We start from the raw sequence: 129,703 nt of genomic DNA, 5'->3' as shown, positions 1-129,703 counted from the left end.
GATTTTGAATAAATTCCCAAGTTCCTCAATTTGGGACCGGATAAGTAAACTTGTCTTTGGTGTCATGATCCACCATCTCTGGTGGGAGCGGAATCTTAGGCGCTGGACTTCTAAATCACGCTCTCCTGATTCAATTTGGAATGCGATTTATTTTGATGTATCGGCGAGACTCATTTGTATTCCCCATCTCCCGATTGTTGATTCCCCAAGGAACAGGATCATTGTTGTCTTTTTTTTTTTGGATGAATAAATAAGTTTATTAAAGACAACAACGCTCATACAATATCGCAAACAAAGAGAAGGCTAAAAACACTAGCAAACAACAAGGAATAGCCAAAGGAAAGGGCCAAACAGGACCAAGACAGCTATTTCGGGGATTTCTTCTTTTTCTTCTTTTTCTTAGAGGACTTGAGTTCCACCAAGAAATCGTCACCAAACGGATTATGATCTTTAGTAGGGCGATTGCTCCTTCGACACTTAGCCCGGTCAAGAACAAGCGACGGAGTAGAGAGGGGAGGGGCCAAATCGAAATCGGTAGGGATCGAGTTATAGGCGTGGGAATTAATAGTACAAGCAAATTTCAGGGAGTGGGCTTGAAAATTCTGAGAAGGGGAGAAGGGCATTGTCATAGCACAGCTAGAAAGAGGCTGGATAGGCCCATGGGCCACCGGATCCAAAGAGGAGAGAGAGAACATCTTCTGGATAGAAGAGGGAGAGACGGGCTTGGGCCCAATTGGCATAGGGCCCAACAATGAAGGTTTAGGGGCTAAAATGGTCAAATTAGTGTCTTGGGATAAGGGGGAGGAATTAGGGCTAGCGAGAGGAGTATCGTCCAGAAGGGTGTTTATCGAATTGGTAAGGAGCAGAGATTGGGAAGGGAGAGCAGGTAACTCAGAACCAGCAATTTCATGAAGAGGGAAAGGTGCAGAAAGATGATCAGGCGAAGGTTGCGACAACCTGACGAGATTGGGAGATGGGCTATCGGAATCCGTGGAAGCAGCAGAGGTGGCAGCGGCATCGATGGCCGAGAGGTGGCAGGGATTCGATGGCTGGGAGAGATGGAGCTTGGAGCGACGCCTCCGGTAGGTGCAGGTTACCGGCTCCGAGGAAGAAGGAGCTAAAATAGGGTTTTCGGCGGTGCTATTAGGAGCCAACAAATTGGGAGAAGGGGTTAGGGGAGCTGAGGGCAAGTTGGACGAACTATGGGTAGGAACAGGGAGGTCAAAATTTGGGTTTTCAATAGCAGAGATAGTTTCAGCTTCAAGGGCGATAGCAGGCGGTAGATGAGGGGTGGAAGCTCCAGCTGCAATGTTAATCGAACATTGTTGCAAAGAATCGATGATAAGGCGAGTGGATTCAAAAGCACTTGCAGGAATTGGCATCATATCTTCGATCAATGGTGGCACCCGAACAAGAGACGAGCCCAGATGGATGGCAGCCACGCGGTCTTTAGGCAACGACAAGGGAGGGGTCGTCACAGGGCCAAAGGATGCAGGGAAGATCAAACCACCAGGGCAGATCGAGACATCGTGGCCAAAAGAAGCACAGGCAGAGCAACTGATGGGGATCCAGTCATAGACAATGATTTGGTCGTAATGGAGACTGAAATCATCCTCAATGGATATGCAAGGGGGAAGGGGCTTTTCAGCGGAGACCTCCACACAAATTCGTGCATAAGAGAGCCTCTGCAGATTGATAGTCTTTGGGTCAGCGCGAAGAGGGCGACCGAGAGCTGAACCAATACGGCTGAGGCATTAAGGACTCCAAAATTCAAGAGGGAGGCCGGGGAGATTGATCCACAAGGGAAGTGAGCGAAACAAATTCCGGCAAAAAGGCAATTAGGGCTCCCAAGACCTGGTGAAAACAGGGGTCTTACCAACGAACCAGGAAGAGCCTTCAAGGGCTTTGGCTTTGCAAAAAGAAGAGGGGAGCTTAAACAGAAAGGTGTCTGAGTCTATGGAAAAAATTTCAAGAGAGGAAGGAGCAGCCCATTGCTTGGAGAGGGATGCTCAAATGACATTTAAGGGGGGACAAGGGCCAAGAAATTGGCCGATAACAGCCAATTTCCAAGGGAGGGTGCCAGGGTTGATTTCAGAAGAGGGGCAGTGAACGAGTGGAAGGGGGGCCGAACTCAGAGGAGGGATGAATGATAGAGAGCAATCTGAAGAGGTGGGATTCAGAGAGGTCTTGGAGAAGAGGGAGCTCCAGGGGAGCGGTTGAGAAGGAGAGGGTGAAGAAGAAGAGGGGTTAGAGGGAGAGCCAGAAGCAGAAAGGGGGGCAGAGCTACCGGAGCCATCAGTCTCAGGAAGAGAAGCCATAAACAGGTTAGAAGATCACCATCTGCTTACCCTCTTCCTTTCTTGCACTTGTTTCTGTCACATTTGGATGGACTGAAACTGCCACCGGATCATTGTTGTCTTATGGGGTCTCAACTCCCAAATCATCCCTTCCCCCTGATCCTTCCCAGTTTGGTTCGTCCTTGTAGTTTGTTGTTTGTTTAATACCATTATTTATTCATCCAAAAAAAAAAAAAACAGTAGGGAAAGCGACTTACCAAAGCATGGTTTCCTCTGATTTCACAAACACTATGTTGGCCAAATCTTGGATGTGAAATACGGAACCACAAATTCATCATTCTAGCTGCAGTCGATAAAGTAATATTCAGGCTAACCTAAAAGAAATTACAAAATAATCTTAACAAGATCACTAGCTAAAGGAGTATGTCATGACCATATGAACAGGATCAACAACTTCAAAAGTTGTATCCAAATATTCACTTGTTACTCAATATTGATTTTTCCCTCAGAATGTTTCGCAGATTCAGCTTTGACTTGACAAGCTACTTTAAGTCACTCTTCACCGAAAAATCTGGAAGTGAAAAAGGGTGGAGAATAAGTGGAACAGTGAAGCTTCTGTGCTTGTTGCCAGCATTGTAGTGAAAAGACTCACAAGGTTAACAAGGTTAAGAAACTATGACCCGACTTGCAGATAGACAGGAGGAAGGTTTGTGCGTTGGATTGAAGTTCTACTCAAATGAACTACAGTAAACAAAGATGTCATCTCTAAGACAGAAACCACATAGGAAAACTGATAACGTTGACTAGAGAACCTGAAGAATGAAATGGAAGGACTTCTCCAAGCTACCATTAGAAGAAAAGTTGACATGCAAGACATTCTTTCTGCTACCATCATTAACCTAAATGCCTTATAGTTATTTGGGAACCCTAAATCCTTGATCACATTGGGTCATACACCTTCACATCAAGATATAGTTCAAACCATCCAAGAGTAGTATTATATTGTAATAAAAGTATCAGTTGTAGTGATTCTGTGCCATGAAACAATGGAGTGTTTCATCGGCTAGCACCCTCAAAGACTCGTAAGCAGAGAAGGCAGTTGGGAACTTGGGACATGGAGTTCAGGTTGACTGGTTCCCTTAAAATGAGCAGAACAAAATTCAGTTGTATTCTAGCAAGTTCTGTTCCAGAAACAGCTAATCATTCTTCAACTGGTTGCCACAATACTGCACGCATTACTATTATCAACATCAATATTCTGCGAATCATACCACGTCTACCAGGTTAGAATTTTACAGAACTATTGCAATCAACCATGAGTTTTGTAAATAACATTTTTTGCACAAATATACCCAAGTAATTGCTTTACAAAATACCAAGTATACAACTAAAATGAAGCATATATCCATTCACACTAGAACCCCTCAAATTGACCTTAATTGCAGGCAAGCTTGAAGGCTGACCCTCTCACTGACAAGAGGAAATTCCAAGAGTCTCTGCTTCTGATCGATACTAAGAAAAACACAGAAAGAAAGAAACTCCTTGCAATTGACTACTAACAAATCAACTTAATTCTTTTTGAAATCTCAGTTTAGGGTAGACACGTCCATTTCAATTTTCTTCCTTCAGTTTTCAACCATTAAGCCCAAAACCTTAAGTCTGATTGAGCCAATAATGCCTCCCAAATGGATCTCCAGCTTGCCAATTCAATCATGTGACAAAGCTAAGGATCGGTAACCACCATCTGTAGGAAGGGACAAGAGAAGAGAAGACGATGTGAGAAAAGGAGATTGCCAACAGAGAGAGTCAACTGATTGACTGCAGTCTTCCCCCAATGTTGTATTGGTAGAACCAAAATAGTTACAACCATAGTTGAAATAATAAAGACAATACAAGTCTTAAAACAGGAAAACAAAGATCTAATTAGCGAGGAAAGTAATAAAGTAACTCCAGAAATATAGCTTATGCAATGCTAAACACCCATGATAGGGACACTCCCTTTTATAGTATACATCTTCATACTGCCCCACAAGTCTATACATATATCAAAAGAAGGATCCAGCCTAGACCATAACAACAACAACAATAAGCCCAGACCAATAAGAAAATATTAAAAACAGCAGCAGTCTTGAATAACAGTTGTAGATGCCAGAGAGAATGGGCAGAAAGAGAGAGAAGCATCACTCAGGTAACAATATCAACTCAAGCACAGAAATCATCAACAACATCAGCAGATAAAAGTGTAGTGGTGAAAAAAAATCAATAAGCAACAAGAAAAATAGGCAGTAAAAGACACTAACCTCAATTAACAATATCTTATCAGCAGTAACAATATTAAAAGCACTTTAAAAAAGGCTAGTACCTAGTAGTAAGTAGCATTTCACAAAGAAGGCCAACAGTAGGTTGTCCTCTTCTAAAGAAAAATTAAAATGCCACATCCAAAGGCAATGTCAAAAGCCATTCGTAAAAAAGGAAGGTAGTCAGTATTATGATCAAATCATGGCACATATTAATACTACGGCCAGATAGGCAGCATAGTACAAGAACTCACGAGATCTCAGCAAGATCTGGTTTTTTTACTAGGTCGAAACAAGATACGATGTGAGACCTAGAAATTACCCTAACTTGACCGAGATCTCGGTTCGACCAAGGATCTCGGTAGACTTTAGCCCCTCTTTACCCAATCTCGAATCTCATCCAGACTCAATCTCGGCGCTCTCCATCTCCTCTCTTAACAAAAACTTCCTCCATCAATCTTTGCCCGATTTTTTGCCAGAATCTTGCTGGATTCTCATTTGCAACACTTCTAAGGAGTCCTTAGCTCATCTGCAACAACAAACGACATCAATCAAGGCCATTTGAATGTTTTCTTCAAGCAAGATAAATTTTTCCACACATTTTATTTTTTCCAAATGCTATGTTCTAGAGCAGGTCATTGAGTATAGATTAAATATATGTTTAACATCTTTGTCTAATCCACACTGGTGGAGGAGCTGCTTAGTTACCCTTGGGCCTTGATTGATTTCATTTCACCTAGTTCTTATGAAGTTATGATGCTTGTACTACTGTATTCTCGAGGCTGAGGATATTGTACTGTTCTATTGAGTACTGAACTACTGATATGGATGGAATTCTGAATAATTTAAGTTATTGATGCAATCTTGCATTGACATCATCCAAGATTGGAAAGTAAAGCAAATTGATTTGGAAAGTCTTGGACCAAATATGCCATTGCCCATATGTTTAAATTATTAGTATATGTACTACCCATCCATTCAGGTAACTAGTATATTTACTACCCATCTATTCAAATAAGTAGCATATTAGCTATCCACCTATTTAAATAATTAGCATATTAGCTACCTACCTAATTATGTCATTAGTATATTCTACAACAACAACAACAATAAGCCTTGTCCCAACAAAATAGGGTCGACTACAAGGATTCTTGCCGTCCAATCAGTTCTGTTTGAGGTAATGTTAAATATAAGGCCTATGCTATGCATATCCTTTCTCACCACTTCTCTTAAGGTTATCTTATGTTTGCCTCTAGCTCTTCTAATTCCTTCAATTTGGATTATATCACTTCTCCGTATAGGGGCATTTATAGGTCTCCCTTGAATGCGGTCATGCCACCTTTAACGACTTTCTCCAAGCTTATCACTTATGGGAGCAACTCTAATATGATCATTCCTTATCTTATCCTTCCGAGTTTTGCCACCCATCCATCTTAGCATCCCCATTTATGCTATACTGAGTTTTATCTATATGATTCTTTTTAACAGCCCAACACTCTACACCGTACATCATAGCTAGTCGAACAATGGTCCTATAGAATTTTCCTTTAAGCTTTAATGGAAAACGTCAATCACACAAGACCTCGGACACACCTCTCCACTTTATCCACCCTATTTTAATTCTTTGGGAAACATCATCCTCTGTATCACCTCTTTTATTTATAATTGAACCTAGGTACCTAAAACAATCACTCTGAGGATTCTCCTAATCGTCAAGTTTTACCACCTCATCGTCTGCCCGATCATGACTAAAGTTACAAATTAGATATTCTGTTTTCGTTCTACTTAGTTTAAAGCCTCTTGATTTCAAAGTTGTTCTCCATGATTCTAACTCACAATATCATCAGCAAAAAGCATACACCAGGGAACCTCATCTTGAATGTCTTTGGTTAACTCATCCATTACAAATGCAAATAAATATGGGCTTAAAGTTGATCCTTGATATATCCCCAATTGTAATTGGGAATTCATTACTTTGTCTCCACACTATTTTTACACTTGTCATTGAACCATCATACCAAGGAAAAAATTTCGGTCGAAACTAGAATTTCAACCTTACATAAGGCCGAAATTTTGATGTTTCAGTTGAAATTGGAGATTTTTTTTCTTGAAATTCGAACTTCAATTTCAGGCCTCATATGGACTCAAAATGATTTTGATTCTTACATTTTACCTATTTCAAGCATAATAAACACTATAGAACAACTAGTTTACCCAAAAAAACATTGAAAATGTAACATTCAAGTATATACTACATATGAGAAGAAGCGAGAATGTTACCAATTACAAGTCTACTCTATTCCATGTCTCCCTCTTTCGTCTGCACCCCATATAAATGGCAATACAAATCCCATGATGTTTGCCTCATATAGTTGTCGACGTAGTCGGCAATTGTAGCTCTATACGTGACCTCATCCACATGCCTAAGATTTCTTGATGGTGGGAAGTTCTGAATCTCCAGATAAGGAACTAGCTCAACTGCATATGGAAAGGCTGGTGGTGGTTGTGGTATAGAGTGGAAGATCTGCACAACAAATGAAGGAGAACCCTGGTTGTCAGCATAAAGTCCATATTGACAATAAGGTTCCAGTGGCTGACTCTGATAGGTGACAATAGGAAGGACACCATAAGCTCCATAAGCTCCATAACCATAAGGCTCCACTAGTGGCTAACCCTGAGTCTAATAGCCAGGAGGGATACCATATGGTTCATAACCATAAGCTCCATAAGTCAACCCAGTAGAACCAATACTCTCCACAACAGTATCATATGAGGACTCTGCAGGCCTATGCCATCCAGATCCTTTGGAGGTGGAGTCTCTGGAATCATCTATGTTCATCGATCTCATAGATCCCACCAAGCTCTCGGCATCAATAGGACCCATATGATGGCGTGTCCTCTGTGTTATAGTTGTGTTGTCTCCCCTTCCCTTTCCTCGAATACGTAGAGGAAACATTTTGACCTCGAGATGCAGCTCCAGTATGGTCTAAATCCTATGTCGCGTGGGTGAATTGACTCTCGCCTGTGAATCTTGGTGGTCGTACTCCCCCCCGACTCTCACGTACTGTTGGTGGTGGTGGTGGTGGTCAGTCCTTAGGATCAGTTGAATCCTGATCACGAGGTCCAACACCCTCCTCATCCCATCCATCATCATCATCATCATCATCGTCATCATCATTACCATCATTGTCACATCATCCTCAGTGTCAGACCAGATAATCAAATCCTCATTCTGGGTTGATGCACTAGGGTGTGGCACGAAGGGACGGGCGGGCACTGCATGTGCACTCCCCTCTTGGGCCATAAAGTCCTCCACATCAGCCCCCATCTCCTCTGTAATTTGTCTATTGGGACAACCTCCCTCCTCATCCAGCAATGGCTCTCCACTGTCCTTGATCCAATCAACTACTGAGTTATCATCATCATCCATCTCAAATATATCGGCCAATTCGATATTGTTACTCTCTCTGTCCATCCCCTGTCTAATATGATGATCCTCCCTCAGTCTCACATTATAGTGTATGTAGACAAGGTCCTTGAGACGCTTCACACCCAATCGGTTGAGCCTCTTTGAGTGAATGAGGCTGAAGGTGCTCAAATTTCACTCACAACTAGTGGCATAACATGTCTGGGAGAGCACTTTGCTTGCAATTGTACTCAAGTGGCGTGAGTCGTGTCCAAATTGCAACCACCATTCAGCTGCAACAAACATATACTCCAAGTCATTTCAGTACTTAAATAACTAAGTTAAAGATAGAATATAATAATCAAATATATAATGAATGAACTTACACCCATAAGTGGATTCCCGTCCCGATATGGCCATAGAACGACCGAAGCTCCCAGTGGCATCCCTAAATGCCTTTATCTAATATATAAAGAAAAAAAAACAATAACTAGTTACTAGGTTAATAACTTAGTATAAAACTATAAATTATGAATATCAAATCACTATCTCACCTCCATAAGGATGATTGCTTGTTTAGATGGATCTAGTTCCGACTTCTCCACTACAGTTTGGATGGCATCCATCAAATCTTACCTCATCCCAAGATTGTCCTTGTAATGGTACTCGGGATTTAAATAGTATGCTGTGTAAGAAAAAGTATGTCATAAAAGGGAATAGTTAATACTTAATTGTGTGATAACATAATGAAAATTAAATTAAATACTAGACATAACAACTCACCAGCCTTATACAGTGGATGCTGCAACATAGACTCCCATCTAACTTGAATGATTTCGAGGACTTTTTTGTTGCCGTGTAGGTAGTAGGAAAGTTTTTCTTCTTTGCCCACCAATGCAGCACGCCCATTGATATGCAGACTATGTTAAATCTCTGTGTTCTTTTCGTTTTTTTTTCTGTTTTGTTGGTAATATTATTGTAACGAGTACGAGACTATTTTCACCATTATTTAGTGGGGGATGCTAAGGTGTAGAGTTCAGATCCTCCACCCGTTATTTGAGGATTATGCATCCTTCACATTCCTCAACCACATTTTTTTTTTTTTTTTTTTGGGGGGGGGGGGGAGGCACCTTTGCCCACTTGTGGTCCATTTTATCATACTCAAAGGTAGGCCTCCCTTTTGAACGTGTGGTAGAGGAGTGCGAGGAGCGCACAATCCTCTACCTCAAATCCCAATATTCCTTAAAATTGAATGCATCACTCACATGTAAATACCTCCATGTATGGGAAGGCATGCACTATCTTGAATCTGCTCTAAGAGTTAATCATTTTGTTAGTCAAGTTTATTAGGCTGTTTTTCAAGTTGTTATCACTCCTAAGTGTGTTTTGCCCACTTATTATCATATTTTAAGTCCCATCAGTCTGAGGAATTTTTTTAAAGGCTGTTTAGCCCATATAAATACCGCATTCAATAGGATAAATAGGAGATCTGATGCATGGGGAGCCCTAAACTTGGGGACCTTCAAAATTGATTACTAGACTTTTAGGGTAGACACCTATTCTTGGTAGGTAGTTACAAAAAGAACTTGCAGCAGTTCTAATCTGATTAAACATGCAGATAAAGACAATTAAAGCAGAGGAGGAACAATCAGTCCTAACTAATGAACATAACTAAACAAGAATGAAATAGGGAAACAAGAGGATAGGGATCATGGCATCATAACCCTAAATTGAGTGCAGAATTATCAAGAGACCTAAAAAACATTTGCAGTCCTAGTCAAGATCAGAATTCTAACAATAAATTCAGCAAGAACAATGCAAAGAAACCTTGGAAATTTGTTTTAATGAACCAACTGCAAAAGGAAGGAATATAGGATAAGAAACAATTAATGAGAGACTCAAGAAAATAAAGTTACCTGCTGGCTCTGGCTACAAAACAGTAGTTAGAAAACACAAATCTGGGTAACAAGGGAGACACAAGAATGGAAAAAGGATTATGAGAGGAGAATTACAGCAAGGCTGCCGTAAAGGAAAGTTAGAAGAAAGAAGAAAAATAAATAAAGAAAGAAAGAAAGAATGCAGCTGCCGGACAGAATAGAAGAGAAAGGCAAGGAATAAAGAACCAAAAGAAGATGGACAGAAAGAAGAAAGAAGGCAGTAAAGATGCTGGACAGAAGATGGGAGAGGAACCTGTTCACGCGAGAGAGAGAGAGAAGAAGAAAACTTACCAAGTGAGAGAGAATGAGTTCACACCACAAGAGAGTGCAAGAAAGAGAAGTGTTTTTTTTTCTTCTTTTTTCATTCATTAATTGCCAATCGATTCTCCAATACAAGGCTTTAAATAATAATAAAAAATAAACAAAAAAAGAAAAAAGAAAGAAATAATCCCTCCCAACCCTACAACTGAATTCCCATGAAAACCCCCAAATGATTCTCTATCCAGATCTAATATTTAGGGGCAAAATTGGAAACCCCAAATAAAATTAAAAAAATTTAACTTGTGGGCTAAATATACCCATGGATCAACCCAAACCCAAAATAAACCAAAATTGGACCAACAATAATCTATGCCCAACCCACCAGAACTCAAAATATAACAAAATAAAAATCAACAGCAAACTAATACCGAACCCACTAGGACTCAAGAAAAGAAAATAAAAAGCTGCCTATGGGCAGTGCTCCTTGTTGAACCATAGGACTCTAGCAATCCTGATAACCCCTGAATTCATCGTCCATCCACATAAATGTTTTTTTCGTGTGATGACCTCTCTGCTGGTGTCACTCGTACACTCGGAACTGTCGAGTGATGTCCTCCTCAAGATCAGTTTAGTTTTGCGTTGTTTTGCTCAAACAATCTCTAGTGTGATCGCTTCTTGCATGGGGAAGCCCTGGTGGTGTTTAAAGTCCAACACTATTCCATGTGGTTTAAAGTCCCATAGAAAGCTTTGCTGCTAGGTGTTTGACACCCTAGTTCCTCTCTTTGACTGTGGATCAGACATCATCAAAGATCTGCCACTACAAGACTGCTGCTTAGGAATTTTTCTGCCAAGGTAAGGAGATCCAATCTCCATCCCCCTTCTTTCCCCCCTTAGATTTAATTTGACTGAACTCCATTACCCCCATTCAAGTAACAAGTAACCCTAACCCTAACCTGACACAACTGAAGTTCCAACAGATTCCACCATCAGAAACCTTCCACCTTTGGAGTAAAACTTCGTCATAGCAAACATACAGATGTAAACACAAAGATCCCCAAGCAGAAACCCTAAGTGGGGCCCCCAAGAAGGATCTAAGAAGCCTCCATAAAGTAGCAAAACCCTACAAGAGGAGAATTTTGGGCATTTTTGCCCTAAATCTGCTCCTGAATTTAATTTCAGAATTTGGGCAAGTCGGTCTGAGTCTAACTTGGATTTGTTTTGAGTCTTCTATTGTGAGTCCAGTGATGTCAGTTTTTTTTTTTTTTTTTTTTTTTTAATGATTAAATAATGGGATAATTAATGTTGCCCCCTTGTACTTTGATTTTATTACTACTTTATCCCCTGTACTTTTTAAAATTACTATTCCAACCTTTAACTTTATCAACAATTACTAATGCCCCCCTACCGTTAAGCTCCGTAGTTTACTGATGATGTGGCATCTATATATTTTTTCAAAATTCCAAAAATAACCCTGCAATTATCTTTTTATTTATTTGCTCTTTTTTCAAGTTATAATACTACCCTTAATAGGAAATAAAATTAACTTTAATTTCACTTTTCTTTTTTTAAAAAAACCACCAAATAAAGGAAAGATGTAATTAAATAGAAATTAAAATATAAAGAAATATCAAATTTAATTCAAAGCTGAAAATTGAAAATCACCTAATATATGCTGACCATTATGTATGTTACCAAATTTTCTATTAATTAGATCTTATATGCTAATTTGTTTGTAAAACTTCCATCATGGTGATTATGAAAGATTTAAGTGGAATGTAAAAGTTTCAACAATCATAAGTATGTGGTCCCACCAAATCCAAAACTAATTCTAAAATATAAGATTTTAAAGATATAATTGACATGCAATATAGTTTCTATAAATGAGAGTAATGCCATATTTTTTACTTCTTAATTTTAAGGGCAAAATAGATATTTCATATTTGATGTTAACAGCCATTTAACACCTTTAGAAGTGAGGGGGGCAATAGTAATTTCACAAAGAAGGGGGTTTGATTAGTAATAAAACTAAAGTATAAGGGGGCAATAGTAATTATCCCTTAAATAATTCATTACCAAAGAGAATAAAAGGAAATACAATAACACAAGCTACAAAGCCTGGGCAAAGCAAGGCAGAAGCCTCAACTAACAAGCAACCAAAGAGGCATTGAGCCAAGCAACTACCTAAGAGCAACCATTAAAGCAAACTCGATACACAAGCACAAGTGGCCCAATGCCAAAGTAAAAAGCATCAAGCCTAACAACCATCTGAGAGCAACAATAAAAGCAAACTAGTCATACAGCACAAGAGGCCCATAGCCATACATAGAAAGGGCCCCAACTAGACCGACGCAGTCTCCCGTTCGATCCTAGCCATGAGAAGCCTTTCTTATGACAATGCACATGGACTTACGCAGCAGCACCACAGTCACAGCGAAGGTAGCATCACAAGATTCAGACAAAGAACGATGAGAACAGATTAGAGTCCAAAACACATTCGGGGAGTTCAACAACGATAGTCCTCATGGCTTTCCCCCAAAGCTAGAGAAGCCATCAATGGCTAGAACCCTCAACAAGCTGAAGTGAACCCCAGAAATAGGAAGGGAAAGGAGAAGAATCTAGATCTGAGTTCAAGCCTGAAACGGAGAGATCAACAATGATGGCTCTCATGGCTTACCCCCCCCCCCCCATCACAAAAGAGGCCAAAGAGGAAAAGAACCCTTAACGATATGAAGCTGATCTCAAAAACAAAAAGGGAAGAGGGAGAGTAAAGGAGAGACAGAGAGGGGAAAAGAGTTCGTATCAGAGTTCGGACTCGAGTCGGAGAGAACGACATCTTCCCCCAACACCAAGGAGCCATCGAGACTAGAACCCTCAACAAACAAAGATGAACCTTGAAACGGCCTCAAACACGCCTCTCTTTTTTTTTCTTTCTTTTTTTTTTTTTGATAGAGGCCGGGAGAATAGGAGAAGATGAGGAGAAGAGAGAAGAGGAGAGGCGGAGAGGAGTTCGGATAAGAAACTGAGATGTAGCTCGACCACTCCACCAAAGAAACAGAAGGAGAAGAAACAAAGAGAAGAAGAAAATCAAAGGGAAGAGAGCAAGTTTGACCCAACCTCAGGAGAGGACAAGATAGGAGGAGAAGCAAAGGGAAGAGAAGAATCAAAGGGAAGAGAGAAAATCTCAAATCTGAGATCATGATCGACCTAGCCTCTGCAAAAACATACCAAAGGGAGGAGAAAGGTGCTCAGATAAAAGAGCACGACCAGAGAACTGCCAAAACAGAGAGGAGAGGAGAAGAGGAGAGGAGAAGAGGAGGAGGAGGAGAGGGTGGCAGAGAGACACACAGTGGAGGACCACCAGCGTTTCTCTACCTCCAGAGACATCGGTCAAGGAGAAGAGTGAGAGAAGAGAGAGAGAAAGAGAGAGGAAAAGGGGAAAATGAGGCGAAGAGACACACAACGAAGGACAGCCAACGTCTCTCTGCCTCCAGAACTGCCGGACAAAAACCTAGTAACCAGTTGCCAAACAGTTGCTGGCTTCTTCTATTTCTTCCTTGAACCTCTGTATATCTGGCTTTACTGTTTTCTCCTCAAAACCCAGAGGCGTGAAGGTCTAGATCGATGGAGTTGCAGCTATGGTTCGAAAGATCTCCTTGCTTCTAGGGTTCGACAGAGTTTTGAGGACCTTCCACTCAAATTGAATCTAGATGCCAAAGATTGTTGCAAACGTTGAAAGCTTCCTCTATTTAGTCTTCCCTTTGCTACAATCAAATCTTCTTCTCACGCAGATTTGAGAGATCTAACAGTTTGATCGCAGATTCAAGAGTGTAGAGTCCAGTGATGTAAGTTGATTGCTTTGGTCTTAAGTTATCAAATTAGCATGCGCTTAAATGATAACTTAAAGTATATAATGAGATTCCAATCTAAGGTTTAAAATCTCATAGTAATTTGATTCTTTTTCTTAACTTTTCATAAGAGTCTAGTTTGAGTTGTAATTGGATCTCATCAGTTAAGGAGATCCCAGTCTGAGTCTGAGTCTTATTTTCAAGCTATAAATAGTGATGTAGGAGAAACCCTAGAAACTAGGGGATCTACAAAGTGGGCTACTAGACTCTTAGAATTAAACACCTATTCTTGACAGATAGCAAAGAAAGGAATTTGCAGCACTTGAAATCTGATTAATCATGCATGTAAGACAGCTAAAGTAGAGAAATAAACACAATAAGTCTTACTGGTAAGCACAATTAAACAAGAATCAATAGGGAGACAAGGGGATGGGGATCTTGGCACCATAACACTAAATTGAATGCAAGGGTATTAAGAAACTTAAAGAAAAATAGAGTTGTCCTAGTCAATATCAGATTTCTAACAAGGAATTCAACAACTAACAATGTATAGGGAGTCTTGGGAAGTTTTTGTTTTAAACAAAACTACTGCCAAAGAATAAATGAGAAATATTTTGGGAGAGAAAATGTTACCTGCTGATCCTGGCTGCAAAACAGGGGTTAGAAAGCATCTAGGAACAAAAATAAGAGAAAGAAAAATATTTTGAACTTTATAGTAGTGGGGAATCCTAGGAAAGGAGAAAATAAAATTTTGAAATAATGGCGTATCCTAGGAAAGAGAGTAGGTGATAAGAGAGGGAGAGAAAGAAAAGAAACAAAGAGAAGGGAAGGGAAACTAACAAAAGACAACTAGACTAACAAAGAGGGAAGAAAAGAAAAGAAAAGGTTTTTTTTTTTTTTTTTCTGCAAGAAAAACATAACCGTGGGGTTTGGGGAAGAAGAAGAAGATTTCCAGGAAAGAACTAGGTCTTTTTTGAGAAAAAAAAAGAGTAGATCTTTGTAGAGGAGAGCAAGGGGAAGTTTTCTAGTGGAAAACAAGGGTGAAAGGAGGAGAGAAAGTTTACCTGGAGAGAGGGGGAAGAACTAGAACCGCCAGGAGAGAGAGAGAGAGAGAGAGAGAAAGAGAGCAGCTTGAGCTTCTTTTGTAATTCTTTTTTTCATTAATTGATTCCAAAAACGAATTTGATACAAGGTTTAAATATAAAAAATTGATCCCTCACAACCCTACATGTTTAATTCCCAAAATAACCCCAACTTAAGTTGTAAATATAACCCAAACTCAAAATAATTCAAAATTGGGCCCAAATAGAATCTAGGCCCAGCCCCTAAAGACTCAAACATGAAATTAAAATATTCAATAATAAACGACTACCCAACCCACTAAGACTAAGGAAAATAACATGACAAACTGCCTATGAGCAGTGTTTCTCATCGAACCATAGGATCCTAGCAATCCGATAACCTCCGAACTCATCATCCATCCACATAGATGCTGTCATGGGATGATCTCTTCGTCGGCGTCGCCGGTAAACTCGGAATTGCTCACTGATGTCCTCATCAAATAGCCTCTTCATGTAAGTCATTTTTCAGATTTGATGAATTGATGAAAACTTTTGAGTGTCTAATTGCTTGAGTATGGCAAGGTTTCTTAAGAGGGGGACACTGTGGTTGTCATTGTGAGAGTTCTTGAGACAATTCCAGCATTCAAGCAAGTCTGCAATCAAGTTAAAGCTTCCATCATCAAGTCCAGCAGCGTTCCTCAAGCTTCCACAGCCCCAGGTAAGTCACAGCCCCTCCCCCACCAATCCCAGCTAACTTCCTCTGTCCGCAACCCTTCCCCACCCCTCCCGTTAGCCTACGCACCCTAAAAGCCTTCCATCCCCACTGTAACTCCCCTGTCCCCATTCGCCACTGTTAGGCCCTGAAAATCCTTCCAACTCCATTGCATTTCACCCCTCCCCCCCCCCTACAGCTTCCCCTCCACCCTAGCCACTTCCCTAGTAGCAGCAGCCTCCCCCATATCCTCCTCCTTCCTGCAACACCAGATCCTAACCTCACTAGGATTCGCCAATTCCCTGCCCAATTTTAAACCATTCAACACCCCCGCTGGAATCGCATAAGCCTATAGAAACCAAGTGCTAACACTAGTTTCCCCAAAGCAGCCCTATATTCTGGTTTTCAGAATTTCTGCACTTCATCTTCAAGAGGAAATTGCAGAATTTTGAGAAATTCCAGAAAATTTATAAACACCTAAACTTCAGCCCCAATAGTTCTGAAACAGTTTCTGAACTGCAGAATAGTCATTCCGTTAGCTCTAAACTGCAGGACAGTAACTTATTCCCCAAACCGTAACCCCAGCCAAAACCTTTCTAAACCCTATTTCTGAGTTTGAGTTCAAATTTCAAATCTGATCTTCAGTCTTTTAAAAGAATTCAGATCGAACCATCCTCAGCAGGCTTGAATTGTTGGAAAACCCTAGAAAACCCCCTTATCCTTTGCTGGAAATTCCAGGGCAGCCACATTCTAGGGAAATTACAGTTCTACCGCTAACCTAGATCCGTGGTTTCATCAATACCCTTTGATCCAAAGCCCCTCTCATTCAATCCTCTGAAAACCTAGGATCCCGGTTTCCTGTTGTTCTGCAGATTTAGTCACCCACTTCCCCCCATGAGAATAAGCTGAAACTTCAAGGAAACCTTCCTCTCTGTTAATCATAAACTCAATCCCAACTGCAGGCCAAAACCTCTTAGGTCACTCTAAAGTTCTACAAAACCCTAGAATTCCTTGTAAACTTTCAGAACAGAATACTTTCCCATTATCAGTTTTAGGCTTTAATTTGACAGTTAGTTTCCCTAGCAGATTAAGCACTTGATCCAAGTCGCTTTCAATTGCAATCATCAAAATCCTAAAAACCAGCAAACTCTAATTCCTCTTATAGGATTGGTTCTCTTTTCAGTTTCCTGGCAGCATTGGTCCCACTTGAATTGCTCAATCTAAGGCCAGATCAGGAAGTATACACACAAACTCCACTGGGCTTCAAGCTTTCTTCAGCTGACAGGAAAGTGTCTCCTCAAGAAGACACTATATGGTCTCAAACAATCCCCAAAGGCATATTTGAGCAGTTTCAGTGAGCTCTTTTAAATAACAGGTATTCTCAAAGTCAAGCTGACCGCACTCTATTTACTCCACGAGGTAGCGCTGCAACTAGTAAGTGATGGAACCATGAGTGGGCCAATGATATGATCTTGCACCCAACTCATTGGTCAAGTTCATTCCAATACAAGTATAAAATGGGGATTAGAACATGTTTAGGGATTTACTAATTACCAAAGGCACTAACCCCTGATACATCATAATGGAAGCTTATGGAATCTCCGTAACATTTCACAACTCTGGACGCAATTTTAACATACAGAGGTGACTTCATATACCAGTTGATCTTTCCAACTAATACCTGAGCAATTGGTTGGAACGTCCTAAGTATTCTTTTATGACCAACCCACTTCAATCAAGTAACCTACATACAGGGAATGCATTTCAACTGCAGTTAAATAAATAATTTTCTCACCAGTGACCTGTGATGGATGGTTCATAAATTAACATAGATTACCTCTCTCCTGGCACAGAACAAAATTAACTGGTGAAGCCAGAAACAGAAATTAATGAAATGTTTTGACCTGTTGAGAGTTAAGCTCAAATCTTGATCCTACAGTGTGCAGTTGCATTCCTCTTTGTACAGAAAAGCACCGTACAATGAAGTATGGAGTCATTAGAAGTGGATAGGGATTAGGGAGTACATGTATAAACAAAAATGAGCAAAGATACTGTATCATCAAAATTATCCTTGAAGCAAAATCATATCCATTCTGAAATTACTTCATAATTCTAATAATATAAAAAAATCTGAAGCTAAGAAAAGATGAATAATCCCCCTAGCTCACTTGACTGGATACTTTGATTCCTGTATTTAAACAACAAATGGAACGGAACAAACATAAATGTACAAATAAACAGATAGCTCATAGCTTCACATGAGAACTGCAGAATAAAGTTAAGCATAAGCAGTTGCAGCCAACACTATGGAGACAAATAAAGCTTTATTTACAGGCAGAATGTAATACAATGAATGAATAATCTTTATCATCGAAAAAAGGCATTGAACATTGGGGATATAGAATATCCATAGCAGCACTTGGTAGCTTACAGCCTTACATTATACTTTATAAACAAGTTCCCATTCCCAGGCCATCAGTAGTGATGCCTATACATGACAAACTCAATAGATTTCAATACCTTTCACTTGTCCATATCATTTATAAAACCTTCTGCAGTGATGGAAATTCAAAATCCATGCCAGCAAACCCAAAACTTGCAAAACATTGTATCCTCATTACATTTAAACTCACTCCCCTTTGATACCATGTATTGCAGGTTAGTTTGTTCCTGTTTATTCTTCTGATGCATGCAAACTAACTCTCTCAAGTTGAATGGGCCATCCTTCTCCAAGTAGCTGGGGTTTCAACTCCATTGCAACCCTAAAATCCAACAAGGATCCAGATATTGACAAGCCTGGTTGTTGTATGATTCTATCAGGCCAGACACAATTCAAACCAGGTGCAATCTGGCAATTTATTTGCTTCATGTTTTCATGCCCAACCCTGGATCCAGCTAACTCCAGACATGGCTTAATTAACCTCTTCAGAAATGCATCCAACCCATTATTCAACAAATTAGCGGCGTCCAGAGAGATGCCAATGCCTTCACTCTCTAACGTCCGCTCCAACTGGTTTCTTAAGGATCTGGTATCAGGTAGCTCATTGCTGTTATGACAGGTCTTAGGATGGATAGTAGACTGCAAGCCATTACGAAAAATCTTGCGGGCTCCCATATTCATGGGGATGCCTAGAGGCGCTGTAACAGGACTTCTACTTTGAATGCTTGGGCTGGCGGCCATCTGTTCAACTTCTTCCCCATCTTCCACAGAGACAACTTCAGCTGGAGGTCTACCACTAAGAGAAAAGAGTTCTGTAGCACTTTGTTGTCCTCGGGTCCTAAGGGTTGATTCATCAGACATGATACTCTGGATCTTCCCAAGGGTGCCAAGTGGACTGGGGCGGTCCCTGAACTTGAAATCTCGACAATTAGAAGACTTCCCCTTGCGTGGGGATGGAGAGAATGCATCCCCAGACTGCGTTTGCACACTAGTCCTCTGATAGCCATTAGCAATTTTATTACTAAGAGAACCTTCTACTCTGCTATCCCGCAAAGGGGGGGTCTTGGCAGTAGAAGCATTCTTGAGGATGGCTCCAATAAGCCGGTTGTGAAGATGGAGATTCTTCCTTCCGATAGTAGTAATGCAGAGCATATCAAACTCACGTTTGCTAAGCCTGTAGCTCAGTAATCGATTGACTAGCACGAAGTACTTCTCTGCCGTCTCATGTCCAAGCTTCCTCATGATGTGAGTTTTCAGCTCTAAAGTGTCAATCCGGGAAAAATGCCGACTGGGCGGCATATCTCGATTTTCGAGTTCTAAACAATCATAAATTAGGGATCTTCAAAATCCCACAAGACCTCCAAAGTAGCCCGATTGAGCGACGATACCCTCTTCGTTCCGAAACGCAAACCCTAGCGCCTAAATAGTGATTACTATAAAATTAGTCGAGACGGTGAGCAATCCTCTTATTTTTTTAGCTCGGATATTGGATTCTGAAAGAAATGAACAAAACCCATATAGAAACTAAGCTCAATACATACTTCCGTAATTCGCAGGATCGAATGAGTACTAAAATTTCTCCCAGTAAAGCAAAATCTGAAGCAGTGAATAGTAGAATTCTAAACTACCCAGAAGTGGAAAATTTCTCCTTTTGACCTAAACTCACTATGAATTGATTAAAGGAGCAACCAGACAGATGGAGAGGAGGAAATCCAAGATTGAAATACAGAAATTCGGGTTTGAAACGGAACCTTTTCAAACTTGGAAAAAATAAAGTAAGGCCATCATTGGATGATGAAGATATATAACGAACAAAAAAGAGTTAGATCAACCTGATTTCGAAGGACAACTGTTATATTCCAAGCTCTACTGCATTCTCTCTTCGCTGCGATCTCTGCTCATCATCTTTAGCTTTCGTAATTGTTCTTCCCCTCGTTCGAAAGAGAGAGAGGATTTACCGACTTCTTCAGCGTTGAGAACACTTCCACCACTGACGATATCTGTACCGTCAGATTGGAATGAGCTCTGCATATTTGTTTCGATATAATTTTAAGGATTTTGTTACCTACTGTTGATAGAGCATCTTTATCACCTACGCTTTTCCGAAGCTTCTTTGGTTTAGTCAAAGTACACGTGCGTCTCCGGCGTGGTTTTGTTGACTCTGAAGGAGAAAAGAAATTAATTTATATTTTTTCTTGTTACTTCTAGGAAGTCTATACACCACTTGCGAGTTGCGGCTTTGTCTGGAAGGAGAGACGTAACGTTGACCACAATATGTTGTGACGCTGACATGGCTAACATTTCCCAACTCTCCCACTACCGGGGACTGCTTAATCAGCCAAATGATGAATAGGATTACAATAATGTAGCTTGACAGAACAAACGGATAAGGGTCTCTGCTCTCTTCACATTTCTCCTCTGAATAGTAAGGATAGAATTCACCTCAAAATGTTGGCATCATAAATCATGAGTGAAACCCTCAATATACTCCAAATGAGCCCCCTTAATATCGATCCTAGTTGTGGGTCGAACTGGGTATGGTCATACGAGTTTGGATCACCTCCCTGTCGTCTCTTGACACTTTTTAACTACATAATATGATAATACTGGTTGAACTCACATTAGACTCAGTGAAAGTCCCACCTTTGATTTATTTTATTAGTAAGAAGTACAATTTACCTTTATTGTGCGATGAAGAAGCATCAAGAAAGCATATACCTCTCCTAACAGGGAGGTGATCCAGACTCCTATATTTTAGGGCTCATGGATAACTGGTTGATACTTGCAATGTAGATCAAATCTCAATCAATCAGTTTGGACTAGTTTCAGTTTGGTTCATCCATTTTACTGCTGAGCCCAAAATAAGATCGATCAAAGTTGTTTCTTGTCGATCAAAGTTGTTTCTTGTTGGGTGTAAGAGAGACAATAGGAGTTGAAATGTTTCCCTATAATGTATCCACACGAGGGACTTCGGGTATTATATATATATATATAGATTACCATTGGTTGATTACACATCTCATCTTCTCCCTAATGAATTTTCAGACATTCTGAGGTTCTTTTCTTTACTAGAAGCTAGGGTTTTTTCTTTCAACTGGCTGAAATCAAGCCCAACGCTTTCGATGTTTCTTTACTAGGAATTGGAATTTGGTCATTTTTCATGGAAGAATGTTCAGGAATAAACTATCGTTTCAGTGGTCCTATGGAAGTATAGAAACAGTTATACTGAGTTACAAACCCTGTGATACGGGAAAGAGAGATTGCAATGGAAATCCAATAAGATGAATCACGTTCTTGGTTGGAATTGTTATGGCTGAGCAAGATATTGGAGTTGAATATTGTTGCTTGTTCTCTAAACATACAGCGATGCCTTTCATAGCTTTCCACTCGGTTCATAAAGCAAGATGCAAGACCAACAATTGATACACCCCTGGAAATCATTTCCTCTAAAATGAAGCCTGTTCAAGAGGTTATGTAATCAATCAAAACAAGAAAGATTTCGTAAATCTAGGGTTTTTAAGATGGGAAGCAGGGACCTTTCAAGGTAGAAATGAACCATTTGATGATGGATCAGATGTGTTTCAAGTCTTAGGTTACTCAATAATATATGAGGGAGAAGACACCAATCAATCACACGCTTAGTGCGATTCCAGCACCCAGACACTGAAACTGCCCAGCATCTCAAAAATGATCGATTTTTTCCAGGAGTAAAGTGGCCATTTCCAAGACGAATTCTGTCTCTACACACAGGAGTCAAGTTACGGGCACAACTGGATTAGCATTCTTCCTCACGCATATATAAACCTTTCTAGTAAATAAGCCCTGGTTAAACAAGTAAACACCCATCTATTTAGCAAGAAATGCAAGAACCCAGAAGGAAAGACCAAACCAGACAGGAGAAAGGAAAATTTTGGAGCCTGTCCTAACATGAATAATATTTGACTGGAATAACAAATTCTTGGAAGTATTGCATTTCAGAATTCCATCTACTTAACCATTCTACAAGAAAATAAATCAATGAACAAGAGAAAAGTCAGGAAACAGAGTATTCTTTCATAGTACAGGTAAGAGTCCAATTGCTGAAATATAGGTCCCGTACTCTTACTCTCAGCGAGAAGTAAATAAATAAGGACATCCCTACCTAGGGCACAAGGCTCCCATCACTGCAGAGTTTAGGGAGGGTCATAATATACCCGTTTCTACAGAGAGGCTGTTTCTAGACTCAAATCTGGGATCACTTGATCATAATGAAGCAACCCTAACTGTTGCACCAAGGACCCTCATAAGTAAACCATATAAATGAACAAAACACAAATTAGAAGAAAGAGAAAACACAATTCAACAACCTATTTTACCACCTGCATCGCTGGGAAATTCACCTATTTTAACAAATAGGCCCAACTGCTCTATATGGAGACGAGTAAAGGAAAAGGAAAGAGGGGAGGGGGGTACATCCCGCTTCAGACAGTGAAAGCATTTAAACAGCTCTTGATCCTCTAAAATTCCAAAATCTGAAACCAGTTGGATTGCCTCAACCTTCAGGGGAACTACAATTACTAACACTACAGGGAAGGTTATGTTCAGTGCTTGCATTTCCCATATTTGGATGGAGCGTAACTTTTGCATATGAACCCCCAAAATCTCGCTCTATAGACCAGAGTTGGGAGGCCATCGGCAAGAATGTTTCCTCTAAACTCTTTATTTTGCCTATATATATGGAGACGAGTAAAACAACTGGGGTATCCTGTTTCAGACAGTGAACGCATTTAAACCGCTCTTGATCCTCTAAAATTCCGAGAGCAGTAGACAAATAAGTTTGTATGGGTTTAAACAAAGAAAATCACTGGCTCGGTCAAACATAGTCTCAAAAATTTAACAGAAAGTTAGATTGATTTAAATGAAAGCCTTAAAAAGCTCATTACAGGCCAAACTGACAGGGACAATCAGGCAAGCACCCACTTTCCATTTGAAGAACCAGGTTTGAGATCCTCACTTCGAGAGGACCATTTTATACAATTGGTGATTCAAGGGAGGCAGCTGTATCTTTTGAAATACCATATGGGGGCAAAGTTTTCCGAAGGCCAACATTAAGATGGTCCCCCAAACATCATTTCTCAAATCAATACTTAGACAACTGTTCTCTCTACCATAGGATTGTGATCACATTGTTAGCAGGGAGCCTCTAACATTAGGTATTGGAGTAAGTGGGTAAAGTATCCTATGAAATCTCTGTTACAAAAAGCTAACTCACAAGAGTGGTGGTAAACCAAGTAGCATTATTTGAAGTCTTAACATCAAATAGGATACTTCCTGACTCCTGTTACTACTTGCCTCTATTTGAAAATTCAACATCACCAATGATGGAATTCTCCTCAAGAAGGTTTTGTTATGCTTCCATTTACTTGTCATCAATTTCTTACAATCATGAGAACAATTCTTAAATGTGTTTGGTGATAAACTGTTTATTGATCCTCTAGTGCTTGGTTGAATTTTTGCAGGTCTGATGACAACTTTACCAAAGCTGGCACGTATTTACATGATTAAAGCTTGAGTTCTCTTTGCATATTGTTCAAACAATTCGTTAGTGGTTATATTAGACTTGAAACTATGATCAACCATTACCTCGAATTGGTTTTCTATAACACCAAAACTTGGCGTAGTATCAATGAGTGGAGTTGGCCGGGCAAACCCATGGAGGATCAGCATTAGTAGGCCCGAAAGCCCAGCAAAAATAAAGCAACAAAAAAGGTGGTCCCAACGAGAATTGGGGTTAAGGTTTCTTGTCCATCAAACATGAATTTGAATTTAACTTAGGATGAAACAAGGGATATCTTAAAGTTGGTTTATCAAATAGGAATTAGAAACACAGTTTCAGCTTTGCAGGTCTGGGGAAAAATTAGAAAAAAGAAGAGACTATGGGACCAAAAATGTTAGGGTTTTGAATGCAATTCCTAATCCTTAAAATTTGTACAAAAAGTTTAAAAACTAGAATCAATTTGGGAGAAATTAAAATTTTTCAAGGTTTTGATAAATATGGGAAGTTTGTCCAGGCCATGGGTTATGGGATTAGGCCCCGGATGTATATAATACATTCAGTTTGTCTATTGTATACTAGGAAGGATTCGAAGGACTCAACTTTGAAAATAACACTAAAATGTTTTACATAATTTAACATTTCAATGGGTTGTTCAGTCTAGAAACAGTATCTCGAGGGGAAAAAATCTCTCTCATGGAAAGCTTAGTAAAGGAATACCACGTGGATATCTTACTCTAACTAGAACCCTAATGACAATGGAGTTTGAAAGTTTTACCTGGACCAAAGGGTAAAGAACTATTAGGACTAAAACCTACCAGACTAGGTTCAAACATGAAACAAATCGATGCCATCCAAAAACCAAACCTACAAACCTTGATTCCCACATGAGAAATACTACAAATTTCTGGGGGGGAAATTCTATGAATAGACAGACTCTGCAGCTCTGCCAATACTGCTATTCAACCAAAGACAATTGAGTGGATGAAAGACTAAATGGGTTCCACCAGTACACAGGCCAAGAAAATGTTCAGTTTTTAAGAGTGCTTGAGTACAGAACTCAATGTGCACAATAGCACTCAGCTTCTACAATGCCCATTGTAATTTCTCTAGATATCATTCTAGTCTACAAAGTAGCTAAGCTGAAGTTCATGGGTACCCAAAGTCCTACTCCCAATATCCCTGCTCAAATAAGCAAAATCTCAGAGTCATGGCACTCCAAACAGATCAATCTTTATTTTGCTACAAGTTCACGTTTTTTGTCACACATCAATAACTGTAGATCATAATGGATTCCACTGAACCACAGAATATAAATTGAAACATCTGTCACAATAAATAGGTGTAAAGGATGATATGTTGTTCCAAGAATTAAGTGACAGTAATATCATCGGAAAATTGAAACTGTAATGGATGTCTAATATCAATAACGACATAGCAACTGTATCAACTATATATCCATGAAGTCCAGGACTTCAACAAGAACAGAGTGTAGCTCTGTTCAATGAGGAAAGGAAGTTTAGACGGAACAATATTGATAAACAAAAGTATAAATACATAATAGATGAAAACCAAATTGGTAGTTGCAGGACACAGCTTATGTTTAATTCTCAGGTCAACATGATTGATATGAATGGTTTAGAAATAATACATTCAACAAAAAAAAAAATGCTGCACACACTGCCTACATGCCGACATAACCAAACTAGAAAGAAAAGAAATGTTTCTTCTGGCATGTCACTTTCAGAGACTAAATCAAACCATCTGGGGGCAAACCTGCAACCGTAGCATTCTGCACAAGCAGAGTGCAGGGGAGCAATTCTCCCAGCAACTTTTGCTGAGAAGCTGGTTCAATGCCTTGACCTCAGGGCGGCAAGGCACACCCCTTAAGCCCCATCTATCTGCTTCCCTATAATATATGCACTAATAGGTGCAGCATTATCAGCTGCCACAATAAAAAGGTAGTGATGGAGACTACTCCTTGCATGGATGTCTACAATGAAATAGGATTTAAAATTGTGCCTGCCAGAGCTGGCAACACAAAATAGAGAAAATAATTACCTTCCCTTACAAGATATACCATAAATTCTGAAAAGTACATGTATTAATACATTTATCTGACTAACACTGGAATAAGAGTTTAGTCCAATTTTGAAACTTCCTCCAGAAAAATTTCAGAAGATTGTTGTCCCCTCTTAGTAGGTGGAACTTCTGGTAAAAGGCTTACTGAAGACTCATCCACATATTCCAGATGCGGTTGAGACAAATCAGGAACTGCATCCAGAACACTATCAGATTGCACTGCAGGTAATGGGTCAAAATGGGCCCACTTCTTCTGCCTCAAATGTTCTAGCATAGGATAAAGGAACAACCCAATTATGATTACACTGCCACTTACTAAAAATGTTTTGACTGAAGCTAGACACATGACAAGAACAAGCAAAAATGCTGGTGGAAGGCAAAGAATTGTCACCCCAAATGTTTTTAAGGGAACCATGTATGGTCGGTGAAGATCTGGTTTCTTCATTCTCAGCCTGATGAAAGCTGCAAATTCAAGAAGCATTCCTATAGCATAGAGGAAATTAAGAAATTCCACGATCTCCTGGAAGCTCATCCATGACAAGAACACAACCCCGCTTGCTGAGCATAAGATGCTAATGGTGGGTGTCCCATATTTTGATCTGAAAGTTTTATTTACATGAAGTTATCATACACTATCAGAACTGCGTATCTTATGGTTAGCTCGGATCGAAGTTATAATTCATAACTCTACACATGATAAGACTAGAAAGGAAATAAATTATGCCACAATCACTGACCTTGAAGCGAAAAACTCAGGAAGCATCCCCATTTCACTCATTCCAAGAAGTTGAAAGGCATCGCTACTCATCTCAGCTTCAAACAATCCCATGTTAGACATTGCAGCTGCTGCCTGGATCCACCACTTGAGCCACAATCCTCCTATCAGCGCCCCTACCTCAGCAAAGTATCCATCGCTCCATTCACCTTGTGAAGAATCCAAAGCTCCTGTGCCCGCAAGAAGGGGAATCAAGTATGAAGCAACAACCAAAACCACACCTCCCAGCAGTGCCTTGGGGAAAGTACGGCTTGGGTTCTCAACCTCTCCTGCCAAGGTACTAGCCTTATCCCAGTAATTTAAATTCCAGAACATACTATTAAAGTATCCCCTCCAATCCACCTTTTCTAAATCTACGACTAACCACTTCCTAGGTCTAATTCTGGGAATGGAGAGCAGACCCATAACCAAGAAGGGGAGAAGTGAAAAGATGGCAAGGGCAACAGCAGCGAACCCCACTATGTGCAGACCTCTGTAATTCAAATATGTCAAAGAAACGGTAATTCCCAGGAGAGCGGGTATTCGAGCAATCAACCTATTGAAGATTGGAAAAGAGTGTTTCAAGTAATCCAGAAACAAAACAGGGTAAAGCGCATTGTCCATGACCCCACTGAACCACTTCCAGAAACCTTCTTGGAAACCCCAAAAGGGTCCAAATGCTGCAGAGACCCATATAACATATCCACCATTTTCAGGGAAGCTTGTTGCAAGCTCAGCAGTGACTAAAGCTTCTGGGATGCTCCAGAACAGTGGAAATACTAAGAAACCAAGCAAGGCTAGAAGGGGACCTCCGGCCTTGACAGAATCTTCAACTCCAAAGGGTCCTCCAGATACTTCATAGAAGATAAGAGCTATTAACGGTAGAAGGGTCAATTTTGGTTTAGATTTAGCATATACGTCCTTGACAACACCATCCATTTCTTCGTCACCCATCAAAGGAAACGCAAAAAATTAACACAAGAAGAGTAATTAGAGAGTAAAATCAGAATCTAGAAGACAAGACCAATTACGCTCCATGGTATAAACAATTTAAACAAAATCCAATCCATTGGAAAAAAAAACTAAAGAACTGAAAGACGGAATTTACTCTATAAGAAGAGAGAAATTAAATGTGCAGAGCAGAGAGACAGACATTTACGCTTAGATCTGAAGCTGATGAAGACTAGTCTTTGATGCATGCATCGGTTCTCATTCTCATCCCAGAAATTCCTAGTGGGAGAGGAAGCCTTGTTGATTCGTGCACGGTATACTATTCGGGGGCGACGTTGACCTTCGTTCTTCTCGTGGTATCGTAAAGTTCAAGCTCCTCGCTCACTGGCCGTGAATCGCCACTAAGTCGCGATCGTTGTCTGATGACTCTGATCACTCACCAAAAGACCGCACCCACACCTGTGACTTCACATGCCGTTAACCGAGTGTTCCCCAGACAGTTTTTACAACCATAAACGAGTGCTCCTTGACAGTTTTTCCAACCACAAATTATGTGAAACTCACACGTAAAAAATAATAAAACATTAAAACAAATAAACCCCATCATCCTAACCCTGGGATCTCCTGTAATTCATGGTCAAAAGCCGTCAGGTGAGACGATCTGGACTCACTATTAACCCGTTGGTGTATATCAGTATGTATTGATACGTCACATCGGTACATGCGCTGTTAGACAATTTGCACTTCACTTCCCTTTCTTTTCCTTGGCATGGAGTTTGTATTGTCTATCTAACTTAGCATCTCTCCTTACACTTTGCGACTACAAAAATAAGTAAAGTTAATAGGGGACAACTCTTGAACCCATAGAAGATACACTATGAATCCCATCTCTAAATAATTTTATAAATTTTTCCTGTGAAACATAGTGTCTCATATGGGACTTCCTTTATTCTTTTATTTTTAGATCATAAAGCATCAAGAGAGCACATTGTACTTGTTATCCAGGGAGGTGATCCAAACTCCATCAAATGAAGGGCTTTGCTCCCTCATACTTTTTAGAGTCTAAAACACTTCCACATTAAGGAAGAACAATGTGTTCTCTTAATGCTTTTGAACCACATATAGTGGTGGGGTCCACCTATAAATATCGAAAAAAAAAAAAGTTAAAATCTCAATAAATCCTACGTAGAGCTCCCCTTATTGTGTGATTCAAAAGCATCAGGGGAACATATTTGCTCTCCCCTAACAGAGTTCTCACATTTCTCTCATTACATAATAAAGGTAAAACCTACCTTGAAATGCTAACAAAATGAATTAGAAGTAGTATCCTTAGTAAGCCTTATGTGAGTCTCACCCATATTGTGTGTAGGCAAGAAGTGTAAGGGAAGCGTAAGCCTCGAGCCCAGATCACCTTCCAGTCAGTGAGTGCATACTGCTCCCCGAACGCTTTAGATTGGACCCTATAAGTCCCAGGGTCCCAGGTGGATCCCACCCAATTTTATGGTGAAGAAGCCATGGGAGAGCACTAGTTGAGAAGATGTTTTGTCCTAATAAATTCTGATACGGACTTAAAGGGTGGGGGATAATTCTAATTTTGTTAATGTCGGGACTCGTGATGTTGTTGATGTTTTATATTCTTTTGGAAATGTTACAAGGGAAGGATGGCTGTGGTATCCTTTGATTGGTAGCTCTCGTAAACATCCTGTTTAGCTCTGTTGTCTTTGATGTATTTATCTTAAGTAGTTCGTTTGAAGGATTTATACCCAGAATTAAGGTGTTTGGTATTTTTGGGTTTGAAGCTATACAACTTCATTTTGTTGATTAAACAAATTATCATGAGGGCATAAGTTTGAATTGAGGCAATTTCTGCAAGTACTTCAATAACCCTAAAGGTATGTTTGTTGTCTAAATTTCTCTTCTCTTCCTCCTTCATTTTTTCTTTAACCAGAAAATGCATTTAGTAAATTTGCCAACCCTGAACATTGATGTCTGCAAATGGAATTACAGTCAGATATGTAAGAGGAGCTCAAATGAGATATCAATTAAAAAAATAAAAGTTGAGCTTGCCATTGGGACTGAACTTTTTACCTTTTCTATTTGGCCAAAAAGCACAATGATGATTATGCTGTCAGCCAGATTAGTTGATTTGTTCACAAGAGAAAATATGCCTGCAATTCTGCCCTCACTCATTTTAGATTTTCTTGTCCATTTCTCTGATGTAATTGCATTTTATTTTAGGGATGTATAATTTTTGTTGTAAATGCTTCTATTCAGAGAAGTCATATAATCCAAATTGAGGAAATTAAAAAAGTTATCGGCAAATAGAAGTGGTGAAAAAGTATATGCATAGCTTAGACCTTGTATCTTCAATCAAAGTTGATTGGAAGGCAAGAATCCATGTAATCAACCAAATTTAGTTGGGAAAAGGCTTCTTGTTATTATTGTATTATTTTTGTTCATCAACTGAGTCCTCAAAGTGAATGTTTCCCATTCTATGAATAAAGAGAAGACCAAGAGAAAATTTTGAGTTTTTGATGTTTGTTTCAGCTCTTCTCTGTTGACTTATATGAAGATTTAAAACATGGTGATGTTAACTGGTAGTTTACATTGGATTAAAATGGGAACTCCCATCCATGTTCTGACGAAGGAACTGAATCGAGTTCCAACCAAATGTTAAGCTATTTTTGGATTCTCTGGGAGGGTGATTTATTGTAGTAACTTTGTCAAGTCTGTTGTGCCTTAGTGGTTGGAATTTACCAGTAGAGCAATAAAGACCAATTATTTGGAATGGCTAACATATAACAAAGTGGTAGGCAGTAGTTAAGCTAACTTTCAAGCTTGGGTCAGAAATGGACGCAGATTACCTTGCTGGCTTTGGTTGTATGAATGCAGTTGTGCTTTTACATGCATTTGTGGTTGTGCGTCTCCTGCATTTTTCTATTCTGTTCTGTTGATCGAGGATTATTTTCATATTATGCTAGTTCTTGTGCTGTTTTTCAGGGTATGTTCTTCAGTTAATCTTTCTTGTCCTTCATTTCCATCAACATTTTGTTAATTATTTAAGTACATATGCTAATTCCAAACAGTTCTCATCATGTGTGGGCAGTTGGATGCTTTTGTATGTTTGTAGTTTTTCTTACCGTAGTCTTGTTACTCTTCTGTAATTCAGGTGATAAGATTTCTCCAGGTGTTATTTTTTGGCCATCAGGGATGTGTTCAGCTTCATCCAAGATGTATTCACACTTCTACACCAAAAAAAAAAAGTTGTATTCACACTGCATTATGCTGATGTTAGAAAGTGCTCTCAGTAACCTTTTCCTTTTTGGCTAGTTGTCTTCTTGTTGTTGTTGTTACTTTAATTCCATTGAAGCAAACAATAGGTGCTTTTTAAGTTGCCAACAGTAGTTCAGCTCAAGCTTGTCTTCTTAATTTATTCAAAACAAAATTGGAAGATCATTATGACAACTGAAACGACCTACTAATGATTTGTAGCAGTTACTGACTTATGGTCTGTTTGATAATACCTTGAAGGTTATTCACTAATTGATTGATGCATATGGGTTAGATCTTATGATGGATTTTCCAGTCTTCTTCTCTCATCGACTATGCAATGCTTACTAATCCATTTACTGCAATGCTGATTTGAAAAAATTGGGCAAATTGAGATTCATTTCCATGTTGCAGAAGCTTCTCTTTCTTAAGTGTCATTTTCTTTTCTCTTCCTTCCCTGTTTCTCTAGAACTCAGATTCTATAGTGTTCCTCAGTATTTTGGGTGTGAATAGCAACTATTAGAGTGGTCTTATCCCATTTTATGCTCCCTCTGACTAATGACATGAATGATGGTCAATGTTGTAGTAGCAGTTAAAACTTCATTACTATTTTGACATTTTCATTTGCATTATTGTGGTGGATTGACAATGTTAAAGAGTTCTTTGATATAGTGCTTGAATTATCTTAAATGTGGTTTCCTTCGGTTTGATTTCCATTACGTGCTCTGAATTTGTTTAATTTTTTGGCTGAGCAGCAATACGAAGTGATGTTTTTCCAATCCAGTGCCAGGAACTAGAGACACAGAGCGGGGTTTAAGGTTAAGCAGGCATTTCAGGTCACTTTGGTTTTGGCAGTTTCTATCTGGCTGCTCTACCAGGTAACATTCTCACACAAGAACCAAAGGATAATATGGTGAGAAGAAGCTCAGCAGTGAACATCAGAGCATGGTTTTGGGGCGTAAAGGGGATCAAGGGTCTATGCCATAATTGTGTATCTTCTATTTCTTATGGTTACTCCTATGACAAAACGTTCGGTCGCTTGTTTGACATTGGCATTGGATAAATATGAACTACATTTTGAGTAACCTCAATTTAAAGTGTACAATGGCAAATTTGATTGCAAGATAATCCATTTGATTACCAAACACGTACTAGAAGAAAAGCCCCACTAGCTTGTCCTCTATCTCCAGTGGCAGAATTGATCAGTAATATGGACAGAGTGTGGAGGAAAGAAGTAAGTGAACGATCGTTTTCCAAGTGATGCCCAGGAAATGATGAGAATTAAGGCATATGGCTCAGGCACAATACAGGATCATATAGCTGCCGCAAGGAATGGGAAGTTCAGCACTAAATCACCCTATCATATCAGATGCACTGGCTGATAGGCAGATTAATCATATAGAGATGAAGGGCATGGAACGTGTACATTCGCAATTTTATTAACTTCATAAGACAAGAAAAAAACACCCTCTCTTAAAAATGGTTTAACACCTGGGGAAAAAAATCTTGATGATTCAAAAAAAAATTATTACTTCACCACTTAACTTTGAGTAGTTGACAGTGACAATGTCTAACAAACATTGAATCTGAATTTACCCGAAATAATTCTGAAACTTCTATGAAACATTGGCTAGGGGTCTAAACTCAAGACAGCAAGCATTGATTGTGCACGACAACCTACTCATAAGTGTTAGTAAATTTATCCAATGAGAAGAAACCCAACCCTGTCTTTGCAATCTGATATTACAAAAAATTCCTAATTTCAATGAGTCCAACATGAATATCTACTGAGAAATCACTAAGTTATAGGAATTTGGAAATGATCGGTTGTAATGCAGGCTACATCCGTTGGATAATTCGATTTGTTCTGCTCATTAGAATTTTTCATCAAACACTGAACCAAATCAGCAGCATGAACAAATGTCAGTTTCCCTAATTGTAATATATAAAACATGAGTTGCTGCAACAGAAGGAACATTTAATGTCAAAACTCAAGGTAGTATATATGTAGAAAATCAATGATGTTAAAAACAAAATTTCTTCTCGGTTCAACGGTTACATGACCGCATCAACTTCACTAAATTGCTAACTAATTAATCTTCAAACTTCCATTGCAAGAGATAAAAGGGGGAAAACTACTAATAAGACATTCAGGGATACCACGCGAAGAAGCCCCATAACAAAATCATCCTTCCTCTTAACGGTACTGCAGCAAAAATAACACAAAAGAAATTAGTGAATACCTTTAACAAACCCATTGCTAAAACCCAACAAACAACAAATAATCACATTAGCAGATAAGAGCATACACAGTTGGAAAGGACGAGTAAATAAGAAAGAATTCCCTTCGACGAAAGACCAACAGAAACTTTAGGAGAACAATTATACAAAGGGGTCTCAGAAAAATAGTAATCAGGTAGACTGGTTTTCTTTCTTTTGTATGATTACCTTAATGAAGCCAATTTCCTTGGCGTTGCTGCGGAAGCACTGCCTGCAACACATCAGCCCATACTTCCGGATCAACCCATGAGGATTCCCGCACACACGGCTGCTCAAAATAAGAAACATATGATCAATCAAACCTTGCAAACATCATCACAGATCTCAGCAATTTTACTGTACATGAATATTCAAAGTTAGCATCTTCCTGTTCCTGTCTTATTGAAACCTAGAATCTTTATCTATCCTGTGTTATAGAAACTTGTAAACTTTCAAAAAGAAAAAAGAAAAGAAGTTAAGTTAGATCTACAGAAAACATGGAGGACGTGAACTTCGGGTCAAATGAGTTTCGACTATTTGAACTTGGAAAACGAGCTCAGAAAAGCACTGATCAATCTGAGCATATGGACGTACTTCCTTATCTTCTATTTTGATATTCTGCTATAATTTATCTCTGTAATTGAGATAGATCTGATATATATTGATTCACGGATCTGCAAGGGAATTTACGCAACTCTTCTATAACAAGAAATTTGGTTAGAACCTCGGCAAAAACCTAAGAAAAGAGATTATAGTATGTAATAGGAAGGATAAGTAAACAGCAGGGAATCCAAGAAAGAAGAAAAACCAAAAATCCTAAAACCTCATCGGATCAGATTGTTTTCCATGGATTTCTAACTCAATAGGAACTAGAAAGAGAACTATTAAAGGAAGAAGAGGAGAAATCTGTTACCAGGTACGAGAGCCAGGACCATAGGTCTTGGGATGCGAGTTCCAGACATTGGAGTGCCCCATTCTTCCACTCTCAACAAAACCCTAATTCGCAGCTGCGGAGATGAAAACGAAGAAGAATCGCTCTGTTCCACGAAATTTTATTCACCAATCACCGATAGTAGGGCACGTTGGGTTTTTATAGCAGAACCCTAAAGAGAGTTAAAATTCAAGGAAAAGATCCAACGGTGAGATATGTGGGTACAAAATCCTATTGAGATAAGCTAGATCCAGCTCAAGGGATTGGGTCCCACATTAAGATGAAATCTCACCCGTCAGATATATGAGACAAATAGTATTGATTTGGAAGGAAAAAACATGTAATTTGTCGCTTGATCAGAACAATTACATCCTACGCTCAATAGGGCTCGAACCTCGAAACCTAGACTTCCATTTTTTTTCTATTTTGTGGAAAGAAAAACGGAGGAAATCTCAAGGTTACCCGAGATATTTCACTACCATAAATAGCGTAAAGCCCTGTTTGGTTACGTGAATCAAAATCTTTGGATTCGTGAATATCAAATTTATAACTGTTTAGTTGTTAAAATTCTTGAATTCATGAAATTTAAAAAATTCATCTTTTTACACTAAAAATGTGAATATATAGATTTATGGGTACCAAAGATTTCCCCCCTACTATACAAGCGCTAAATATTTGAACATTCACAAAATCACGTCAACCAAATAGTTTTTCATTATGAATTCACATCATTCCACAAATTCATATTAACCAAATCGTAAATTTTATGAATTATAATTCCATAGATTTAAATCTATAGATATTTTAAATCTCCAGACTCATGAACCAAACAACCCCTAAAGCTATGTCAATTTGACAGTTGTCCTCCTTTTTCTTTAGAATTGGTAGTTGAATGGAAAAAAATGATGGTAAGATCATCTTATAAAATCACAAGAGATTAAGAACAATTTAGGAGTCATGAAATTATATAATCATCACATATCTAAATTTGTTAATAGAATGTACTATTGTGCTTAATTTAAGAGACATTTTGGCAGGGCAAGAGCCAAGATTTAACATTGGGAGGGGCCAAGTATCGATATTTAACATAGAACACAATGAATTTTCTACCAATTATCTTTATCATTGTTAATGATAAAAATGGTCATCTTATATATTCCGGTCGGAACCGGTGACTGAACGGTCCGACAAGTCATTCTGTTTGACATGGTTCGACCATATGGTTCTTGGTAGAACCGACCATAGCGTCAAGAGTATTCGACTAACATATTTAGGGAACCTGACAAAGGTAAACTCTTATTATCTATCAACTACAGAAGAAGATAAGCTAGGTAAAGAACTCTTCGTAGAGTTACTTTCCTATAACAACTCATCTTAGAGTTATATTCCGAATCTAACTCTATCATCTTACATTATATAAACACATCAAGTAAACATAAAGGGGTAAGCATTCATATTCTGTGTGATCAATTACTTGAGTTCTCTATTGAGTAGTTGAAATCATATCATTGGTACTGACTTGTTCGTCGGAGACGTACCTTGACCACCCAAGGTCGAACACGTGTTTTGAAGGAATGTGATAGGAAAGGACGAGCAGGATTCCGTATCAACAATTATTAAATTTTTTTTTCAATTGGAAGTCCAAATGTTGATATTTCACGTATGGAAAAGAGAATCACAGGAGATATTTAAAATTTTGAGAAAAGAGTAGGGGGAGAGGGTATTTTAAAAATTGGAAGAGGAGATGACCATGGTTCCTCTAACCCCAATGTAGCTCCACCCATGCGTATTGGGGTGCCCATTGCCAATTTAACATAATTTTAAGGTGCTTCTGTCTTCTTCTTTTGTTGTAACAAATGCGCTTTTTATATATAGGGAAATTGCTATTCAACCCCAATCCCCCGGATGTTCTCAACCACGTGGTATTGCTATTCAACCTCCGGATGTTTGCCACGTGGTATTGTAAAAATCCAATGGTATATATTTGTGGCATGGTTTTGATTGAAAATTTATTAAATTTTCACTATACATATTAGATTTCCATATTACAATAGAATCCCATTTATTATAAAATTATTTAATTGTGTTTATGGACATAAAAATTACTTCCATTGGAAGCTTTATGACTTGCAAACAAAATTAGAAAATGGATCCAAAGCATAACCTCAAACCTATTAATGAATAGGCTTGAGACGAACTGGAAGACCTTTTGCTGGTAGTGGAAGTGGGTTCAAAATGATCTTCTCATCTGGGAAAATTTTTTCCCACTTGAACATATTAACCACATGGTGCATAAACACAAGCATCTCCAATCGAGCATACTCTTTGCCAGGGCACATACGAGGTCCTCCTCCAAATGGAACATATGTATAAGGAGCAGGTCCAGTTCCTTCAAACCTTGAAGGATCAAAAAGCTCTGGATCTGGGAAATATTCAGGGTTTTTGTGGGTTGCAATTGCACTCCAATATACCTATAAGCACATTTAAATATAATTTGGTGAAGTTAGTTAAAATGATTTATATGGAAAAACATCAAAGTTATGGTACCTCCAAGGGTTAAGAATTTGAATCCCTTCGAGGCCAGGGGAAGAACCCCCTAAAGATATAGTCAAAGTGTGTGTCAACTGGTTCGGATGAACCTCGAGTTTGAAAAAAAAAAGAAGTATCAAAGTTATAGTTAACATCCTACCTTCCACCCCTTTGGAATCTTGAAGCCTGCAAAGGTGAAGTCTCTTAAGGCGCTTCTAAAAGCTCCCTGAAGGGGTGGGCGAAGTCTCATTACTTCACACGCTACATTCCATGAGTACCTCATCTTTTGAATGTCTTCCCAGTTTAGCAGTTCTCCAGGTGTTTTTGATGCAGCAATCTCTCTTTGCTCTGTTATCAGTTTAGCATCGTCGTAATTAGTTAAGCTATTAAGAAATGAAGGATTTTAAGAATATCTCTAACAGAGTTAAATTAGGTCAAACTGTTTTTAAAAAAATGTAAACATATCAAACGGTGGCTTAGCCATATTACCTCTCAACACCTTGCTATAGATAATCGGTAACTCTGCGAGATAGTTCATGATAGAGGTTATGACAGAGCTTGTGGTGTCATGGCCACCAATTAGCAACCCAAGAATTTTATCTGCAATATCCACTTCTTTCATAAACTGGCCACTCTCATCAGTCATTGTAAGCATGTGAGACAATATATCTTGTGTTTCAGGTATTCTCTTCTCCAACAAATTCTCCTTCCTCTGCTTGATTATTTTTGACAGCTCTTCTCGTACTATTGCTGCTGCTTTGACCCCAAGATTGAAGGGTGTCCCAGGGAGATTTATAGGAATGGAAATGACAGCAGCAGCAAAGCCATCAAAAGATTTGCCAAATGATTCAACTTGCTGTGGGTCTTCAATGCTCATGAACAATCTACAAGCCAATGCAAAGGTGTAACTCCTAACTAGAGGAAACACAATGACTTCTTGCTTATTAGCCCAACTGGTATCAAAGTGTCTCTTGGCAGTCAAGTCCATAATCCCCAGATACTGTTGCAGTGCCTCTGGCTTTAGGAAACCTGGAAGAAGCTTACGCATCTTCTTTGATTCTTCAGAGAGTGAGGTATTAAGAGTAGTAGGGAATATCTTCTCAACTGAGCGTGGCCACCAAGGAGTGACAAGCTTGCTTTCATTTGAGAAGAGAAACTTATTGCCAGCAGCAGAACAGAAGGCAATAGTGTGTTCCCCTAGCAATGAAGTTTTGAAGATTTCAGTGGAGTATTTGTTCATTCTATTGGTGAAGAATTTCTCTGGTGACCCTTTCCAACCCATTGAGAGAAACTCAAGACTTTCACCAATTACAGGCCATCCTAGACTTCCTGGGGGCAGATGAGCATCATTGACTCGCTTGTATTTTAAGTTGATGAAGAAGTAAATTGAGAACACAATGAAAAGAAATAACAGAAGCAGCAGAGAGAAGAACAAGAGCTCCATATCACAGGAATGGCAAGGCATAGTGTGTGAACCAAATACTTTGTCCAGGAAGTTAATTATCATTAACAAGTATCATGGGTTCATGACACACGATAATTGTGAAATGCAACAAACCCAACAGAACGGTTTGTTTTCCATTTCTACTTGAATTGGAACACCTTCAAAGTAGGAAGAGCCCCTAGGGTGTCTTCTTCTTAGGATTTAGCGTTAGGATTAGAGCAATCAATCACACCTAATTGGACAGAAAACAAAAAAAAAATGGACACGGATTTTACCTGGTTCATCTCAATGTGAAGCTACGTTCAGCATTAGGTTTTCACTATATTTTTCTCAAACAACTATTACAGATGTATTACAAGAAAATATATACAAGCACTTAGAAATCTTAAGTTATTGCTATTAATGGGCCCAAGCCAAAACTAAAAAAAAAACTTCAAGGCCCAAAGAGATGTGGATCCTCTATAGGCTCCAAGGGCACAGCTCCCACACTCTCGCAGGACCAACCTCCCCAGACCCTCGCATGCTCATCAGGAAGTGGCACCTCCCTGTATCCGTCAACAACACAATGTGAAGCATGAACCATACTCAACATTTAGGTTATAAAAAAATGTGAGGTAAATATATACCTCCCCTCTAGGAAAATAATTACACCCCTCTTAGTTGGATAATATCTTCTCCTAGCAAATATATCAAACACCTCCCCTTTGTTACTTTCTGGTTAAATTTTTTTGCGTTAATATTTTACTAAAACCCAACTACCCTTGACTTAATATGTTTTTATTTTAAACCATAATTGCCGTAATCACCTTAAAAGTTAAAATACTAAATTACCTCAATTAAAATAATTATGAAAAACCAAAACTAAAATCCAAATTATCTTTAGTTATTAAAAGCCCAACGTGTCCTTTTTTTTTTTAAAAATTATCAAACAATTAAAAAAGCCCAAAATAGTAGTACGTGTTTAATTCTATAAAGATACCCTTTCTTTTTTAATTGCATTTTTAATTTTACTTGATAGTAGTACAATTAAAAACGTGTTTTTTTAATTGTTTGATAAAAAATAAAAATAAAAAATGGTATGTTGGGCTTTTAATAATTAAAGATAATTTGGGTTTTAGTTTTGGTTTTTAATAATTATTTTAATTGAGGGTAATTTAGTGTTTTAACTTTTAGGGTGATTTAGGTAATTTAGGGTTTAAAATAAAAAATATTTTTAGACAAGGGTAGTTTGGGATTTTAGAAAAATATTTAACGGCAAAAGTTAAATTTAACCGAGAAAGTTAACAGAGGGGAGGTGTTTGATATATTTGCTAGGTAAGAGGGGAGGTAAGTGATATTATCCAACTAAGAGGGGGTGTAAATGCTATTTGTCTAGCTAAGAGGGGAGGTAAGTGATATTCACCCAAAAATGTGTTTCACTTTCAACTACTTCTAAAGGAAATAGAAGAAAAAGAAAAAACCATTATCTATTGGATTGGACAGACTAACCTACATTTCCAAGGCTTATTTGGCAATATGAAATGATTTATTAAGCCACAAGGCTCAACCCCATCTCACAATTTATATTGATTTATTCGTTGCCATTAACAAATTAAAGCCATTTTTTTTTTCTTAACCATCTACCAAGCAATCTTACTTATCATCCCTAGCATTTGAGAACCCATCACCAATTTGGATCCGTGGCATCATTGTGTTCCCAATTTCTTTCTAAATTAAATGGGTACACACCCTTGCACTATTGTCTATGTACATGGGTTTTTCTCTAAGTTTTTTTTTTTTTATCACAGACAATGTGGATTCTTCTAAATTATATATTTTTACCAGTACTACTAGCATTAACATCATTGACATCAGAGAGTTTTCATCCCCTATTCACACACACTGGAGAAGTATAGAGTTTAGATCTTCTACCCGTTAGGGTAGAAATCTATACGCTCCATACACATTTTCATCATACATTAGGAAGAGGGTCCGCAAGATACCCATTGAAGGCCCCACTTTTAATTCATTTTATCAAGACTCAGAGATGGAATCTCTTATTGTATGTACCGATAAAGTGTAAAAAGAGCACCCACATCTATCTTAATGAATGAAAGATCTAGATTAAAGTATAATGAAAACGCCTAACAAAACCATTCTCACAATTTACTAATCATTTTCAAACGTGGACAACAAAGTTAATTTACAAGCATTACTTAGAGGGTGTGTTACTTCAAGAGCAAATATTTTATGTAGTATCTCTCAAGTCACAAGACTTTAAAAACTCTCAACCATCAATATCATTTAAAAATAAAGCCAATAAATTAACTACATATAACTTTTTTTTTGGGTAAGAACTATATATAACTTTTAAGTGTACATCATATGTAACAATCAAAAATTGGCCTACAACACCCAAGCATGAGCTAGCTCGGACCCATATGTTTAGATAGTTTTTATGATTCCTTTGTGGTTGTTTAGTGTTCATATCATTCAACTTAATATGGTCACTGATAATGATGGTAAGGCTACTTAATTTTGACACTCATGTCACTCCACAATCAATAGAACTGCCATTTCATGGTCCCTTAAGGTGAGCTGTTTACATTGCCTTTTTTATCACTATTTTCTTCGATAACTTCAATAGCAGAGAGGTTCATGAAATTAATTTATAGCTTTTTGAACAATCATATAAACATCTAGGAGCAATTTGCAAAGTATTTTTCTTTTTAATTGAAGTGTGATACTTCAATATCATAGCATTCATTATTTTTTATTTTTTTATCTGAGATTCATCTGGGTTAGCTTATGCATATCTCAACTACATCCTTAAAGGAGAATTAATATTAATATAGATGGAGTTTCGCCCCTGTGCTTGAGAGGATTCAAATTCTAACCTCCTACATAGAAGCCTTGGTTTTTTGTGAACTAAACCACCCATCAAGATTCATGCATTAATAGTTTTGATGCTCTTCCACAGAGGAAATGGAAGGAAGAATAAATATTAATCATTATCAGTTATGAATTGTCAACTACTCATGGCTTTAGAAATGAAATTATCATCATCGATGGAAAGTATAAAAGGGAGTACTCTTTTGCATCCACAAGGCAGCTTCATATCTTTATTTACTTTTACATCATTAATATTATAGATTTTTCTCTTTTGTTTTGTTTTATTTTTATTTTTTAATTTTAATTTAATTAAATATTATATTTCTGATGAACTCTCATTTTCTTTTCTTTGGTGAAAATATTCTACCTATAAAGGTTAAAAACCCAACAGTGAAAACATGTGAATCCATAGATTCTCTCTTCAAATTTGGTAAATAATAAAAACCCAGTTCAAATCCGTGACCAAGAAGTGACTCTTTCTTTCTCTAATTTTGTCTTCATTCATAATCACTGGCTTCACCATCTCTATCTCACATTATTTACAAAACCCAATTCTTTCTCGAGTTTCCAAATTAAATAACAGTATAAAAGATCCTTAGGAGGCACAACAAAATCCTAGCCTTTGGATTGGAATCATTTTCCAACTGAAAATCCCTCCATAAGCATGCAGTTTTAAGGATTATTTTAATTATTTTTTAAAAGGCAAAATGCAGCTTTACGGATTAATGATATAAGAATTTCGAAACCAATAAGGAAAACTTGGAACGACAATTGTGCTTCCAAACGTGCGCTTAAAGGACTCTCTAGCTTCGCTAGCTTTCCGCCATATCTGGCTCTGATGATAACTCTTTGAGAGAGAAATTTTTTCATCAAATCTCAGTTACTCATGCCCTTAATTTGGTTATTATTAGCTTTAAAGAGAAAGAAGGAATTAAATCCAGAGACTCCAGTGTTTCCTTCTTTTTCTACCAACAAATGTTGAGCTGTTCAGAGAAAAGGTTTTCTGGGTTTTCTTAGTTTCCTTTTCTTTTTGGGGGGTTTTTGAGGGTGTAAGAGATGTGAGGAGGAGTGAGGATTTTTTTTTTTCTTCCATTCCATCTGATGATGGTGGTTACTGCGAATCCCAAAACGTCTTCACAGCAGGTAGAGAGTAATCTGAAACCAACGAGGTCACCTTTGCTGCCTTCAGAGAGAGATAATGGCGTTGTTGGTCACCGGAGACCTAAATGGAGAGAGATTACTTCCAGGTACCTTTCACCTTCTCCTTCGACTTCAACTTCAACCTCTTCTTCCTCTTCTTCTAGGCGATGTCCAACTCCTTCTCTTTCGAGATCGACTTCGTCGACCTCTGCAAACACTCCGTTCCCATCGACGGCTAAGTCGATGATCAAACGGTCGCAGTCGGTGGAGCGGAGGAGGCCGGCGACGTCTCGACCAACTACGCCTTTCCCTGAATCGAGAACGGGAAATGGTTCTGAAGTGTCGATGGCTTCCAAGATTCTCATTACTTCGACGAGGAGCTTGTCGGTTTCTTTTCAAGGAGAGTCATTCTCGCTTCCCATTAGTAAGACGAAGGTGGTACCGTCGACGAATTTGGCCAATGCAAGGAAGGCTACACCGGAGAGGAGGAAGACCGCGACGCCATTAAGAAGCAAGGTTGATGGTGGTAGAGGTGGAGATCAGACGGAGAATTCTAAGCCTGTCGATCAGCAACGTTGGCCTGCAAGAACTCGGCAAGTGGATCCTCTGACTAGAAGTCTGGATTGTACCGGTGAGACGAAGAAATTAGTTGGATCTGGGGCAGGGGGAAGAGTGTTACAGAAGTCGAAGATTGGAGAAAGTCGGAGAGCGTCGTTTGATGGAAGATTGCATCAGGGTTCAGGCAATACAGACTTGATGAAGTCGGTTCAACGTGCACTGGATGCGGATTATTATTTTAATGGCCTTGCGGTTCCTTCCGATCTCACTGCTTCAGATACAGAGAGTGTCTCCTCCGGCAGTACTTCGAGGTCACAGGAAAGCAATGGCGTTCCTAGAGGGAGAAGTGGTGCTCGTGGCATCAGTGTACCTGCAAGGTTTTGGCAGGAAACGAACGGTCGGTTGCGGCGTCTGCAAGACCCAGGATCACCATTGTCGACGAGAAATGTTTCAAGAACAGCAGCTACTACCACACCGAGGCTTAGTTCATCAAATAAGTCCTTAACTGAGAGTGCAGCATCATCTCCACGAACTGTCTCAACTGGAAGTGGCAGGGCACTGGCATCGCCTATCCGAGGTTCCCCGAGGCCTGCATCTCCTATCCGATGTCCCCCGAGGCCTGCGTCTCCTATCCGAGGTTCCCCGAGGCCTGCATCTCCAAGTAAGCTTATGACATCTTCAACTTCTTCTCCATCGAGGGGTATGCCCAGTCCATCTCGGACAAGGAATGCGGTGGCCGCAGGAAGCTCCTTGAGTAACTCAGGAAATATGCCTTCAATTCTCAGTTTTTCTGCTGATGTCCGGAGAGGGAAGCTGGGGGAAAACAGAATTCTCGATGCACACCTGTTGAGGCTTTTCTATAATCGGCACTTGCAGTTGCGTTTCGCAAATGCGAGAGCAAATGCTACTTTGTTTTCGCAAACTTTGACAGCAGAGGTAGGGCTTTTGTGAATTTAGGCTTCAAGTTCTGCTTTATGATTTAGTTTTTACCTGTGTGCAGTAGCTTAGATGCATGTATTTTTGAAGGTGGAACGCATGTATTTGTTGATCTTTGGTTGAATTATTGAATATGCATGATAATTCTTCAGATTTGACTTCATTTTGCTTTTACTTATTCTGTTATTGCCCTAAATGTTTCTGACACCCAGAGTGCTTTCTCCAGATTGAGTGATTGAGTAGGTTGATCTAATGAATTATTGATTGTGCTACCAAATTTTGAACTGCTTTTGATTGAAATAATTGAAGCTTATTTGGGGTCATCTTACTTCATTTCCTTGAAAGTAATTACTATACTTTTTTGCTCCATGAAAAAAATAGCAATACCATAGCAGTGATATAGACTTTATAGAGTGGCAGTCAATGGTATGTTAGGAGAGAGTGGGGATTTCAAAGCTGTAGGACTTCCTTAGACCATACTCCCCTTTATTCTGGTCTGTTGGATGAGTGGTAACAGGTTTAAATTGATCATATTGGACTTCTTGAATTTGCTATAAATCTAATGTGCATTTAAATTTAACTGACACCAATTGACTTCTATAGCTGCTTTGCCAAACTGTACATGTGTTGTAAGAGATTGACATAGTTGTACAATTTGGACGTGGGAATTGTTAGTTTTCTATTCTGGGGTTGTTTGCTCTATTAAGATAATGCCATCCACATGTTAGGCATGGACAGTTGGCAAGTCCTTGAATGTCCAAATAAGTAGGAGGTCGGTTTGGCTCGAGAATACGAAATGCAGGAAGATTCTAGAAGATTTACCTCAATGAATGGGGATAACTTACCATGGTCTGAATGGATAAGGTTTAAGATGTTGGAGGAGTTATGTTGACCAAAACGTTCTAGCCTTCAGGAATTGGATGCATCTTAAGGGCAACTTCTGGTTCCACTTGACTTGATGTCAACCTTGTATGAGTGTGTTTTATATTTTGAAGAGGAAAAGGAAAAAAAAAACTTTACTTATATTAACATGCTTATGATACGCGAATCCTTCTTTTTGTCCAAAGCAGCCATGTCGAACAAAACAGAGTAAGGAATCGGTGAGGGATATGTTATGGAGCCTCCATATCTGGACAGCCGAAAGACTATACTCAAGTGTTAGACACTTGGGTTTCTTGTATATTATTTCATTGGGTTCTTTGGTGTTATTATGCAATTTCATAATTGTTTGTTCTGTCATTTGAATTTTAGAGAGTAAACACTAGTAACTGAAAATAAGAAAGAGAGAAAATAAGAGAATGAGGAAGGATTAAGGAGGAGAAGAGACTCCCAGAGATTTGCTGAATCGTTACTCTATCTTGGCTATGGCATTGTAAACAATGAATTAAAATAGAGGGAAATAGAATGCTACCTGGCTGTGTTTTGTGTGTACACCCTATGCCTGGATGCTGGGCTGTGCAAAATGCCTGCTGTGCGCCGTCAGGAATTTCTGCCCTTGTGGGGTTGTAACTGTCATTCCGCATGGCCTGTTTCTAGATGCATAGGGCACATGCTGCACGAATCCAGGTGGTGTTCTTTCTGCTTAAAATTTAACAAGGAAGGTAATTCCTCCTGCTACAACAACAACAACAACCAATTTTTTTTTATTTTTAAAAGGGGTTTATTCTAATTAGAAAATAGAGATCTAGCCTAATCAGGAAAATGGATACAACAAAGCTAGGAAATCCTATCTAGCCATGATGATGACAACAACAACCAAAAAAACTCAAGTCTTATCTCAGCTTAATGTTGTAGGGTTTGTGAATCCAAACAGAAAAAGTTTTATCAAGGATCTTGGTGAACTACAGTAGGGACAACTCCTATTATGGTACACTACTGTAGACAACTCCTATTGTGGTACGCTGATTGTGTATCTCTATAGTAATGTAGGTTGACTGTTGTGGACCAACTTAAACCGATTTAAGAACCCAGAGAGATGCACTGGGTCCAATTTGGGTCTCCGTATTCGAATGATGATGTAGTACTAGCTTGGAAGCGATCCAATAGAAGCCAACAACCAAGATCTGGAATGGATTGGTAGATTAGCTTTGGTCGAAATAAGGTTTTAGATAAAAACTAGATAGGTTGGCATCTAGGGTTTGTTATCGGGATTGTATCCAGTAAGTGTAGGGGATTCTAAAGCGAAGTCCAAGTTGAACTTCATTTTGTTCTCCCACAGTCCCACTGCTATGAGTCTCCTCTGCTTTGTTTTTCCCATTCAGATATGGAAGAAATGTTGACAAAGGAAGTGATGATTAAACTGAAACGCACTGTCTGATCAGGGTTACAATTGAAAAAAATTCATCTAGGCCCCAATTTCAATTGCGAAACCCCATGATTAGATTCCCATCATAGAGAAATGGTTGCTAATGAGTTCTCTACCATCAGAGAAGATCTTGATGGTTCTTCATGAGATATACATCACCTTGTCAAAGTCGACACATTTGTGGATGCCAACCAAATGCTGCTGATTGTTTATTTTCTTTATTTTTTCCCCAAATTATCTCTTTTTATTCCTGATTAGTAAAAAACCACGTGCAATGCACATGGCTATTTGTTGTTGTTGTTGTTTTTTTTTTATTTTTTATTTTTTTTTATTTATTTAAATAGTCATATTTGTGTTAACCACTTGGTTTGATTGTTATCCACAAATCAGGTGATGGACTTTACAAGGTCTACTCGTTGACATCTATGCTTGACTATTTGAAAGTAGATGATGCAAGAAGGGTTTATCTTCTTATGTGATTTTTATTATAATTTGTGTTTGTCCTATTTTATTCTATTTTAATAGAAATGCCCTTTTACTAAAAAAATTGTAAAGGAAATTAATAATATGAAATATTTTGATTAGAAAAAGTCAAGGTGATAAGATATATTAAGAATATCTAGAGGTGAAGACACTTGATTGTGAGGTTTTGATGTGTTTCTTAAGCATTAATATAACAATTTGAATTTAGAGTATTTTACCTTGAATGATACGCGTATAACTTTTTCCTCTTTTTTTTTTGGTGGGGGGGGTGTGAGGGTTGTTTTAGGGGGGGGGGCGAGGTTGTTTCAGTATATTTACTTCTAAATGGGAATTGAGTGTGTTGGGTTCTGCATATGAATATCAAGGGACATTTAGTTTGAATTTTAGTGGAGAGGATTAATTACAAGTAGTACAATATTGTAAATGATTGATTTTTTTTGGTTAGATACACGACTTTGTTTTAGTTGGTAGTGGTGTTTTCGTGTAATCTTTTCTTCTGTCTCTCCTTTTTTTGTTTTTGTTTTTGTTTTTTGGTGAGGGTTGTTTTAGTATATTTAGTTCTAATGGGAATTGAGACCATCGGGTCTAAGCGTGAATATCAAGAGGCATTTAATTTGGGTTTTAGTGGAGAGAATTAATTACATTTATTAGTAACTTTTAAACGATTCGATTTTTTTTTTTTTCTTTCTCTACAAATAAATGATTGTTTTATTGGTAGTGGTTTTTTTTTTAATTTTATTTTATAGGGAGGGTTTTTAATAGTTTTATTTCTCATGGCAATTGAGACTGTTGGGATCAATGCATGAATATCAAGAAGCACTTAATTTGGGTTTTAATGGAGAAGATTAATTAATATTAATACTAATATAGAATTAGAATAAAAATCAATGAAAATATAGAATTACAATTTTAGACATAATTAGTCATAGCCTTTTAGCGAATAATTGAGGGTACTCTAGGGATAAAAATGTAGCCATCTTTCTCCATGAGTTCGTGCTTTTATAGTGGTAGTAAGTATAGTATGATAATTGTACTTTCGAGTTTGCTCTTACCCTTTATTTAGCTTCCTATCTTCCTGTTACACCCTTTTTATGCCTTTTTGTTTCACCTTGTCATTATTTTGGCCACAGTTTCCTGTATTCCCTCCATGTGTAATTTTTAACTTTATTTTGTTACTCCATTTTTTGATGTCCCAACTCCCAATAACTGTTGGAGATACTATTATTTCCATTGGAGCTGAACCTAAGGCTACATCATGGAGGTTGATGGATACAATCTACTCCTTTTAATTGGAGATGTCATAGATTGCCAACTTCACTGCTTGAACAGCTTGCCAATGATAAAAAGCCCGTTATGTTACGGTGTCAAGCATGACACAATCTTCAAATGGAAGTATGGATATGGAAGAAATGTTCAGAACAGAAGTAATGATGAAACTGAAGCACACTGCTCAATCAAGATCGCAATTGAAGAAATTCATCAATGGCCCAATTTCTTGTGAAAGCCCATGATTAGATTCCTATCAAGACTTTGGTTGCTAATAACCATCAGAAGATTCTGACGGTTGATTATGGGATGTGCTGGATTTCCCCCCCCCCAACCCTCTTCAAAAAAAGGAAAAAAAATCAAAGTCTGTATATTTGTGGATGCCAATCAAATGGTCTAATTCTCTTGTTTCCAAACCTTCTCAGTGAGTTTTCCTGGGTAATTCATGCAGGTGCAAAATCTTGCATTGAACCAAATCAGTTTGAGAATCTAGATGGAGATGAACCAGGTCCAATTTGGGTATTTGGGCTGGTAGTACATTAGTAGTTTATTTATTTTCCTTATTTATACTATTTCAGTTTTAGACATCACATAGGAAATTATGACTTTGTTTTTATAGTTAAGCTTGTAATGCCATTCATTGGACAGAATTTGTGAAGAGCTCGCATGATGTAGGCATATGATCCTCCAAGTTTGGTTATTTAGATGGCTAAATTGTTAGACATGGAGTTTTATTATTTTTGAGGTTTTAGGACATGCGGAAATTCTAGAAAATAAGAAAAAGGTGATAAGAAGGTGGGACATGGATTAGGCCTCTAGCGTACCTTGATAGAGGGGCCCGGTAGTTGTCTTTGGAGTTGCTGCAATGTAGGTTCAAAAGCTGAATCCTTAGCCACAGCAGGATCAAATTCCTAAACAATTACACTATGGAGGTCCCTAAAAGACAGCTACATAAGCTGAGAATAATTCAGTGTCCAGTCTGTATCCTTCCTCGTCGATTTGAAGAAAAGTGGGGAGGGTGTATATATAAGAGTACATTCGGGCTTCGGACTTTGGACTTCAATTCCACCTGCAACTCTTCTACTTTGGACAGGATTCACATTCCTCAATGCACTAATTCGCCTAATCATAGGCTGTTACATGATCAAGATAAAACTGTCATATAGGTTTCTAATTGAAAGCCTGATAAAGACCCAAAAAGACAATTAAGCATTTTCTTAGAGCTGGCATTTATTTACATGATTGCCACTGCCTAGCCGCGATTAGCTAAAATGAAAAAAGCTAAGGATGGATTAACAGTATCACTTGAACTGCTTTTAGGCAGCAAGGTTGGGGTCTTCACCTAGGCTTCTAAGCTTTGAGTATCAAATCTGAGAGCTCTAATTGAGTGTATGCATCACCTAACTAAGGGTATTTATGATGTCACTGTTTAAAAAAACATGTTCTAAGTTGGAAACAAATTTTCCTGTTTATGGATTTTTATTACTTTTGTGCCAACAAATAATGTGTGGTATATTTGGTAAAGAAATTATTCCTGTTGTTAAAGAGAACCAACCAACTTGTATTGTTTTTCTAATTTATCAAATTAAACAAGGACACACTTATAATCCTTTCTTGTCTCCCATAGAACTTCATTCCTAAACCTGGCAATTATGAAGAACTTAGATAAGATTGAGACGATCCCAAGTTGGTAGTATTTCAAACGAAAACAACAAAACAAGCCTTGTCCAAACTAAATGGGGCTGGCTACATGAATTCTTGCCTTCCAGTCAGCTCTGTTTAAGGCCATATTAGATATAAGGCCTAAGCTATGCATATCCTATCTCACAACTTCTCTTAAGGTCATCTTATGTCTGCCCTAAGCTCTTCTAATTCCTTCAATTTGGATTAAATCACTTTTCTGTAGAGGGGCATTTACAGGCCTCTGTTGAATGTGATTGTGCCACCTCAGACGACTTTCTCAAAGTTTATCACTTTTCAGAGCTACTCCTAGACCAGCTCTAACATGATCATTCCTTATCTATCCTTCCTAGTTTTGCCACACTTGCATCTTAGCATCCTCGTTTTAGCTAATATGAACTTTTTCTTGTAATGCTTGCATCTTTTGATTTTAGAATTCCATTGCTACCAACTCTTTTTATGGTAGTACATGCTGGAATTGTTGGTTGTTTTGGTGTCAAGAGTACTTTACCAATTGCTTGCTTGGTTAGGAGTGGTGTTTTGTTTTGTTTTTTTGTCTTCTTCATTTTCTTCTTTTCTTTTCTTTTTTGGCCTTTTCTTGAATACTTCATATTGATGGAACTAGTTATGTTCAACCATTTGTTCTTTTTCTTGTTTATACCAGAAAACTCTACATAATGCATGGGTAACTACCTCAGAACTGCGCGATTCTGTCACAGTTAAAAAGATCAAGTTACAATCTCTGAGGCAGAATTTGAAGCTAACATCCATCCTTAAAGGACAGGTAAGACTCATTGGTTCACTCTCGTTGACTATTATCTTTTTGTGAAGGTGATGTCTCCAAGATTTTTTTACAGGAACTCTATCCCTTTGGTCTTTTGGTCACGTTGTTTGTTACTTAGATACTTTATATTTCTTATAAAGGTGATAACCATGCTTTTGATTAATGCTGTTCTTGGATTTGGTCTTTTTCTGGGCTTACCTGGTCTTTCATTTAATTTATGCTTTTTTCTGTTCCATAAATTGATTTCGATTTCGATTTTAGAGCAATGGTTTTGTTTTTTAAGATAATATTTCTGTTCGTAAAATATCTCATTTTTAAAGTATTCTGTCTGGAAATTTTGTAACTTCAATAACTTGAGCTACCCAAAGAAATTGTGTTGCTAGTTTTACTTGTAGCTTCATGATCCTGATTTTTCTATCCTTTCAAACCCCTTGACATCAAGGCCCAAGAAAGAGTACTAATTTTCAAATACCTTATTGTTAAAAAGCTTGCTTTGCTTTCCATCGAGGTTCACTTCCATCAATTCATTTAATATTTTGTCACACACTGTGTTTAGTGAAAATGAAATGATTTAGTGAATGGATATCTTTTTAGAAATTATTTAGATTCATATGTTCGTCATTAGTACCCTAGATGCTCAATACAGCTAAAGCTAAGGTCCTTGCCCATACCTAATGAAGAACCAGGGTACTAGGTTCTTCGGTTGCTTGCTTGACTTTTGGTTCTGACACCACCTTGGACTTTAGTTAATACATAAATAGTGAGCCATCTATCTTCTTCATAGAGTGCTATTACTGTAGGTTAAACTAAAAGGGGAAGCTTCTAAATGGTTTGGAATGTCACTTTCCTGTGTTTTCTCTCTCTCCCCCTCCCCCAAACCAGGGGGGAAAAAAGAGAAAAAAAGAAGAAGAGAGAGATTGAGAATTTACTGTGTATAAATGAGGTTTACGATTTAACCCACTGTAATTAAACTACTCTTCTTTCATTATTGAATGCTGAATGTCTGAAGGTTGTTGGACTTGGATACAGATGATCTATTTGGAAGAGTGGGCTCTTCTGGACAGGGACCATTCTAGTTCTTTATCAGGAGTTATTGAAGCATTGAAGGCCAGCATTCTTCGTCTTCCAGTTGTTGGTGGTGCAAAGGTATGGACATTGACATCTGAGCACTGCAGCTCAAATGTTCAGCAGTCATGGGTAAATGGGGCTTGATTGAGCTATTTATTCCTCTTTTTTTCTGTTCAACAGGCAGATATTCAAATTGTGAAGGATGCTGTTGGTTCAGCAGTAGATGTGATGCAAGCAATGGCGTCCTCTATATGCTCTCTGCTATCAAAGGTGCACACCTTATTCCTTAGAATTACCTTCATCGCTGTTCATGTATGCTTTGAAATTTTTGCTCCTCCCAAACATTCAATCTGGCTAGTGTATCAGGAGAGTGCAGATAGTCAGATGTTCCCTTTCTAGCATACTGTTTTGGGAACTGGATAGTGCATGGATTATCCTTTTGAGATTATGATTTCCAGTGGAGACAGGTTTAGTCGGTTTATTGCAGGGTTTTCTTGTAATCAGCAACCAGACAATTCTTCTGATGGTAACAGCTGTCTTCAGTCTGAGCTTTTAATGCAGCAGGAGATCAAGTAGAAGCCAACGTGACCAGGATCTGATCTGAATAGGTCAAAATAGGTTTTAGGTTGATGCTATGGTTAGGGTCTGATGTGTCAGTTATCCTAAGTTGAGGTAGGATGGTGCAGTGCTGGATTAGTAGAAGACCATCTAGGAACCAATATCCAGGACTCTTGGGGGTGGTGGGGGATAAATAAAGAAAAAAAAAAGGGGGGGGGGGGGGGGGGGGGGAGGGAGGGGGGGGGGCCCCCCCCCACCCCACCACACCACACACAAGGAGGAGAGGGGAAAAACCCCAGCGCCCCACGAAGCGCAAAAAAAGCCAAAAAAAACCAAAAAAAAAACACAAAAAAATAAAGGAAAGCCGAGGCGGCCGCCACCCCGCCCCACCCCACCCCACCCCCCCCTGCCCCCCCCCCCCCCCCCCCCCTTCTTTTTATTCTTAAAACAAACCCCCCCCCCCACCCCCCGCAAACTTATAAACCCCCCCCCCCCTCCCCTTTTTTTTTAAATAAAAAAAATTGCGCCCACCCCACCCAACACAAAGTTACCCCAAAATGTCCCCCTTTTTAATTTAAAGTTTTTTTTACAATAAAAAAAAGATGGAATGATAAGTTTGGGTAGGTCGAAATTAGGTTTAGGTTCGGGTAGCATCTGGGGTTTGATGGTAGGTTAGGTTATGCTGATTTAGGGGAGTCTATCAATGAAGGCGACCAGAAGAAGAATAAATGGGTTTGGGGATGTTTCAACTTAGTGAAGATGATCTTGAACAGCACTTTAAATGGTTGAACATGTTTCTCGGGAGGAACTAGGAAGAAAGAAGAAGAAGAGAACGGATTAAATGAGATGCCTAACAGAACCAAAACTCTTAGAAATAGGTAAATTCTTTGAACTACGACAAAAAAAGAGAAGAAGAAGAGAAATAGAAGAAATCAGATTTGTGATGTCACTGCCATATGCATTGCGTAAGAGTACTAAAACTCCGAGAGAAGGTGATGTGAACACAGGGATCCCTCTGTCCAAAACCCTAAGTGGGGCCCCCAAGATGGATCCAAGAAGCCTCAATAGGCTGACCAAAGCCTCTATGAGGGGTATTTTAGGCATTTTGCCATTTTGGCCCTTATTTTATTTTATTTCTGGAATTATTATTAGAATTTTTGGAATTTTAGTTGATTCCAGTTTGGTAGTTTGAGTCTATGTAGGATTTGCTTGGAGTATTCTATTTTGAGTTGAGTTGAGTTGTTTTGAAAGAGTCCTATGTTGGTTGCTATAAGTTTTCTAATTAGCATGTGCTTAAAGGGATAAAGTATGAGATTCCAGTCTAAGGGTTGTAATCTTGTAGTAATTTGATTCCCTTTTAAGTTTGGATAAGAGTCTAGTTTGAGTTGTAATTTGATCTCATTAGTTAAGAGATCCTAGTTTGAGTTAGAATCTTTAATTTTAGGCTATAAATAACCTCTTTCTGCATTATAAGAGAACAGCGCGTCAATTAAGAGGTTCAAAACAAGGTGTTGGAAAACTACCTTGCCGCCTAGGTGGACGCTTTGACAACACTGATTCCTAATTTAACTCCCAAAATGGCTTTTGATCACTTTAAAAGGCTCAACATAGGTTGAGCATTCAAACTGAAGTTGTTTAAAAAGCATAGGCTCACAGTTTAGTCGATAAACAACCAGCTTTCAGACCTTTTATGTGCCAATTATATTGGACCTGACGAGGTAGTCCTAGATTAATAGGATATCAACTAGGAGCCAATTCTTCCAAGATTCCAAATCAGAACAAACTTGAGATTTGTATATTAGGGTTGGGGATCCGGAAATTGAGGGCCAGGGTCCAGGGTCTGGTTTGAAAATTTCAACTCTATTATTTTTCTTTTGTTTTTTATTTTTATTTTTATTTTTCTTTATGGGTGTTTTGGGGGGGGGGGTTAGAAGGATACATTTGAAATTTAGGTCTTCCTTGGAGAAGCTGATAAATCCAGATCCAGGATTTTGGTGATCAGATGGCAACCAGATTTGAATGGTTTTGTTAGGAGGGTAAGGGGATGATATATGCTTCAAAGAGGTGAACATCCATGGTTGGATTGGTCTGGCCAACATCTGAGGGAAACACCTTGAATATTTTCATCTAGAAGATCCTTGCAGGTTTTCAAAACCAGTACTTTTTTCTTTTAATAATTTGAAACTTGAATAGGATTGGGTATGTTAGCCTATTAGGTCTTTATGGAATTCTTGGACAGCAGGCAGGATCTAATGTAGGGGATGAAGTGTGGAGGCTTTTGGTAGATTTTGGATGGATTTGAATGGTGAAATAGGCATAGGAGTGGATTCCTGTGAATGAGGATACAAACAAAAAACAAAACGGAAAAGAAGAAAACATGGCTCAGATTAGATCCTCTTACCTAGTACAAGTTTCCTAGTCTTTTCTCTTAGGGCAGAGACTTGTAGAAGACTTGTTTCTACAGTCGAAGGAACTAGGATCTTGAACGCTGAGTACCCAAGAACCTCCTGGACGTTGAACAACCAGATTAACAGCACTTGGACTTTAAACAGCAAGCACAATTAGCTAGGTGGTCTTTATATATTAGAAAACACTCAGAGACATAGCACCAGCGAAGTTTGGTTGGTGCGAAAATCATTTACTCCCATCTAAATTTCTGTTCCTTCACAATGGGGTATATATTGGGTCCTATTCTGCCTTAACACAAACTCAAATTTTAAATAATTGCTAATAACTAATTCAATTGAACTCTTAAAACTAAGCTATATAATAAGTGTCACAACTAGCTTCTTACTCCAATTTTATTTGAAAAGGAGTTCCTAACTACGGGCTAATCATACAACTGACCCAAAATAAATCTAGACAACCTAGGAGTCTTAATTATATACTGAAAGACATAATTGTCCTTAACCTGAAATATGCTAGTTTTTTCGTTCTTAAACTTCATTCTCTCATCTTGGATCCATAAAGAGGCCCATAACAACTTGAAGTCCTGGAACTAAAGGTACAGCCCACCATAAAATAAGCCTAAATTGATACTGCTTCTGGATATATATATAGGTCGCCCAGGGGGGGTCTTCATTTGTGTAACAAAAGCAAATATGCCTTGTTGATCAAATCCTTGCTGGAAATTAAAACTATTTGAATGAAAAATGGTATATGGTAGCTTTAGTGCCAAGAAGGAAAGTGGGGTACTGAGAATCGAGGATAGGGAGATACCATGCAGAGATAATTTAGGTATCTAAGTTCAACCATAAATAGCTGACAGAAATTGAGGATGATATGCATAAGCACTTAGAGCAATATGGATGAAGTGGAGAGATGCGTCTGGAAGGTTGTGTGATCAATGTATTCCTTTGTGATTTAGTGGGAACTTTTATAGGATATTTATATGACTAACAATGAAACAATGAAGTATGGTGCTGAATATTAGGCAAAAGAAGAAAAACATGCAAACAAACTTTAGTATAGCCAGTGTCATTACTGAAGAAAGTGTGGCTGGTATTGAAAATTTGAGATGTTGAGATGGACGAGTAGTAAAACAGAAAAATATGAAATAATGAATGAGCAAATTAAGGCCAATTAGTTTCTGCAAATTATATAGGTTTCAAAATCACATACAACAGAGGCTTTTAAATTTAAATGCTCCTGATGTGAACCAGACCCAAAGAAGGCCCATGGAGGTGGCCCTTACCCTGCGGCCCTGTAGCAGCCACAAGAATTTGGTGAGCATAGGGTTATTTTGGTAACTTTGCATTGTTTTAGTTGAGTCCATGGAAGGAAATATCGCCAAATTTTGGTGATGTTGGTACTTAGCGAACCGAAAAGATGGGGCGAAACGATATCTGCGGGATATCGCCGATAATCAATATCTCACATTTTTCTCGCCAAACTGGCGATATATCACGATAAAATCAATGAAAGATTGGGGTATTTAACTAATTTCACTGACCATAGAGCCTTCCGCCTTCGGCTTCTTCTCCAATCGTTCCCAATTTTTCGATCAACATGTTGCAGAACAGGGCTTCTCTCAATGATGAAACTCAGAAGCCCGAAGAACGGATTGAAACTGCTCCGACATCTGATTCGAACTTGATGGCTTCATCTTTCTCTTCTTTTCTATGCTTCCCCTGCAACGATTGCTTATTGAAGACACATACGCTCCAGTTTTAAGAAATGCAGAAAATAAGGTTGATAATGGTGGCGCTAGTGACGGTGGAGAGGGTGTGTTGTCTGTAGACCGGCAGTGACTGAGTTTTGGTGGAGGAATCCAGTTGCAGACTTGTGGTGGGAACTGTGTGCATGGAGAACCAAAAGCTAGAGACTGCCATCGCCATTGAAGCTCTGAGAAGCAACTGAAGATTAGCTGAACTGCAGAACTAGTTACTCGGTTTCCAATTTTCCTGGCAAAATCAGGAATCATATGCCTATGCTCGGTGCCCCCCAATTTCCTCATTTTTTCCGGCTAAATCCAACTGAAACTCGGCAAACTTTCGCCAAGATTTCAGGGTTTTGTTGGTTTCGCCAACCAGCGAAACCCCGAAATTCGGCGAATTCTCGTTCCTTGGTTGAGTCAAATCAGGGTTGATTGGATCCAATAGGTTAGTAGGATTCCAGCCCTGCTTCTGTTTCGCAGTTTGGATTTGTTTTGGTCAAGTTATTGAAGAGTCCCAGAGTCCCAATTAGAGAGGGATTCCCTTAGTTACAGTTCACCTCTTACAAGGATTTTAGATCTACTCTTATTTTATAATTTGGACCATCCTGGGAGAAGTTATGACAAAGTCCTTTTTACAGTGAGAGTCCCAAGTCTAGTTAGTCCCAAGTTTGAGTCACCTTCTAATGTTGAGTCCTAATGTGATTACACCCATGTGAGGCTATTAACAAAGCCTCTCGAGCTTGTAAATGACAGATTTCATGATTAAGGGAAATTGGAAAATTGGAAGGTTCCAAGAGTGGAGTTGTGGGTTTTCCCTAGGAGGGACAATTGTGGCTGTGTGTGTGTGTATAATTTTCTGCAGTTTGAAAGCTCTTCAAGCTCCATTCTCTTCTTCAAGTAAGTAGAACAATCCTACACCAACCCCCACCTCCTTCCCTTCCTCGCAGCATCTCTATTTCTCTTCCCATTTGCCTGTGGCAACTTCCCCCCCCCCCCCCCCCCCAACACCCTGCATCCCCAAATCCTAAATTCCTCTAATCCAGGGCACCCTTCCTATCGCAAGCCTCCTTCGCCTTCCCCCCAACGCGTGCAGCAGCATTGCTCACCTCCCCTACCCTTTTCCCATTGTTCCCTCAAACCCCTTTCCTTCATCACTGCCCCCTCTTTTCTATTTTCTTCTTGCGGCAGCTTGGTATTTTCCAGATTTCTGAAAACCAGAATCTGCCCAACCATAAACCCCTAGATCTCCCAAACCCCTTACCCAATGCTCAACCCCCTTTAGGGATCAGACTCCCCTCCCTCTCCGTATCATTGATCATAATCACAGCCCCTGCCCTTCCTTCAAAACCCTAGGAAAACCAAACTTCATCTTCTTCACCGAACCCTTGAAACCCTAACCCTCTTTCAACCATATTTTTCAAACCCTTCATCCAAGCCCTATTCCCCTTTAGAATCATCTTCCCCTTCCCCTACTCTACCTTTGACCCTAGCCGTAATCCTAGCCTTTCCCCTAGATACTCCAGAACACTAAAAACCCTAATCTCTATTATCCCTTAATACCTTCAACCCTAAAACCAGAATTTCAGTTCTGAACTCTAAATTACAGCAAGGGTTTGAACTGGAGTTCTTCAAATCCCTAGCCCTACCGGAACCCTTGCCAACCCTAAAACCCTGGAACCTCAATTCAACCCTAATTCCTCAACTGCGGGGTTTTCAAACCATAGATTTACTGCTGGTTCACTTGATTAAGATCTTGAGGGTGAACCCTAGATTTGGGCTTTTGTCAATTACTAAACCCTAGATCCTTGGTTCACATCAGCTCCAGCAAGGAGTGGTGATATGAATCATATTTAATAGCAGTTAAAAATGCTAGGGATAGGCTTTAAATGATCCTTGGAGATGTGGGGAGGAAAGACTTGTGTAGCTTATTACTGGTGACAAGTATATCATTAACTAGAGCTGATTAGAGAGAAGATACATGCAGCCAACCCTATTTATTTGGGATATGGCTATGTCGAGTTAGAGTTGAATGAAAGACTATATGCTAGCCAGCTGACTTATAACTATGACCTGTTGGAGTGGTTTCATTGTATGTTGCAATTTTTGTGGGGCCAGCGGACACTGGTATCTGTCAATATTCTGTATGACATTACTTTCCATTGTGGAAGAAGGTGAAAAGGAACTTTTAGAATTGCACACACGAGTCATCTACCTGTTTATTGGTGGTTGTTTTGATTTTGGTTTGCTTATCAATGTCTAAATCAAATTTTCAGGTGGAAGAAGTGAATTCCTTGGCTGCTGAACTTGCGACTTTTGTTTCACAAGAGCGGGGTTTGCTTGATCAATGCAGAGATCTCTTGTCCTCGTTAGCAGCATTGCAGGTAAAGCTTTCTGGCTTGGCAATCTTCTCTCTCTCTCCCCCCCCCGGGTGGGCCCCTTCAGAAAATCAGTTGGCAATTGATAATTATACTTGGAAACAGGTGAAGGATTGTAGTCTGAGAACACAAGTAATACAACTAAAACGTGTGCCGAGTAACCTGATGACACAAGTGTGAGACTGATCTCATTTGACTACATACACTAAGTGCTAACATCAAATCAAACCCTTTGGAGGCAGTTCTGGGGTAATAAGAAAGATTGGTTGGTTGCTGGGGTGAAGAAGACCAGGTGTTCACTTAACCGCTTTGGAACACTTGGGGTCGGCGTAATCATGTTTTTTCCCTGTTAGCTCGCTCGCACATCAGAAGTTGGCTTCTCTCCCAAATTCATATTTAGCTCGTATACAAAATACTTTTTCTCAACATAGGTGGAATGAAAGCTGATGTATATATATAGGTATACGATGTTTCCGGTGTATTCTTTTCCCTAATTTAGTAGTTCCTGTTCTAATTCATGCTATTCATCAAAATTGATGTTTCTTTGTATCCTCTAACTAAATCTAATTCAAATACTTACCTTGATATAAATATCTGAAGCTGACCGCTAAAAAATGATATCTATGGACGGGCCCAGTTAGACTTGTTGATGTCGTAGCCTTGGAACCCTGTTATTTGATGTGGTTGGTTGGAACATGAACAAACTGGGGTTGCAACAGAATCATGTTGATTCAGGTTTTTGAAATCTGATCATAAACTTGATGATAGGGTCAGATCAAATTAAATACTTCTCGATCATGGCGTTGGCCCTTGACCCAAATCACATTGCAGTAAAATAATTTAATTGTGTCAATCGAGGTTAGTGGAATTTCACTTTTCAGTGGAGAGGTCATTGGTTCAACCTTGCTGGCAGGCCATTCTCAATTTTCCTACATATAAAAAGTGTATTTATTTTAAATAATCTAATTGTGGTCTTCATATGTCAAGCCGGGTCAAAGTCAAACATAATTGAGTGTCACCTTGCCCAGGTCTAAACTTGTCATCAGGGTTTATTGAAGGACTCAACGTCTTCTACTTATATGCAAAGGTCCTATAATAATAATCCTCTGTTGCCTGAAAAATCCAATCAAAATGGGGTTGATAATATATCCGTTACCTACCAAAGATGACACCATCATTCAATGTAAGAGTCTTTAGGTCAGCTCCCATACAGAATTGCATAAATGGGAAGAGATGTCTATTGATCACTGGGCAGCAATTTGGGATTGTAGAACCTACCCGAAGAAGATCAAGAGTTTTTAATGTGAGGCATGCAACGAAGGGGGTGGCTTTGGCATCGGAATCGAGAAGAAGAGGGGTGAAAATAGACCCGCTCTGTGGAGGCTGAAGTTGTGAGGAAGAAATCATCATACATATTATCCTACACTGCCCTATAGCAAGAGCAGCGTGGTTTGGGAGTCCCCTTTCATGGCGATTACTGATTAGAGCAGAGTAATTGCACCTCTCTATCGGAATGGGTAACATGCTGGTCAAGATTTGATAATATGGGACGAATTGAATGAAAGAAGATGAAGAGTTTGTGACCGTGGTCCATTTGGATTCCAAGGAATGATCGGATTCATGGTAGGGGTAACCTCTCTCCACAGGAAATTAATGAAGCATCTGCAACCCCTTGAGCCTGAAGAAGAAGAACAATCGCAATGGAAGGCCCCATTTCCACCCTATGTAAAAGTGAATGATGATGCCTCACTCAATCCTTAAGGATAAGAAAGGTGGAGTGAGTAGGAGTGGTGATCTGAGACCATTTAGGCCACCCCCTGCTTGCGGATCGGCCCAACCTAGCCGTGACGTCCAACCCATTATTGATGATATCCACTACCTATCTTCAAAACTATTGGGCTGTAAGCCTACTTATATATCTAGAAAGACGAATGATGTAGGGGACTTTCTAGCAAAGGAAAGCCTTCTTGGTTACGGAACCAACCACTGAATGGTTATTAGAACTTTGCTCGTCTCTTCAATGAATTTCTTTAATATAAAAAAAAAAGAAAAAAGAAAAATGTCATTCCCATACATGTAACCATCATGTGTCGTTATGTTCTTTACTTCTATAAATCTCTTTCTACGTTGCCCCTAAAGAGCGTCTAAAGGGACATTTCTGAAAGTGAGGACACTGAACTATTTGAGGGGTTTTGCTCACCATATTTAATGTGTGGGCTGGATGGATCTCCACGCGCAACCCACATGAACTACCCAAACAGAATCTTCACATCTCTGATATCCATGTGTGTGAGATGGGGTGAAGGTTCTCTTTGGTTGATGTTCCCTTGATGTAACCTTGTGATCTATTTGTCAACAGGAATGGAAAATAAGATTGCTCTTTGATCATCAACTTATGCCTGTATGTCACACTAGGGATCTCTGGTCATGTGATGACACCTGTCTCATGTATACCCATTAAGGGTGCAACGAAGGACGTTTCTGGAACCAAAATGTACCAAATTTCATCACCTGACTGACGTATATAACACAAGTGGCATTCAGTTTCCTGCTCTGTTCATGGGTTTGATAAGATAAGGTTATAGAAAACCAAACCTGCTTCTCTCTCTCTTGCAGAAATGTATCTGGGAATGACCACCAAGACCAAGTGACAAATACTGCCGTCCGACATAAGTGATAAACTTGAGTTGTTTAAAAATGTAGTGATGGCAACAGCACTGGGTTGGTTTGGCAACTTCCGTAACCAAAGATAACTCTTACGAGGAACACGAAACACACACTCAACCACCTTGACACCTTCTGCTTCAATTTAGCCAAAACCCATTTTCCAAAGCTGCCTCTTCACCCAATCTCCTTGCAAGTTTGGTATTGTGGAATCTGGATAGAATGAAGAAGAACATCACCTAAGTCAAAAGTTCAGAAAAATAAAAAACTACTGTTAAATCTCTTTGCCTAATTTTGTCGAACACTTGGCCTGCGCATGGGATAGACTTACACGTGGGAACAAAAAGTGTTTGGGTTAGGATGCGAAAGCGACTTGGTTCTGCTACTGTCTGAGCAAGAGCAAATCAAGTGATGGGTAGGCACGAGTCGAGCAATGTCTTAAAAGGTTCTTCCGCTTGACTTTGTGGACTTTTGGTAATCAGTTGGTGACCTTCCCAAGTTTTCTCGAGCTTCCCAGTAACGAATTATAAAGAATTAATAAGAAGAGGATCCAAAATTGCCACGTATTGCATATCTCAGACATCCCTCTATGCAAAGTAGCTTTGATTGATTGATCCTTTCTCACATACCTTTGGGTACTACTCGTACTCAGTACTCAGGTTGGAACTTGAAGCTTGGAATTGTTTACGAAAACACAGAAGAGAAGAAATATACTATTTATAGAAGTTAGAAGCAAGAATGGTGAGAAGTCAACTAAACCGGCTCACCGATTTCGAAAAGCTCCTGGGTTTGGGAACTCCGGTTTATAATTATTTTTCGTTTCGGGAATTGGGTTGGATTCGGTTCCGTTGGTTCGAAGTGTTCGCGAGGAACTCGAGGAGATTGGTCCAATTCAATGGACCACGAGAATGGTTTTTAAAAATAATTTGTGAGGCTTTTTATTTGGGGAGCCGCCCCAATGTATCACGTGGAGTCCGTGTTAACTCCGCCAATTTGTCTGGAATCCCCTATTCTCCGTTTTCAAAATATAAAATATTTCTGACACAACTACCTCTATATGGTAATAAAAATAATATATAAAAACTTAGGGAAAAGATTTTTGACATTAAAATTAAACTAAAAAGTTGTCTTGAAAATAATAAATATTTTTTCTTCAAAAAAAAATTCAGGAAATTTTCTTCGCAGCGAAAATAAAAAATAAAAATCATTCTTCACTTGAATTGATCGTGTAATGCAAAAAGTATTTTTTAGTTGTAATGTTTACAATGAGTGCGGATCATTTTTCTTGACAGGAAATACTCTGTGTTCTCCGACGATATTACAACCACAAATTATGTGGGGTCTACAAGTAAAACATTAAAAAAATTCTATCATTCTAACCCTATGGGTCTCAATTAGTGGTTAATTGTCGGCGGGGGAGCACTGTCTGGAGACAATCCGGACTCGTTTGCAATGGTGTGTTTGTAGGTTTACAACCATGAATAATGTTAAGCATTTATGCATAAGAAAAAAAAGAGTTTTCCCTCACTGTTAGAAAAGAGTTCATTCAAGAATTCTGATGCATAGATACCTATGTTGAAATAGAAGGCAACTTGCACCAAGGGGACCTACAAGCTAAGGAAGATCAACATTGGATCCCCCAACCCCGCCTAATAAAATTATCTAAAAGTTGTCTTGAAAATAATAAATATTGTTTCTTCAAAAAGAAAATTCAGGAAAATTTCCTCGCAATGGGAAAAAAATTCATTCTTCACTTGAATTGATCGTGTAATGCAAAACATATTTTTTAGCCTTCTGTTTTTCTTGTGATGTTTACAATGAGTGTGGATCATCTCTCCCGATGGGAAATACTCTGTGTTCTCCTAACAGTGTTACAACCACAAATTATGTGGGGCCTCCAAGTAAAAAATAAAACATTAAAAATCTATCACCCTAACCCTATAGGTTTCCCTGTAATTAGTGGTCAATAGTCGTCAGGGGAGCACGGTCTAGAGACAATCCGGACTTGTTTGTTTTATGTATTAGAAAAAAAAGAGTTTTCCGTTGCCATTAAAAAATGGTTCATTCAAGAATTCTGGCGCATAGATACCTATGTTGAAATGGAAGGTAACTTGCACCAAGGGTACCTACAAGCTGAGGAAGATCAACATTGGATCCCCCAAACCCGCCTTTCCTCAAGGTGAACGTGAATGCCTCGTTGAAGCAGAAAGAAAATAAAGGAGGTACTAGAGTTATAGTTCGAGATTACTCAGGTAAACCTATGCTTGCTGCCTCCATCCCCTTTGTGCCAAACTCGGTTCTAAAAGGCGAAGCGTATGCCTTTAGAGCTTGATTATTATATGCAATTGGTGCATGCTTTGAGCATCTAGAGATGGAAACAGACAACCAGCAGCTTATCAACATCATCAATGAAAAACCCAAGCAAACTGCGAGGTTGAACCAATTGTTGATGACGTTCAATATTTAGCTTCAAAGTTAATGAGTTTTATTCCATCTTATATTCCTAAAAGTTTCAATATTATTGTAGATTTTCTAGCAAGGAAAAGTTGATGATCCAATGGAATGGCTATGTTCCTCTGAGTGGTTATTACTTATGAGAGATTTGTTCGACCACATTATCTCAACGAAGTGCTTTCTTACCAAGAAAAAAAAAGTCTTTAGGCCTATTACAATTTGTCTTGTAAATTCAATATCCAAAATCTCATGGGTATGGTCAGATAAAATATTAGGGGGATCATAATGACCTATTCTCTCTAGAAGAGGGTAAAAATAAAAAAAATGGGGACCAAATTGGGCTTATATAAAAAAGAAAAAGAAAAAGGAAAGGGCCATGGGGAGCTCCGCCTATGCTAAATCCTCATATCATTGTCGTGACACGCATCCCCCAAGGTCCACTATACAATCCTTGCATTGATCTATGATTGAAACCTAAATGACATGCCAAATAGCCCTTTAAAGATGGAGTTTTCAAAATTCAAATTTATTTTTAGATCATCTAGTAATTGCTTACGAACAACACTTTCATATGCAACCATACCTATACACAATAGTGTTTTTAATTATTGGACATCAAACCATACTTCATTCTTATCCTAATCAACAATCTAAAACATGATTATGCATCATACACAATTATATATTACAAATTGTTTTGTTAATGTTGTGATGTTAAATTCACTTAACCTACTAACCTGCCTTCAAATGTAGGGAATAGAATATGAAATGTTGGTTAGAAGAATGTCTTTAAAGACCATGAGGAGGCAATATACCTCTTCTCTTTGTTTTTAATATAAGATAGATATGCAAAAAGAAACCATCAATCCACCAATGGAAGTCTTAGATAGATACCCACTGATATCAAAGAAAAGGTATCTGTCCCTCTTTTGCTTTCAACATTCAGAATCTCAAGAGCCAACATTGAAGGGAGAGTTCTAGAGGAACAAGAAACTAAGACAAGTCACCATCTTTTATTTTTTTTTCTTCTCTCTCTCTTGTTAAGAGACCAAGAAATAATTTTAGAAAGATTAATCTCCTTAAGCAACCGAAAGTGGCAAAAAAATAAAAATAAATGGGAAGAGTTAATTGTCTAAGACTCCAAAATATGATGAGCTAAGCCCATAGCATTAGACTTTAATTAATGATTAACTAATGCTTAACTCCCAAGATTAAGACAAAATGCCAAGCTGTTTTCATTTTCCTATTAGTCTTTTGAATATGGCAAAAGGTTGTTATTCATTTTTCAAAAAGCCCTTTTAAGGCAGCTGAAGGGTTAACCTTTATAATGTGAATTAATAAAATTATATAATTTATATGATTATTTATTCTTCTGAGAAACATCATTGGTACTTGTATCAATGCTTGGTCTCTCATGATTCAAAAATATTTTATATTAATTATAATTTATTTTCTTTCTCAAACTGCGTCGATTTTAGAAAAAGTCATTTAAAAGTGCTAGTGACCGTATTGGCTACCGTCATACAGTACATAAACAATCATGATCCATATTACTATCTAAAACCATAGTCTTGCATGAATGATATCGCCGTTACTAGAGAGTGAGAGAACCGTGAAATTAATATCAAAACATTCTTTATATGTTTTGACAAATATAACCTCTTCATTAAACAAATTCATCTTCAACACCTTTTATGGGTGTGATTTACTTTTTCTTTGTTTTTTTGGCTTTGATTCTTAGAAATTCCCCGTAATAAAATATAAGATAAAGAAGAAGTAGAAGAAGATGGAAGACGTTTCTTTTGATGAATTAATAAATAGGTGTTGGGGTATTATGCATATCTCCTCCACCAAGAAGCTTGGAATTTGTCTTTGCTACCTAAATTCACTGTAACTGGCCTCTTCATATCACAATGTATTATTATTTTATATATTAAAAAAATAAAATAAAAGATTGGAAAAAGGGTGAGGTAAGGTGGAATCCTCGTCACCCTACTAAAAATTCTATTGCACATTCAAGGGAAAGGTAAAAATTGGGACCCACTTTTGTGTTTATTTGAAAATAAAATAAATTTGGATTTATTTTAATTTTTAATTATATAGGGAACATATCCAGATATCCATATCCCTTCTAAGTCATTTCATTGCAGTCAATATATACGGACACGTGGTGGGGTCTGGGCTAGCCTGGAGGATCCAATTATAGATGAGTAAATGATACGCATCCAACGGTCGACGTCATCTAGCACCGATTTCCGAGTCGAACCGGTTGGTGGTAGGGTGACACGTGGGAGGGGGAGGAAACGGATAAGATAAAAGAATGAGAAATGATGATGGTGAAGTAAAAGAAGTGGAGGGGAGGGGAGGGGAGGAAGGTTCCGTAAGATCCACGTCAGCGAAAGGAAAGAGAGAGAAGCTTTCAGAAAGTAGAGAAATGCGACGAAGCGCAGCAGCGGTGGGAGAGAAAAAGAAAGAAACCCACTTGTGAGTGTGACTTGTGTGGGCTTTCGAAAATATCTTTTTAACCCTTTCTCGTGTTTTTTTGGGTTCTCTCTTTCTTTATTGCTGATCCAGTCATAAGTCCAAAGGGGTATTTTAGGAAAGTAAAAAGCCCCAATTCCTAATTCCCTATTAACTTAATGGGCTAACGTGGGCCCCCCTCTCTATTGGGTGGTGGTGGTGGTGGTGCTCGTGGTGGTGGTGAGGAATGGTTCGATGTGGAAGGTGACGTTTTATGCGGGACCCACACCCCACTCCTTCACACCAGCAAGTAACAAAAAAAAAAATGTAAAACAACATGAACAACCAAAGTAGAGAGAGAATCATGGAGATGGGACTTGGATGGAATTTTGATGGATGATCGAAGCAAACGACCGGCCTAGGTCTCGTCTTTCGCTTTTTTACTGTGCAAAGGAAAATAAAGAAACGACGCCGAAACCCACGCTGACATCCGCCGCATAGCCGCTCCACTCATGAACCACAGGAGCACAACTATCGCCGAGTCGCCGGCGCATGGACCATTGATTAACAATTGCTTAATTTATCACTGTTCTCTGGTCTCGTCTTTCTCTCTCTCAGACATAAACACAAATACCTGTTCTGCGCTCTCTTATCTATTACGAAAGCTTACTCTGGTACATAATGGTAGCTGACAAAAACCGCCCATAGAGAGTCAGAGAGAAAGAAACAGACAGCCCCACAGCGACCGACCATTCATCTTCACCCGACCACCACCACCACCACTGAGATTGTCAGACACAGAGACCAGAGATTAGCACTACAGACGGATCTATACAAACACAAGCACACATACATTATATTACTATGACAGCAGCCACGATAAACATGTACTTCTCATTTTCTTCGATTCCCATATGAATATTTTACAGCTAAATGCTAGCATCCAGTCATACCTGCATCCTTACCCACTTGCAGGTTTGAGCCCTTCCACACCTAACTATCTCTGTTGCGCAAAAACACAAACATACACTGGGTTCCACTATCAGAAAGGATAGATCACTAATCAGATCTAGCAAATCATATCCATATTCGAGAAGTTTTTTGAAAGAAAAGATAATCAAGGAGACGAGAGATAGAGATGGAGAAGAAGTAAATAGAGTATTAATAATTATTATTGCCGCCATAAGTCATGATTAGCTGATACAAAGAAAGGAGAAGAACAAAAAAAAGATTACCGGCAGATTCATCTTTCTCTTCAACTAAAACTCATTCTAAATAATATAAAACAGAGAAATCATGTGCCGGAGTTCGCCCCAAAACCTCACCGGGTTCCCCCAAAAAAACCGGGTCTCAACCAAAAAGATCTCAGGAGAGAGAAAGGAAAAGAAAAAGATCAAAGCGAGCAGAAGAGCTCATGTGAACATCTGATTCACATGGTGATACATATCACTCGCTTTAACCTATCGAATTCTACAGTACTATTTTTGTCTTCAAAAAAGTTTCAAACGAACAAATCAAGAAGTTTCCGTTCTCCGCCGCTTCCCATATGATCATGGCTGTCGAAGCTTGTTGTCACAGACTCCTCGGAATTCATGGACGGAGTGGTTGGTCGCCGTTTCTCCTGCTGCTGCTGCCTATGACGATCATGATTCATGCCACCAAACCCCGCCGCCACTCTCTTGCTATGAAACCCTGCCGTCAAGGTCAAGTCTAGGTCGCCGGATTGCAGCAGTGATACATCATCCATGGTCTTCCTCTTGTTGGAAGTGATGGTGTGGGAAGCAACCCTATATACCGGGAACGGATCACGCAGCTGCTGCTTGTACGAAGAACTCATCACAACTTCCGAGGCATCGTCTGATTCAGGCGGAATTCTGGCGACGAGAGCTTCCATGGTTATGGGGCGCAAGGTGCCGCCGCGTAGAACAGTCTCCACCGCCGCCTGACAAACGTTCCAATTCCCCGTCCAGAGCAAACCAACAGCTCCGTTCACGGGATTCACCGTGCGGCCACATGCCTCGAACAGTAAAGATTGAAAGAGAGCTGAAACAGTTCAACACAACAAAGTCAGTCAGAGAAACAAACACAAACACACGTACAAGAAAGGATGAGAGAAAGATAGCCAGTTCAGGTAAAGCCGAGGTTAATTAATTACCAGGTCTCTGATTCTCGGGAACAGCAGAAATAAAGGACATAAGCCCTGCACGGCCGAAAAACTTTGCTACAAACACAGTAGCGTGACCTTGTGCTTCTGGACTCTCAATCCATTGCAGACATGGACGAAGAATGCAGGACTCACTGCATCCCTTTCGGAGAACCCGGCAACCATTGCAACTCATTTCCTTTCTAGCTACCTGCTTCAAACTCTGCAAATCATGAAGCAATACAAAGATTCGATGCTGATGGAACGAGCTAAGTCAAGAATAATTAATGTTTGATAAGAAGAAGATGAAGAAGGAGAAGGAGAAGGAGGAGGGAGAAGAAGAAATGAAGGAAATGAAGGATGTAAGTGAGGAGGGGGAGAGGTAGATTTATATGTTGGTGGAAAGTTGAGGAAGAAGAGGTGACCTGACCAGACCAGATCAGACCTGACCAGAGGTAGTAGTAGGGATTACCAAAGCATAGTTAGGGCCAAGGGTGGTTTATTTTGTTTTGTTTTGTTTTGCTTTTATTTTTGTTTGTTTGTTATTATCCTATCCACCACATCACCCTTGCGATGGAGTCGAATAATAACAACAATCAATAGCAGCAGAAAAACACAACAGCAGCAAGCAAGAACAAATACAAGACAGAATGGAAGAGAAGAAGGTGGGGCCCACGAGGGTTGAGTCATAACTCATAAGACTCATGAGGGGTGGGGGGGTGGGGTTTACCGGTTTAGGTTAGGTTCCAAACTCCTGGGCGCGAGCGGCTCCGTGTTTCCGCGACTCCTTGTCTTACTGCCGTTGGATTCCGATTCCTTGCGTGGATATTATCATAAGTTCTCCACTTCTTTTCTCCGCTTTTTTTGCCCTTTTCTTAAAGCAAAATATTCTTTTTCCTTTTCTTTATTTATTATTCTTTATATATTCTCAATTTACAGTTTTAGCCACAAAAGAATCTAAAATTACCCATATGCCATGTATGTTTCAAAGTTGTAATGGATTGTTGTTTTGATCCTTCCATCACCGTCAGACTAATCTTAGCCGTTGTATAGCTAATATACCAAACTAAGGGATGATTAGATCAAACAAAATTTAAGGTCCCACGTATCAATATCACTGACTTGGATTACCACATTAAGTTCATCTCTCAAGCTCCATGACAGCCACCATTAAAAGCTTAGAGCCCACTTCGATCTGCCTACCGTTTGTTACTTTCATTTCCATGGGGTTTCAACTTGAGTCCTCTTGAGTAATAAACTAGAAATGATATAGACTTTACTTCAGTCCTGCGCCCTAATGGTGTAGGACAGTCCTACCGACCAAATCAGCCATCAGATCGAGATTTCAAGTTGAAATCTCAATCTCGGCCGTATAAAATCAACTGTTGAGATCGAAATTTCGGTCAAAATTTAGACCAAATCCTGATCCTACGCTCGGCAAGACCGTCCTGCGCCATTATGGCGTAGGATTGAAGCAAAATCACATTGATGTTGATCAATTTTAACTAGTCAGATCGGAACATTTTAACCTTCACTTATTACATTGGGACCATTTATATGATATAAATCTCAATCTTTGATTACATACATTCCAATTCCAAAACTTGAAAACGTTATCCATGTTTTGCTTTGTGTTATTAAATATTTTATTTAAAAGAAAAAGGTTAAAAGAAAATTTGTTTTTGAAGGTAATGAGTAGAATCCATATCCACACAAGGTAAAGAAAGTTAGAAGGCATTAATCTTTTGTAGATATGGAGATGGACCACTCTATACATATCAGGTTTCACTCTCATGTAGAAGCCACCTACTAAAGTAATTTTTGATAATCCAATAAAAATTAAAATATTAAAGAATTGGGTTCTTCTTCAATCACCATTAAAGCTCTTCCTTCAACAAAGCTTTTAATTTATGTTAATAGGGATTTACTAACAAAAGAGGCATTCTAGAGCATTTTCTCATAGAAAGCAAACAAGAACAGTCATATGGTTTCTTCATCAAGAGTGAATGAAAACTGTAAACCAATTTGGAATACTACTAATGGCCAACTTCTGTACGACGCAGCCAGAAAGGCCTTCAAACGATGCTAATGCGATATGGTGTAACAAAAGAGAAATTTCAACCATTGCATGTGAGGGAAAACAGAAAAAAGAGGACTTTAACCTTCATACCTTAAATTTACTAGTAAAACACAAAAGCCTAATTGAGTTTAACATAGACCGTAGAAGTAAAGAAAATGTTCCTGGTGCTCTTTGTTTTGACCACCTCACACTTGTCATACTTATGTGTCATCTTTATTTCCATCCACACAATCTACCATAGTTAGTCCAAACGGATTAAGCCCTGAAAAGGAGAAATTGCTTCAGTGCTGCGCATCACTAAGCTGCGAATGGTGTGGATGAATTCTGGTGGTCGATTGAATCTCGACCATCTGTTTTGGTTTTCTTTTCTTTTGAACTATACCACTAAAACCGGAAAAAAAGAAAACAACAAAATGGGCGATCGAGATCGAATCTCAACCACCACTTTAAATCTGGATCATTCGCAGCACAAAATCCAACTCAAAAGAAAAGGAAATTGCTTCAATGCTGCAAATGGTGTATGAATTCTGGTGGTTGAGATTCAATCTTGTGGTTGAGATTCAATCTCGACCATCTGTTTTGGTTTTCTTTTCTTTTTTTCGGTTTCAGTGGTGTAGTCAAAAAGTGATGTAGAAATTTTGTTTTATTCCATTTATATCCCATGCAAAAACGTGTAAACAACTTGGACCTACTGAAAAAAATTATGATTTTTATCTATATTTGTTTTGGGTTTCATAACATTCCCTGGTGGATCGTGTTCAGGCATACCCGTGCCAGGTATAATTTCAAGAATCTGCTCTCAACAACACTTACAGATTCCAAATCAAAATCTGAGAAGAATTGTGGTAAGAAGCCACAAGGAGCCCAAAGGACTAGGCAATGCACGGCAACACACATCACAATTGGGGTTTATAGAGAAAACAACCAGTTCATTCAATCAAAGTGAAATGAGAAGGATTGAAAGGTGTTGCCGTGTAATGATCTCTGTTCAGGTGGTTATGTCTCTATTTTCCACAGGAATTGTGTCTCTATCCATTGATGAAAGATGAACTGGCCACATAAAAAATGAATGACTTCAAAAGTGGAGATGGATAGATTCAAATGGGCATGTCAACATCAGCTGTCATGTTAAATGCTTTCCTCTTTATTTGAGCTTTTTCCCTCCTGGATAAGAATGTGTCAATCAGATAAGGTTTACCATTCTGATTGATTACAGAATTTTTTTTTACAGAGCTCTTTTTGGGCTTCCGTAGAAAGTTTTAAAATATGGAACCCACCAGGGGACCTGTTTCTTAGTTCTCTCAATCGAAATCATGGTGAATCGGTTAGCCTAGCCTCAGGTAAGATCAAAGAACTCCTGAGTCAAATAGTCCAATTTCTCCAAGTTCTGAAATTATTGTGTTCATTTTCAAAAACAATGTGGATAGACCAATTTCAATTGATTACTCAATTTGAACTTTTGTTTGTGAGGATAACAGGTGAGATGCCTTTGTACGTTTCAAAGTACAGCCCTCCAATGAATCAATTCTAAGTCCTTTTCTTAATCCTTTATCTTCTACAAATGTTGACTCATACCCTCGTGGGCATTAAACCCTTCCCCATCTCAAAAGGAAATAAGAAAAGACTAGAAGCCTTAGAAAGTTGAGCCAAGAAAGAAACAATGAAAGAAGCAAACTTAAATTGCTACACTGTTTAGTCTATATTGTGATGCAGATTACATATCTAGCATTATGGAGTAAGAAAATAAAGAACAATCGAGTTTCAAAATATATTATGGATCTCTAGTATCTAACCTGAGAATGCAAGCCAAATGCAACTTTAATCATTTATGAATTTGAATCAACAGTTCAAACAATGTAAAATTTTCAGAGTAGCATTTCTGTAGCAAGACTACTTTCACTGTTACTTGGAAGACATCAATCCTACTACCTACGATACTTATTCTTCAAGACAGCCAATGATGTGCAACAAAGTGGAACCAACATAGGAGGGGAATATATTGTGGGTTCCACTTGTGATTTCCCACACTTAAAATGTTATTCCATCAGCACTAAGTAGAGAAAGTGTCACACAGAACCACATCTCAATGTCATAAGCATGTCCAAACCTGTTGTTTGGGTTTCCAACTCTGGAAGGAAGTAAAATTAATAACTAATAATTGTCACTAAAGGTTGAACTAGACTATGACATTGCATGCTTGACTCATCTAAACCTTATCCTCTGATCTTTAGTATGTGTGTGTGACGTGTTTCTTCCCACATGAGAAAAAAAAAAGAATTAATTTTCTGTGAGGTTTAGGATTTGTCACAAACCCATATAATAATTGATGTATCAACAATAACAATGTAGTAAAGTCGATAGATGATAATTGGAAACAGATACAAGGACGGAAATGAATTGACAAATATGTCCCTGTCTCCTCCTCCCCCTAGCATGTTAAGTTTGAACCCTTACTGTATGATCTATGACCTATTAAAGTTTAACAAAAGGAAAGCTTTGATCGGTACTGGTATACCCAATACATATTGATCAGTAATGCCAGCAACCAATACCTTAAACTGCATCCATGTACAAGATGGCTTGAGGAAAACCTACTAGTTAAATGTTGCTGTCCCCAAGAAACCACAGTTCAAAGTTCAAGCATGCATCTTGAAAGCAGGAAGAAAATAAAATACCTGGTAGCCAACAACCAAATGTTACAACCTATCCAAAACTCTGGATAACCGTGAACAGCATCCATGTAGTTTAACATGGCCCGAGGAGAAACTATCCTTTATATGCTGCTGTGACAACAATATTTCAAAGTTCAAACATGCATTTTGAAACCAGGGTGAAAAGAAAATACCTGGTGGCAACAACCAACTGTTACAATCTATCTGAAATTTTTTCCATACCAAGTATCACTGTTTACACTGGGCTTTGATGATCATGAATGAAGTTGCTAACATTCCCATCCTCAAAGTACAACAGAAACTTACATCAAATCAATGTGAGCACACTATGAAGGTTGTTCACCTAAAACTAATTGCTTCAAAGTTCAAACATGGTAACCTGTCGGATACGCACGCAACTAAATAACCATCAGGATTTAAAGCCAGCTAAATATTAAGATTAACAGGAACGCATGTCGCCTGCTGATGCAAGAATATTGCCATCCATTTACCAAATAAGTAGACAACCAGAAACTTTAATTAGAACTTAATTGTGGAGATAAACTCAGTCCTTTGTTCTGTAGCATCTAATGATTCTTTTGTTCTGTAGCATCTAATGATTCTTCTTTTCACCATGGGGGGCTTCAGTAATGACTAGTTTATGCTTTTATTCTGGTAGGTTTGAACTAAGCTTTTAACATTGAATTTTAATTTCCCATATTCCCATAATAACTTGCACAGTTATAAATCATCACTGGGCCTAATACATTATAGAATGGGCTGGTTTTGGTTTTGTAATCAGGGACCACACAGGATTCCCCATATTTGCAGTGTCCAAACCTGGAACAGTAACCTCAGCCCTCATTACAGAAGCCACGGCAATGTGCCCGGCTCCCTTTGATGGAGTTCATGAAGGGGTCGACATTGCTCACGTGGAGTCAGACTGCAGAGAACTGATTACTATGTTTTTAGGCCACAGTAGGCCTGTCCAAATTGAGGTAGCACCTGTTATAGAAGACATCCTATAGCTGGGCTCACTTTTTCAGGAGTGCTAGAGGCTGAACTATGTAGCAGACCACCAAGCAAGGAGGGCTAAGTCGGTGATGTGCACGACTATTTGGCTGATACCCACTCCTTGATTACAAAACCTTTGTTCATTCTGTTTCCTCGGCTTCGCCCGTCTGAATAAATGAAGTTCTTAACCCCACCCCTGCCCCCAAAAGAAGAAAAAAAAGCATTATACATCTTCACACTTTTTTCTTTTTTTTCGGGGGTGGGGGGGTTGCTTCCATATAATGTTATTCACTGACAAGATAAACACCAATGTGAATTTCAATTGAAGTCCTTTGTTCACTGATAGGATAAACATCAACAAGAATTTCAGACAACGTTGTCATGTCTGCTGCTTTCCTAAGAATTTTTTGTACACGTAGGAAACAATTCATTTTCCAACATGAGAAACACACTTGGAAATGCTTTGGTGCAGTTACAAAAGACCTGCAAATCCTGTTCCAAGGATCCAAGCTTCTAGAAGCTTTGGATCTGATAAACCTCTAGTGCCAAATGTGTACACGCTTACCAAACAGAGGGGTCATTGGGGATCATCCCCAAACTGTGCCTACGTGGAAAAGAACAACCGTATGGCCTACGTGTAAAGTGGAATTTAGTTAGGTTTTCGATTGTAATAAGGCCTACATGGAAAGGAACAACAGCATGGTCTACGTGTAAAGTAGAAGTTAGTTAGGTTTTTTATTGTAATAAGGCTTGGAGGAGGAGAAAGGAAGGCAGGGAATGAGTAAGTAAAGTGTGGGAGAGCTTAACTCAGGGATAGAAGAAAGGGAGTGAAGAGCAAAGAACCACAGCTACTGCAGATTCAGTGCAGAGCTAATGAAATTGGCTGCAACAGGTAAAATCTCCTAATCTGATCTTCAATCTTCTATTCATCGAGGTGTGGGGTGTGGTGTTTGGTGTGTGAGTTAAGTGGGGTCTTAACAAATTGCAATCCAGTTAGTTACCCTTGCTTTAAATTGTCTCAACCTGCATCTTCATCACATCAAATTGCTGCCAACAACTAGGCAATGTGGGTTTCATTTATTGATCCACCAATTTCAACACTGTAACAACCGTGCCTAAGATATGAAAACCTCCTTCAGATCATCCTAGAACTTGTTACAACTGCAAATGGTGCCTAGGCTGTCCTATCTGCACTATGAATAACCCTCCTAGTGAAAGAACTTCTCAAATCAAACAACCACCCAAGGGCTAAGGCTAGCCTTCTTCAACTCAAAGTTTTGATTTGCAGTCCAAATAGTTACAAACAACCTTCCCAATTGCTGGCCAAACTAGATCACTATGTGTCGCATGTGGTTCTCAAAATATACAAAGAAAATACATCATTGTAGACGTAGATGCTCACTTGCCTTACCTTATCCACCAGCACCTTTCATGAGTGCCAAATGCCCAATGTTCTTCAACATAAGAATGACGCAGTAGGCAACACACAGTGTCTAGAAGACTCAGCTTCTAGGATTGTTCAACAGCCTTTGCCCAACCTTTTAAAAGTTGCTATTATTGTTAGTGATGACTTGCACACTTGCACCACATTATAAGAAAATCCTTGACTTCTTTTAATAGCTTTAAAACATATTATGTATCTTTCTTCTCTTTAGATGAATCAACATGCTTGAAGAACATAGTCCTCCATTGCAGTTCAACATAAAGGATGATGGACTGTCATGGATCTCCATGGTGCTCTGTTAGCTATCAATGTACTCTTTGTCAACCTTTCTCTGTCATAGAGCAAAAATACATTGTACACCTCATTTGGGGTTGGCCCCTTCACTTTGGTCCGCCTTATCTCATAAAAGCATATAGAAAGGACTAATCTTGATCTGGGAGTTGGCCTTATCTAAGTTACAAGAAGCTCATCTAAGGAGCCCTTGAATGCTCTATCATGGAGAAGTGAATCACTTCAAGTTCAAAGTGCTGAAAGAGCAAGCCAAGTGGTGAGGAAAGACATCTACAGCTCAAGAATGGAATCTGGTATCACCATGAAAAGAGAGCTGGTTGGAGAAGATCTCCACTGAAGACCCCATTTATTTGAGGTTCAAGACTGAGGAGAGTTGAGTTGTAAAAAAATAAAAAAAAAAAAAATACTGAACATTAAAATTACTTTTTATACCATGTAAAAGATACTTGGACAAACATTAAGTAACTTAATCAACATATGTTGCAGAAGTAGCAAAGGATGAGAAGTAGATTTTTTTAAGATGCTGAGGAAGAAGAAATTTGAGGGTCCCATCTGCTCACAGCTTCTATAAACTACATGGCTCAACCCCTCTGCATTGTAATATTTTTATTTGCATTCAGGATATTTGACAAAATCAGTAGGGGAACAAAAAAGCCATTTAGTAAGGTCAAATCTAATAAATGGCAACTTCTAGCATTGCCCAAAAGTAGAATATGAACCAAAAGGAACAGGACAAGTATGTGAACATAAGGACATCACTTATATTTGCTTGGAGTTTGGGCAGTTAGTAAAATGTCAATCAAATTTTTCAGCAATCCCTTCCAGGTTTGGACCATGAAACTGTTAACGAATATACCATGATTTAGCAGTTAACACACACTATCTAGTAGGAGTACTGACAACCATAGCACCCTAACAGGTGTTAACATGTTAACGAAATTGTGAGGCATTAAGCTAAATTTTCTGAACACATCTTGTACAAGTGGATTTTTTTAAAAGAATATCCAATTTATATAGAAGGGAAAAATATTAGTTAGCAAACATTGTCTAGGAAGAATAATGGCAACCGTAACACCTAAAGCTATTCTTTTAATGAAAGTCTGAGGCATTAAGCTAAATTTTATTAGCACATCTTGTATAAATGGATTTAAATAAATTTTTTTAAAAAAAAATCCAACCTACGAAAAGAGGTGGGAGAAAAAAAATAGTTAGCACATACAATCTAAGAGGAGTAACGACAACCATAGCACCCTGAAATTATTAACACTAATGAAATTCTGAGGCATTAAACTAAATTTTATTAACACATCTTCTAGAAATAGATTCAAAAATAAAAACTATCCAATTCATATAAAAGGGGAGAGAAAGTTAGATTAGCATATTCATCTTTGTCATATGTCGCGGATTTCATTATTTGCAGTTCAAAAGCTCAAGCTGCAGTAAAAAGAACTGCACCTAGCCATAAACAAACAGTCAATTGCATCCAAAGAAGAAAGTAATAGTGAATCCATGCGAACAACTCCACTTTTATAATCGTACTTGGATCGTATCTGTTACTTTCTCAAGTACGAGTTAAATGGCAAGAACGCGTTAAGCTAAAATGCAACAGTACATTAACAGACAAAGCAATTATAAATAATTGTGATTCGTCTCTCACTGAAATACTTGCTGAAAATTTCAGTTTTCTCAAGACAAATACCTTCGTTCTTGATTTGGTACACGCAATAGTGATTCAGGAACATTTGACCAAACCTTTCTATAAACAACAATAGATATAGCTCTTGAATCAACGATGACATGAGTTGAACGCGATCATCGACCAAGGCTGAACCCTAACCTCTTCCAATGATGTTCTGCGAGTCAGAGTTTTCGCTCCCATCTCAATCTCACGTCTCTCTCGCGTTGAAAATACTCATCTTTTGAACATTATAAATAAATAATAATAAAAGAAAAAAAAAACAAACAAAACAAAACAAAAAAAAACAAAAACAAAACAAAAACAAAACAAAACAAGTGAGTAATGGTGAAAAGGAAAGCTTCACGTCTTTGGGAATGGTTCATTTACAAGGGTGTCCATTGCATATCGAAGCCGTTTAGTCGTACTGAACCGCAACATCTAAAACTGCACCATAACATATCATTCAAAATTCTATACAATACATATTAAAACCAAATTTTGAAATTTTATGCGGTACGGTACTGGTTTCAGGTACTCATACCATCGGTATGTATCGAAACTGTATCAAATTGGTACCATACCAAACTAAGGGATATAAATGTAGTTTTATAATTAAAACACATTACATTTACCCTATCCCTAATTCCCTATTACATTCTTTCATTTCATCCTTGACTCCTATTCTTATATTTACTTGTTGACTTTGTAATATTATATTCTATCGATTGTTTGACCACAATTTCATTAGGATCTTAATGAACTATTAACAAAAGTGGGATGGGTTTGTTCGTACCAAAATTGTATCGTACTAGATACCATGTTTAAACCGTGTCAAACCGTTTTTGTAAATACCAAAACTATACCGTGTAAATTCGATATAGTACAGTTATAGTTTTTAGTATTCAAAGTCGGTACCATACCAAATTACCAAAACCATACCAATTGACTCCTTTAGTTCAGTAGGTCAAACGTAATGTAGTTCCACTTCAAGACCAAGATTTAGATCTCGACTATTGGCAGTGGGTGTTGCATAACATTCAAGTCTCTGCCTACATAATGACCAAAGGAAATGGTCTCACATATATGCAAGTTTGGATGGTTCAGCTCCTCTAGTTGGAGGGACTCTCCCAATGAGTCGCAGCTTTTTTTTTTTTTTTTTTTTTTGGTCTTTCCTTATGAATTGAGAGATTATATGAATAATAGAGTCTCCAGCTACATCATCCCTTACTAAGAAGTACGAGTGTGAGATCTTGACAATCCAAGTCTAATTCCCCAACCTCATCAAGGGTTTGGATAAATTTAATGAGTGTCCTTGGATTAAAAGATTTATGTGATGATTTATTATGACTCGTTGGGCACTCATTAGGATATATCCTATGAACAGAGGGTCCAAACCCACTATGGATTACCTCCTAATTTGGGGAAATAATGTGCTCCCATGACGTTTTTTCATCAAACAATAAGAGTAGGGCCACATGACACTTGTTAAGGATCTTTCTCTAATTCATTTTATTAATATTTAGATGTAGACTACATTCTTATTTTGTGGTGGGAAAGTATCAGGAAGCACATACCTCTCCGCCGATGGGAGAGCTTATTAGAAATGATCACATGTCACCAAATCGAACCGGAGAAAGAGGTCAGGGGTGAATTTCTTAACCATAATCTTGGCCCAATGGTTTGAAATATTCTAGCCCAAGCCCAGAAAGGCAAGTGGGTCTCAAGTGAGTGTCGGACTTCTGGGCTTTAATTGCATAGCTGGGCTCATCATGCATGACCCTGTTGAGGCTTGAGCCATGAAATGAACCTGTTAAACCTCTTACATGTAACCTTGTCACGACCAAAGGAAATGGGCCCCAATAAAACCAGAAAAAAAAAAAGAACAAAAAAAAACCAAAGAGGAATGTGCTCCCTTAACGCGTCTTCACCACATAATAAGAGGGACCACGTTGGACTCATTGAATTTCCACCTCTAGTTCATTTTGTTTGAAATTACATATAGATCCCATTTTTATTGTATAGTGGAAAAACGACACGGAGCAATACCTCTCACCGGATGGGGGAGGTGATCCGGACTGATCAAACCGCCAAATTGAACCGGAAAAAACGGAGAGGAGTGAGTTTCTTAACCGTAATCTGGCCCATGGGTTGAAATATTATAGCCCAACACAGAAGGGCAAGTGGGTCTAAAGTCTCAACTCTCAAGTGAGTTTTGGACTTCTGGGCTCAAATTGCATAGCTGGGCTCATGCCTTACTCTCTTGAACCATGAAATGCACCGGTTAAACCGACCCGGTCCGTTTACATTGCTCATCTTTTGCTTATCGGACCATTGAATCAAGAAATCCGGGAACGAAGAGAGTGGGTAAGGAATAAAAACCCAAAGTGACCAAATGCAGAAACGAAGAGGAGGTCGTTTCTTTGTTCTTTCCTTGTGTTCTTCGCTGGTGAGAACAACCTCCTTTTCATGGCCGTAAGGCCACTTCACCTTATTCAGGAATATCGTCAATTCTCTCTCTACCTTGCAACGCTTACTTCTTCTGCATCTTTTCCTCATCTTAATCTCCTACCGGTGAGAGCCAAAAAGTTTCCTCTTTTAGGCTTCCGCAAGATCTTCTGCGTGTCTCCACTTGCCTACGCAGAGCAAGAAAGAGCATTTCGTAATCGCCTTTCGTCATCCACAAAGGAAAACCTGGCGCAGAAGATAGGAAAATCTATCCGCAGGCCCGGAGCCGCTTCCAAGGCTAGGGTTCATGCCGATATAAATGTGATCCGACCTAAAGAGTACTGGGATTACGAGTCACTCGTTGTCCAATGGGGGTATTTATGTTTCATGAAAACAATAAAAAGAGCAATTTTTGTTTCATTTTCATGACTGAATTGATCAATTGTGTTTTTTTGGCAGGGAACAGGACGACTATGAAGTGGTTAGGAAGGTGGGAAGGGGTAAATACAGCGAGGTATTCGAAGGTTTCCGTTGCACTAATAATGAGCGATGTGTCATAAAGATCCTCAAACCTGTAAAGAAGAAGAAGGTGCGAATCCTGCATCAGTTCTTTGTCTGTTCTTGCAGCTTTTTCTCACTTTCCTCCATTGTGCTTTAGCATTGCGGTTTAATGGAAATAGAAACGCTTTTTATTCTTTGTTGCTTTGTTCGTCTTTATCTTCTCCAAAAAACTTTATTTTTAAATGTTGTAATCATTTATAAGCTGCCTTTGCATTGACAACATTTTTCTTATCATTCTTTCTTGCTATGAGAGTACTTGACCTCAAATTTAATTCAACATCTTTATCTTTTGATTGTCATGAACAAGATTCTTCAACTCATGCTCAACATTTAACATGTTGCACTAGAGCTTGCTCCAGTACCCAGCTGTTGTGTCTAAAAAATAAATAGAAAAAGTTATATCATGAAGATAATAACAAAGATACAGGATAACAAAGTTCGGAGAGGCCATTAAACTCCAACATTGGAGACGCTCACCAAAAGCGGTCGCATTGGATTTAAATTCTTGTTCCCTCTGTTTTCTCTTTACTTCACAATACAAATATATGTAAAGGTAGGGAGAGTTAGTGTTGGACTAGAGTTGTTGAAACAAAACCCGTTGGAATATAGCCATTTGATACTAGTAACTTCATGTTGCCATTGCTCTTGTTAGGTGTTCTCTAGGTTGCTTTATACATTGCCCTTGTAAGTTGTAATGGGTGTTTCCATGTGTTGGATATGGAGAATCATATGTTCCTCCTCTTCTTTTTCTTCATCCCATCTCTTGTTGGTGAGTCTGGGCTGTAAACTTATATGGTGTTGCAAGAGCTTTATTGGTTAGTAAATGTCTAGAAACTGTTATTGATGGATCCCTTACCCTGACCTCTCAGTAGAAGTCCCATCCTCCCAAGACTTTGGCATCCTGTTAGCTGGAAATTAAAATCCAGGATAATGTTCTATCATGATTTATGCATATTAGGCTTTTCATTCTGAAATTGACTTCTTCATTTTTTATTTTTTGCTAGAAAGTCTGAAATTTAAAAATTATTACAATTTAACGCAACTGCCTGGCTAGCTTTGTATTCTCCCCTCCCCCTTTCTTTCTCTTTGTTGGTAATGAATTTTTTATTCATCCAAAAAAAAAAAAAAAACACCTCTACCTGCGTGTTTGCTGGTTACAGTAGTTACCCTTGATGCTCCGTCAATGGTTTGTAGATGAGAAGGGGGGGGGGGAGCTTGATTGAGCTAGTTTTGCTGGAAGTCTCTATCTCTTAGAAGCTATTTTGACCCAAGGTACCACTTTTTGGATTATCTTTTAGACTTAGCTAAAGGATTTTCAACTCCTTTTTCCTGTCACTGCCAGTCTAGCTTTCCATAGGATCGGCCTTAGAAGAATTCCTACATTGATACTCTTGAAGCCTTGGCGGGGATCAATGTCCAAATTTGTGTGCAGATAAATAATTTTTTTTTCTAAGAGTGATGACTTGTGGTCTACATCCTTTTATTCTCTGGAGCAGCAGCAGCACTGCGTCGTCATCTAGAGTTTGGATTCTGTTGCTTGTATTGAATTCAAGTTCTTGCTTATATTCAGAAAAATGGCAGCATGCTTCCATGAGTACTCTCCTAGATGGTTTCCATATAGTAACCTTGTTTTATGTGCTGGCGTCTAAACCAGATTGTCCATTCCAAATTTAACTCCAAGACATAACTCAATTTTGAAGTGCAGTGCCGTTTGTAGAAGAGTTCAACAATGAAACGAAGTAATCAGGGATTCACTCCCAATCCAAGTTCAGATCATTTTGGAATGATAATCATCTGGGTTGGATGATTTGAACATCCTGGTACCCCATTCTGAAGTGTTTCATTTTTTTTATTGTTTGCATGAGTATCTTTGCTTCATTCATATGTATACTTAAGAAGTTTATGCATCAGATTTTTGCTGTTGGTGCATGGTATCTGTGACTGCAATTTGTGAACGACCCAGGCTTACTTCCACTCTTTGGAAATGCAGATCAAGAGGGAGATCAAGATACTCCAGAACCTCTGTGGTGGGCCTAATATTGTGAAATTGCTGGATATTGTCAGAGATCAGCAATCGAAGACTCCGAGCTTCATATTTGAATATGTGAACAATACAGATTTTAAAGTGCTTTATCCAACATTAACAGACTATGATACTCGATATTACATCTATGAACTTTTGAAGGTAAGGATATACTCGTCAATGTTTATTGAGTTATATTTGACGAAAATAGAATGAAACTGTGTTAGACATACATATTATATTATTGTATGATATGTGCATATATCATAATTAACAAGTTGCTGCAGGCCAAAACTAAAATTGTTGCCAAAATCCTGCATTCCTTTTCGGTGGCTATCCAAATTCATTTGATGTTTGTCAAAGCTGAAATATTTTGCAAAATTTCAGTGGTTTTGAGGGAGATTTCAAACTATGCCCAGTGCAAATGATCTTAAGCATCGAATAAAGGCTTGAAATCAGGATATTGAATAAAAAATTGCTTTAAATCATTTGTGTTTGATATTATTAACATATTTGATTTTTATTATATATATGTTGTAAACTGTTTTGGGTTTTTAAGGAGTTCAATGAGTAGCGGGTAAATTTCCATGCTGGTTGCACTTTTTGGTTGTATTCTTAATAAGGGAATTAGTCATAAGAAATCAGAATGACAGGAATTGTCATGGTTGTTTTTTGTGATTTTGTGAGACCAACCAAATTTTGCTATAAGTATATACTCATAATATGCTGCTGGGTGTGGTAGAGACTTCTAAATGCTGTTGAAAATTCATGCCTGTGTTGATCTTTCAAAGGCCTGGTAGATTTAACCCAAGTTGTCATCAGAGATCCGAGGTCCAGTTGTTAGCTGACGGGAACTAGAAGAGGAAACCAAAAAAGAATCAAGAAAGAAATGAAAAAAGGCAATTCATGAAGCTATTCCCTTCTATTCAGACCAAATGTTATAGGGTTGAACGATATTATTGATGAAGGGCACAAAAAAACAAGAACAGTATTATTGATGCAGGGTGCAACCCACAGGAAGAGAAAGGCCAAAAAGTGCTACTGACGTTTCTGCCCAACAGGCAGTTGGCAGTTAGTTATGGTTTCCAATTTAGTTCTTAGTTTTATTTTTAGTCAAGTCATGGCAGATGAGTCTTTTTCACATTAGTTTCTTAGTTAATAGGTTCAATTTTCCATTAAGGCAGGGTCAATTTAGTCTTTTCATTTTATGTTTTGATTATTGCAGAAGCCATGCCTAGTCTGTTCTGAACTCTAGGCCCTTTCTCTGTGTCATTCATTTAGGCCTCGAGCCTTATGAATATTCTCTTGATGGAGGAATAAAATAACAACTCGATTGAGACGATTATTGCTTTCAGCTTTGCTGTGTTCTTGTCTGATCTGAAATCAAAGATTAAATTATTTGGTGAGGTGAGTCATATCCAAGGTGGTTGTGGTTAGTTGTTGGTGAGTAACATCCAAGATTCAGCAACTGTGGTCGATACACACTTCATCATTCATCAATCCGCATCCATTCTTGAAGACAAAAGCTGTTGGTGAAGATCCGGCTCCCCCCCCCCCCCTCCCCCTCCCCCACCAAAGCAAAACCCAAAAAAACAAGACACACGCTCACACTTGATGCAGTTACTAAGTAATTAGCCAGTTTCAAGATAAAGTCATTTTCTTGAACTTTCATACTCCCCATAACTTCTAAAGAACCAAGATCTAGTGAGTCCACCCATTAGATTGTTACCAAACTTGGAGGATCACTTGCCTACGTTATTATCTAAGTTTCCTCCAAATGATTCACTCATACCTTCCTGTAACCATTTTCCCTTGAAGTAGTTAAGGACTCATTTGATTCCAAACATCTAATAAACCCCTTTAACCCTCACTAGGAATGCCTTTCAAGCCATAAGTCATTGAGTAAGCCTAGGGACCTCTTTCGAGATTTCCCTAAGTTTCCCCAAATATATCCTGGAAACCTCCTTACACATTTGAACTACGATAGATATACCCTTGACAACAGACAGTATTTCTCTAAGTTGTTGACGGCAAATTTGCTACTTAGGTGACTGAATAAACTGGCCTGAATTTTTTTGGTATTTGTAAAGAATTCCAATGAGAAATATTAAGAAAATAAAGTGATTTTTTCTTCTGAGTTTTTGAAGCATAAACGTGAATATCATAATTCTGGTTCCAACTTTCATTTCATAACTATTTTCATCTACTTGTGATTTTCTAATAATAAAAATGTATTTGGGATGTCATGCATTTCTTGCTTTTGGTTGATTTATGCTTCAGTTGTGTCTCTTTTCACTCAAATTGCTACTATCTTGTCTTTTAATAGTAAACATATTGTTGATTTTCTGTAGTTGTTTGATTACTTCACTTTTCCCCATTATTTCTGTGTCCTCCCCCCCCCCCCTCTTCTTTCTTCTGCTCTCTCTTACCAAAGGCCTCTGCCTTTCCATCCCTCAGATAGATAAAGAGGGAGGGCTAGGCCTTCTGATAACTAATTAGAGTTGACATGAAACGGATATAAGGAAGAAGACATCCAATGAATGAATGATTCAATCCCCTCCCACAGAATTTCAGGTCATCGATTCCATCTTTAAGTTTTCAGGATGTTTATGTATAGGCACTAGAGTATTGCCACTCACAAGGTATTATGCATCGAGATGTGAAGCCCCACAATGTAATGATTGATCATGAGCAGCGTAAGCTCCGTCTTATAGATTGGGGCCTTGCAGAGTTCTATCATCCAGGAAAAGAGTACAATGTTAGGGTTGCTTCAAGGTTGGTTTATGACTTTACTTTTAACATTTTTTTTTTAATTATTCCATAATTTCCACTTTTATTGGATAAGTTTCATCATGTTGACCCCTGTCCCCGAGGCTACTATATTTATTTTCTTCTTCGTTCCATTGGATTTCTTAATTAACTTATTTCATTTTTTTTTGGAGGGCCTGTAATGGATAATGGAACTTTGCCATTTATTGGTACTGTAAAAATGATTATGCTGAACTATGAGTATTTATAATTGATTGGTTAGGAAAAAAAATTTTGAGCTGTTTCATGGTCAGAGTTAAATTTAATTTAAGAGGTATACAAGTACAATGGCGTTGCTCATTGTTTTTGTAGTTAGGTTTAAAGTTCATACTTATAATGTTCATTCACTGTCGTTTCTTGATATTTAGGGCATGCGTAACCTGATACCAATGAATAGGTGACCATCATTAATTGAACTCTCATATGGTGCTTCACGCCATTTCAAGAAATCACCTATATCCCTTGTAACCTAATCTAATCTCTTTGAGGCCTAACCTAACCATCCATTTGAGATCTCCCAGTTGGCTATGTGCATGGGCATGCATACATGACTTCATTGCAAGACCAGTCAAAGGGTGATGTGGTGAGGGTGGTTAGATGAAGTGGGAAGTAGTCAATCTAGTAAAATAGAAGTTTCCTACTTAGTAGGAAGTTTTTATTTGATGTGGCCATTATTTTTTTCCAGTCAAGTTGTAATGGGTTACATGGGTTCTTATGTGAATAGTAGTTGCTGATTTTATGGGTGGGAAAATTTGTGGGTGGATGTAGGGGAGAGGTAGTGAGGTGTTGAGTCAAGCCTATATATTTAGCCGTTTTTATTGAATGAAATAACAAGTAATATTTGCAACTACTCTTGAGCAGAGAGGTCAGGCTTCCTCGATTAAGTCACTTGTCTCAGCAACCATTTTATATATAACCTATCTTGCTCTAGCCATTGTGCCTTTGAGTTTTAACCACCTTGCCTGCCACTTCATTCTTTGTATTGAGGTTGGAAAAGTCCCATGTAATTGGGCCAAGAGCTTGTAGCCAATGGGCTGCAAGCTCATAACCTCCAAGGATAAAAGGATATCTGCAATAGTGCAACAACTTCCAATGTGGAGATGGAACAAGTTCTACAAAGAACAAAGGATAATGTAGCTGTGGGGCCGTTGGAGGAAAGAGATGGTCTGATAATTTTTTAAATCAAGAATTCCCTCTAAACTATCTTCTATAGCCTTCATTGTTGACCAATCCCATGGTAGCACACGTGAAGGGTTTCAGAAGACTTAGGATGTAGCCTCACTGGGATGAGGGCCAAAAACCAAGGTTCCTTGATGAATAGCAAACAAATTAGATTTCACAAAACCGATTATAGGCCGTTTAGGGTTTTTGGGTTTTGTGGGAGGGGTGTACTAGGTTTGGCTAGGGCTTATGGGCTTAAGGTTAATGAAATACTAATCTGAATGTTGCTATTTGTTTGGTTTCATAATCAAATTTCAAAAGTTCTAGGGTTTTGGAAATTTAGACTATTTGTAGGATTTATAGGGGGTGACTGGGGCTGCTGGAGTTGGAGTGTGGAGTGAGGGGCTGGTGATTCTAAAAGGAGAGGGAATTCAGTAGTGGGGATTGGGAGTTACAGAATTTAAGGTTTTGGGGAAGAAGAAGAAGACCCAAATGGTATTTTGGGGGAATTTGGCTGGGTGCGATGGAGGGGAGAGAGGAGGGAGGCTTGGGATTGATGGCTTACCAGTTTAGGAGGACTAGAGGTTGAAGATTGAATGAAGAATGCAAATAACCAAGCTGTAGCAGGAATTCCCTGTACTCGAAAACCATAGAATCCTACTCGATCCTTGATCTCTTCTATAACACTCTCTGCAAAAATTTATTCATCAAAGGTGATTTTTTACAAGCGTTAGGCTGTGTAGTTATAGCCTTTATTACACAACTCCTAACAGTACTCAACTTTGAAGTATAAATTTACTTTTCTTCTCGTAGGCTGACTCAGATAACAAACTAAAAATTTAACTAGACTTCTAATATAATTCTGAATGTAACTATACTCAGTTGGGCTCATCTTGGACTGCTCAAAATGACAAAAATGCCCCGGCTTTTGAACCATGCTTCTATGCTCCTTGGCAGTGCTGTGGGCTGCTGGGCAGCAACCCTAGGCCACTGGTCCTGTCAAGTTATAAATAGATGGGATTGAGATTTTATTGGCAAGGGACGCGTGAGTCAATTCTAAAACACATGTGTGCTGTCAATATCACAAGACCTATCTTCAAACCCCAGTGGGTTTATTGTAGCCACTTCCTATCCCTGTGCGAATTTGGGAAGATATTTCTACAGATTTCATAGAGGGATTACATTCCAAGAGAAAGTTATTCTGGTGGTGGTAGACCGACATAGTAAGTACGTTCACTTCCTATCACTTTCACATCCATTTATATCTACAAGAGTAAGAGTGGCATAATTGTTCTTTGATCAGATCTTTAGGCTTCATGGGATGCCCAAGTCCGTCATGTGTGAACATGTCCAACTTTTTACTTACAGTTTTTGAAAGAATTGTTTCAACTCAATGGGACCTGCTTCAATCCTAGCTCAGCATACCATTCTCAAAAAAGATGGGCAAAGCAAAGTGGCTAATTGCACGATAGAGATGTGTCTCAGGTGTTTTAACCTATAAGGATTGGGGCTAATGGCTGGCCTTGGCTGAATACTTTTGCAACACAAGTTGGCATTCTGCCATCAAAACTACCCCATTTAAAGCAGTGTATGGCTGACACCCCCCCCCCCCCAGGGAGAGATATTACTGACCTGTGTGCCAGGGACTGCCAAGGTTGAGGCGGTGGAAAAGCAAATGTTGGATAGGATGCTCAAATCAAGGAATTGCATAATGATCTCCCGGAGGCCCAGAACCATATGAAGTGAACTCACGAAAATGAACAAAAGAGAGGTAGGAGATTATGTCTACATTAAGTTGCATCCTTATCAATGACTTCTCTTGCGTTAAGTGAGGGGCAAAAGCTAGCCCCATGATTCTATGGTGCATACCAGATTCTTCAGGGTATTGGGAGCTTTGCATATAAATTAGCTTTGCGCATTCACGAATACATCCTACATTCCCTGTTTCTCAGCTTAAAAAAAGCATCTGGGGGAACGATATCAGATCCAGGACGAGTTACTGATGGTGCAAGATGATGAGACCATCAATCCTCTTCCATAGCGCAGATGTTAGTGCATTGGTGTGGACTCTTGCCATCAGAAGCTACTTGGGAGAATGTTGATGACATTGCATTGCAATTTCCTGAACACAGCCTTGACGACAAGGCCAAACTCAAGGGAGGAGAAACGTGTTACCTGCATGGGCATGCATGCATGACTACATTGCAAGACCAAGTTAAGGGAGGTGTGGTGGAGGGTGGTTAGGTGAAGTGGGAAGTAGTCAATCGAATAAATAGGAGTTCTTTAGTCAAATTACAATAGACTACATAGGGATAATCTTTTAGTTTATTTTATTTTCTGATGTTGGGTAGATCACGTAGGAATTGTTTGGTGCTTTCCTTACTTGTTTCTGTTGTTAGTTTGGTTTCTTTTTAATATATATAAATCTAACGTTGAAGAGAAATGAAGGGGATAAAATTTGACCGTGGTGTTTGCACTGGTCCTGCTTTGATCTGAGGGCATTCATTTATAGTATGTTTCCTCACTTGATTGAGGAAGTTATGCTTGTTTTTATTTTAATTCCAGAAGATGTTAACAATCATAAGCTTGATATAGATGTAAACTCATTGAACAGATTGAGTTGTTCTTGATATTCATATTTGTAGGGCTATTTTCCTCTACTTCTAGATACATTTTCTTCTTCTCTTGCAGGTACTTTAAAGGCCCAGAACTTCTAGTTGATTTACAAGACTATGATTATTCTTTAGATTTGTGGAGCCTTGGTTGTATGTTTGCTGGAATGGTGAGTTAAATTGTGGGAGTAAATATTTTTATTTTGCTTCAAGTTTTCATTTCCAACTTGTCACCTGCCCTTTTTCATGCATCTGCTTGTTGGATTGGTCCTTAATAAATAGGCTGACAATACCCCTAATATTGGCCTGAGATGTCCCATCCTTGCGATTGTTTGAATGACACCTCTGAAGGTATATCTAGGACATGTAATCTTGTTTTGAGTCCCCTTGACTTATTCCCAAAAGTCTGCAAGTCATGTTTCATATACACAAATAATTGCAGAATTTTACCCTTACTGAAATGAGCATCTTATATTAAGAAGGGGGAAGAAAAAAAGTGGTTACAAATTACTTGAGACCTCAAGTGCTGTCTTTGTGTAGTATCATTCTATTATGGTTCAATTAGTGGATCCTGCATGCTTGTTTAGCCCCATGATAAAAAATGTCTAAGGAGGTTCCATATTTTCCTACTTTGCTGACATATACTGCTGTCCTTCCATTCTGAGTAAGCACTTCTCCTTGACAGATATTCCGTAAGGAGCCATTTTTCTACGGGCATGATAATTATGATCAACTGGTCAAAATAGCTAAGGTATGTACTGCGTTTCAAAAGCCACGGTGCCTAGTTGCTCGACTTTCTAACTGGTAGTTGTTAAAAGCCACAGAATCAACCATGTAGAAACATTTATCCCCCAACTTAATATACTTACACTGTAGTAAAAGAAATTTGTAATTGTAGCCACAGAATCAACTGGTCAAACATTTATCTCTCTCTCTCTCTCTCTCTCATACACACACACACATTCAGTAGTTACTGTCTAGTGTAGGGTCCTGACCCTGCACTAGCCATGCTAGGTACACTCACAATGCTCCTTGCCATTGAGTTACATGCACACAAGGGGAGATCTTCTGAGTGGTAATTAACTTTTTGGGCTTTTGCAGGTACTTGGGACTGATGAACTGAGTGCATATCTGAACAAATACCGTTTGGAGTTAGACCCACATCTTGAGGCCCTTGTCGGGAGGTTAATATATTTCATTTTTTATTTTTATTTTGTGGGGTTTCTTTTTTAATTATTAAAAGCAATCTCTACCCTCTGAAGCGGAAGAATTTTCCTTGTTTCAGACACAGCAGGAAGCCATGGACAAAGTTCATCAATGCTGATAATCAACATTTAGCCGTTCCTGAGGTCCTATCGAATCCGTAATCGTTGTGATTGGAAACTGAGATATGCTTATCATGGTTGGCTGGGCTGTAACTTTACTTATATATATGTTTTCTGTGTGTAGGCAATTGATTTTCTTGACAAGTTGCTGCGATATGACCACCAAGAAAGGCCAACTGCTAAAGAAGCAATGGTAGCGTCTTTAACGTTTCTCTCAAAATTTTTAACTTGTTAGCCTCTACTAGGTACACCTTGTCATTGATAATGGAACAGGGCCCGATTATAGTTCCAGCCCACCTCTTGAGTTCTACCAAATGTAAGATACATCATGTGTTGATCCTTCATTTGTGTTCCAAATGTTCATTACCTCTTTAAATTTGTTGTTTCAACCTCCAGTGAGTTATCTAGGGCATTCTAAGCAAGCCCTTTTGGGGAGGTTGTCTAGTAGGTGGGTCTTGGTTTTTCCTTATGGCAGGTCGGGTGGAGCTGTAATTTTGTGGATAGATTGGGGATCCCAAGGTCCCCTGTTCCCTTGTCAAAGCTGCGATTGTTTATTTTTAGATGAATTACAAATGCAGAGATGCATGAAAATGGTAGATAATTGACAGGTGAACTATCCAAACTATCCCATGAGTTTTCTCGAATGGTCAGAACATGCGCAGGTTTAGGTGGCTTTCTTGGAGAGCATCGCCAACTGGCCCTGATATAGAAGAGTAACTTTTGCCTGAGCTATTGTCTTATTTGGTTCACTTTGTATGCTATGCAGGCTCATCCTTATTTTCTTCCAGTGAGGAGTGCAGAAAGCAGCAGGACACGTACCCAATAGTTCGAATTCTGCTTCATGATCCAAAATTGGATTGGATTTCTCTACTGATCAATAATGGGATATCTTAGTTTTCCATGTTAAAGATTGAGATTATTAAGATTTAAGAAAATGTATCCTTGTTTAATTGCCTTCCATCTTATTTCCAGATGGCAGGTAAATAGAAGTTTTCAGTATTGAAAATAACTTGGTGTACCCCAATTCAAGTACTGTCAGTATATTGTATGATTAGATTTTTCCTGTTTGAAAAATTGATACTGAGAGGGCAAGAAAGATAGGGTCACAGATTATCCCTGTAATTATTGTTGTTATATTTACCTTTTTATGCAGATTGACATCTGGGACTTGAAACTTTTTCCAGGAAAAACTGTGCCATTCAATGATCAGTGAATTCTCACCTTCTGTTCGGACTCATTCTTCTTGAGTGTGTATTAACCTTTTAACTGTTCTAGTCTTGAAAGATGGGTTGATTGCTTGAGTTGGAAAATAATGTTGATTCCTCTATCTTGTTCCCTGTCCATGAATTGGATTTAGCCAATTGTTTCGCTTTTTCTATTTCTTTTTCCTTATTTTTATGGGTTAGACAAATTAAGAGTATTGTTGCTTTCGGAACTATCTACCTTCTCTCTGGATTTTCTCATCCAAGTTAGTGCAAGGTGACCAATTTTTCTTTTTCTTTCTCACGGTTCATGCTCCCGAGTTTTCCAGAAAATCTGGATGGCTTTGCCTGTTCTTTCGTTCTCTCTCCTCCCATCTACTTTCTCGAGGTAAGCTCTATAGCTTCTACTTACCCCTTTGAGGATTTGGAAATGTCTCAGGCACCTTTTTTGTGGGGGTGGTTGTTGGCCTTTTGGGTTGTCCAGGAGACTGAAGTTTCCGTCCGAGGTCATCCAGAGAAACACGGAGAGTTGAAAAAACCTCCTGTGAATTATAAGCTAATTCTGGGTTGTTCTCCTTCCTCAGATCTGCATTACTTACTGCCTTTTCTTTTACTGCTTTAAACTGTTCATTCTGAGATTATACTCAAGGACATATTTGAATCAAAGCCCATATTTTTAGCAGCATAGGGTGTGGAAAGCCCTGATGTGGTCGGACAACACACAATCATTGGTGTCTAAATAGCAACACCTTTTCCTGTTCTTTGGGCGCTTGTTACAGTCGTGACTATTTAAATTTAAAGGCTTTCTCCATACGGTTACTACTACAGGCCAGAGAAACCTGACATTTTTTCCTGTTCATTTCTGATGTGGATGTCAGATAAGTGTCCTAACATCACATTAAGGATTGATTTAGATTTATAAATCACATCAAAAGATTGTATTAAATTAAAAAAACAATTGATGTGATTTGTGAATCTAAATTCAATCCTTTGATGTGATGTTAGAACATGTGTCATACATTTACAAAAAAAATTAATGGTTCATTTTTAACTTGACTGGAAAAATTTTCCAGAGAAACTTGGGGCTCGTCTTCACTCTTGCCAGGGTTTCTGTCATGGGCTTCAAGCCATGTAAACTGGCAAGTCAGGGTGTTCTTCCTGAATCACTTACATTTTGTAGGGTAACTTTTTTTTTTCTTTGGCCAACGTAGGGTAACTATCCAAATTATCAAGATAAGGTTCATCAAACTATACTGTAAAAGCTTATCCAGAAAAGAAAAAAAGTTGCTCTAGAACCAAGGAACTTGTTTGGTATGTATGTTAGGAATATATTCTGCTTTCTAATGCACTCTGAATTGAGATCATAGAGAAAAAAAACTGAGTCTTAGAACACTTTCTAAGCCGAAAAACAGTTCCAATAATGCATATGTAAGACAACTTTATCTACCCAAAAACAAAATGTAAGAAGACAACTTTAAATGTCGTTGGAGCATTGATCCTAAAAGACAAATAGGTCAACCTGAGTTGACTGATCTTTTTAATTGGAAAGGTGGACCAGATACTTACAAGGGACCCATAACTTGAACATGGGTTGAGTTATTAAAGTCCCTAAAATCAGATTGACTAATGGTGTAAAAATCCCTTTAGCATTTGTTGGATTAACTTATTCTATTGCCATTGACTAACCCATTAATAAGAAAAAATGCTGAGGCAACAGACTTGTTTTATTAATTCAAATTCCAGAAGATAAATAATCCATTATCAACAGTGATGCCCACCTTTGGCAGTATGCAACTGGATTGACAGAAGCTTCAATCTTATCTTTTTTTTTTCTTCTTTTCTTTTTTCTGGGTAAGAGTAGAAACTTTACTAACCTTTGGCTTCTTATTGTAGACAGAGAGAGAGAGGGAAAAAATAAAAAATGGGTTGTTGAACCCTTGAATTGAAAGAGACAAAGATAGCCACCAGGTTTCATAAATTGGTGGACATAATAGAGAGAGAGAAACGACGTTACAGTAGTATAGAGTCTTACCCAAATCCAGTTGAGGCGGCACAATGACTTGTTGCTCTTCTTTTCAACTTTTCTTTTGGAAGTTTATTTCATCAGTTAAATATGGTCAACCTGTGGGCCTAGAATTTCCCAAAACAGAGAAAATCAAAGTCCGAGTTAGGTGGAGACCAGAGGAAGGAACAAAGGCCTTCCATTTAATGACTGATATCTTCTATTATCTCTGTCATCTCCCTACTCTGTACTCCTATCTCTAGGTATGGCTATCTCATCTCATAACTACTTAATTGAAGAGGACATGAATCTTTTGACTCTTTCTGATTTAGGGTTTGAAAGGATCCAAACCCAGAAAGATCAGAAGGCAAGGACAGTTGCCCAGTTAGCCACAAGGTCACCCCCATCATATGATTTTGGTAAAACCAAACTAACAAGCAAAGCTTTCTTTTCTGGAACCAAAACCAGCAAAGTTGAATATAGAATTAAGAAGCTGGAACCGGGTTATATGTATTGTTTAACCATGGCTTTCTCTTCAATGGGAAACATAGTTTTGGTATCCCAAGCTTTTTGATGCCCTTGCCCAGACAAAACCTCGCTGCCATGCTATCCCAACATTGAAGTTCTGTAGGTGTAGGGGACCACCAACCACCTCTCCTCCCAACCTTTACTCTCTCTGCTTCCTCCTCCTCCTCCTCCTCCTCCTTTGTATAATACTTGTACGTATAGATTTGTGCATGTAGGATTAATTTAATCTTTAAATATCTTTAAATTAAGGCTCTAGAGACAATTAAGCAACAGTTAATTTCAACTCCAATACATATGTTTTCTGTTCCATGCAATTATCATCAGTAGACATCAGAATCTACTGTTGAAGGGGATTTCTCCCCAAAGACAAACACTTGGTAACATGGGCAGTTGAAGAATGGGTGTGATGATGCTTGGCATGGTACCATCCGAGCATCATGATGCATCATGATGATGTTGATGATCATAGCCATGGTGCTGGTAATGTAGTTAAAGGCTTCTGGAATTTGAACTTTTCTGGGTTTGTTGTCTTTCTCTTATTGATTCCCTATAAATGTCATCACCATCACATCATGATCCCATTCCAACGTAAACATCTCATCAAAACGGTAAATATTTTCATATAAAATGATTAAAATAACCTTCTGATTTGCATTGGATTGGAGGAGCTGAATTTGGAAAGAGAGAGAGAGACAGAGAGAGGGGTCACAATTGGAGTTTCAGTTCTTTGTTTGGAATGATGGAAAGAAGGAAGTCAACTCATTGGACTGATTAAAGATTAGAAAAGAACCGACGAGAGGACAGTTTAGTCAATCTGAATCCTTTGTTTGTTATTCCAAAAAGGTAACCTGTAGGGAAAAAGAGAATCTGATCTCCTCTCTCATCAGTGCTTCTGCTCAGTCTTCCCAATACAGAAGAAGAGGATCTGGTTCTTTTCTGCTGGTGATCTTTCTTTTTTTCCTTATTCTGTTTTTTTCCAACTTGAGCATTGAGAAGAAATCTTTGAAAAGTCCAAAAACACTGTAGCATCATGGAGAAATTTGAATTTTCATTCAAAATAAAATCATAATCTTATATGGGATCTTTTTGTTTGGATAGTATAATCTTATATGGGTTGGTGAACTCTAGAACAATATTTGGGGTTCATCAAAACAAGTAAAAGAAAGAAGAAAATAAAAACCCCAAAATTTTCTATATCCATTTTTCTTTGCATTAATTTGAGAGCAAAATATTCTGATACTAACAGGCTAAGACAACATTATCATTATTAACATTTAAAAGAATACCAAGTGGGAGTGAAATGGTTTTCTCTTACAATGAACAATGGATGGTGAACATGGATTGAGAAATATAATAAGTTGTTACAATTATCTTGCACAATCCTAGTGATTTTGTCATTAAGAATACCTACATGCTCACATGATACTTATTCCTAGCCCTACCCTAGAACACTCTCTACAATTATTCGCTCCTTTATCTTATTGAACCCACATTCAAAATATCCTAAAGATTGATTTCAGACCAGTTAATACATATTTGTTTCTCAGCTGAAAACATGTAAAATATTCGAAGAGGTGGAATGTGAGATTCACGAAGGGCCGACGAAAATCTATGATCAGATTCCTGTTTACTAATTAAGTAGAGTGCTCAACTAGGCATTCAATAGTTAGACTGTGTCACACGCATTTCAATATTATGTAGATTTTTGTGCTAATTTAGGGCCTCATTGGGTACTCATTGGGTGATACACTCCAAGAAAAAAAATTGGATTTCAAATATCTACGAGGCAATGACACTAATGATTCATTACCAGCTTGTCGAAGGCATGTGGAGTTATAATCATTATTCAATTATTCAATCATAACTTTAGTGGTAAATAAACCCAGTATAAAGAATACTATTGCCTACAGACATTTGAATTAGAGTATTTTGATTTTGATTAATCTCTAAGATAACTAAGGTATTATTTAATCATTCCAAGAAAAGTGGTTTTGACCACTTCTTTTAGAATTTAAATTTTTTAATTTTCAACATTGAAATAGAGCATCATATCTTACTGGAATAGAAGAATTCATCATTTTAATTTCAATAGGAGACTGTTGTATGAAGACAAAAATCAGTCTAATCAACCCCTTCCAGTTCCAGAATGTTCAAAGATCATGAACAGAGTTTTTTTTTTTTGTTGATAAACTCATGAACAGAGTTTACAGGGGTCCAAATTGTTATTGACTTGTGGATTCTCTGGTTGGACATTATTGGCACAGAGATACAATCACATTAGTCAATCCCTAGCAAAATCCAAATGAATTACGAGTTAACACATGGACAAATCTCAACAAAATCTCAACTTTTTTCTGTCCTGCTCATCAGTTCTCTCTCTCTCTCTCATTCCCTCTCTGGGTCTCAATCAATCTCTGTCCATAGCCCTAAAGAGCTCCCATTCTCCAAAGCTTCAAAAGCTGTACTCCAACAGAGGAAGATATACACCAGGCCAAAAGACAAGACTGAGAGGTCCTGCATGTCTTACTCTTTCTGTACATAAATATTCACTGACCTAATTTGTACTTATTTGCCATACCTTTTCCTTCTTCAATCCCAAGTCCCCAGTTCCTAACTTCCTATACGCCTCAGAATTTAGAAATTTCTGAAATTATGTTAATGGGTTCAATGAAAAACCCAAAACTCTACTGATTCCCAGAATCAGCTTAGTAAAATGAGAGTTGTTTATTTAGACAAATAATGGTGATTTAAAGAACATGTTTAGGTATCACATACAGATAACTTTTTGGTTTGAATTGATTTAAGAAACTAAACAAACAACCTCATATAATGCATTCCTCGAGCCACACTCCACCAAATCTCTTTTCATCCGAAGATCCAGCAAAAAATGTGAATAATTGGGTGCTAGTAAATCAAAATGGCAAATGGGTTTTGGAGGTGGATCTAGAGATTTTAATTAACTGGAGAGGAGAATGTGAAAAGAGTCAACTTGTTCATACCCACTTCACTCTGGTCTTCAAGATTTGTGTTCACCAGCAGTAGTTTATTATTGATGGACAGTAATAACCCATTAACAACGGCTGTCATTGTTAATCCTCAGTCACCTCTACAAGAGACAGATTAGCGAGATAATTGTAAACATGTTCGCTACTTGCCATGCTCATGTGATGCTCGCCACATTGCGTGAGAGAGAGAGAGAGAGAGAGAGAAGTGGGAAGTGGGAAGTGGCCCAAGTGGGAAGGGGGGACTAAGGCTGAGTGAGCGAGAAGGCGTGGGTTGAAGTGAGGTGAGAGATGACGGGAGCCTTGGCTTTCGCTTTTTCTCTTTTGTAAATATATGCACACAAGGTGTTTGAGAAATGACGTGAGAGAGAGAGAGAGAAAGCAAGAAAAGAGCAGAAAAAGAAGCAAGAATGCTTAGCATTAGGACGAATTGCTGGGCACCGGGCCTACATGGTTCGTTGTGCTTTGCACCAATCCATTGTTATCTAATCACAGCAACAATAATATAGTGTTTTCATTGGAGGATTAAAAGGGCTTGATACGGGTGTGACAGCTAAGTCTTCCATGGTCATCTTAATATGAAAACAAAGAACTCAAAAGAAAGCAAGAAAAAATGGATAGGAACAGAGAGAGAAAGAGAAAGAGAAAGAGAGACAAACCAGAAAAACAGATCCTGTACGACGATTGCTTCAATGCGCTTGTCTCGGCTTTTGTCTCAAACTGTTTCTCTCTGCGTTCTCTCTTTCTGCCTTTCCTTCTTTGTGGCCTAATCCAACAAATACAAAATCTCCAACATTTGTTAATGTCGAGGACCCATGTTCTTTTCTTTTCTATCTCCTCATCAATCTTTCAAACCTTCTAAATTTTATTATATTTAACTCCCCCCCTAAAAAAAAAAAAAAGATTTTTCTATGGTTCACACAAGATCATGTATGAGCATAACATGTCTACATTTTAGCCCTTGGATTGGAATATTTTGATATCGATCGTGTTTCACACATGGCCGTGCATGAAAACTGTCCCTTTTCTATGGTTAGTGTTGCTATTATTCTAGTTACTTATATGGTGAAAGGTCTTAAAAACAATAATATGGTGAAGGTGGAGATGGAGATGAAGATAGTGGTGGTCCTCCCCTTTTCCGGAAATGACCCAAACTCTATTACTTTTGTAAGTATATCATAAGAATTCTCAATTCGCTTTATGATCATTGGACGATCTCAAATAATTCTTTTTAGATAAAGAGATTTTGATTCTAAATTAATCTACTATTCATTAATTCTTCATATGAAACAGGAGCCAAATCATCGGAGTGATCATGAGGTCAATTATATCTATTTCTGCTTCCGTCATCCCTTTGGTCATCATCTCCGGGACCCTCGTTTTTTTCTCTGCTTTTCTGTGGGGTTAAATATGCTCTTAGTACAAGTTTTGCTTAGTGATGATGATTAACATAAAAATTAGAATACTAAAGTGACATCATAGTACATTTTATATCCATGAGATGTCATAATTCTCGTATCATGCTGCTCTTCATAATGGATTAAGGAATAAATTCTCCTACTTAACTTTAGAAAACCACTAAGTACTTTCATTAAAGATAATTTTTTTCTGATGTAAAAAGAAACTTGTGCGACTAAAAAGTATTATAAGAGTCAACTTAAGCACCTCCTGATGATATAACTATTTCGATCTTTCTTTCGCTCTATAGAAAATTCATTCTCCTTTAACATATTCTTCTTTTAGATTTATCATCTAAAGAAAACTTAATCCAATATCTGTCCCCACACCCACTCCTCTCTCCAAAAAAAAATTCATATAGTTTAGCTTTCTTCTAGGTGTTGGTTGGACTAGACTGCTAGTGACATAATAACACAAATCAAGTATAATCACGCTAATCTTGTTGAGTTAATCACTGTTCATTCCTATTCCGACAATATTCTAATAAATAATCCTGCACTATTGGTTTTTCGATAGTTGCGTTCGTACTATCATCTAGCATATGGCAAACAAACTTCTTGAATTGTACATTCTAATTCTCTCTCTCTCTCTCTCTCTCTCTCTCTCTTTTCTTTTCTTTCGAATAATATTATAATTGACAATTAATGTTGATTAACTATCAATTATCATAAAAGCTTAATAGCATAATAACTGCTAGCTATTAAGCAACACCCAAGACAATCTAGTACTTTAAATTTACTTTTATCTACCTTAAAAAAACATTAAAAAGGTAAACTATATACCTAAATTGTCCAATATAATATCTCTTTTTACCCAAATTCTCCTATTGAACCTGTTTTTTCATTTTTTTAGTGAAAGTTTTTCTTTTTCAATATCTTTTTTTATCTCCGCTAGGTCTTTACGTGGCAACGATACAATCTATATTTTATGATCGGACACTTTGCAGGAACTTAAGAAACATTGGTCAGGTATCAATATTGGATACAGCTGATATCAATATTCATCAATACTTTTGATCCGTGACCCCACAAACACAATCAGAGGGAGAACTTCTCTAAGGCTTGAGGGTCTATTTTCCTCCTCTCCTCCCTTGATTGTTTGAAATTTCTTTGGAGAAACCCCTTTAATCCAATGTGTGAAATATTAGCTCCAATCCCCAACTGGAGAAAAAAATTTAATGATAAATACAATGGGTAAAAAGATAATTGTCAGTAATTAACTTTTAGGGTATTAGACAACTTCGTAAGATCCAAGATGCACACACAATTCTGTTAGGGATAATGGATGCACAATCACGAACAGAGAAAAATACAAGCAAAGCACACAAGGGGAATTTAACGTGGTTCGGCAAAACCTTGCCTACGTCCACTAAAGAGAAAAATAGTTACACTATTTTAGAAAAACCTCACACCATTCTCACACCCACAAAGTGCTACCCTTTGCTTGCCCCCAATCCTTATCCTCAAGATGGGTTCCCCAATCCCCTACAGGGATTGATTCCCCAACCTCCTACGGAGATTGATACTTATAGGTTATCCCACAGAGACTATTTATAGGGAAATCTAAAACCTTAATCCCAATGTAATTACAGTTTTACCTCAGTACTAGTAATTGACTCAAACCCTATTTCAATTACAGATACAACCAAAACCATAATTACATGGACACACATAATACAAGACACTTAAACCCAACACATCAACCTTTATAAACATTTTGCGGGACTTGAAAGACATTGGACAAGTATCAATATTTGATACAAAGATATCAATATGTATCAATTAATAACATCGATACTTTTGAGTTGTGACCAAGGGTGAAGCTGCCCTAGGCTAGGGAGCCATGGCCCTCCTGAATTCTTGAAATTTTCCTTTATTCTTCCTAGTTTTTTGAAATATTTCTTTCACGTTCCTGAATTTAGGATTTACTCCTTTAAGCTGCTTTCCATGTAAAATGTCATATTTACCCTCTCCATGTTAAATCCTGCGTCCACCAAATCGTCATATTTGCTTCGCCAGTAAGCAAACTTGAGGATATTTGCTTTTTGAATAAACAAATTTTTAAATTTATTTGGTATGGTTTATTTTTTTATCATGCAAAGAAGGTGACCTCATGCATGAATTCCACAGGGGTCCACTAAACTTTATCAAATTTTTTCTTTTTTCAAAATTGGAAAAAAATTGTAACGTTTACGATCCATCGCATATATTAATATAGGTGGGACGAAGTAGGTTAGAATGAGAGAATGTAACACCTCATTCCTAGCATCCAAACATCATTGGTCTTGCGGGCCCACACATGACCCCACCTTTGACTGTTAATTCGAACCTGCAAGAACCAAACAATCCAAATTTGTAACGCCCAAACAAACTCCGCTTTCCTTCTCTCTCCATGCATGACCGTAACGTACGTTAACTTCTTTTTTTTTTATTCTTCATGTTTATCTCTTTTCTTCGTCGCGTACGTATGTGTAATTTAATTTTGTAGATAAGCCCAAAAAATTCAACTGGGTGAGGAATTGGGGATATTATAAGCGATTTCCATCTTTCATAGGGGTATAATTATCATTTTACGCGCTCTCATTAGTATCTCTCTAGTTGCATGTTTATGCAATTTTGACAACTTCCCTTGGTAATTTTCATAAATTTCTTACCTTTCATATGGTGTAATTAATGACTGCATGTCCATATTTAGAACTCATTTATGTAGTTTTTAAGAATCTGATTCTCATAAGATACTATGGGTTATGTTTTTTTTGTTCAATGCACCAATATATGCTACCAACTCCTTGTGTATTTTCTACCTTAAGGGTGTTTATGTCATTTCATAAGACAAATGAAGAGATATAGGTAAAGAGAAGTGCTAGCATATGCTACAAAAGCAATGTTATTATCAACTTGCATGATAGATAATTGTTATGATAGCCAACTGTTATGAAGTCTACAATCATTTATTGTACTCGAAAAATAGCTGAATCATGAAAGGAAGAAAATGAACAAAATAGTTTGACGACATTTGAATGTTACAACTATTAATACTAGTAACGAAAATTTTGATTAGGTCAAAGAAAATATGCTAAAAAGGGATCTTTCTTGTTGACACAAGTTTTGGAGTTTATGGAAGAAAGTCTTGTTTCCACGTAATGTGGACTTCATTAATTTTCTCCCGTGTTCTAATATGTTCATATCAACGTGCAGGTATATAACTCTTATAATATCCTATGATTGAAGTTATCCACTTCGCAATCATTTGTGGTACTCGAGAAACGGTTAAATCATAAGATGAAGAAAAAGAAGAGATTAACGACATTTGAATGTTATAGTTATTAAATACTGGTAGCAAAAGTTTTGGAGTTTTTCGAAGAATATCTTGGCAGTGAAATGAATTTTCCACGTAATCTGAAATTCATAATTACAGTGGAGAACCTATGTACTTTAAACAAGCTACGTAAAAAAAAAATAATAATTAAGTATGACAAAATAGATACCATTTGGAATGGTAACTTGGTCCTTTTATGTGAGTAGAGAGAGTGAACAAGGCAATATCCAACGCCTCATACTTTGAGACTGTTGTAATTGGTGAAGCAATGGCTATGCGATCTGCAATGTTAGAATCCCTTGGAGAATGTATTGATCGAGCTATGTTCCAGACAGATTGTGCAGAGCTGATCAGAATCTTACATCAACCGAAGGCACCAACCCCTCTAACTCTTCAGCCTATAGTAGAAGATATAAGGAAATTGCAATAGTATTTCATTGAATGTAGGTTTTCTTTTATTTATAGGTCTCGCAATTTAATTGCTCATGTCCTAGCAAGGAAGGCCCTGTTGATTACGGGCTCGACGGTTTGGCCATTATCCACTCATTGGTTGAATGTTTAAGCCTTGGCTTAATGAAGCTTATTACCAAAAAAAAAAAAAAAAAAAGTGAACAAGGATGGTGACCTATGGAGGGGAAAAGATTGCATTTTTATCTGATAGTATGGCCTACGCTAGCACCCCCATAAGTTTCAGGTTTCTTCTTCCCGTTGAAAGGACGCATATACCCTTGTATTGAGGTAAATGCAAAAATAATTTACAAAGTTTTGTTGTGTCGCAGTATACGCGCTAGCGCAGCGGCAAGAACTAGCGTTTATTAGGGATTAACATGGAAGGTCAAAAGTTATAGTGACGTGTCCATTCCCCCGCAAGACTCCAATGATTGTCGAAACGGTTCTCACCTCAAAACCCTTTGTTTTCTTGTGCGATTCTCCATATGTAATTACTTTCCTGCCCTTACTTCAAACCATTATCATTAAAGAAACCAAATGACTTTTAGTGGTCTTTCTGTTATCATCACTACCGATAACCGGCAATGTGGGTTAGTCTTGATGGGCCCACAGACGTGTCTCAGAGCAACGTGGCACCATTCCCGTTGTCCTCTGATCACCGTGTCATGTTAGAGTACGTCCGATATGATTCCATCCTTTATCTGACGATGTAGAAATTACCACGTGGCTAAATAGGCAGATATCATAAAACATGGATGAGCGGGTAAAGCATGCATGGTTGCCCATGATGGGACGAGATGGGATGGGATAGTGGTATAATGATTAAAAGTGATGGTCATTACTGGCATTTAAAGAAAAAACATAAAAGTGAACAACAACAACGAGACGGCGCAGCCATAGCCGCCTTTCTCCGCCTTCGGCTTTTCGTGATAATTATTACCCTCCACTACACTGCCACTGCCACTGCCACCACCACCTCCCCCTCCGCCTCCACCGCCACCCATTACCACCACCTCCACCTATTTACCCATCTCTATATTTACCAAAAATGAGCTGAGAGAAAATCCATATCAGATTTTTACCTTTTTCTAATAATCTACTCGGATTTCTTTCTTTATTCATTTATGACCTAGGTGGACCCCACTAACTAAGCCTTGAATTCCAATGATAACCCATTCAATATCTCACATATAAATATATGAATAAAATCCCCAGAGAAGAAGAGAGGTAAAGAGAGTGAGCAGGTGAAGTGTTGAGCAGTTGTGTAAGCGACAGTGTATACTTAAGAGAGTAGAGGCTTTGCTGGGCACGTGATTTTGCGATTTTTCGGTCTTCAAAGGCTGTGATTTAACGAGATAGTTTGCCTTTCCATCCTATATAAAGTCGGCGTCAGCTATGGTTTCTCTTGCGTTCTGTCTCAGCTTTTCTTCAGTTCCTTCTGATTCCTTATTGCTGCTTCTGTTTCTTTCTTTCTGTTTCGTTGTTCTGGGTAGAGGAAGATTAGAAGAGACACTAGTGTGGGAAAGTGAGAGAAGGAGAGAACCTGCAGAGAGTGAGATGGGAAACCAGAGAGCTGAAGTGGTGATCAGAGAGTTTGACCCAGTGAAAGACATGAGAGAGGTGAACGAAATTGACAAGAAATGTGATGTGGGCGCCAGTGAGGAAGTCTCTCTTTTCACCGATTTGTTGGGTGACCCCATATGCAGGATTCGTCACTCTCCTGCATATCTTATGTTGGTAAGCATCACTATACCAGCTCCTGAACCCTTTCTGTCTCTCTCCTTATTCATATGTTTTGCTTATGGGTTCTATTTTAATTGCTTTTTCTGGTTTCCCCTTCTTCTTCTTCTTCTTCTTCTTCTTGTCTCTGATGTTTGTTTGGCTTTATCTCTTATCAGGTAGCTGTAATGGGGAGTGGTGAAGATAAACAGCTAGTTGGGATGATAAGGGGATGCGTCAAGACGGTTACATGTACTAAAAACATCACTAGAAATGGAAAGAACGGCGGCAACGATTCATTTAACCCCGTTGCAGTCTATTCTGAGGTTGGCTACATTTTGGGTCTTCGCGTTTCCCCCTCTCACAGGTATGATAAACACTGTTACAGAATAATACTATTTTCTTCTCTTTTTCTGAAGCTTGAACAGTTTATAATTTAGAGAGGTCCCCCCCATTTCTTTTCTAGTTTGAATAATTTATCATTAATGAATCACTGTTACTAACTGAGAAAATTTATTGCAGGCGAATGGGTATCGGGTTGAAACTTGTTAAGAAAATGGAGGAGTGGTTTGTGTTCAGAGGAGCAGAGTATTCATATATGGCTACAGAGAAGAGCAATGAAGCTTCTTTGAAACTGTTCACAGAAAGATGCGGTTATCAACAGTTTAGAAACCCTTCCATCCTTGTCCATCCCGTTTTTGCCCATGAAGTCTTTATCAACAGACGAGTTCGTATTTTCCAACTTTCCCCATTAGAAGCCGAGATTCTCTATCGCAGCCGATTCTCAACCACCGAGTTTTTCCCCAGAGACATCGGTAGCATTCTAAACAACCCTCTCAATCTGGGTACCTTCGTAGCCATCCCTTCCTCTGAATCCACCGATACATGGCCTGGTGTGGAGGATTTTCTGTCGAACCCACCTCAATCCTGGGCCGTGATTAGTATCTGGAACACCAAGGAAGTGTTCTCAGTTCAGCTTGGAGGGGCTTCTGTTTCCTTCAGAGGCATTGCCAAGACCAGTAGGTATTTCGATGAGACCTTCCCTTGGCTTCACATACCATCTATCCCCAAGATTTTCAGGCCATTCGGCTTTCATTTCATGTATGGGTTAGGAGGTGAAGGTCCTCAAGCAGCGAAAATGATGAAAGCCCTATGTGGGTTTGCTCACAATTTTGCTAAAGAGAGAGGTTGTCAAGTAGTAGTTACTTCAGTTTCAAACTTGGAGCCTTTGAAGGTGGGCATCCCATACTGGAAATTAATGTCCTGCGACGATGACTTGTGGTGCATTAAGCGACTGGGAGGAAGCTACAACGATTGTTCAGTGGGAGATTGGACAAAATCTGCTCCTGGGAGTTCCATTTTTGTGGATCCAAGAGAGTTCTGAGCTTCTGCTAAACACCATTGGTGGAGCTTGTCATTTAGATTAGGAAGAAATTAGGTTTTGTTTAATCTTTGTGTATTCCGGCCATAGAATTGTAATCCTCTTGGAATATTCTGTTTCTTCATGTTGTAAATATAAATGAAATGTGGCTTTTTGCATGTTTGTTTGGGACTAAAATCTCTGTTACAGCTCTTTTATTCTCAACTTTCTCCATTGCCGACTTGTGAGGAAATCCATGGAATAGACAAATCGACAATCTCTTTCTTCAGTACCACAGAAAAAGAGGATAGTGATTAAAAGAATGAAATCTAAGGTTATTAATTCTGAAGAACTTTTAATGGGTCTAAAAGGGTTCAAATTCAAAGTATCCATGTCTTTGTGCTGAGTGGTGGTTGCCTTCTTTCTAGTTGCTTTTATCATTTTATGAGGTGATGCTTACCTTTGCTAAATGGGTTGCTCTGTTTGGCTTTTTGCAGCCATGGGTGGATTTGCACTTCATTTTTTAAAATATTTTTTTGGGGTTGTGGGTGAGAAGATAGAATTACACAAAACCCAGAAGTAGATGAGGAAGTCTTGTATATTATGAGCTAAGTTCTTTCTTAGTTCATTAATAATTCTATGATCTATCCAAATTACTCGCATGATCTTGTATTGTTCTAATAATCTTAAGATTGTAGCCATTTTTGTTCTTGTAATTATTATCGATTGATTTTTAAAACGCTATGTATCGTGATCCAAAGTCACGTAAGAAGCGTGGGGATAGAATATACATAAAACCCCAAGATGAGGAAGTGTTGCATCTTATGACCATCTTCTTCGTTCTTTGTTCTTAAGAAAATGACATTGATGTTGTACGTGAATGTGTTCAAGTATGCATATGCAACGATTATGTTTTGGTCGTTAATCACACTCTATGAAAGGCAGGAAATATATACTTTCATTAATGATTACACACGATCATTGTTTGTCTACTTACTAAAAATAGCCAACGGACAGGTGATGTTCTAAAGATCCTAGTGACCGTAATCATTTTTGTTCTTGTAATTATTTCCAATTGATTTTTATAACACCGTGCATCGTGATGGGGAGTCATGCGAGAGATTTTCATATGACAACAAACAAAAGTTCAATTTCATAAAAGCTTTCCTCCATATTTTTCTACCCATAAAATATGGAGTTAGAGATGTGAAACCCTAACATGACCCATGGAAATGTTCTCCACACAAACAAGTTTTCCTTATCTTATATTAAACTTCTCTTTTAGGAATGCATGGAAGTAAAATCCCCGCCAAAAATACAAAAACAACCCTAATTACTGTAATATTTTCACAAATTATTCGCATTTTTTCGGGGATCAAGGCGTGTTGTTCTAACACTCCTAATGATTGTAATCGTTTTTGTTTTTGTAATTATTACCGATTGACTTTTAAAACACCAAGTATGACAATTGAAGAGTCATGCGAGAAATTTCCGTACAATAACCAAAAGTTCAATTTCATAAAAGCTTTCCTCCATATTATTCTTCCCATAAAACATGGAACTAGAGATGTCAAACCTAGGAAAGCATCATCTGTCGTGCACAACAGTGCATTTATATGCCAAATAAGTGGTTGAGACGACAAAAATACTAAAAGACTATTGAGGGATTTTTTTTAAAATTTAAAATCAAGCCTTTAATAACAACTTTTTATTAGGTATAAAAGTTCACTGTTGTGCATGACACAGGATTTTCCCCCGTCAAACCCTAACATGACCAACACAAAAGCTCGCCATCCAAACAATTTTGTGTTTCTTTATATTGAATTTCTCTTTTAGGTATACATGAAGTAAAATCCCTAGAAAAAGTACCAAAACAACCCTAACTATTGTATTCTTTTCATTAATTATCCACATTATCTTCGGATCGTGATAGGTGGGGTTCTAAAAGTCCTAATGACCGTTTTTGTTCTTCTAATTATTATTGATTAACTTTTAAAACATCACACGTATCTTGATTTGGGAGTCACTAATTTGTTCTTGTAATTATTATCTTGAGCAAATTGCGCGCGCACCCCAAAATGAAGGCCTTAAAGTACTGACACCCCCACTTTATGTTTAAAAAGCACAAAAACCCCAAAATTAGATTTTTATTGGATATATTTGTCAAATTTATCACTCAAAACAATTAAATCATTGTTTATTTTCAACAATATCCCTATAATAAACACTGTCTTAAAGGTTTTCAGTGATAGAGTGGACAAATCTATCCAATGGAAATCCAATTTTGGAGACTTTGTGCTTTTTAAACATAAAGTGGGGTGTCAGTGCTTTAAGGCCTCCATTTTGGGGTGCCAGTGCAATTTGCTCTATTACTATTAACTTTTAAAACACCAGTTACGATGATTAGATGTCACGTGAGAGATTTCCGTACAACAATAAATAAAAGTTCAATTTCATAAATGCTTCCCTTCATATTTTTCTACCCATAAACATGGAACTAGAGATGTCAAACCCAAACGTGACCAACACAAATGCTCGCCATCCAAATGAGTTTTCCTTACTTTATATTGAATTTCTCTTTTAGGTATACATGGGAGTAAAATCCCCAGCAAAAATACCAAAACAATCCTCTTCGGATCAAGACAAGTGGGGTTCTAAAAGTCCTATTGATCGTAATTGTTTTTGTTCTTGTAATTATCGCCGATTGACTTTTAAAACACCAGGTACGATGATCAGGAGTCACATGAGAGATTTCCGTACGACAACAAACAAAATTTCATTTTCATAATAGCTTTCTTCCATATTTTTCTACCCATAAAAGATGGAACTAGAGACATCAAACCCTAACATGGTCGACACAAATGCTCGCCATCCAAACAAGTTTTTCTTACTTTATATTGAATTTCTCTTTTAGGTATACATGGAAGTAAAATCCCCAACAAAAATACCAAAACAACCCTAATGATTGTATTCTTTTCACAAATTATCCACATTATCTTCGGATCGAGACACGTGGGGTTCTAAAAGTCCTAACCACCGTAATCGTTTTTGTCCTTGTAATTATCACTGATTGACTTGTAAAACACCACGTATCATGATTTGGGAGTCATTAATCCTTCTTGTTCATGTAATTATTACTAATTGACTTTTAAAATGTCAATTACCATGATCAAAGAGTCAAGAGAGATTTTCATACTACAACAAACAAAAGTTCAAATTCATAAAAGCTTTCTTTCATATTTTTCTACCCATAAAACACGGAATTAGAGATGTCAAACCCTAACATGATAAACACAAATGCTCGCCATCCAAACAAGTTTTTCTTACTTTATATTGAATTTTTCTTTAGGTACGCGTGGGAGTAATATCCAAAACAAAAATACCAAAACAACCCCAGCGATGTGATTTTTTCATGAACTATTCGCATTATCTTCAGATCGAGACACGTGGTCTTCTAGAACTCATAAGGACCATAATCATTTTTGTTCTTGTAATTATTACTGGTTGACTTTTAAAACACCATGTATCATGATTTGAGAGTCACTAACGACTGTAATCGTGTTTCTTCTTGTAATTATTGGCAACTAACTTTTAAAACACCAGGTACTATGATTTTGGAGTCATGTGAGAGATTTCTATGACAAGTCGACAACAAGCAAAGTTCAGTTTTACAAAAGCTTTCTTCCATATTTTTATACCCATAAAACATGGAACTAGAGATGTCAAACCCTAACATGACCAATACAAATGGCCTCCATCCAAACAAGTTTTCTTTACTTTATATTAAAGTTTTCCTTTTAAGTATACATAGGAGTAAAATTCCCACAAAAAATATGTTCGCCTTTTAGGTATACATGGAAGTAAAATTCCCACCAAAAATACCAAAACAACCCTAACAATCGTAATCTTATCATGAATTATCCGTATTATTTTCGAATCTAGACACGTGGTATTCTTAAAAGTCATAACGACCATAACTATTTTCATTCTTGTAATTATTACCGATTTATTTTTTAAACACCACTTATTGTGATTTGGGAGTCACTAAAGACTGTAATCATTTTTGTTCTTGTAATTATTACCAATTGACTTTTAAAACACCAGGTACAATGATTTGAGTGTCACGTGAGAGATTTCCGTACGTCTACAAATGAAATTTCAGTTTCCCAAATGCTTTCTTCAATATTTTTATACCCATAAAACACGAAACTAGAGATTTCAAACCCTAACATGACCAATACAAATGGTCTCCATCCAAACAAGTTTTTTGAAGTTCTCTTTTAGGTATAAATGGGAATAAAAATCCCACCAATACTACCAAAACATCCCTTATTTTGTGAATCATTGTTGGAGGTGGCCGGTGGGGTGTAACGCATGAAGGAGGAAACACTTCCTAGAAGTAAATAATTAAGTAGGTTTTCACCATATATAAAATAAAATAAAGTAAATAAATTTGAGGTTGACAATTTCTTTCATGTGATGATACAATAGCCTTGAACTAACTGAAACTCAAAAAGCTGATAGGTTAAATAAAAAATAAAAAAATAAAAAATAAAAAAAAAAAAAAAAAAAAAAAAAAAAAAAAAAAAAAAAAAAAAAAAAAATAAAAAAAAAAAAAATAAAAAAAAAAAAAAAAATAAAAAAAGAAAGAAGAAGAAGAGAAAGAAAGAAAGAAAGAAAGAAAGAAGAAGAACGCTTCCAGTCTCTTGTATGTAGCTCCCATTGTAGAGGATATTATGTGTTTATTCTATTAGTTTAAGTTTTGATCTGTGGTTTATGTATCTAGATTTGCTAACTCTATTGTGAATGATCTAGCTAGGTTGGTCATGTCCTTGGTGAGTCGGACATCTTGGCTTTCTGCTGATCGATGGTTAGTGAAGCTCCGTCTCCAGGAACCGTCTTATTCTTCTTGCCATTTTGAATGAAATCACCTACCAAAAAATAAAATAAAATAAAATAAAATCTTGTCAAACATCTTGGCTATTTTCTTGATTTAATTTTTTTTCCTATTTTCAATACAAATGGCCTTTTAACGTGAAAAAAATACTCGTACATTTAAAATTTTAAAGTTCATACATTTGTAAGGCTTCTCATTTTTTGGATTGAGCAAGAGTGTTTTCTAGTTAGGATAAACTTCCTGCCACAATCTCGTCCTAAAAGATGTGGATGATCCTTTTTCGTGGGGCCCTGATGTGACAAATGCAAAGAAATTTGGTGAATATTTCAATATACCAAATACATCTCAATCTCCCCCCCCCCCCCATTAACATTGTTAGCTTCACAAACATTAGAAATTATTGTTCATCACCTTTAAGTTACAATCACAAGACTAGGAAAGGAAACGAAGAAGAAACCACATGAACTCAGATTCGAGCATATCACTATGATTATTTATGTGGCTTCCTTTTAAAATCATATTTCATTTTGCGGATATGTAGTAAGGGAAAGTAAGATTTCATCATCCACATTAATGTCTAGTGTCATCATTACTCCTTCGAGCTTGTTCAAAGATTCGAATAAATCGTCTTAAGTTATGACATCAATCCCATCCCAATAGCAAAGGAATGTCGTATTCAACATAGAAAGAATGAAAAAATCTACCTAACATTGAATGTAAATAGATATGCAAATTCAAAATCGTTATAGAGCTAATGTTTACAAAGGCAAATTAAGTCATCACGAAGAAAATAGAAAGAAAATAATCAATCTATCACGCTCAAAGTGAGGAAAACGATCAAACCCAACTACCAACAAATGCATAGATATACACACAATGTACTATAATACAAAATGAGATATTTTTCAGTAACAAGTTGAGTTAGACTTTGGATTTGAAATGAACCCACCCACCTAAGGGTTCTCTCTATCAAAATTTTCCAAATTCACATATGATGATTATCTATTTGTAACATCTGGAAAAATAACGAACCCTTCTGATGATAATAATTTCACATCAAAAATCTGAAAAAGACAATCACTAACCTACAAACCCTGAACCTAAAGATCTCTCCCCTTAAAATAAATGAATGGAGAAAATGCAAGGAAGGGTTTAGTCATGTATTTGACTTGGATTAGCCACTTCAGAATGAAACCTAATCTCTTTGTTTCTAGTGCGTAAGCAGGTCTGAGAAATCTTTCACTCTTTTGGCTTATATAAGATCTCATCCTCTCAAGTCTCTGTCATCTATCAAATCTCTCCGTTCTGTAGTCTATTTCTGTCCTATCAATCTTTTCTTTGCTCCTCAATAGGGGCTTCAAAAAGTTAAAAATGGCTTTTCCAGGGGAAGTTGAAGTCCTCCTTTGTAGACTAGGAGAAGCTTAGAGCAATAAATTGTAATTTTTGTTGGGTAGCAGCAGCAGAACAGAAGTAAGTGTTTGTTTGATGGAAACCTTGAAGAAAGAGGGAGGGCATCTTCAGTCTTGTGGTATCCAGTTCAGTATCTCTTTACAGTTTCTAGGTTAGATTAGATTGACTTTCTGAAATTTGGATATCCTATGTTGACTAATTCTATTCTCCCTTTTTTTTTTTTTGGAGCCCAGGATTTGCAGATTCTGAATTTCATTCATAAAAATGGGTCCTGATTGAGACCTTGGGATTTTGTGTTCATATGGGCCAGGGTAGTGTCGGCTTAAGCCCCAACAGGGAAAGGCGGGGTAGGAGAAAAGCTGAGGGAAAGGAACATTAACTGAAGCCTGGTTTTCTGGGGGAAAAAGAAACAGAAAATCTGATAGATTCCAACAGTATCTTATGGTTATCTCAGCTCCACTGAGGCTTTAAGGTAGGGTTCTATTGAGCTAAATGCCAAGGTTTGGTCCTTTAAAATCAAATGAGGTTTGGACTGAACTGATGCTTGTGGGCCAGCTGATCTTATTCTATTCTTTACAAGCCCAAAACACTGCAACAATAATTATCTGGAAGATATATTTTTAACTCAATGGAAGAGACACACACACATATATATATATATATGGAAGAATCCAAGATGAAATATTTGCAGAATTTTACCAACCCAGGAAGCTTATGATGAGGAAGTAGAGTTCATGACTTCTCAGTTGTAGGGGTATTAGTCTAAGTATATGATGTCTTGTATTCTGTCACTTTGTTGCCTCTATTGGGTTTGAAGAACAATATTGGTATTTTGGTAAAAAACTTCAGCAAGGCAGGTGTTCTTTCTTTGCAATGAAATCTACACGGTATGAGAACAAACAGATGTGATCCATTAATAATTAAACAGATCTCATCTCACTATGAAAGTAGAAAATCTTGTCAAACCATATAAATCCTTGTGCTTGGTGTGAAGATTTACGGTTTCGATCCAATTCGCATTGTAATAGGCTTGTTTTCACATTAATCTTTGCCAACCGAGGTACCTCCATTAGGCTTTAATGGACACCTCCTTGATGTTAACTGATAGATCATATTGACACGGCAATTAAACATCCTTCACATTTCATTTTTAATATCAACTCACTTCAGTTTTTGCAAAATTTCATTTACTAAGCCAAACTCCTTGAATTAACATGCAAGGCAACCAGGCAGTAGAAGCCATGGAAACCAGAAATGTAGCATTTCATTTTCTTTCTTATGGTACAACAAAAATGGGTCATCAAAACCCATTATTTTCTACTTGGATAAAGATAAAGAAAAGAATAGAAGATAAAGAAATGGGGGAAAAGAAAAAGAAAGATGAGCGAGTACAGAAGGTTTCATGTTCCATGAAACGAACGAGTATCTTACCTGCATTCAATTCCAATCTTCTAAAGGCATCTACTTGGCTCAAGACTCCAACCCCTTTTCTTCCTGTGTCAACTTGAAGATGTCAGTAGTTCTAACTTCTAATGTGGAGAGATGAAGAAAAACTAACTCCACCCCTTCTCCCCACACCTCAAAAACTCTCTGTGGCTTTACTAAGAGACTGAATTCCTCCTATTTTTTGAAGACGTGGACTTGATATCTTCTGGGTTTGCAGAACCTGGGCTTTCAGATGTATCAGAGCTGCTATTCTCACCCTGTCCCCCTTTGCTCGACCATAGCTTGCTCAGTATTTTCTTTGACATCAATAATCCTTTCACCTTACTAGTAGCAGCCTTGTCAGTGCTACTTTTGGCGTCCTCACTCCCATATCTGTCACTGCCTCCACTTCTCACTCCCAACCTCAAGGACGCAAGTTCCCTCTTTAAGGCCTTCAGTTCCTCAGCGGTTGGGACAGCATCCCAGTCCTCATCTGTGTTAGTCGTTGCAGATCTTGAGCTCTCATTGGATCCACCATTTTCATGTGGGAGCAAAGCTGGGACACTCCCAGAAAGATCAGGCCTAATTCCACAAGCAGATGATGTGGCAGCTCTGACCTGCTCAATGAAGAGGATCTGTACCACTACACGCAAGGGCAGCCGCTCATTTTGCACAGCATGCATACATGCATCCACAGACAGCTTCTTGCAGTCCATCAGCCGGCATATTCTCTTCTTCTCACTCTTGCTGATTCCAGGATGTTCCTGCAACAAAAACAGGATATTAGGAAGGCAAATCAACACAGCTCTGTGAGGCAAAGTTTTCCAAAAGAAGCTATTAAATGGAAGCAACACCCCAAATTTGAAGTCACTTACCTTGAGATACATGTCAATGGCACGGTATAGTCCATCATGTGTAGGCCTGGAGAATCCTGACACCAATTCTGCAAGATCAATGAACTTTGAGAGAGGAAGATTTGGATCTCGCGCAATTTCAGCCAGGTAGCCATCAACCATCTTTGCAACGGTTGACTTAGATGTATCTGATACAAACTGTGGGCTTCTGATTTCCTGAAGCTCATCATTCACTGAAAGGTCAACCTGAACACTCTTCTCATGCATCACAAACTCTTCCACTATGCGTTTCACCATATCAACATCATACATTAAATTTTCCTCAGCAGGTGCCCGAATCAAAAGATCTGCTACACAAGCATCTTCAAGCTGCTGGCCTACTCTTCTCATCAGTTCTCCCTTCCCTGTTTCTCCAGAATCCAGCACGATAGCTGCCTTTAGCAGCTTGACCAGGAAACTGCATGGAACACTGCCCTTCTCTGCAGGCAACAGCCAGATAATGGTGTCCACCAAACACCGGTTCTCGGTGAAATCATCACCCTGTACATGGCCATTGTTGAAACCTGGCAACTGTCTGAATGTGTAGGCTTTGAGGGCTTCCCCGATTATATTAGCAGGCATCCTTCCTTTGGTTTTAATAGTCACCATAAGCCGTTTGTAGAAATCAATTTCAAGCTCACAGAGGTCCTCAACCCACCAGTCCTTGGGCACTGTCTGATGTTTCTTGACACCATTCCACTGTGGTTCCATCCCATTTTCAGATGGAAGTTTTTTACGATTATAGGTATAAGACCATTCTACCTTGGAAGGGTCAATGCAGGCCCTGGAAGCTATGGAATTAATACAGCGGCTGACCAACTTGAGTTCCTCACACCAGGGAAGCAGAGTTCTTGTGGTCTGAAGAGCTATTATTGAGTCTTTCCAGCTATGGAAGATGCTGGAGTTGAGGAAGACTTCAATTTTATAAATTAAATTCCCTTTCTCAATAGTCTCATGCATCTCCAGATACTCAGCTGCACAACGAGCTGAAACCACATTGTAAGCATTGAGGGTAACAGTCATACCATAACAGAATTTTGCACATATCTCAAATGCAGCAGGTCCCCCAGGAATGTCAGGTATGTGGATTTCATGATTATTTCCCTCATCTTTGGTGGAAACCAACCTCTGCAAGCGGACGCTCTTGGACAACAAAGGAAACTACAGAATCAAGAAAGCTTGAGGTTAGTTTTACAAGACATCAGTAAACCACACATAAACATACATTGAGAGCTGATCTGGTTAATTGCTAATTGAGAGTGATTGGCACTATAAACTTAAAGCACTATCTGGCCAATTAAAATTTTCTGAAAGTGTGTACTGCTGCACTTCCATGTAATTTCTTAAACAATGTATAGAACAAACGATCCACGGTGCTAGAAACACGGAGCTCCCATATAGAAGAAGTTCAGAAAATATAATATTTTCCATAACTGCCCATAATATGGAATACAGATATTGGAGGTCTTGCCATACTAAATATTTTAACAACACTGGCATTAAGGAAATGAGATTTCTCAGTCAAGGTGGGGATACTAGATCCTAGTTTAGTTGCTATAACACCGTCCATTATATCTCAGATACTTATATTCAGATAAAGCAATATTGTTATAAGGTATCAGTTCATAGTTTAGAATAATAAATGCCCAACATGTATCTCAATGCATTTCTAATCGTTATCAATGATAAATGCACCTAGATTATTAACTTCCTCACCTATTTGAAAAAATTTCTAGTTACCAACGTGAAAATGTACAAATGGACCCAACAATTGGGCGGTCACACAGAACTTGAGTCCTTGTATCATTAAACTATTCAGATTCAACACCAAGAAGAAATCCAACAAGGCTACATTAATGGATTCAAATGCCGAAGGCTTAAATCCGACTAGTCTATGTTAAGGGATTCAACGTCAAGACATAAATCCAAATAGACTAGCCAAAAAATTTTATACTCAGATTCTGTTAAGAGTTACCACATCTGGAATTGGATGATTGCTGCCATGGTTCCACTTTGCTATGGTTCCTAAGATTGTAAGAAAGGTTCTTGGGTCTGGAAAAGCAATGTTTCCATTCTCCCTACAAGGCTACACACTTCATAAGTAGGTTTTTTTCGGCTGTCTTCGTTCCAGAACCATAGTGCCTTTCTGGTTTGACCCCTGGATCCATTCAATCCCTAACCATTCTTACTTAATTTTGTTGAACCTGACTCTTCCCAGTCCTATATGGTGGCTGAGTGAAACGGTGGCAGCGATTTATTAATTCTAGCAAGTATATAGGATGGAAACCCCAGCAATTAGGTTGAATAAGTCTTACGAGAGCATATTAAGGGAAATAAATATTTAGGTTGTTTTTTGCTAAATTGTAGGTAGGCTGGTAGGGAGCGGGGAATTGGTTGTAACAAGTAACTTAATGCTCAAGTTTAGAGAGTTGGTGTGTGGGTATTAATATATAGGATATTAATGTAGCATGGTTAAGTTAAATTATTATCAAATTAAGCATTTGCTTATTGGGAGTTTGGTTTACTCGAAGAAACTGTTCCTTGTTTCCCCTTCCATTCAAAAGTATACATTGAAGCAAGGCTACTAGATCTAGTGCTCGTAACATTGTTCCCCTCCCCAACTCAATACTTTTTGCCTTCCATACTTACATTATTGCATTAATCCCTCTACAATCCTGATAAATGGATCTGTAGAAAACAAAAAAATGGTGACTTATGTACTAAACTAGCAGCTGGGTGTCTAGCTGGAAATATTACTCATCAAGGATTGGTAGTGTTTACTTCTTCGTGGCCTTTTTTATGGAAGCTACCATTATTATGTAAGTTTGAAGTGCTTCTGGCATGTCATATATGCAAGGATACCAGTTAAGGCCATCTTATCACAATGGACCTCGCCCTTATTGTGTGTTTTGCAGATCTTGTGTTGAATCCATTTGGCACCTTTTTCTTTCACATGAACGGACCAAGCGCCTTTGGGCAGCAAGCCCACTTTGACTAAGAATCGAACATCTCTCTCATCACTCCTTTTCTAATTTATGCATTTCTTTCTTTTTCTTGGAGTTGGGATAAGTTGACAGTCAAGTGGTTTGATTCAGTTTTTATTATATCATGTTTCTCTATTTGGGACGAGAAACTCTATTATACATTCAGAGACAAGTCCCAATCCATATAAAGTCTTATAAAATATTCACTGACACTTAGAAAGCTTAATATTTTACCACCTCTAATGTTTCTATTTGGCACACGTAGGAAATTATTGTTCCTGGGTGTAGACTTTCCCGTGTTGACTCGGTCTCTGTCTTTGGTGCATGCAGGAGCTTATTCTCCTGATCTGAAAAGAGCATGATCGGATTATAAACAATTTTGGATGACATTTTCCTTGTCATTAGGTCTGGATTGTCATGTAATGATTTTTTGGTGAAGTTTGATGTTACCTGCATCAAACAAGGACTAAATCCTACGGTTTTTCTTGGTCTTGACATTACTAAGGCTTGGTGCACCAAGCAAGGAGTTGATCTTTTTTAGGGCTCCAGAGAAAGCATCTTGAACCCCTAATCTGTTTGACTTCTACCTATATCTACTTACTTTGTGTAGCCAAGCTGGGTTGAAACTTGCAGCATCAAGTTTTTGGAGGTGAGTGCTTCAACTTCCTGGCACTAAAAGAACTCGCCTATCAGCAACAGCTAAAGCTGATCTGCTGCCTTTTCATATGTTAGGATCCTTTGCTACAGGATGGATTTTATTTGTTATTTCTCATTAAAAAACATGGCCATATATAATAAAGGAGGAGAAAAGAGAAGAATTTACAAGGATACGAGATTGAGTACCTACTACGGCAAATACATCAGCAGAACAACCAGAAGCAGATAGAAGAAATGAAGAGAAAACAAAGCTCAAACAAATGCAATCTCATGCTCCCTCACACGTCAACTCTGAGAAATTATCTTCCATGGAGGGAGGCCTTTACTCATCACCCTTCCGCTTATCATTAAAAAAGGGCGCACAGAGTGTATGCAGCCTTACTGCCTCTTCATGGAGAAAAAGTTTCCAGTAACTGAAATTCATGACCACTTGGTCCAAATGAAGCAAAAAATGGAGCAACCTTACTGTTGAACCAAGGTCCAACCTCTAACTTTACAATTAAAATTTATAAAAAAAAATTTGGATGTGGAAAACTATGCTTATAATTGAATACATTTAAGTGTCGCATATCTTAAAATGAGTCTGTGCCATAGAATCCTCATACCTTATGCAAATAAAATTTCACATCACCAATATTGACAACAATGTCAGTTGCCAATTCAGCTGCCACATACCTGCACATACAAATTCTCCTCAGACCATGTTTCAGTGAAATTGACCACCCAATGAACATAGAAGTAAACATACAGAATTGGTAATATAGAATGGAAAATCAGAACTCCGCGTCTAATTTGACAACCAGACAAATTGCACGTGTTACCATTCAAAGCAATAATATTTGCATATCACAGTTAGACTCTTATAAAACCTCCTGTGAAATAAAAGCAAATCACTGGAGGGCTGTTCAGAACTGCATAACATGATCATGATGTAAAATTGCCGGATAGGTCACAACTTTAAGCTCCATCAGAGGCTTTACTTTATAAAATGAGATAACCAAAAGCTAGGCTGGTAAGTTCACGTCTTCATGATAACATCGAAAGACGAAAGAAATACATTTCCTTCTCTTCAATTTCCCAAAGTATATAAAAGAAGAGGAGGAAGAGATACTTGTAAATGAGAGCTTTTAGTCACTGGTTGGTTGATCGGAATCCCAGCATTTCATACAATCTCTCCATTTTGTGCATCCCATAAGTAATGGTGGGAGATCTTGCGAAATATCTTGCTTTTTCAGCTTAGCGAGACGAGAGAGATCAAGAGGAGAGAGTTGAGAGATCTCGTGGCAAGATTTCGCCATTTGCTTTAGGGGGTTTAAAAACCCCCATCTTGTGCGAGAGAGGCAAATCTTGCTCATCTCTCACCTCTCTCTCATTGCAACTTGCCAATCTCACCGGAAAATTGATTTTTTTGCTAGAATTTTTTGAGAATTCAGCTGAATTTCAACTTCTAAATGCCTTTAACACATCTACAACAACAAATTATCATCATTCAAGCCTATTTCAACTAGATCTTCAACAAAGTTAAGATTTATCCCCAAATTTGATTTTTTTTTTTTTAAATATAATATTTACAATGGGTGTGTGATGTGTGAGGTAGTGTAAATATATGCTGATCTACTAACTTCAATCTACACTTTCATGGAAACAAATTTAATTCTCTGCAAATTAATTTATTTTTCGAATATAATTTCTAAAAAATTAAAATTAAAAAAAAAATAAAAAATAAAAAACTTATGATATGAGTGTGATTATAACTTATGTTGGACTACATTGAGAGCGCTACAACCCCATGTAGTCATATTTTGATTATCATGCTTGCTGTATTTTTTTTTTAAATAATTAAGAAAATTAATATTTTATTAAAAATTATCTTCTTTTTTTTTTTTTTAAATGATGCTTATATTATGTAGTTTATTTTAAGAATACAAGCATGTCTGTTGGAGCATCGTATATATGTTATTTTAGAACAAAGTGTGTGTTTTGTTGTTTTATAAATTCTTGTACATGTTTTTAATTATCTAAAAATTATTCTAATGATTATTTAGGACATTCATGTACGTGTTTGAGTGTTGTAGGCTGGTAACTTAAATGACAACTAGTGAGAGTGGCACTGGCAGTGGGATTCAGAACATTGCTTGGCAACATAGGGATTGATTGATTGCCAACAAGAAAAAATCCCGATGCAAGTATTGCCTCAAGACCTTGAATTAAGGTAGTTCAACCAAATTAAAGCAACACTTGGCTAATGGCTACAAAGATGTTGCCAAGTGTCTCTAGGTTCCTTATGAAGTGCAACAAGCAATTGTAGCAACTTTAAAGGGAGGGAGACAAAAAAAGGAAGAGATGGCACAAAAGCAAAGGGAATTTGAGGATACAGTGCTACAAAGACCTTGTGTTGACGTTAATGAGTCAAACGATGATGAGGAGAGGAGGTGTATGGGTATTGAGTCACAGGCCAAGTAGAGATAGATAAAGGCTACAATGGAAGCTAATAGATAGTCTTTACATTTTGAGAATGTGAGGCAATATAAAAAGGACAAGAGGAGCAAGTGGGTCAGGGTTAGGAGCATCCATGCCACCTAGACATAGTTTTCACGGTAGTGAGAGGACTAAAAGGAGGAGGAAGACTACATATTATAATGCCACATTTTTGACCAATATCTCTCCCTCTTCAGGCATCAAGACACCGATCAAAGAAGCATCCCATATATGTATGTTGGAGGTAGAGAACGCAGTAGGGAGAAGGAAGCTAGGTTGGCAATTAGCAAATTCATGCTCTGTAACAACATTGTAGCCAATACAGTCAAAACACAATACTATCAGGGGATGATTTATGCAATTTCTAAGGCAGGTGTAGGGATTAAAGGCCCAATAGCTTAGGAAGTAGTGAATAAATATTTACCAAAGGTGAAGAAGGAGGTGGAGGAATACATTGGTTTATTGAAGGAACATGAACAACATATGATGTAACTATGATGGCTGGCTGATGGATGAACTGGTCCCACTAGACAGCCCATCATTAATTTTATGTTAAACTGCAATGGAAAGACATTCTTCCTTAAGTCAGTGGATGCCTAAAATAAAATCAAGGTTGTTGACTACCTTTACAAGCTTTTAGGAGGTCCTTGAGGTAGGGCCAAGCAACGTTGTTCAAATTGTCACGGATAACGGTGCTAACTTCAAGAAAGTTGGCCAAATGTTGATGAAGAAAAAGAGCAGCAAGATCCACCTCTTTTGGAAGCCATGTGCAGCACACTCGATTGATCTCATGTTCAAGGACTTAGGGAAGAGAAAGTTAATTAATGTTGCGGTTGAGAGGGCTAGAAGGGTCAGTAATTTTATTTATAACAATGGTTATACGATGAAGATGCTGAGGAACCACTGTAAGGGTGATCTAGTTAGACCTAGATTGATTAGATTTGCTACCAACTATATAGCTCTGAAAAGCTTCCAGAAAAAAGAAGAAGGTCTACAAGTGAAGAGTGGTTTAATTGGTGTGGATCTAGCCATCCTGATGCAGTAGTAGCCCAACAAACCATTACTGATGATTCCTTCTGGAGGTAGCTGAATAGGACAGTGGGCATTTTAGCATGGAGGGAGAAATCGAGAGATATCTCGATTTTTCATAAACCAAGACGAGATAAAGATCGAGTTCTGCAAAATGGGAGATCTCGCCTTAGATCTCGTCATATCTTGTTGGAACTCTCAATTTTTGCCGGATTTGCAAATTTCAGCTAGATTTTCACTTGCAACTATTCTTAGCACATCTGCAACATTAAAGGGAGATCAATCATTCTTTGCTTGTCGTATGAACTTATGAGTTAATGACTTGTATAGAACTTCTAATGGTTGTATACTTTTATTATTTTATTATCAAAAGTCAAAATTATGATACTCATGGATGGAATTTTGATGACATTTTAAGTTATTTGACGTATTTGACACACTAGCTTTTCATTTATATGCCTTAAAGATTCTATATTACATGTTGTATAACCTTGCATTCCCTACTCCTATAGCATTTTGGTTTCACACTATGAGTAGACTTAGAAATCATATTTTTATGGTTGTTTTCACACAAATCAAAGGCTACCAATGTGTTCAAACGGCCTTAAATAGGCTAAATACCAAGTTTCAGCTCAACTAGGACCCTAAAACCTACCGAGATGGGCCATTGAGTTTACGCAAAAAAAATCACACATTTTGATCGAGATCTTGATTTGTCAAGGTGGCAAGATATCTTCTACCATGCATTTTAGAGCCTATTGTATTTGTTTTAAGGATGGTGGATTGGGATAAGAAGCCCACAATGGCCCATATATATGTTGTCCTCCAACAAATGAAAAGTTGGTTAGAGCTGCTGCCCCTAACTCCTTCAAATCCTATGAGAGGATCATCGATGATAGATGGGAGATGCACTTGTTGCATCCTTTGCACTTGGCTGGTGAGTTACTTCTTTAAGTTTTTGTTGTATACTTTAATTTACATTGTTAATTTGTTATAATCTTTTAATTTAAAAATAAGTAAACAACTAAGTCACTAAGCAAATTTTTTATTTCCACGATACAAGCTTACTACCTCAACTCAATGTACCACTACAAGAATGATCTTGGGCTTAATGTAAGGTTGATGAATGTGGTGCAAGACATGGTAGAGAAGCTCGTGCCAAATCCTTTCATGCAAGGGACAATTAATGGAGAGGTGAGAACTTATTCAATTGTTTCTTCAACTTCTTGCTTTAGTGCATATACAGTACAATAATTAAACAATTAGTGTACAAATCAGGTAGTTCAGTGATGCCTCTGGGAGTTTTGGAAAGCCTTCTGCGATTGCAACTAAGCAAAAAAATGATCCTGATAAATACTTCATTACTACAACTCTATAAGTGATAACTGATAAGTCCAGAAGACTATAACCTATAAGTTACACAAGTACTAAGATTTACTTGCCTAATGCATTATTATATTTGGTTATGTAGTTGACTGGTGGGTGTTATATGGATCTAGTTCGCCAAATCTCAGGGACATAACAATTAAAGTACTCTCACAGACTTGCTCATCCTCTAGTTGCGAGAGGGACTAGAGCACCTTCTCACTTATCCATAGTAAGGTACGGAATAGATTGGAGAGTAAGAGGCTCGAGGACTTAGTGTATTTGCATTACAACATGAGGTTGAGAGTAGGGCACATACAAGAGGATATGGATGACGAAAATTGGGAACCAATTGATTTGACTGATATATTCCACGAGCCCCCTACAAAGGATGAGAAAGATGATGTCATATACAGTGGGTTAGGGATCAAGGTGGCCCAGTATTGGATGGGCCAGGAGAGCAGCCGGATCCTACTATTACTGCTGCTATGGGCTCAAATGTTGTGGCAGAGCACTAATGAGGGTTAGGTTGTTGTAGTTGCATCAGCAGGACCAAGTGTACCATGTGTGGAGCCACCTAGTCGACTTGAAGAGGTGAGGTCTAGTAGTGGGAGTTTAGATGATGCCGAAGATACCATCCCTCCAAGTTAGCCATCGAGCCATAGAGGCAATCAGGCTGGTGGTGTTGCTGGTGAAAGTCAGGCTAGTCAACAAAGGGGGTCACATCCACTAGGTCTGAGTCATCCAACAAATGCGAGCCGTGGTTCCCCTGCCGCCCAAACTTATACTAGGAGTAGGAAGACCAAATCAAGCCAGGGACAAAGGAATGATGATGCGAGCAAGCATGATCTTAAATTGAACATGGGAAGCATGAGCTTAGATTATAGTCACAGTGGTTCACGACAACAAAGTTTGGCCAGCAGATAGTCATGGGAGTACCTATACGAGGATCACAACATCGGGTAAGATTACAGTGGGTATTCTTCTTATGGAGAGCATGCTATTCCTTAAGACCCTACACTTGGATAACACACATATGGGAGTGAAGGTGGGCTGTTGACTGACTGGTTTAGAAATCCCTACTCATATATTCAACAGCAACACGAACAACAAGAGCAGCAATGGCTCTTTCACCCACCCATGATTGACGATTACCCCAAAGTGTTATCCCTCCAATATTCTGACATGAAGACATATTGGAGCTACATAAACCAATATGTGACATACTACAATGATGAGTTGACTTGGGAGTCATATGTGGCCACCATTCATGATTAGTTGATGCAGAATGCTAGGTGATACCAATTAGTAAACCAGTTATCAAGTTTCAATATTGAAACTTTAGACTATTACATGTGCAGTTGTGTACTTGTGTACAACTAATGTAGTACTTTGAGTCCTTACCATTGATTTCAATTGAATATATGATGTGACTTTATATTTTTATTTATAGGCATGGACAATGATGTTGTGTGGCAACACGGTGTCCCCGCGGATCCACGAGGCCAGAGGATATATGCAACTACTGCAGAAGAGCCTATATGGAGGAAAACGATGATTCAAGCAACACTTGGCTGGTGGGTATTGTTATACACCCATGTGTCGTGTTGTCCCTACTCCTATGAGGGAATATATGGTAGCCCACCTCATGGAGACAGAGAGGGCTGACATGTAGCTGCCAGTGTACGTCGTGGTCGTGGACCTTGTGGTCGTGGTGTTGCTGGAGCTGATGCTGGAGAGCTTAGAGTTGGTGGTGGAGCAGCTGGAGCTGAACATCTTGATTGACATTTTATGATTTGATCCCATATGGCAATATGTGATATTCTCATTCCATGATTGTCTTGTACTTTTGTCTTGTGAACTTATGACTTAAGGATTATGATTTATAACTTACTACGTACTAAAAATTCTTATGGTTGTAAAATTTTGAAGACATTTAAGTTCTTTGATAGTTTGATGTATTTGATAATTCATAGTTGATACTTTCTACATTACGTGTTGTCTAACCTTGCATTCTGCAGCATTTCGGTTTCACACATAGGGTCAACTTAGAAGACATACTTAGGGTTATTTTCTCACAAATCCGAGGCCACCAGTATGTTCAAAAGGCTTTAAATATGCTAAATACCAAGTTTCAGCCCAACCAGGGCCCTAAAACCCACCAAGATGGTCCACCGAGTTAACGCCAAAAAAATGGCATATCTCTACCGAAACCTCGTCATCTCGGTCGAGATTACGGTTTTTTTGGGTAGCGAGATCTCGCTTGAGTGCGAGATCTCCCATCATGCGGCCATAACCATCACTCTCCTTCCATTTGCAAGGCTGGATAATTACATCTAAATGACAACTTAAAAAGAACATCAAGAGCAGGCTATGTGGTGATGACTTCACTTGAATAGATGAAGGATGCTAGACATTGATTCTGATACATGATGGACTAGGAAACAGTTCAGTTGTAGGTTTCAATATTCGATGTGAGGTACTTTCTCCTTGTTTTCTCTCTGATCAATAGTTGGGGGATTGAGATTTTATAAGCTCCTAATAAGTGAATATGAACCACCACCCATCAGTTAACAGAAAACGAATAACATATTACATTCCCAACAACTTCAATTTCTAAAGAAAAGACAGGTATTTCTTTTATCAAACATTTAAATCGTCTATTTCCAAGAGTATTCGATATTTCCTCAGCTGTTTCTACCTATTTCTCCTGTCTAACTATATCCCTGCTACTAAATTATAAAATAGAATGAAAACATGGCAGGGTGGCCGATTAGTCAACTACCTGAACCACTCTAAAAATGCAATCGGGGTCAACAGCTAAAAACTTAAAATAGATTTAATTAATGGCAGTACAAAAGAATATGTCAAATTCTGGAAAACCAACAAAGTGCAACTCACATGAGGTAATGTATGGGTTGAACAGAACATGAAGTTGTAATACTGGGAAGCAAATTTTATGGTTGTGTCCAAATACAGATACTGTAGTTCATTTTAAGATATCAGAGCATCGACATAATTTTAAGCCTATTTAGACTTCTGCAATATCTTTTGGTGTTGAGCACCAACTTTATGGTTGCTGTAATTTAGGAAAGAATATTTCAGCAATAAACACACACACTCTCCACCCGTGGATTTTACGTGGAGAACCTGGTCTATATCTCAAATTTGGAAAACCACCAAAATTTAATAAATCTTCCCCATCAAAATCCTTTCTTCACAACAGACGGGAAAAAAAGAAGAAAAAAAGGAACCTCAGATTCACCAATCACAATGAGCCTCTCAAATGACACCAAAAGCAAAGGAATAGTGCTTGGGAACAAATATGATGTCTAAAAATCAAATTCAGACAACACAAAAAAGGAAAATGACAAAAGTACAGGTCAAAGGTAGCAGACACCCCCCCCCCCAACACACACACACAAAAAAAAGAAGAAGGAAATATTGGAGGGCCATTAAGACTGACAACAAAGGATGAGCTAACTCAAGAGGAAATATTCAATTATGAAGGAGTTTAATGTTGACCACCACACAGATTTTGGTCCATGATTCCTGTTACCTCTTTGAACTTGTTGAAGCAACCTAAATATCACCAGAGAGGTTTTGGACAGTTTACTCAGATATTCATACATAAGGGTATTAGATGATGCAAACACAAAAGCAACATCCCTTTGGTGGAAACGATAAAGGACACCAATAAGATCATGCTTACAAGTATAACTTAATAACAGATAGACTTTGATACAGATCACCTCTCAAAGCTATCCATTTAGACGGCCAAGTCTCACAATGGGAGTGTTAAAACAAAAACCACGAAATAGCGAATCGAAATAGAAACAAAACGAAAACACCCAAAGATTTAAAGTGGTTCATACACCAATGCGATGTGCTACATTCATGGGCGAAAAGGAAGAGTTTTACACTATATAGAAGAAGAAAGGAAGAAGATATCAGAACCAATCACTAAGAATGGTGTTGCAAGAACTCTCACCCGAAACCCTAATCGAAAATCCCACATCTCTCAATAATGTGGAAGGTGAACAAAGATACATATATATAGACTCCAATTGAGTGAACAGGCCGATTCATCAGGTCAGGTCATACCATACCCAAGCCATCCACTTCCACCACAGATCTCCAAAAACGGGTCATTCAAGTCACCCACCAAAATATATCGGTACGTGTCCATCTTTAAATTGGGTACAAGAACTCGGTCACAACATACAGGGAGTTCTAAACAACCCAAAAATCTGTAAGCAATACGGGTAAAGAGAACAAGAAAAGAGATTGACGGAGAAGAAGAGAGAACAATTGAAGAACAGAGCTGGGTGATAGAGTTTATATTCTAGCATATCAGCCAACACATATATTTATAATAACCCAAGATAGAATTGCATAAGGAATTTGAATCCTAACTCTTATATAATTAAGTCTAAAGCTTAACAAGAAAATCACTTAGACTAGGACACTGATAAGTATAGACCTAAAGCAATAACAAAACCAGATAAGTGGACTCCCCTATCATGTTACATCAGAATATCTCGTATTCATATCTCATTTCTCTAACAGGAAGCAATATGACACTAGAAGTGTTTTGCACAGATGATACAGAGGTGCTTTGAAGAAGTCAAATTAAAATTATTTTATATATATATATATATATATATATATATATATATATATAAAAAAAGGGACACGATGCCGGAGGCTTTCCGTACAAGTGGACTCCAAGGAGGGGAGGAATTTCCTATGCACCCTTTACCCAGTAATTTTTACTAAGTTAATCATGATGGAGAATTAGAGCTTGAACAAATACATAAAGGCATATTTAACAACTCTGCTAAAAGGAGCAGAAGACTTTATTATCCAGGAGAATATGGTAGGATGGGGTAACCTTTAAAGTGCATAGTAATACTTGGCATAACAGAAGAATAATCTCAAATGACCACAAATAGGGAATGAAAATGAAATGCAAGATGGAAGATAACCTCCATAATCATCTATGAGGGAGTAGATAATAATAGGCAAACATAATATCTTCAAGCAGCTTGCAACAACAAATTCAATATCACCCAGAAAAGAGGAAAGAAGTCGCCCTAGACTGCAACGCATTAAATCCAAGAATATGAGATATCTCCACACGGCCCACCAAATCTGTGGCTGGACGCCCATTGCGTAAAGACAAAACCTTATTGGAGTACAGTCGCAAAGCCCACTCAACCCAGGAAAGCTTCACTTGTAATTAGGCAAAGAGGTGCTTAGCTAATCATCTAAGCCAAGGGAAAACACAAACTTTCACTCGTATGAGCTTGATCCCATCACTAAATCACAGAAAGCTTCAACTCAAAACTAAAGTAAGCAGGCAGCAATATAGGCAACAAATAAATCTGGAAGAATTTTGTTACAATGTGAAATAGTAATATGCCAAAACGAAAACAACAAATTGAAACAAGTAACCTATTGGGTTTATCCAAAGAAAAGGCAAAAGCTCCAAAATTCTTACCTAACATTGTTTCCATCAGTCTGAAACGAGTCTGGCTTTGATCCTAATTTCATAAACTTCATTTTTGGCGAACGAAAAGATCCCGTACAACTTCACTTAGATAAAACACAACCTTCCTCAGTTCTTAAGTAACCAAATCGGCTAACATCCTGCTACTATCACAGATCTCCTCCGGCGACCAAGCATACCCAATAAGAAAACCAGAAGGAAGGAAAAATAACGAAGGCCCAGAAATTTGGAAAATAAAATAAAGGCAAGAAAAAGAAGGAAGAAGAAAAAACCCCAAATAACACTCTTTGGTTTAAAGAGGGAAGAAAAATGAGATCTAAGAAAAGAAGGATATATGGTATGAGAAGAAGCGAATCTTCCCCACGAACCAAGGCGAGAGTAATGCCGATAAGATTAGTAAGAAAAAGCACAAATTGAAGTCTGTGAATATTTTAAGATGGGTATCTCTTCAATGGCAAGAGACCCAAAGAAGAGCTTGTTTCCTTGGTCGACGGCAGAGCCCACGGAGAGCGGCGCCCATGGTTAGGCCAGGAGACATCGCCAACAGACCCTCCACACTAAACAATTCCAAGAACAGAGACACACACAAGCAGAGACCTGACACCACCGCCTCGCCCAATATTTGTTTACCCTCCTTTTATTCTTTTTTTAAACCGCAACTAGCAGAGGCAGCAACAGAAGCTCAGAGAGATCAAACTACCAACACCTCTCATGTGACCAGTGACCTGGAATATTTCAAGTTCCAAACGCTGAATCCAGTCCACATTCCTTTTAATTTTTCTGGATTCCTTTCACCGTTGCTTAACAGTTGAAGACCTACAACTGAATACAGTGTATCGGTATCAGTCGAAGAAACCAACAAAATGGTAGACAACAAGCATCGCTTTATCTTATATAAGGAACAGATTCAGAACTCCGAAAATCTAAATAGATAAAAGGAAATATAAAATAGAGACAGTATCAACCTTTTTAATTTTTTTTTTTTTTTTTCCCTATTCAAACTTCGAAGACTCGGATCAAGTCAGTGATGAAACAGTACCCACCTTAAAGGTTGAAACGTTTAAACAAATCAAACTAGAAAAGAAGAGGTTCGTGAATAGCAGATCATTTCTCTACCAAAAAAAAAAAAAAAGAATAGCAGATCATTTCAAGATGAAACGCAAAACCCACTAAAAGGAAGTCACGGAGAGACAAGGCCATTGTTTCTTCTCACTCCACTCACCTTGCTAAGTACCAAGATGATAAAGCGAGAAAAGAAAGCACAAGCAGCGGGAACAGTGCATTTAAGTTGCCAGACCATAATCACCAGTGAGTTAAAGCAGAACCCATGTTTCTGATGAACGTACAACCCCATAATTCAGTACCAGAAGAGGGAGAAAGAAAAAGCAAAACCAAAAAGACTAGTTCTTTAAAACTTTGCCATCAAAATCATCAACATGCAACTGCAAAGTGTTCCTTCCCCACCAAAATCTAAGCTTTGAACCCAAAAAAATAAAGCCCAGCTCTGAAATTAATTCTCACTGTCCAGAAGGATATCAATTTAAAGAAAAATCTGTATTAGCTCCATTCTCTAATTTAACTTTATATTTCATGTCACCCCTCTCTCTATCTCTCTTCCTCTCTTCCATTGTTGTTCTCAGAGAGAGAATGGAGAGTTGATTAAAGCGTGTATGTTACCTCTCTCTCTGCAGATTCCTCCACCCGCCACCAGAAGAACGCAGAAAGCAAGCCAATCTGACACTCCAAGCTTCGTTGCTCGCTTCCATCTTAAGGTCCATTAACGTATAATGTAGACACTAATAATCAAACACCCCTACAGCTTCCTTTATTTACGAAACTACAGTGTTAATGGAAACAGACACATCTGATCTGGACTTCCCGTACTTTAATAATGGTCCCCTTAACTATTTTTTTTTGTTCTTTCTTTCTTTGTTTGATTGATTGATGTGCTCATTTTGGTCAACAGAAGAAAGCTGACCTCTAGTTTCTCTTCACAGTTCAAAGTGAGTTT

General features: G+C 38.2%; 9 protein-coding genes across 12 annotated transcripts; 3 read left to right on the top strand and 6 right to left on the bottom strand.

Annotated features, from left to right (window-relative positions):
* Positions 1-18,013: 18,013 nt before the first annotated feature.
* Positions 18,014-20,095, bottom strand: LOC149014623 (uncharacterized). Its single transcript, XM_089155016.1, has one exon. It carries the CDS (start codon positions 19,553-19,555, stop codon positions 18,491-18,493), a length of 1,065 nt encoding a protein of 354 aa, XP_089011142.1. The 5' UTR covers positions 19,556-20,095; the 3' UTR covers positions 18,014-18,490.
* Positions 20,096-20,694: 599 nt separating this feature from the next.
* PUT5 (Amino acid permease family protein) lies at positions 20,695-28,066 on the bottom strand. Of its 2 annotated transcripts, XM_089155015.1 has the most exons (3): positions 27,779-28,066; positions 26,609-27,566; positions 20,695-26,470 (listed from the first exon to the last, which is right to left on the bottom strand). In XM_089155015.1, exons 2-3 carry the CDS (start codon positions 27,562-27,564, stop codon positions 25,930-25,932), a joined length of 1,497 nt encoding a protein of 498 aa, XP_089011141.1. In that variant the 5' UTR covers positions 27,565-27,566; positions 27,779-28,066; the 3' UTR covers positions 20,695-25,929. The 2 variants fall into 2 exon arrangements, with proteins under 2 accessions (XP_089011141.1, XP_089011139.1); XM_089155013.1 differs by having other exon boundaries at positions 20,696-26,470; positions 26,609-28,066.
* A 4,921-nt stretch (positions 28,067-32,987) lies between these two features.
* On the bottom strand, positions 32,988-34,167 carry LOC149014621 (small ribosomal subunit protein uS14z/uS14y/uS14x). The gene is made up of 3 exons (XM_089157282.1): positions 34,019-34,167; positions 33,295-33,394; positions 32,988-33,052 (listed from the first exon to the last, which is right to left on the bottom strand). Exons 1-3 carry the CDS (start codon positions 34,078-34,080, stop codon positions 33,044-33,046), a joined length of 171 nt encoding a protein of 56 aa, XP_089013408.1. The 5' UTR covers positions 34,081-34,167; the 3' UTR covers positions 32,988-33,043.
* A 2,043-nt stretch (positions 34,168-36,210) lies between these two features.
* CYP716A1 (cytochrome P450, family 716, subfamily A, polypeptide 1) lies at positions 36,211-38,009 on the bottom strand. Its single transcript, XM_089156209.1, has 3 exons — positions 37,055-38,009; positions 36,726-36,913; positions 36,211-36,507 (listed from the first exon to the last, which is right to left on the bottom strand). The coding sequence occupies exons 1-3, from the start codon at positions 38,007-38,009 to the stop codon at positions 36,211-36,213; spliced, it is 1,440 nt and encodes a 479-aa protein (XP_089012335.1).
* Positions 38,010-41,659: 3,650 nt separating this feature from the next.
* Positions 41,660-59,055, top strand: LOC149014619 (QWRF motif-containing protein 2-like). The gene is made up of 6 exons (XM_089155757.1): positions 41,660-43,514; positions 49,913-50,032; positions 51,062-51,178; positions 51,281-51,370; positions 58,088-58,195; positions 58,295-59,055. Exons 1-6 carry the CDS (start codon positions 41,982-41,984, stop codon positions 58,367-58,369), a joined length of 2,043 nt encoding a protein of 680 aa, XP_089011883.1. The 5' UTR covers positions 41,660-41,981; the 3' UTR covers positions 58,370-59,055.
* A 7,677-nt stretch (positions 59,056-66,732) lies between these two features.
* LOC149014618 (LOB domain-containing protein 37-like) lies at positions 66,733-68,242 on the bottom strand. The gene is made up of 2 exons (XM_089155839.1): positions 67,923-68,242; positions 66,733-67,810 (listed from the first exon to the last, which is right to left on the bottom strand). Exons 1-2 carry the CDS (start codon positions 68,104-68,106, stop codon positions 67,269-67,271), a joined length of 726 nt encoding a protein of 241 aa, XP_089011965.1. The 5' UTR covers positions 68,107-68,242; the 3' UTR covers positions 66,733-67,268.
* Positions 68,243-79,432: 11,190 nt separating this feature from the next.
* Positions 79,433-91,544, top strand: LOC149014617 (casein kinase II subunit alpha-2-like). Its single transcript, XM_089155127.1, has 10 exons — positions 79,433-79,887; positions 79,973-80,102; positions 82,065-82,259; positions 84,715-84,872; positions 88,758-88,848; positions 89,364-89,429; positions 89,780-89,862; positions 89,964-90,027; positions 90,128-90,196; positions 90,770-91,544. Exons 1-10 carry the CDS (start codon positions 79,535-79,537, stop codon positions 90,827-90,829), a joined length of 1,269 nt encoding a protein of 422 aa, XP_089011253.1. The 5' UTR covers positions 79,433-79,534; the 3' UTR covers positions 90,830-91,544.
* Positions 91,545-103,371: 11,827 nt separating this feature from the next.
* LOC149014616 (putative N-acetyltransferase HLS1) lies at positions 103,372-105,227 on the top strand. Its single transcript, XM_089156184.1, has 3 exons — positions 103,372-103,700; positions 103,862-104,049; positions 104,205-105,227. Exons 1-3 carry the CDS (start codon positions 103,521-103,523, stop codon positions 105,064-105,066), a joined length of 1,230 nt encoding a protein of 409 aa, XP_089012310.1. The 5' UTR covers positions 103,372-103,520; the 3' UTR covers positions 105,067-105,227.
* A 6,879-nt stretch (positions 105,228-112,106) lies between these two features.
* On the bottom strand, positions 112,107-129,431 carry LOC149014615 (phototropic-responsive NPH3 family protein NPY4-like). 3 transcript variants are annotated; one of them, XM_089155156.1, is made up of 5 exons: positions 129,370-129,431; positions 127,684-128,514; positions 117,914-117,983; positions 113,650-114,828; positions 112,107-113,538 (listed from the first exon to the last, which is right to left on the bottom strand). In XM_089155156.1, the coding sequence occupies exons 2-5, from the start codon at positions 127,743-127,745 to the stop codon at positions 112,951-112,953; spliced, it is 1,899 nt and encodes a 632-aa protein (XP_089011282.1). In that variant the 5' UTR covers positions 127,746-128,514; positions 129,370-129,431; the 3' UTR covers positions 112,107-112,950. The 3 variants fall into 3 exon arrangements, with proteins under 3 accessions (XP_089011282.1, XP_089011281.1, XP_089011283.1); XM_089155155.1 differs by lacking the exon at positions 129,370-129,431 and adding an exon at positions 128,915-129,307; XM_089155157.1 differs by lacking the exon at positions 129,370-129,431 and adding an exon at positions 128,736-128,826.
* Between the last annotated feature and the right edge of the window lie 272 nt (positions 129,432-129,703).

The sequence above is a fragment of the Hakea prostrata genome, chromosome 5 (assembly GCF_041222555.1).
Source record: "Hakea prostrata isolate BN-2017 chromosome 5, UWA_Hpros_2, whole genome shotgun sequence".
Classification (NCBI taxonomy): Eukaryota; Viridiplantae; Streptophyta; class Magnoliopsida; order Proteales; family Proteaceae; genus Hakea; species Hakea prostrata.
This window is presented reverse-complemented; position numbering and strand designations above follow the sequence as displayed.

Bases quoted from the DNA above. Each gene is read 5' to 3' on its own strand.
- LOC149014617 (XM_089155127.1), top strand. From the start codon at position 79,535: ATGGCCGTAAGGCCACTTCACCTTATTCAGGAATATCGTCAATTCTCT. The intron at 80,103-82,064 runs GTGCGAATCCTG...TTGGAAATGCAG, and splicing joins AACCTGTAAAGAAGAAGAAG to ATCAAGAGGGAGATCAAGAT. The intron at 88,849-89,363 runs GTGAGTTAAATT...TCTCCTTGACAG, and splicing joins GTTGTATGTTTGCTGGAATG to ATATTCCGTAAGGAGCCATT.
- LOC149014618 (XM_089155839.1), bottom strand. From the start codon at position 68,106: ATGAGTTGCAATGGTTGCCGGGTTCTCCGAAAGGGATGCAGTGAGTCC. The intron at 67,811-67,922 runs GTAATTAATTAA...GAACTGTTTCAG, and splicing joins TCCCGAGAATCAGAGACCTG to CTCTCTTTCAATCTTTACTG.
- LOC149014621 (XM_089157282.1), bottom strand. From the start codon at position 34,080: ATGGGGCACTCCAATGTCTGGAACTCGCATCCCAAGACCTATGGTCCT. The intron at 33,395-34,018 runs GTAACAGATTTC...TATTTTGAGCAG, and splicing joins GGTCCTGGCTCTCGTACCTG to CCGTGTGTGCGGGAATCCTC.
- LOC149014615 (XM_089155156.1), bottom strand. From the start codon at position 127,745: ATGAAGTTTATGAAATTAGGATCAAAGCCAGACTCGTTTCAGACTGAT. The intron at 117,984-127,683 runs GTAAGAATTTTG...TTGTATGTGCAG, and splicing joins ACTGATGGAAACAATGTTAG to GTATGTGGCAGCTGAATTGG. The intron at 114,829-117,913 runs GTATGAGGATTC...TTGATTCTGTAG, and splicing joins TGAAATTTTATTTGCATAAG to TTTCCTTTGTTGTCCAAGAG.
- PUT5 (XM_089155013.1), bottom strand. From the start codon at position 27,579: ATGGGTGACGAAGAAATGGATGGTGTTGTCAAGGACGTATATGCTAAA. The intron at 26,471-26,608 runs GTCAGTGATTGT...TAAAACTTTCAG, and splicing joins CCTGAGTTTTTCGCTTCAAG to ATCAAAATATGGGACACCCA.
- CYP716A1 (XM_089156209.1), bottom strand. From the start codon at position 38,009: ATGGAGCTCTTGTTCTTCTCTCTGCTGCTTCTGTTATTTCTTTTCATT. The intron at 36,914-37,054 runs GTAATATGGCTA...AACTGATAACAG, and splicing joins CTATAGCAAGGTGTTGAGAG to AGCAAAGAGAGATTGCTGCA. The intron at 36,508-36,725 runs GTAGGATGTTAA...ATGTGCTTATAG, and splicing joins AGATTCCAAAGGGGTGGAAG to GTATATTGGAGTGCAATTGC.
- LOC149014623 (XM_089155016.1), bottom strand. From the start codon at position 19,555: ATGCCGCCCAGTCGGCATTTTTCCCGGATTGACACTTTAGAGCTGAAA.
- LOC149014619 (XM_089155757.1), top strand. From the start codon at position 41,982: ATGATGGTGGTTACTGCGAATCCCAAAACGTCTTCACAGCAGGTAGAG. The intron at 43,515-49,912 runs GTAGGGCTTTTG...TGTTTATACCAG, and splicing joins CGCAAACTTTGACAGCAGAG to AAAACTCTACATAATGCATG. The intron at 58,196-58,294 runs GTAAAGCTTTCT...ACTTGGAAACAG, and splicing joins CCTCGTTAGCAGCATTGCAG to GTGAAGGATTGTAGTCTGAG.
- LOC149014616 (XM_089156184.1), top strand. From the start codon at position 103,521: ATGGGAAACCAGAGAGCTGAAGTGGTGATCAGAGAGTTTGACCCAGTG. The intron at 103,701-103,861 runs GTAAGCATCACT...ATCTCTTATCAG, and splicing joins CTCCTGCATATCTTATGTTG to GTAGCTGTAATGGGGAGTGG. The intron at 104,050-104,204 runs GTATGATAAACA...AATTTATTGCAG, and splicing joins CGCGTTTCCCCCTCTCACAG to GCGAATGGGTATCGGGTTGA.